This window comes from Triticum urartu, chromosome 2A (genome assembly GCF_056163025.1).
Source record: "Triticum urartu cultivar PI428250 chromosome 2A, HENAU_Tu73, whole genome shotgun sequence".
In the NCBI taxonomy this organism is placed as follows: Eukaryota; Viridiplantae; Streptophyta; class Magnoliopsida; order Poales; family Poaceae; genus Triticum; species Triticum urartu.
This window is the reverse complement of record NC_141874.1, coordinates 291750117-291894295: the sequence shown is the minus strand read 5'-3', so window position 1 is coordinate 291894295 and position 144179 is coordinate 291750117.

Sequence of the window (144179 nt, the reverse complement as noted above, 5' to 3'; positions counted from 1 at the left end):
GGGATGATCTGCTTTTTGGCTGGGAGCCGGTGGGCGATCTCTTTAGCCAGATACCCCGCTTCCCGTAGTTCCTTGATGTTTTTCTCTGTGACGAGGAAGCCGTCCACTTGCCCTACGCACCGGATCCGTACATGGCTCGATTACTTTCTGGGAACAGAGAGTATTGAAGCTTGGGCGTTGCAGCTTGAGGGTGGCTGGACTGAGGAAGGGGAAGGCATGGGGTAAAAGGGGGGGAATCTTATCTCCTAATAAAGGAAGTGAATATCATACGTCCCCCACAAGCCTTAAAGCTTGCCTATTTCCAAGGGGTCATGCGAAATGGCATGGTTGGGTTTCCCAAACCAGTATTGATGAGAATCCCGTAATTAGGGGGCACGATCTCTGCTGTGACAAGACGTGTCATCGGTGGTTGCATCTCGAAATGCAAAACAGTAGGCTGAAAAGCGGTTTGAAATAATAAAATGGCGAGATGTAACGTCTCACTAGTAAAATCTTCAGAAGACAAAACTTATCTGTATTCTGCCCTTGTGATTCAGAGGTATGACTGTTGTACAAAGCCAGATATAGTACTGACGATCAACTACTTGGAAATATTCGGAGGAGCAATCCGCCTTGCAATGTTGAAGACAAGTTGCACGCCGGACACATCGTCATTGAACACTGGTTCAGGGGCTACTGAGGGAGTCCAGGATAATGGGGTCCTCGGGCGTCTAGGCTATGTGATATGGGCCGGACTAATGGGTCATGGAGTACAAGACAGAAGAAATTCCACTGTGTCCGGATGGGACTCCCCTCGGCGTGGAAGGCAAGCTTAGGATGCGAATATGAAGATTCATTTCTCTGTAAACCGACTCTGTACAAACCCAAGGCCCCTCTGGTGTCTATATAAACTGGAGGATTTAGTCCGTAGAGGCAATGACGATTATAATCATATAGGCTAGACATCTAGGGTTTAGCCATCATGATCTCGTGGTAGATCAAATCTTGTAACCCCTATACTCATCAGAGTCAATCAAGCAGGTCGTAGGGTATTACCTCCATCAAGAGGGCCCAAACCTGGGTAAACATCATGTCCCATGTCTCTTGTTACCATCAATCCTTAGACTAACAGTTTGGGACCCCCTACCTAAGATCTGTCGGTGTCGACACCGACACCCATCTTGGTGGTTCCCCTACCTGCCGCCACCATGGCACGCGCCCTAGAGGAGGATGCAGGGGGCGAACACTGCCAAGGGCCACCGGGGCGGCTACTGAAGGGGCGACGCAGCCTCGTTCTCTTGAGGTGGCAGCTCCCGAGGCTCGGGTGTCGTGCCCTAAGGGGCGGCCGGAGAGCCGACACGATCCGCAGCTCCCGAGGCCGCCGCCTCCAAAGCTCGGACAAGCAGACGTGAGGTAAAGTCTGGAGAGTTGCCGCAGCTCGACGCTCCCGAGGTCGCCACCTCAGGATCCCCACTGAACGCCCCAGGCACTGATTGTCGCACCCGGGGCTTCGGCCAACTTCGCCTAAACTTCGAAGCACTCCGCAGTGGTGACGCCTACCGGCCGCTGAAGCAGAGGAAGTACATAGCTACGGACGAGTGAGTACCTTATATTCGCGATTTCTTGTTCGCTGCGTTCTTTACTAAAGACGGCTCTTCAGGGTCCCCTCGGCGTCAGCGGTGAGGCCTCCCGAGGTGCTGCCTTCACCAGTCCTTAGCTCGCTCTTGGTCTTGATCTCTTCATGTTCGGCCACCGCGCGAAGCATAGGGCCTGCCCAAGAGGCGTACGCGTCGACGGGGGGCCTCGACCGTGCTTTCCTGGCGTTTTTCCTTCGCGCTCTGGCCTGGGGTGCAGCAGGTGTGCCAATGGCTCCTCCATTGGTCATTGCTGGTGGCCGGGTGGGGACCCCAGTGTTGGCATCGTCTTCGGGTGGTGAGGCCGCACCACCTAGTACCTCCGCCAAAGCCCGCAAGGTGGCAGGGAAGGCACCGGCCTCATGCCCCCTGCCAGGGGCAGGCAGACCACCTCAAGCTTCCCCAACAACCCTTGGCACAGAGGATGGGCTTGGTCGTGCACTGGAGTTCATGCACGGGCGTGGCACCGTACACCACAAGCTCTTCCGGGAGGCAATGGGTGCACTGAGCTGTCTCGTAGAAGAGCTTGTCGAAGTAGATGCTCTCCTTGAGACAGAGGATCTTCGCCTGGCTGATGAGTGGCACCAGTTGAAGGTCGCCGTCAACCTTGGGCATCTTCAGCATGACCGCGACAAGGCAAAGGCCTCGGTGTCTCTTGCGATCTCACGCGAGGCCAACGGCCGGGCCTTGGAGGAGGCCAGGGAGGCCGACCATCATCGGGAAGCCGCCGAGGAGAGCGAACGGGAGCTCCAGGCCTTGAACGCTACCCTTGAGCAGTGGATCAAAGTGCGTAGGGCCGTCCTGACGTCAATGAGGGGAGCACCTTCAGAAGAGGAGGAGATCCTGAAGTGCGAGGAGGCACTGTTGCTGGAGGCCTTGGAGCGTAGCCTGGAGCTTGAGCGGCTAGAGGTGAGGGAGCGCCAGGTTCCCACGGCTGAGGATGCCGTCACCGCGCGGGAAGCCAAGGTGCAGGAGGAGGTCGACCGGATGGTTGCGAAGGTTCATGCGGATCTTGCCGATGAGTACCGCCTAAAGCTGGAGTTCCTGGAGGCCGAAGCTGAGGGCAGGACTGCTGCCCTCGGGACAAAGCTGAATGAGACGGAACAACGCGAGAAAGGCAGCCAAGGCAGCTGAGGCTTTGGCTCTGGCTGACTTGGCCTTGTCACGCGTCGACTTGCTCTCGCTCAAGCAGCAGATCGATGGCGCCGCGTCCCTCGCGAAGAAGAATGCGGACGAGGCATGTGGTCGGCAGACATTGAAGCGTCAACATGCTCCCATGCTTCAGGACCTCAGGGTAAGGGCCAACCGAGCCCTGAGTGCCATCTGTGAGGAGAGCGCCCCTCATCATCGAATGGAAGATTACGCCAGCCACCTTCGCCTCTTCACCGAGGTCGTGACACGCCTAGAGGACCAGGCTACAAGGGCCCGCAAGTTTGTCGAGGAGAGGAGTCAGGGCCTTCTTAGGCACGCATTCTCATGCGTCTTCAGCCATATTCAGAACCTCGAACCCCACTTTGATTTTGACGCTGCCATTGCCCCAGTGCCCGGGGCTATCCGGGACAACCTACCATACCAGGTGGATGATCATGTGGGTGCTCTGGTCAGAGAGTTCGCCCCCGAGGGCAACACGGCGGTGATCGTGGCGGATGAAGATGGCGTGGACAACGACGTCAGTGACAGCGCGAGTAGCGCAGATGAGAGTGACCAGGATGGCGCTGGGGATAGTATGTCCAGTTAGGCCTGCATTCCTTCGCTTCGCCTGCACGCAAAAGACTCGAACACGGCCCCGCAGGGCATGAGAGCATTTTGGAGGGGGAGCCTGTTATAATGTATAAATTATTGTTCTGTCTTTTTAAAGTTGGACTTGAAATGTGCTATCACGAGCTTGTGAGCCCCCTAGCAGGGTTGTCGCCAAGACTTATCTTGATCTTAGTAGGCCTTGAGCGGGTCCTGAGGTCGCAGACGCGCCTTCCTTTGGAGACGACCTCTCCAGGGCCCACGAGATTTTGACCTCCCCAGGGGCCTGCCGGCTCGCCCAAGAGAGCCTCGCGAGGAGCGAATGCCAGACTATGTCTGGGTATGCCTTTGGTGATCCTGCGGAGATTGCGTCCTTGGCCTGGGTGGCCTTGCCATCGGACGGGCCAACTTGAGCGTGCCTGGTGCGCCGTACCACACCCAGCCCCCGCTCACGAGGCGCTCGCAAGGGAGGGGGAAAGCGGGTGCGAACCCCTTAGAAAAGCAAGAAAACAGAAGGAAAGAAATTGGCACAAATCGAGAGAAAACTCCCCCTATTTTTTACAACACAAAGAGAACTTCGAATCTCAATCAAAAGGGCGACGAATGGGGTTACAAAGGAAGAGATAAAAGCGAATTGCCGCATCCGGCGCCTAGCTAGTCTTCTTATCTTCTCACCAGCTCAGAGCTAAGTGCTTTCACTGGATGTGAGCATAGTCATTGGGAGACAGTGTTGACGGCCAGCATGGAGCATGGTGCTTCCACTTGTACATGGGCGGGAGCCCCCGTGAGGCCCAAGGGTGGCACTCAGGAGACTCCGGGGCGTGTACAACCCCACGCATTATTACGTGACAGTGTCACAAGCGGATACCTTCATAGGCGCGAGCCTTGCTTGATATCGCCAGATGAGGGCCCTGCCCAACGCCGCCCCCGACCACCGTAGGGGCGGCAGAAACCAGGATGAGACCAAGGGGCAAGGAGGATGCTGGCGGCGCCCTCGGTGACCATGGGCCCTTTGTTGGGGAGGGAGGCTCACCGATGCCTTCCCCTACAGAGGACCTACCTCCACCTTGCTCCATGCGGCGCTGGAGAGGCCCTGGCTCCTGCCCCCCCCCCGGTAGTCCCCAGCGCGCCTCTTCTGCCGGGGGTGCAGCCACTACCCTGGGGTCTCTGGCCGCCGCTGCTGTGTGGTTCACCTGCAACCCATGGTTAGTGTAAGCATGCTCTTGAGATACTGGTTGTACCCATCGGTTGTTGTCGTGGAAGGGGTCAGCGAAGATTCCTGGCGCCTCGTGGAAGGCCTCAACCTCTTACGTCCCTTCTTCCCAACCTGGCTCGGGGAACGAGCCGAGGCCCTCCCCTGACTTGTACTCCAGGTCCATCATGCGGGGCATGAAGGCTTCCGGGGTTGTTGCGCCGGGGCCATCGCTTGGGTGCCCCGCGCCGCGGGCCACCTGGACCGGTGTATGGTCCTGAGGCCCATGGGGTGACACCCTGCCGCGACCTTGCAGGGGACCGCCAAAGCTTTCCTCACCTGGAGGCGGCGCAATTGTGGTAGGACGAGCGGCGCTACGGTGCCGTGGGCCGTGTTGACGCCATCGGGTCCCCAGGTGTTCCGGGGGCGCGTGCATGCCGGGATCCGACGCGCGCCCCTGCCACCACCTGCTGCACGGGCTGGGAGCAGAAGGGTGCCGCACCCATGCATGCGGCGTCAAGAAGCTTGGTGACCCTCTCTAGCAGGGCATCACGGCCGCCCTCCACCAACCTGCAGCGCACCAACTCTCGTGCCACAATGATTGCAGCTCGCATGTTTTCCTGCTCCCGGCTAGTATGTAGTGCCGCCGTCGTGGCGTAGCCCGAAGATCGCGCGGCGGCACGCGTGCGCCGTGGTGCGAGGGCGGACGGTGCTGTCCTGCACCGTCCGTGTCCGGCAGTGTTGGGCAGTGTGCGAGCCGCCTATAGCGCGGAGTGAAGGTCTTCCTGGACGGACGGCGTCCCCTGGACTGGCCAAGCAGCCTAGTGCTCAGCATGAGCCCTCAGATCTTCGGCCATCGGAGCTGCGGGGTGATGGCGGGCTGACTGGAAGGAGAGAAGGTCCGACGCACCCCCTACCTGGCACGCGAAATGTCAGATCCGGGGTTCCGCAGACCCTTGAGAGGTTCGAACACTGGGGTGCATGCGGAGAACTCGGCCTCACCAATCTTCCTGCTCAATGATTCCTAGGCCTAACTCGACGAACCCAAGGGACAAGAGACGCATCAGTTTATCCTGGTTCGGTCCACCTTGCGGTGTAATACCCTACTCCAGTGTTGTGGTGGATTGCCTCGAGGGGCTGAGGATGAACTAGTACAATGGTTGAACAACCTCTGGAGGTGAGGTGTTCTTCAACTCGGTGAGCTAGTGGGTGAGAGGATGATCTAAATGATCCCCCTTCTATGGTGGTGGCTAAGTCCTATTTATAACGGCCTTGGTCCTCTTCCCAAATGGAAGGGGGAAGGAATCCCACAACGACCAAATTTGAAGGGGGACAACTAGTACAAGTTATCTTGACAAAAGTAGTCTTCGCCTGCAAAAGCCTCTGGTGGTGACGCCAAGGTGGGCTCCGCGATGACCTCCATCCCGCTGTTGTGGCGGTCTTGGTCTTGTTGCACCGATATAGAAACCATTGCTTGATTTCTTGGGACTCTGCACCTGCGCTTGCCTCCTTGGCATGAAAGGGTAAACCAGTACAATACACCCACTGGCGCTCGCCTGGCCTTGGTCGTCATGCCTCACGTCATGTGAACCTCGTGAGGTGCACCTTGCCTTGATATTTTCTCTCCTAGCAAGCCAGCCTGGTGAGGCTGCCTCCTGGGGAGGCCTTGGTGTCGGCCGCATCGCGAGGCTTGGCCCCTCGCGAGGGTCTTGGGTTGTTGTTGCGGAAGCTGGGCCGTATTGGGCCATCGACGGAGCCACGTCGTGGGCCGCAGGCAGGCAAGTCTAGGTACACCGTTTCCCAGGACGCCGACATACTCCACCCTCACCGAGGAGAGGACGGTGTCAACCGCCGTCTTCCGCACATCGAAGCCACTGCCGCGTCCGCACTTCTGGCACTGCCACTGGTTCCCGGGGCGCTCGTCCGACAGTCCGTGCAAGCCAGGTGCCCTCCCTTGCACTGCACAAATCAATCGAACAACACATCAATCAAGAAACCCGCACCTTGCTCAATCAGCCGAACGGACGAGGTGTATTCGAACCTCATACACTAGAGGTTTCAAGGGGCGGAGGCACAAGGGGCAGTGAGCAAGGTGAGGTCCATCGTCGGGTCCTGTTCCGTCGGCATGATCTCGCCCTCCGTGTGCACAATTATCTCTCGATTTAGGACCGGGGCATTACAAAGCTTTACCATCACATATTCATACTACTTCAAGGTGCATTAAATCAATACATGCAAGTATCAAAAGGGAAGTCACGGCATGCATACATGCGTTGTAATTAATGCATCCATAAATGCAAATTATTGAAATATGTCGAGTGCACTGCTTTGATGTGTCGCGTCAACTCGTACAACAATGAGAAGTTCGATTACAACGCCCTCTCCCTCGCAGACTGCGCTCTGGTGCCTTAACTGCACCACCCTTTGGCTGTATGATAGGTGGGCCAGCCACCTGTTGGGCCCACCTGTCATACAACCAATGGCAGGAGGAGTAAGTCAATGAAGCTGCGTCCCTCCCTCGCCCATGAGCATGGTAGCTCACAGGACTAGGAGAAGCTTTCGCTACACGCTCTCCCTCCCGCACGCGGTGGGCATGCAGCAGTTCATTCGATGTTATCTGACCAGTAGCATACTGTAGTACTCCATGCAGTAGTACCATCATTGTTCGACTTCCCGAAGAGGCGAAGAGCCAAGTGCAGCTCGGACGCTCGTTTGGCAGTTTCATGTGTAGAGTAGTCTAGGATAGCATGTACCGTGCCTCTAAGCTGAAAATTGTTGGGGTTGGCTCCATGCTATGAGGCCATCTCGAAGCATTTTTTTGAATAAAATAAACTTCTGGCCCTACCTGTCATACTGGTGATTGTAGTTTGCATGCTCATCTGGTCAAGACAGGAATATATATTTTAATTTGTGGTGGGCTAAATGTTAGAGGTTGCAGCAAATATATTGTACACTACGGGGCCAGTGCTATGATGTGTTGCGTCAACTCGTACAATGAGGAGAAGCTTGATTTTACAACTACACGCCTTCTCCCTCGCCCACGTGGTGGACGGACATGCAGTAGTTGATTCAATACTGTAGAAGTAGTAACATCATTGTCTGTCTTCTCAAAGAGGCAAAGAGCCAAGCGCAACCCAAACGTGGCAGTTGTCAACGCTTGCATGGCAGTCATTCTGTAGGGGTGGGGCGTGGTGCGGATCGTTGGAGCACGCATATAGCCAGGCTCTTGCATGAGACAAAATTGCTATGTGAGCCCACTATTGTAGTACTTGCTAGTATAGCCCTATAAGCCGGAAAGGAGTATTTTCCTTTCTAGAGATTTCAACAAGTGACTACACCCTAAATGAGTACATATGGAGCAAAATGAGTGAATCTACAGCGTAAATAAATACGTAGGTCTCTCATTTTCCTCTCCGCCTTGGTCACGGTGCACAATATTGAGTATACTACTACTGACTAGTCTCTTTTTGACACGCGTTTACGTTGATACGGGTTGAATGCCAACGACGCTGAGGTTAGCGGTTCCAGAAATGTTGAATGGTAAATGATGCCTCCGCACTCAATTAGCATGCAGAGGTAGGAGTAATTGGAGAAGTAGAATGGAGCCAGCACGATGTGAATGCAACGCAGTATGGACTCTCATACAAAGGTGCCCCACCACTCCAATCCATCTAGTCCTAGTCTCTGCGCAACACTGACCACTCCAATCCAAGACCAAGACCAAGTGACCAGAAGCCACAAGCACCCATGGCGTCAATGGATGCATGCGGTAGTCGATTGTGCTAGGTCGTCCAAGAAGCCAACCTGTGGCCCCGCACCACAGAGCGTTTCTAGATGATGCTGGCAAGCCCCGGCAGCATAGCCCTCGTCGACACCGGTGTCACCTCTTGCATGTGCCAAATGATGGTCGACTCCATCCTCATGTTCACCACCGTCAAGAAGCGCGTGGACGACCTTGTCATATTGCTCCAACCCTCATCGACGCCTGCTCCTTGTTGCCTGCTACCCTCATCGGCCTCCAAGGTGATGAACTCTTTGAAGAACTAGTGGCCCTGCAGCTGCTGGAGGTCGTTACAAAGAATGTGCATCTCGAGGCCACGCTCGCTGCACAATGCCTCGCCATGCAAGAAACCATCGATCTGCACATCCATGTCTTCGAGGAAATCATCTACATAGGCCACTACAAGGCCAGCGAGGACAGAAAGACGGTGTCCTTCTTCCAGCGGCTGGAATCTTTGGACGCCATTGTTCAGAAGCACATCGACCTGGCCATGAAAGCCTCTGCTACTTAGCCGCCATTTGGTGGGTTGACGCCATGAGTCTAGGAGGTGGACATCATCGATGGATGCATCTTTCTTCTTGCCTCCCGCAACCAGCACTGCATCGCCTTGTGGCCTTAATGTTTTATTAGTGTATGGCATTTTTATTCCAGTCGTAAAATGACATGTGTGATCCCTTGCTCTTATTTGGCATTAATTATATGTAGTATCACTGTCTTCGACCTGGTGTACTACGTAGGTCCTGGTTATTAGTCCCTTTTGTAGTTTGTGCTAAATTTTGACCAAAGATTTAACTGACAAAATTTTAGTGCATGTCAACAAAAATTATATCATTTGATTTGTAGTTGAACATAGTTTTCAATGATATAATTTTGGTGACATGCATGAACCTTTTGTTAGTCAAATTTATGGTCAAAATTCGGCACAAATTACGATGGGGAGCAATAAACCAGGACGGAGGTAGACTTGTCCGTCAACATCGTGTTTTGTGTCTAATTTTGACCTTGGCGACCCAACCAACATGAAGGGAGTGCTGTATATATTGGTGTGACAACCAAACTTATAAAGTATATTCAAAACGGAGCGTTACAACAAGTCATGAGTTCAAAATGAGAAAGTGGGTACAACATGCCTGTGCTATTCGCGTCGCACCCCCACGCGGCCGCGGTGCACAATGTAGTAACTAATCTCTTCTTGACCCACATTTACATTGATACGTCTTGAATAACAAGGAGCGAGAGGGTAGAGGTTCCCGAGACATTGAATGGTCAATGACGCATCCTCAATTAGCATGAAGAGGGAATTAATTGTAGAAGAAGAATAGAGCCAGCACGATGTGAATGCAACAAAGTTTGGACTCTCATATAAAGGCGCCCCACCACTCCAATCCATCTACTCCTAGTTTCTACGCAACACTGCTCACTCCAATCCAAGACCAAGTGACCAGAAGCCACAAGCACCTATGGAGGCGATGGACGTGAGCGGCAGTTGGCTGTGCCAGATCATCCAAGACACTGACCAGCGGCCCCTCACCGCATAGTGTTTCCAGACGGTGCTGGCGACCACCGGCATCGTTGCCCTCGCTAACTCCGGCTTCGGCTCCCGCATGGACGACAAGATGGTCCACTCCATCCGCAAGTTCACCGCTGTCAAGAAGCGTGTGGACGACCTTGCCGTATTGCTCCAGCCCACACACCCAGGCTCCTCATTGCCTGCCACCCTCATCGGCCTCCATGGTGACAAACTCTTTCAAGCCCTGGTGGCCCTGCAAGTGCCGGAGGTCGTGACGAAGAATGTGCATCTCGAGGCCGCCTCGCCATGCAAGAAGCTGTCGACCTGCACATCCACTTCTATGAGGAAATCATATACATAGGCCACTACAAGGCCAGCGAGGACAGAAATACATTGGCCTTCTTCCAGCGGCTGAAATTTTTGGACGCCATTGTTCAGAAGCACGTCGACCTAGCCATCAAAGCCGCTGCTACTTAGCCGCCGTTCAGTGGGCCGATGCCCTAAGTTGAGTAGGTGGACATCGTCCATGGATGCATCTTTCTTCTTGCCTCCTGTAACTAGCACAACATCGCCTCGTGGTCTTAATGTTTTATTAGTAGTATATGGCATTTTTATTCCAGTCGTAACGTTTTCACTCTGAGGTGGGGCCGCAGTTGAGCAAACCGGCCATCGGCAAATCCCCACCTCGCCCACCGCACGTTGGCTGAGTTTAGAATTAGAAGAGAGAAACGAGGGAGAAGAGCTAGCTGTAGCACGGACGTTGTTGTCAGATGGGACTCATGTTGATAGAATAGGAGTACGGAGCACTCGTACCTCTTTTTTTGAGGGAAAAAGTAGTCGTAAATCTAGTACCAGTAGATGGGTGTGTGGGACCTATACATGTCATCACTTTAGGTCTCCTTTTGCCGACATGTGGGACATAGAGCATCTGGGTCGTAGTGCATGCACGACTCGGAGCATATGCCGGGGTACTTTACGTTTCAGACCTCACGAATTACATGCAAACCCCCGCAAAAGAATAAATAATTAAATAAATTACTACATCAAACCGGATTATTTTGGTAGAAACCGGAGCACGTTCGTTAAATTTTGGACATAACATGTTTATAAAAAATGACTGGACCTAAATCAGTCTAAGGGCCTCTTTGATTCGCAGGATACTGAAAACACGGGAATGGGATAAGTATGACGGCGATGAACCGAGACGTGGAGAACTCTAACTCGGTTTGAGGTTGGAGTTAGATTCTAATCCTGAACTAACCCTGAACTAACTCTAACCAAAGAGGTTTTTGGATGGCAGGGTTAGATTGACAATAAATGCTCTTTCTCAATCATTTGACTACTTTGGACCCTATTTCTTGCCAGATTTGGTGTGTCGGCTCTTGTGGGGGCTCCTCCCGCTCACAATTGACATAAATTAACCATCTTTACAAATCAAGCATGCAAAACATGATAAAAAAATTTTGTCCATACAAATGAGATATCCCACTTAAACATACAAGTCGTCAGTCAAGCTTCACAAAAAAATTACACTCCATGAAACAAATCATGATCTAAGTCATCACGGAAGTCATTCACGATAGGGAGGAAGCCGGAGCCCCTCACGCGCCCAGGGAGGAGCTCGTCATCATCGCTCTGGAGGAAGGCTCTCTAGAGACCAAACCCCGGGAACCCCCCGACGACGGCGCTTCTGAGTTGAGGTCAAGACCGGCATCGGTAGTAGGGCCGCTTGCCGACAACTGCGAACCGAATCTTTGGGCCTCTAGAAATAATGCAAGCCTGAACCTGAAATACATAGAAAGGTGAATAGAATTTTTGGGCCTCTAGAAATAATACAAGCCTTAACCTGAAATACCTAGAAAGGTGAACTGAATCTTTGGGCCTCTAGAAAGATTTATTACCTCTCAAGTAGTATCAAACAAATCCATGCATGCACCAGAAATCTATATCATGTTTAATCAGGATCTACTTTTCCAAATCAGAATTAGCGCTAGAGCGAGCAAGATTAATGATATGGTTGTGAGACAGAGAAGGAACGAACAAACTCATGACATGTCTCCAACGTATCTATAATTTTTTATTATTCAATGTTGTTGTATTATCATTCTTGGATATTTTCTAAACAATTTATAGTCATTTTATATCACTTTTGGTACTAACCTATTGACATAGTGCCAAGTGCCAGTTGCTGTTTTTTGCATGTTTTTTACATCTCAGGAAATCAATATCAAACGGAGTCCAAACACCGCAAAACTTTTTGTGGATTTTTATGGACCAGAAGACCACCAATGGGCCAGAGCAGCACCTGGGGGGTGCCCCGAGGGGGCACAACCCACCTGGGCGCACCTGGGGGCCCAGGTGTGCCCAGGTGGGTTGTGCCCACCTCGGTGACCTCCCGCACCCCCTCTTTACCCTATAAATTCACAAATATTCTAAACACCCTCGGGGTTAACCTAGAACAGAAGTTTCACCGCTGCAAGGCTCTGTAGCCACCGAAAACCAATGTAGACCCTTTTCGGCACCCTGCCCGAGGCGGGTATCATCTGTAGTGGCCATCTTCATCATCCCGGCGGCTAGCACAACGAGGAGGGAGTAGTCCACCCTCGGGGCATGAGGGTTTGTACAAGTAGCTATGTGTTTAATCTCTCTCTCTCTCTTTCTCTCTCTTTCGTGTTCTTGAGATTTCACGATCTTGATTTATCACGGGCTTTGTTAATATAGTTGGATCATATGTTGTTTTCCCCTCTCTATCTTGTGATGAATTAAGTTTTCCCTTTGAGATTTCATTTTATCGGATTGAATACTTTTATGGATTTGAGAGCACCTGATATATGTCTTGCAAATGAATACTCGTGGTGAAAATGGGGTATTATTTTGATTCACTTGATATATGTTTTCGCACTCAACTCGTGGATTCCCGAGGTGACATTGGGGTAATCTATGCATAGGGGTTGTTGCACATTCTTGTCTTTGTTTCTCTGGTTGAAATCTTGGGGCACTCTTTGAAGTTCTTTGTGTTGGATTGAGTATTATGAATCTTAAATTATTTGGTCTTATTGTAGTATGAACTCTTGGATAGATAGATCGGAAAGAATAGCTTCGAGGTGGTTTCGTACCCTACAACCGATTTCTTCTTATGTTCTCCGCTAGATAGGAACTTTGGAGTGATTCTTCATCGCACTTTGAGGGGTGGTTATATGATCCAATTATATTAGCACTCTTGAGAGATTGCACTAGCAAAAGTACTGACCCTAGGCCTCATTTTCAAGCATTGCAATACCGTTTTTGTGCCCATTTACTATTTGATACCTTGCTGTTTTTATTTATTCAGATTATAAAAATATATTTCTACCATCCATATTACGCTTGTATCACCATATCTTCGCCTAACTAGTGCACCTATACAAATTACCATTGTATTTGGTGTTTTCGGGACACAAGAGACTCTTTGTTATTTTGTTGCAGGGTTGCTTGAGAGAGACCATCTGCATCCTACACCTTGATACGTCTCCAACGTATCTATAATTATTGATTGCTCCATGCTATTATATATGCTGTTTTGGATGTTAATGGGCATATTTTTACACTTTTATATTATTTTTGGGACTAACCTATTAACCAGAGGCCCAGCCCAAATTGTTGTTTGTTTGCCTATTTCAGTGTTCGGTAGAAAAGGATTATCAAATAGAGTCCAAATGGAATGAAACCTTCGGGAGCGTTATTTTTGGAAAAAATGTGATCCAGGGGACTTGGAGTGGACATCAAGAAACAATCGAGGAGGCCACGAGGCAGGGGCGCGCGCCTACCCCCCTGGGCGCGCCCTCCACCTTCGTGGGCCCCTCGTTGCTCCACCGACCTACTTCTTCCTCCTATATATATCCATATACCAAGAAAACATCTAGGAGCACAACAAAACCCTATTTCCACCGCCGCAACGTTCTGTACCCAAGAGATCCCATCTTGGGGCCTTTTCCGGAGCTCCGCCGGAGGGGGCATTGATCACGGAGGGCCTCTACATCAACTCCATGGCCCATCCGATGATGTGTGAGTAATTTACCTCAGACCTTCGGGTCCATAGCTAGTAGCTAGATGGATTCTTCTCTCTCTTTGGATATCAATACAAAGTTCTCCTTGATTCTCTTGGAGATCTATTCGATATAATCTTCTTTTGCGGTGTGTTTGTCGAGATCCGATGAATTGTGGGTTTATGATAAAGTTTATCTATGAACAATATTTGAATCTTCTCTCAATTCTTTTATGTATGATTGGTTTAACGTTGCAAGTCTCTTCGAATTATCAGTTTGGTTTGGCCTACTAGATTGATCTTTCTTGCAATGGGAGAAGTGCTTAGCTTTTGGTTCAATCTTGCGGTGCTCGGTCCCAGTGTCAGAAAGGGAAACGACACGTATTGTATTGTTTCCATGGAGGATAAAAAGATGGGGTTTACATAATATTGCATGAGTTTATCCCTCTACATCATGTCATCTTGCTTAAAGCATTACTCTGTTCTTATGAACATAATACTCTAGATGCATGCTGGATAGCAGTTGATGTGTGTAGTAATAGTAGTAGATGCAGGAAGGAGTCGGTCTACTTGTCACGGACGTGATGCCTATATACATGATCATACTTGGATATTCTCATAATTATTCGTTTTTCTATCAATTGCTCGACAGTAATTTGTTCAGCCACCGTAATACTTATGCTATCTTGAGAGAAGCCACTAGTGAAACCTATGGCCCCCTGGTCTATTTTCCATCGTACAAGTTTCCAATATATTTTATTTTGCAATCTTTACTTTCATTCTCTATCATAAAAATACCAAAAATATTTATCTTATTATTATCATCTCTATCAGATCTCACTCTTGCAAGTGGCCGTGAAGGGATTGACAACCCCTTTATCGCATTGGTTGTGAGGTTCTTATTTGTTTGTGTAGGTACGAGGTGACTCGCGCGTGGTCCCCTACTGGATTGACACCTTGGTTCTCGAAAACTGAGGGAAATACTTACACTGCTTTACAGCATCACCCTTTCCTCTTCAAGGGAAAACCAACACAGTGCTCAAGAGGTAGCAAGAAGGATTTCTGGCGCCATTGCCGGGCAGATCTATGCCAATTCAAGACATACCAAGTACCCATCACAACTATTATCCTTTGCATTACATTATTTGCCATTTGCCTCTCGTTTTCCTGTCCCCCACTTCACCCTTGCCGTTTTATTCGCCCTCTTTTCCTTTCGCCCTCTTTTTCGCTTGCTTCGTCGTTATGGCTAGTCCTTTATCTACTCCTTTGTCTCCTGAGTTTGAGGTTCTTCACTTCAAACAAAGGCAAGGAGAAAACTTAAAAGATGCTTGGTTTACGATGATGGAATCTTATCGTAATTGACCCTAGAGGTGAATTTTAGAATTTTGATTCCTAATTTTTATGTTGGGCTAAATATGTCCCATAGACAATTCTTGGACTCCGTTGCCAAAGGAAATTTTATCAAAATAGATCCCAGTATTGCGCATGAAATTATAGAGGGAATAGTGGGAAAACTACCTCAACAAAAGGGGCCTCATCATACCCAGGAAGATACCCAAGTGTTTGAGAAAATTTGTGAAGTAATGAAAATATTACAAAAATCTCTTGAACCTCTTAATAGTGTTAGCGGGAATCTCCACCGCATGAATATGTCGATCACTGTTTGTAATAAGCGGTTGGACTCTTTAGATTTAAAAGTTTATGAATATGAAGGGAAACGTACGGAACCTCCCGGATTCAAACATGACTCCGCTAATTAAAACCAAAGATGGCAATACCTAGATCTACCTTCGCTTTTATGCCTAACTAGGGGCGTTAAACGATAGCGCTTGTTGGGAGGCAGCCCAATTTTATTTTTATTCCTTGATTTTTTCTACTGTTTAGTAATAAATAAACTATCTAGCCTATGTTTTGGTTGTTTTTTGTGTTTAATTAGTGTTTGTGCTAAGTAAAACCGTTGGGAAGACTTGGGGAAAGTCTTTTTGATCTTCTCTAAAAAAACAGAAACTTTAGCGCTCACGAGAATTACTGCCATTTTTATTGAGTGCTATTTAGTTATTTTGTTTGCAAATGATTAATAGATAAATTCCTCACATCCATCAATTTATTTTAGAATTTTTGGGGTTCCAGAAGTTTGTGTTAGTTACAGGTTACAACAGACTGTTCTGTTTTTGACAGATTCTATTTTTCGTGTGTTATTTGCTTATTTTGATGAATCTATGGCTAGTCATGGAGTTTATAAACCATAGAGAAGTTGGAATACAGTAGGTTTAACACCAATATAAATAAAGAATGAGTTCATTACAGTACCTTGAAGTGGTGTTTTGTTTTCTTTCGCTAACGGAGCTCATGAGACTTCCTGTTAAGTTTTGTGTTGTGAAGTTTTCAAGTTTTGGGTAAGGATTTGATGGATTATGGAACAAGGAGTGGCAAGAGCCTAAGCTTGGGGATGCCCAAGGCACCCCAAGGTAAATCCAATGACACCAAAAATCCTAAGCTTGGGGATGCCCCGGAAGGCATCCCTTCTTTTGTCTTCATTCATTGGTAACTTTACTTGGAGCTATATTTTTATTTGCCACATGATATGTGTTTTGCTTGGAGCATCTTGTATGATTTGAGTCTTTTCTTCTTAGTTTACCACAATCATCCTTGCTGTACACACCTTTTGGGAGAGACACACATGATTGGAATTTATTAGAATACTCTATGTGCTTCACTTATATCTTTTGAGCTATATAGTTTTTGCTCTAGTGCTTCACTTATATCTTTTAGAGCACGATGGTGGTTTCATTTTATAGAAATAATTAATCTCTCATGCTTCACTTATATTAATTTGAAAGTCCTTTAGAACAACATGGCAATTTGCTTTTAGGCATAATAAAAAAAACTTTCATATAAGCGCCTTGAATACTAAGAGAAGTTTGATACTTGACGATTGTTTTGAGATATGGAGATAGTGATATTAAAGTTGTGCTAGTTGAGTGGTTGTGAATTTGAGAAATACTTGTGTTGAAGTTTGCAAGTCCCGTAGCATGCACGTATGGTAAACGTTGTGTAAAAATTTTGAAACATGAGGTGTTATTTGATTGTCTTCCTTATGAGTGGCGGTCGAGGACGAGCGATGGTCTTTTCCTACCAATCTATCCCCCTAGGAGCGTGCGCATAATACTTGGTTTTTGATGACTTGTAGATTTTTGCAATAAGTATGTGAGTTCTTTATGACTAATGTTGAGTCCATGGATTATATGCACTCTCACCCTTCCATCATTGCTAGCCTCTTCGGTACCATGCATTGCCCTTTCTCACCTTGAGAGTTGGTGCAAACATCGCCGGTGCATCCAAACCCCGTGATATGATACACTCTATCACACATAAACCTCCTTATATCTTCCTCAAAATAGCCACCATACCTACCTATTATGGTATTTCCATAGCCATTCCGAGATATATTGCCATGCAACTTTCCACCGTACCGTTTATTATGACACGCATCATTATTGTCATATTGCCTTCCATGATCATGTAGTTGACATCGTATTTGTGGCAAAGCCACCGTTCATAATTCTTTCAAAAATGTCACTCATGAGTCATTGCACATCCCGGTACACCGCCAGAGGCATTCATATAGAGTCATATCTTGTTCTAGTATCGAGTTGTATTCATTGAGTTGTAAATAAATAGAAGTGTGATGATCATCATTAATAGAGCATTGTCCCATAAAAAAGAGAAAGGCCAAAAAAAAGAAGGCCCAAAAAAAGGGGCAATGCTACTATCCTTTTTTTACACACTTGTGCTTCAAAGTAGCACCATGATCTTTTTGATAGAGAGTCTCTTGTTTTGTCACTTTCATATACTACTAGGAAATTTTCATTATAGAACTTGGCTTGTATATTCCAACAATGGGCCTCCTCAAGTTCCCTAGGTCTTCGTGAGCAAGCAAGTTGGATGCACACCCACTTAGTTTATTTTGTTGAGATTTCATACATTTATAGCTCTAGTGCATCCGTTGCATGGCAATCCCTACTCCTTGCATTTACATCAATTGATGGGCATCTCCCTAGCCCATTGATTAGCCGCCTCGATGTGAGACTTTCTCCTTTTTTGTCTTCTCCACATAACCCCCTTCATTATATTCTATTCCACCCATAGTGCTATATCCATGGGTCACGCTCATGTATTGTGTGAAAGTTGAAAAAAGTTTGAGATTACAAAAGTATGAAACAATTGCTTGGCTTGTCATCGGGGTTGTGCATGATGAGAGCCTTCTTGTGTGACGAAAATGGAGCATGACCAAACTATAAGATTTTGTAGGGATGAACTTTCTTTGGCCATGTTATTTTGAGAAGACATGATTGCTTAGTTAGTATTCTTGAAGTATTATTATTTTTATGTCAATATTAAAAATTTATCTTGAATCTTTCGGATCTGAACATTCATGCACAATAAAGAAAATTACATTGAGAAATATGTTAGGAAGCATTCCACATCAAAAATTGTTTTTTTATCATTTACCTACTCGAGGACGAGCAGGAATTATGCTTGGGGATGCTTGATACGTTTGCAACGTATATATAATTTTTGATTGCTCCATGCTATTATATATACTGTTTTGGATTTTAATGGGCTTATTTTTACACTTTTATATTATTTTTGGGACTAACCTATTAACCGGAGGCCCAGCCCAAATTGCTGTTTTTTTTGCCTATTTCAGTGTTTCGTAGAAAAGGAATATCAAACGGAGTCCAAACGGAATGAAACCTTTGGGAGCGTTATTTTTGGAACAAACGTGATCCAAGGGACTTGGAGTGGACATCAAGAAACAATCGAGGAGGCCACGAGGCAGGGGGCGCGCCCTCCACCCTCGTGGGCCCCTCGTTGCTCACCCGACCTACTTCTTCCTCCTATATATATCCATATACCCCGAAAACAACCACGAGCACCACAAAACCCTATTCCAACCGCCGCAACCTTCTGTACCCAAGAGATCCCATCTTGCGGCCTTTTCCGGAGCTCCACCGGAGGGGGCATTTATCACGGAGGTCCTCTACATCAACTCCACGGCCCCTCGGATGATGTGTGAGTAGTTTACCTCAGACCTTCGGGTCCATAGCTAGTAGCTAGATGGCTTCTTCTCCCTCTTTGGATCTCAATACAAAGTTCTCCTTGATTCTGTTGGAGATCTATTTGATGTAATCTTCTTTTGTGGTGTGTTTGTCGAGATCCGATGAATTGTGGGTTTATGATTAAGTTTATGTATGAACAATATTTGAATCTTCTCTGAATTATTTTATGTATGATTGGTTTATCTTTGTAAGTCTCTTCGAATTATAAGTTTGGTTTGGCCTACTAGATTGATCTTTCTTGCAATGGGAGAAGTGCTTAGCTTTGGGTTCAATCTTGCGGTGCTCGATCCCAGTGACAGAAATGGAAATGACACGTATTGTATTGTTGCCATGGAGGACAAAAAGATGGGGTTTACATCATATTGCATGAGTTTATCCCTCTACATCATGTCATCTTGCTTAAAGCGTTACTCTGTTCTTATGAACTTAATACTCTAGATGCATGCTAGATAGCGGTCAATGTGTGTAGTAATAATAGTAGATGCAGGCAGGAGTCGGTCTACTTGTCACAGACATGATGCCTATATACATGATTATACCTAGATATTCTCATAATTATTCGCTTTTCTATCAATTGCTCGACAGTAATTTGTTCACCCACCATAATACTTATGCTATCTTGAGAGAAGCCACTAGTGAAACCTATGGCACCCGGGTCTATTTCCATCATACAAGTTTCCAATCTATTTAATTTTGCAATCTTTACTTTCAATCTATATCATAAAAATACCAAAAATATTTATCTAATTGTTATCATCTCTATCAGATCTCACTCTTGCAAGTGGCCGTGAAGGGATTGAAAACCCCTTTATCGCACTGGTTGCGAGGTTCTTATTTGTTTGTGTAGGTACGAGGTGACTCGCGTGTGGTCTCCTACTGGATTGATACCTTGGTTCTCAAAAACTGAGGGAAATACTTATGCTGCTTAAGGCATCACCCTTTCCTCTTCAAGGGAAAACCAAACCAGTGCTTAAGAGGTAACACACCTCCCATGGATTGATAAACCTTAGGTTATCCACTTGAGGAAAAAGTGCAACTGTCCTACAAAACTCTGCGCTTGGAGGCCCAACACGTGTCTACAAGAATAAACTTGCATAGTAGACATCAAGCTCTTTTCCGGCGCTGGTGCCAGGGAGGTGAGTGCATGAAGGTATATCTTTAGATCTTGCAATCAAATCTTTTAGTTTCTTGTTTCATCAATAGTTTGGTTTATAAAAGAAAACTACATAAAAATGGAATTGAAGTTGCATCTTATTATTGATCATCGTTATAATATCTTTCATGAAAATGATGATTCAGAAAATTGTGCTCAATTGATAGAAGAAGAAGTCACTATAATGTTTGGCAGAAAATATTTGAATGATGAGCATGATTGCAATGTTGTTAGTATGAATTCTTTGAATATCCATGATGCTAATGATATGCAAAGCTACAAGCTTGGGGATGCTATGTTTGATGAAAATGATATTTTTTGTCCCCCGAGTTTTGATGTGCAAATTTATTATGATGAAAGCATGCCTCCTATTTATGATGATTATATTGATGAAATTGGGTTTGTAAGAGTATCAACTTTAGGAAGTAATGATCCCACTATTTTGGAGGGTATTGAATCTTATTGTGATAATTATGAAAGTGGATTTGGAGAGGTCATGACTTTATTTAGTGATGAATCCACTATTTCGGAAGAGGTTCCAATTGATTATGAGAACTATGTTGCTATCTCTCAAACTTATGAATATGAGGGTGTTTCGTCAAACAGCTTTGTTCATAAGACCAAAAACTTTTGTGCTTATTTTTATGAGTATTATTCACCTCCTCCAAGGCTATTTGTTGGGGCCCCAAAGCCAATGTTCTCAGATTCCACACTTAGACTCATTGCTTCTAAGCCACCCCTGAAGATGTGGGTGGTTAAGAAAAATTTACTCTCTTTTGCAGGGAAAGGTCTCCAGCTGCAAATCAAAGACTTGTGATGCTTATGCTGGGGACCTAAAACATCTTGTGGGACGCAAGATAAAATGCCAGAATGGTCTTACTATGTATTTCATCCTAGGATTTCTTGATAAACATCCTATCTACCCTAACCAGCATCTGAACTTTGATAATATGCTTGTTCGTCAAATTTTTATGCTTCACATTTCCCTTGGTGAAGCCTATCCCCCAAACTGTACTGTAGGGTACGACACCAAAGGCTTCTGAGTGGATCATGGACATTGGATGCACTAACCACATGACTAGTGATCGAAGTCTTCTTATGGATTCAACCCTACGACCGTCTGAGAAAAGTCACATCACATTTCCTGACACTGGTAAAAGCAAGGTATTGGGTCTAGGTGGAGTTGCAATCTCAAAGGATCAGCGCATGGATAAGGTGATGCTTGTTGAATCCCTTGGTTTCAACTTAATGTCTGTCTCAATGCTTTGTGACCTAAACATGATTGTGATATTTGGAAAATATCATTGCCTTATGCTTATGGAATCTGACAAATCTCTAGTCTTCGAAGGATATCGAAAGGACGATCTGCATATGGTAGACTTCTCCGCAGGACCACAACTGGTCGTATGTCTTCTAGCAAAAGCTTCAGAGTGCTGGCTCTGGCATTGGAGGCTAGGGCATGTGAGTATGAGGAACTTTCACACTCTCGCGAAGAAGAATCATGTCATAGGCATCGAGGGCATCAAGTTCAACAAGGACCATCTGTACGGTGCCTGCGAAGCTGGAAAGATGACTCGGGCCAAACATCACCCGAAGACAATCATGACGACCACACGTCCCTTCGAGCTACTTCACATGGACTTATTCGGCCCTACTCACTACTCTACCCTCACTACCACTGCTAGCCTCTATGGCTTCGTCATTGTTGATGATTACTCAAGATATACATGGGTGAAGATAATTCTCTACAAAACTGAAGTGCAGGATGTCTTCAGACAATTCGCCAATCATGACATGACCAATTATGGCATAAAGATCAAGCACATCAGAAGTGACAATAGCACTGAATTCAAGAACACCGGCCTCAACACTTATCTTGATACATTGGGCATCACACATGAGTTCTCGGCTCCATACACACCCCAGCAGAATGGCATCATGGAGCACAAGAACAGAACCGTCATGGAGATGGCACGGATGATTCTCGATGAGTACAAGACTCCAAGGAAGTTCTGGCCTGAAGCTATTGATACTTCATGTCATGTCATCAATCCGTGTTTATCTTCACAAGTTCCTAAAGAACACATCATACGAGCTCCTGACTGGTAAGAAGCCAAACGTCAGCTATTTCAGAGTATTTGGTGCTGGGTGCTAGATCAAGGATCCACACCACACTTCAAAATTTGCACCGAAAGCACATAAAGGATTTATGCTTGGCTACGGAAAGGATTCGCACTCGTACAGAGTCTTCAACCTCTTTCACTACAAAGTGGTTGAAACTGTGTATGTGCGGTTCGATGAGACTAACGGCTCGCAAAGAGAGCACCTGCCAAATGTGCTAGATGAAGCTACACCAAGTGAATCTATCAAGCTTATGGGAACTGGAGAAATCATACCTTCAGAGGCACAGGCTGAAGAGGAAATCATCATCTCTACACCTAATCAGCCTGAAGACACTGCTCAGCCTGAAGCCAATGCTGAAGATGAAGACAATGATCAACAAGGGCAAAATCTTCGTCCAGTTCATGCTCATGTTGCAAATGAAGTACATATTGAGAAGATAATTGATAGCATCAATGCACCTGGTCCACTCACCCGTTTAAGAGCAACATAGCTAGCAAATTTTTGTGGACACTTTGCATTTGTGTCTATATCTGAACCCAAGAAAGTTGATGAAGCTTTCATGAAACCTGAATGGATTCAAGCTACACAAGAAGAGCTTCAACAGTTCGAGTTGAACAATGTGCGGGAGCTAGTAAAGCGTCCAAATCCTCGCAAGCACAACATTATCGGCACCAAATGGACCTATCGCAACAAACAAGATGAGCATGGTCAATTTGTCCGAAACAAGGCTTGACTCATTGCTCAAGGTTACACACAAGTTGAAGGGATTGAATTCGATGAAACATTTACTCGCGTGGCTAGGCTTGAAGCCATTCACATACTGCTAGCCCATGCCAACCACAACAACATTCTTCTATACCAAAGGGATGTAAAGAGTGCCTTTCTAAACGGCAAAATTTAAGAAGAAGTGCTTGTTGCACAACCACCTGGTTTTGAAGACCCAACACATCCTAACATGGTATACAAGCTCAACAAGGCACTATATGGCCTCAAACAAGAACCTTGAGCTTGGAATGACACACTCAAAGACTTCCTGAAGAGCAAAGGCTTCAAACCTGGTTCACTAGATCCCACTCTCTTCACGAAGACATATGATGGTGAACTATTTGTATGCCAAATCTATGTGAATGGCATTATCTTCAGTTGCACTGACAAGATATAAAGTGATGAGTTTGGGTATATGATGCAAGAGCAATATCAGATGTCCATGGTGGGTCAGATGAAATTATTCCTTGGTCTTCAAATCTGTCAGCAGATTAATGGCATCTTCATATCACAAGAAAAATACCTCAAAAATTGCCCGAAGAATTTTGGAATGCAAGACTGCAAAGGGTACACGACGCCAATGCCAACCAAAAGTCATCTGGGCCCCGACAACAATGGTAAAGAGTTCGACCAAAAGATATACCGCTCCATGATTGGTTCTTTACTCTACTTATGTGCATCTAGGCTAGATATAATGCTTAGCATTTGCATGTGTGCCCAATTCCAAGAGGCACCAAAGGAATCGCATCACTTAGCCGTGAAGCAAATTCTTTGCTATTTGGATTACACCCCAACACTAGGATTATGGTGTCGAAAGGGTTCAGAGTTTGATCTAGTTGGATTCTCAGGTGGTGATTATGCTAGTGATAAGGGTGATCGCAAGTCCACATCAACCACATGTCATTTTCTTGGACAATCTCTTGTCTATTGGTCTTCAAAGAAGCAGAACTGTGTATCACTTTCCACTACTGAATCCGAATACATTGCTGCTGGATCTTGCTGTGATCAGCTTCTATGGATGAAGCAAACTCTCAAGGACAATGGCATCCACCTGAAGCATGTGCCACTTTACTGCGATAATGAAAGCGCCATCAAGATTGCCAACAACCCAGTTCAGCACTTGAAGACAAAGCACATTCAGATTCATCATCACTTTCTCAGAGATCATGTCATGAAGGAAGATATTGATATCATTCACATCAACACTGAAGAGCAGTTGGCAGATATCTTCACAAACCCCTTCGATGAGAAAAGGTTTTGCAGGTTGTGGTGTGAGCTAAATATCTTAGAATCCTCAAATGTCCTGTGAAAGGATACACATCCTAATGCTTATGCATATTGATGACTTAGATGTGCAACACACAAAGTAACGTATATCTTCAACCAATGAAGACTTACCCTCTAAGTGTGAATACATTAACATGGAATTTGGCTTTAGAGCGCCACAATAATTGTGCCCCGTGTCTAGGTCTAATACTTCCTCTACAGTGGGTAACGACACCACCAAACTTTCTTGAAGATTTTCATCTGGCGTCATGATTGTTTTATCTTCGCATTTGGTTTGTCTTCAACATTGATTTTACTTCAAGGTGTATTCGCAGTGTTGAATTGGTCTTTTTATGATATATATATATATGTGTGTGTGTGTGTGTACATGTGTGTTCTGTGCTCTACAACATTCACTTATAGCTATGTCTTCACCTTTGCCACTTTTTGAACTAAGTGAATCTGATTAGACCCGAACCTCTTCTATGCTTCTTCCTCAAATTCTTTCTATCTAGTCATATGCATTCTGTTGAAACTCGTCGAATGTATTCACTCCATCCTTGTCAGCTGAAGATACAGAGACGCACATTTAAAACCGCTTGCAATGCTATATCTCTTTTGTCTGGATGCCGGAGAAGCCGAAACGACCACTCGACAAACCTGGCGTGCGTGGGAACATGGAACAACTTTCAATGAGTTGCATGCATGCCATGTGTCCATCAGATGTGAACCACCAGGGGCACCTGTGTAATTGTGTTGTGCCGCCCTCTACCTTATAAATCCCCATCCCATGTGGTCATTATCTCTTCTTCCACCTCGCCACCTCGCTCAAACCCTAGCGCCCCCGCTAGCTCGCGTCGACGCCGAAGACGATGTGCTTAGCTGTCGCGACCTCTCCGACGCCGTCCTCACGCAAGTCGCGGACCTCGTCTTCTCTGCCGTTGTTGTAGGTGTCTTCCGCCGCCGAGTTAGGGCACATGAGATTGGAAATGATCGGCCTCCCTTTCGCCTCGTCTAGCAGTTTGTTTGGGGTAAGTATATCTCACTTTTTACAGTCTTTTGATCTGTCAAATCCATCCACTTCAACCAAAAGTGGTATCTATACTTCCAAATCTAGATCTATCTCTTTCTTAATCTCATATCATGCAAAGTATATTCACTTATGCATCATAACTATTTAGATTCCTCACTTGTACTTATTCATGCATTCGTACAAATCTGGAACCAACTCTCTTCAAATAAGTGAATGTCTTCGCTATATGAGGTCAATGTCTTCAAACTGATTTATCTTCAAAATCTTTTGAGGATGCATATGACCTCTTCCCTTCCCTCACATCTCTAATGCTGTCATAGGTACATGTCCATGGGAGAATCCCTTGGTTCTTATATTCTGCATTCATTTGTAGAGTTCTTACAGCATTGCATTCACTCCCATGAAGCCAGTTCTTGTCTGACAAGTAGACGGAAGCCTTTCATTGTTTTGAAGCCTATCTGTATGAATATCATGTCCACTAAGAAATCTGCTAGGAAGGGTGGCAGACCGCGCCGTGGAAATACTGCTCTAGATATGCCTCTGGATCTGTATGAACTATACAAGACATATCCTCAGGAGAACTACAATTAGCGCAAGACCTAGATACAATGCCATCAAGATATTGGGTAGAATAGTGGTTCAAGTACAACTTTGTCACCGCTGAATATGCTGAGAAGAATGCCATCAAGTGCCCGTGGGGCGATATTCTTTACAACAATCTGCAACCCAAGTCGAAGCCTGAAGCTATTGCTCAAGGTTTCTATCCTTGCATGGTCAGAGGACCGCAACCTGAAAATGCTGACCCATCATCCTTGTTATGGTGTCGCGAAGACAATCTCTTCAGGCGCAACTACCAGTTTGCAAAGGAGTCAGCTACAAAGAACAGAAAGGAGCTTGGACTCAACTTCAACCCCGGTCCTTCTGCTCCAAGACAGGATGGCACTCGCGAAGCCAATCCCAATGTCATCGGCCCCTTCACTAGCTTCGATGGTCTCCTCTCCCACATTGCTGATCAGAGGGCCACGATGGATCAATCTACTAATGAAGCGGACTCTAAAGATGCGCCAGCACCACCGAAGCAGCAGAAGAAGAAGGCAAAAGCTTCGAAGCCCTCTGCTGCACCAACCGCTTCGAGTATGAAGCCATTGATGACCTCACCTACTAAACCCAGTGTGTAGTCTGATGACCTGTCTCGTATCTCCAAGAAGACAAAGAAGACCAAGAATCCCAAGAAGATTTATGGGCATGACTTGACTCCTGCTGCCATTTTGCACAACGAGGAAGACACCATTGATCTATGTAACGCCCTCGATGAGGCTATATCTCCCACGTGTCGAAGCACGACTTAGAGGCATAACCGCATTGAAATCAATGTAGCAAGTGAGGTAATCTTCACACAACCCATGTAATACATAAGGGAAAGAGATACATAGTTGGCTTACAAACGCCACTTCACACAATACATGAATAAAGCATTACATTCATCCAAATACACTCAAGGTCCGACTACGGAACCAAAATAAAAGAAAACTACCCCAATGCTACATAGATCCCCGATCGACCCCAACTGGGCTCCACTACTGATCAACTAGAATGAAACAACACAAAGGACAAGATCTTCATCAAGCTCCTCCTTGAGCTTGGTTGATTCACCTGCTCGGTAACATCGGCACCTGCAAACTGGATTTTGGAAGTATCTGTGAGTCACGGGGACTCAGCAATCTCACACCCTCGCGATCAAGACTATTTAAGCTTATAGAAAGGGTAAAAGTATGAGGTGGAGCTGCAGCAAGAGACTAGCATATATGGTGGCTAACATAAGCAAATGAGAGAGTGAAGAGATGGCAAAAGCACGGTCGAACAACTATGATCAAGAAGTGATCCTAGAACAACCTACGTCAAACATAACTCCAACACCGTGTTCACTTCCCGGACTCCGCCGAGAAGAAACCATCACGGTTACACACGCGGTTGCTGTATTTTAATTAAGATCAACTTCAGGTTTTCTACAACAGGACATTAACAAATTCCCATCTGCCCATAACTGTGGGAACGGCTTTCAAAAGTTCAAATCCCTGCAGGGGAGTCCCAACTTACCCCATCACAAGCTCTCACAGTCAACGAAGGATATTCCTTCTCCCAAGACAATCCGATCAGACTCGGCATCCCGGTTACAAGACATTCTCGACAATGGTAAAACAAGTCCAGCAAAGCCGCCCAAATGTGCCGACAAATCCCGATAGGAGCTGCACATATCTCGTTCTCAGGGCACACTCAGATGAGACTAGCTACGAGTAAAACCAACCATCAAGTTTCCTCGAGGTGGCCCCGCAGGCAGCTCAGTTCAGACCAACACTTAGAGAAGCACTGGCCCGGGCGGTTAAAATAAAGATGAGCCTCGAGTCCGCGAAACCCAAGGGAAAAGGCTCGGTGGCGAATGGTAAAACCAATGTAGGGCATTGCTGGAGGAGTTTTATTCAAGGCGAACTATCAAGGGGTTCCCATTATAACCCAACCGTGTAAGGAACGCAAAATCCGGGAACATAACACCGATATGACGGAAACTAGGGCGGCAAGAGTGGAAGAAAACACCAGGCATAAGGCCGAGCCTTCCTCCATTCACCAAGTATATAGATGCATTAATTAAATAAGAGATTTTGTGATATCCCAACAAAATATCCATGTTCCAACATGGAACAAACTCCAATCTTCACCTGCAACTAACAACGCTATAAGAGGGGCTAAGCAAAGCGGTAACATAGCCAAACAATGGTTTGCTAGGACAAGGTGGGTTAGGGGCTTGGCTTATCAATATGGGAGGCATGATAGAGCAAGTGGTAGGTATCACAACATAGGCATAGCAAAAGAGCGAGCATCTAGCAAGCAAAGATAGAAGTTATTTCGAGGGTATGGTCATCTTGCCTGAGATCCCGCAAGGAAGAAAAACGAGTCCATGAAGAAGACAAACGGACGTAGTCGAACGGATCCTCACAAACGTGACGTTATCGGAACCAACCCGAAGAAGAAACACCGGAAAGGAGCAAACAACATAGTAAACAACCATCACATAAACATGGCATGATGCACATACAAGTATGATGCATGTCCGGTTTAATGGGGCATGGCATGGCAAAATGCACAAACAATCCTACAAATTAAGCGGAGCTCAACATGCAACGGGTTGCATATTGAGGAAACACCACATTCAAGTTATTTAGTTCGATCTCGTTTAGGTACCCAACAATATTAAATGTTGTTAAACATGGCAAGAGGTGGAGCATAGAATAACTACTTAACTAGGCAAGTTTAAATGAGGCCGGAAACAACAAGAAACAAGTCCGGAAACTCCTCATGTGCATGTTTTAAGGTTTGTTACTGTTCTGCCCTAAAGCATGTTTTAGATTTGTTAAACATGCAAGATGATTCCACCATGTTAAACTAGGCATTTTTTCACCCCATTTACATATAAAGTTTGTTAGGTTTGGAGCTATGGTTATTTAGTTATGAATTAAAGCATTTTAACATGGCATAGGAGCAAAATAATGCAAACATCATTTAAACATTTCAAACATAGATGAAAGTTGGATATTATGAATCTAGACAAAATTCTAAACAAGTTTCATATATAAATCATTTTAAACCGATGCATGGTTATTAAGTTATTATATGCATGAAGTTTAGGGACCTTTCTCCAAAACGGCCGTCTCTGGAAAATTAGGGAAAACCTCCTAAACTAAAAAAAAACATAACGGGCCGAATCTGCAGGCTGCTGGGGCGCTCACCCAGGGCTGAGGCCCGGTTCGGTGGAGAGGGGGCCGGCATGGGACTGCTAGGCCTTGCGCGGCACAGGTGAGTGGCTGGGCCGGCTGGCCAGGCCGCGGCCCACGTGTCGGCGGTGCCTGTCGTCCTCCTCCTCCTCCTTGTTCCAGAGGGGATCGAGGGAAGGCAGGGGCGGCAAGCCTTCGAGCTCCATCGAAGCAAAGGGCGCGGCGGCAGTGACGAACGGGATCCCTCCAATCTGGTGGGGAGGAGGCCGGAGTGGTCGGATCCGGGGTCTGCGCATCCATCGATGGTCGACGGCGGCTACGGAAGCTTCCGGTGGCGGTGGTGGTCCCCTGAGGTCGAGGTCGCCGGTGGCGGCACACCGGTGGCCGGCAGAAGGAGGCGAAGTGCGAGGCGAAGCGGGGCTCTAGCGGGAGGAGGCAAACGAGCGGGCGAGCGAGTGCGCTCGAGCGCACGACGGCGGGGCGATTCAGTCCCGGGCGGCCCAGGGCAGACTCCAGATGGGTTCCGGCGGGCCCGCGCTCCTGGAGGCATGAGGGAGGGGCTGAGGCGACGCGTGGCAGCTTGCCACTGGTCCAGGGAGGCGCGCTGACGGTCTCAGGTGGCGGTGCGGCCATTGGAGGCTCGCCAAGTGGCAGGACGACGGTGGCTGGCGCAGGAAAATGAGGGGGAGGCTGTTGGTGGCACGGAATTTGAGGAGGGAGGTGGCAGGGAGGTAGGGGAAGGGTTAGGCTACCAAATTTGGAAGGGGTTGTCCATATATAGGCAGGGATGGCTAGGGTTTGGGTTTAGGGGGGGTAGGAGCGTTTCGGAGCCTCCGATCGTGATCTGACGGTCTGGAACGGAGGGGGGTTTAGGTGGGCTGTAGGTGGGTTGTGAAAAGAGGTTGGGCTGAGATGAGAGGAGAGGAGTGCAGCCCGGCAACTGTTTCCAGAGACCGAAAACGTCCGACTTGTGCCCGGCTATAATGCCGCTATAGTTTAACGGTTGGGCTATCAAACAGACTCCGAACGCGATGAAATTTGACAGGCGGTCTTCCTACACTAAAATAAGACCGCAAGCCAACTTTCAACCCATTCCGAGAACATCTTCGGTCCACTTATAAAATAATATTTCGGACGTGCCACGGGCGCGTGCAAGTGTGTCTGGGCTCAGAACGGACAACGGAGAGAACCGGAAGACCGGGACAGATGCAAGTTTTTGAAAACATGCAGATGCAATGCGGATGATGACATGGCAAGATGCAACACGCAAGCAAAAGACAAAGCAACAACAGCAAATAACAGGAAGACACTCCACCACAACGAGAGGATCTCGTCCTGAGATCTAGAATGGCACCGGAGGGAAAAAGGAAGAGAAAGAGAAGAGGTAAACTAAGTTGCTTCTTTGACCAACGAGTGAAACCAAGAACCTTGCAAAGGTTAAGCCATTTCGAGAAAAGAATACAATGAAGATGAACGAAGTTTAAAACAGTCCGTTAGAAAAGAGGAACAAGGAAGAACAACTTCGGGCAGCACTCCGATTGAAAAGAAAAAGGAGTTGAATAAGAACTTGACAAGATGAGAGTATGCTTGATGAAATCAACAACACACTGTCTTCGGAACTATTGAAAGAATGACACAAGGGGTAAGAAAGATTTCAAACATCACTCTGGTTGAGAAAGGAGGCAAATTTTGATAAGATGAGAGAGCTCGAAAGAAAACACGACACCCCAGTTGAATGGATAAGCAACGAAAAGAACATCATCTTCGCAAAACAAGAAGATTGATTGAAGAGAGCAACATCACCATGCCTCTGGAAGAAAGAATAGAAGATCGATCATTAGAATAAGAATGGAGAAGAAAATGCCAACTTCTGCCACAAATGTTCTTGGAAAGCACCCTTCCAAGAAGGTTAGAACGGAGTTGTTGGAAAACCAACAACGAAACGAATAAGTTTGGAGTGGGCTTATGGAAAACTTCTCAAAATTATGAGGTGAAATTCTGCCACTAACGGGACCAATAGGTTGGATTGATATCAACAAGGAGACAAGAAACTTATTTCACTGGGAGGATAAATAAAGACTTGGTCCTTTATAAGCACCATAATAACAACAATCCTTAGGGAAGGCTTTAGGTGAAACATGACACAAGATAACTCCAACGAAGAGGTTGATGGATTTAAAATACCTCATTCTTAACAGCATGCAAATCACGAAACATGAACTCACATTATCAGGAATGACATAACACCACCTCCAATGATACGGAAGAAAGAATTGCACTCCGGATTACAAGAAGAAGAATGCTTGAGCTCCTCTGAAAAGAATCTTGATGAACAGTCCGAGAAAGGATTAAGTACTTGATGAACCAACATGTAGAACATCCATGAAGAACTCCGGTAATAAAAGAATGATCAAATGAAATGGAGGATGTAAAGAATAAGGTTGAAGCCTTGCAATGATTAGATGTATCTCCGTGGAGTTATAATTACAAGAGCTTGGAACTCCTGGAAAAGAAAAGATAAAGCATGTCGAACCGAGAAAGTGATATGATGAACCTCCGGAATAAGGAATTGAATTCACTCGATGAAACAAGAATTAGAATTACATTATGCTTATCCTTCACCAATTTAGATTGATGACAAGCAACGGATTTGGCATACTACTTATTCTCGTAGAAAGGATTAAGATAGATATAGCATAACTTGAGAAAGTCTTCAACAAGTCACCGGTAGGATTGAGAAGAACGAATGAATATATACGATAACGAATGACGAGAACTCTTGCACGAACCACTGTTAGGATTGACAACGAATAAATAGATATGATAGCATGGAAGAAAAATCCTGAATAGCCACCGTAAGAATTGGAAATGAACGAAGTAAAGGGATGAATCACTGGTAATAATTAGAGAACGAGTGAGGATACTTGAGGGGATTTAGATACCACTAAAACGAAGAGATCACGAGCTAATTAGAGAATATTGAATGATGCACCGGTAAGATTTAGAGAATGATAGCTGAAGGCTGAGAATGAATAAGTCTTCTGAAATGATGGGCTCCGGAGGAAGGAAAATAGAAAACAACTCATGAAATGCTCCGGATAGATGAAAAGAAATATCTCACAATCGAAACAATTATGAGTGGATGGCAACAAGCTAGAACCGCGAATCTTCGAGAGAATGGACAAGATTGAAGAGAAACTCTTCTTCGGTCTACAAGTGTTGAGAATGACAAAGAGAAACACCACCATGAACAGTTGAGATACTCCGGGATGACGAATAGAAAGGTTGAACCAATGATGAAAAGAATGTGCAAGATCTTGGAGAAGGACATAAGACTGATGATAATTCATTGTTACGTCAAACTTTGAAAAGAATTTAGGATAGCTCTGGGAAAATAAGAAGAGTCAGGTAAGATCCTGGGAAAAGACCTGTGGGTTAGGGCCCACTCAAAAGATACAACGTTGAAATGATTTAAAAGAGAGATTGTGCCCGTTGAATTAAATGGCTTGGATAAGATAACCACCTCGAAAGAGCTTGAATGAATGCAGAGTGGAAACATGAATCTTCGAGATATCTTGAGCACTCCGGAACAATTAAATAGCAAGCGGGGAATGATTAAGAGGTGCACCGGCATAAGAAAAGCATTGGGCAAAATGAAAGGACTATGCTCAATACCAAGGCTTGAATTACATCCACCAGAGAAGAAAAGGAACAAAGACTGATGAACTTGAAACTCCGCTAGTATCTTCCAGATAATCACCGAATAAGAATATTGACGGAGAAAAATGGAGAGACTTCACATCAATAAGATGGATACTCGATTAAGAAATTCGAGTCCTTGAAGAAACAAGGGTGGGAGGGAGGGACAACAAAGACAACTTGGGTTGGATGAAACAAACAACATTGAGAAGACTTGAGTTGATCTTGTGGATGTTGAAAATGAACGGATCCGCTTGACGAGAGACACATCGATTGAAAAGGATTGACATGACAATCTCGATTATCATGAAGGATTGGTATTCACATTGGAACAAGAGAACACCGCTTAGGAAAGGTATGGAATCAACATTTGACTTCGAACCAACTCGAATACCACAACTCAAGACAAAACAAAGGATTGGCTTGCAGAATAAGCTGGAACAAACATATGATAGAGATTTCGTCCAAAGTTTTTGTGGCGGGGCCTACACGGGCTCGATCGTACAACACCATCATGTACAAGGCAGTGCACATGACATACGAAGCGTCCCCGAGTCAGCATAGCCAAGGACTCTTTAAGACACAACGAGACCACTATAAAACCAACCGTGGATAGGCGGACCACCAGACGTCGAACCCGAATATCATATCATACATCTGTCGGAAAGATATCCTAAGAGCTACTTGAATTCCCACCTATAAACTCCCAAAACTTTCCGGTTATGCAATCAGGTGTTGGGGATACAGGGGAAGCATAATATCTCACCCAAAACTAGCAAATCCTACATCCAGCTATATCCATCCTTCAACACATAACCAAGAAACCTTCGGAAATCATTTACCTCAACCTTCGAAAAGCATCTGTTATACGAGTTATGGCAATACTCCCGAACTCCCGCCCCAGTACTGGGTCGCGTCGAGGTTATCTCACCAACAACTGCGTAAAAGAGATTTTCGATGTCGGCTAACTCAAGTATTCCAGAACTGCAACAATAAAATTGTGACGACAACACCTTGGAGCTCAACTCCCTGGGACACTGCCACAACCCCTAAATGTCAGGAGGCACCAAAAACAATGTTCTCGTCACAAAACCATCGGAACGATTCCAAGATACCCGCGTGATCCTAAAAATAAATTTAGTGAAATTTGAGAAGAGAAGAGTCAAAACTCTACGTCAGGATACCTCACCAGAGCGACAAAGGGACTGAGGAGTAAAAATAAGTCCTACTCTCCGATATATATAATCCTAAATGACTCAAAACATTTTTCTAGACTCAACAACGCCAATGATTCGATCAAGCAGGGGGCTCCTATGTCGGGGAAGGCTCTGATTACCAACTTGTAACGCCCTCGATGCGGCTATATCTCCCACATGTCGAAGCATGACTTAGAGGCATAAACGCATTGAAAGCAATGTCGCAAGTGAGGTAATCTTCACACAACCCATGTAATACATAAGGGAAAGAGATACATAGTTGGCTTACAATCGCCACTTCACACAATACATGAATAAAGCATTACATTCATCCAAATACACTCAAGGTCCGACTACGGAACCAAAATAAAAGAAGACTACCCCAATGCTACACAGATCCCCGATCGACCCCAACTGGGCTCCACCAGTGATCAACTAGAACGAAACAACACAAAGGACAAGATCTTCATCGAGTTCTTCCTTGAGCTTGCTTGCGTCACCTGCTGGGTAACATCGGCACCTGCAATCTGGATTTTAGAAGTATCTGTGAGTCACGGGGACTCAGCAATCTCACTCCCTCGCGATCAAGACTATTTAAGCCTATAGGAAGGGTAAAAGTATGAGGTGGAGCTGCAGCAAGCGACTAGCATATATGGTGGCTAACATACACAAATGAGAGCGAGAAGAGAAGGCAAAAGCACGGTCGAACAACTATGATCAAGAAGTGATCCTAGAACAACCTACGTCAAACATAAATCCAACACCGTGTTCACTTCCCGGACTCCGCCGAGAAGAGACCATCACGGTTACACACGCGGTTGATGTATTTTAATTAAGATCAACTTCAGATTTTCTACAATAGGACATTAACAAATTCCCATCTGCCCATAACCGCGGGCACGGCTTTCGAAAGTTCAAATCCCTGTAGGGGAGTCCCAACTTACCCCATCACAAGCTCTCACGTGAACGAAGGTTATTCCTTCTCCCAAGACAATCAGATCAGACTCGGCATCACGGTTACAAGACATCCTCGACAATGGTAAAACAAGTCCAGCAAAGCCGCCCGAATGTGCCGACAAATCCCGATAGGAGCTGCACATATCTCGTTCTCAGGGCACACTTAGATGAGACTAGCTATGAGTAAAACCAACCCTCAAGTTTCACCGAGGTGGCCCTGCAGGTAGCTCAGTTCGGACCAACACATAGAGAAGCACTGGCCCAGGGGGTCAAAATAAAGATGACCCTTGAGTCCGTGAAACCCAAGGGAAAAGGCTCGGTGGCGAATGGTAAAACCAATGTTGGGCATTGCTGGAGGACTTTTATTCAAGGCGAACTGTCTAGGGGTTCCCATTATAACCCAACCATGTAAGGAACGCAAAATCCGGGAACATAACACCGATATGACGGAAAGTAGGGCGGCAAGAGTGGAACAAAACACCAGGCATAAGGCCAAGCCTTCCACCCTTCACCAAGTATATAGATGCATTAATTAAATAAGAGATTTTGTGATGTCCCAACAAAATATCCATGTTCCAACATGGAACAAACTCCAATCTTCACCTTCAACTAACAATGCTATAAGAGGGGCTGAGCAAAGCGGTAACATAGCCAAACAACGGTTTGCTAGGACAAGGTGGGTTAGGGGCTTGGGTTATCAATATGGGAGGCATGATAAAGCAAGAGGTAGGTATCACAGCATAGACATAGCAAAAGAGCGAGAATCTAGCAAACAAAGATAGAAGTGATTTCGAGGGTATGGTCATCTTGCCTGAGATCCCGCAAGGAAGAAGAACGAGTCCATGAAGAAGACAAACGGACATAGTCGAACGGATCCTCACGAACGCGACGTTATCGGAACCAACTCAAAGAAGCATGGCATGATGCACATCCAAGTATGATGCATGTCCGGTTTAATGAGGCATGGCATGGAAAAATGCACAAACAATCCTACAAAATAAGTGGAGATCAACATGCAACGGGTTGCATATTGATGTAACACCACATTCAAGTTATTTAGTTCGATCTCGTTTAGGTACCCAACAATATTAAATGTTGTTAAACATGGCAAGAGGTGGAGCATAGAAGAACTACTTAACTAGTCAACTTTAAATGAGGCCAGAAACAACAAGAAACAAGTCCGGAAACTCCTCATGTGCATGTTTTAAGGTTTGGTACTGTTCTTCCCTAAAGCATATTTTAGAATTTTTAAACATGCAAGATGATTCCACCTTGTTAAACTAGGCATTTTTCCACCCCATTTACATCTAAAGTTTGTTAGGTTTGGAGCTACAGTTATTTAGTTATGAATTAAAGCATTTTAACATGGCATAGGAGCAAAATAATACAAACATCATTTAGACATTTCAAACTTAGATGAAAGTTCAATATTATGCATCTAGACAAAATTCTAAACAAGTTTCATATATAAATCATTTTAAACCGATGCACGGTTATTAAGTTATTATATGCATGAAGTTTAGGGACCTTTCTACAAAACGGTCGTCTCTGGAAAATTAGGGCAAACCTCCTGATCTGAAAAAAACATAACGGGCCAAATCTACAGGCTGTTGGGGCGCTCACCCTGGGCTGAGGCCCGGTTCGGTGGAGAGGAGGCCGGCATGGGACTGCTGGGCCTTGCGCGACATAGGTGAGTGGCCGGGCCGGCTGGCCAGGCCGCGACCCACGTGTTGGTGGCGCCTGTCGTCCTCCTCCTCCTCGATCCAGAGGGGATCGAGGAAAGGCAAGGGCGGCATGCCTTCGAGCTCCGTCGAAGCAAAGGGCGCAGTGGCAGTGACGAACGGGATCCCTCGGATCTGGTGGGGAGGAGGCCGGAGTGGCCGGATCTGGTGTCTACGCATCCATCGATGGTCGACGGCGGCAGCGGAAGCTTCCGGTGGCGGCGGTGGTTCCCTGAGGTGGAGGTCGCCGGTGGCGGCACACCGGTGGCCGGCAGAAGGAGGCGAAGCGCGAGGCGAAGTGTGGCGCCCCCGATTCAATCGTACACTAATCATACACGCAGATGTGTACGATCAAGATCAGGGACTCACGGGAAGATATCACAACACAACTCTACAAATAAAATAAGTCATACAAGCATCATATTACAAGCCAGGGGCCTCAAGGGCTCGAATACAAGAGCTTGATCATAGACGAGTCAGCGGAAGCAACAATATCTGAGTACAGTCATAAGTTAAACAAGATTGCCTTAAGAACTGTTCCAATCACGCGTGTATTTTGGAACCGTTCCGATCGATTTGTGACGAGAACATTGTTCTTGGTGCCTCCTGTCATTTAGGGGTTGTGGCAGTGTCCCGGGGAGTTGAGCTCCGAGGTGTTGTCGTCATAATTTTATCGTTGCAGTTCTAGAATACCTGAGTTTAGTTTCGCCGACATCGAAAATCTCTTTTATGCAGTTGTTGGTGAGATAACCTTGACGCCACCTAGTACTGGGGCGGGAGTTCGGGAGTATTGCCATAAATTGTATAACGGATTCTTTTCGAAGGTTGAGGTAGACGATTTCCGAAGTTTTTCTCGGTTATGTGTTGAAGGATGGATACAGCTGGATATAGGATTTGCTAGATTTGGGTGAGATATTATGCTTCCCCTGTATCCCCAACACCTGATTGCATAACTGGAAAGGTTCGGGAGTTTATAAGTGGGAATTCAAGTAGCTCTTAGGATATCTTTCCGACAGATGTATGATATGAAATTGGGGTTTGACGTCTAGTGGTCCGCCTATTCAAGGTCGGTTTTACAGTGGTCTCGTTGTGTCCTAAAGAGTACTTGGCTATGCCGACTCGGGGACGCTTCGTAGGTCATGTGCACTGCCTTGTACATGATGGTGCTGTACGATCGAGCCCGTGTAGGCCCCACCACGAAAACTTCGGACGAAATCTCTATCATATGTTTGCTCTGGCTTATTCTAGAAGCCAATCCTTTGTTTTGTTTTGAGTTGTGGTATTCGAGTTGCTTCGATGTCAAGTGTTGATTCCATACCTTCCCCAAATGGTGTTCTCATACTCCGATGTGAATACCAATCCTTCTTGATCATCAAGATTGTTTTTGTCAATCCTTTTTAACCGGCGTGTTTCTCTTCAAGTGGATCCAATCTTGTCAACATTCACAAGATCAATTATCAGTTATTCTCAACGATGTTTGTTTCATCCGTCCCCAAGTTGCCTTTGTTTTCCCGCCCACCCACCCTTTTTCTTCAAGGACGCAGATGTCTTAATCAAGTATCCTTTTATTCCTGAGAAGTCTCTCCATTCTTTTCCGTCAATATTCTTACCCGGTGGTTCTCAAGAAGATGTTCTACTAGTTCGTCATTCTTCATTCTTTTCTTCTCCGGTGGAACCAATTAAAGCCTTGTTGACCATATCCTTTCCTCCTTTCAAATACCTTCTCATGCCGGTGCACCTCTTAATCATCTACTCCTCGCTATTCATTTGTTTCGGAGTGCTGAAGATATCTCAGAAGATTTGTGTTTTCACTCTGCTTTCATTCAAGATCTTTCGAGGATGTCACCTCATTCAAGCCATTTAATTCAACCGGCGAAATCTCTCTTTTTAATCATTCTAACGGTGTTTTCTCTTGAGTGGGCCCTAACCCAGAGGTTTTTTTCCCAGGATCTTACCTGACTCTTATTTTTTTCCCGAAGCTTCTCAAATTCTTTTCTAAAGTTTGACGTAAGAATGATTTTCATCAGTCAGATGTGTTTCTCCAAGATCTCTCAATTTTATTTTCATCTTTGGCTCAACCTCTCCTCTATTCTTCATTCCGGAGTGTCTAAATAATTCATGGTGGTGCTTCTCGTCGTCATTCTCGGATTTTGAAGACCGAAGAAGAGTTTCTCTTTAATCTTGCTCCATTCTCTTCAAGATTCATGATTCTAGCTTGTTGCCATCCTCTCGTAATTGTTTTGATTGTCGGAATTCTTTTCACCCATCTAGTGCAATTCAGGAGTCTTTTCAGGTTGATTATCCGGAGCCCATCATTTCAGAAGACTTGTTCATTCTCACTTTTTAGCTCTTGTTCCCCAAATCTCACCGGTGCATCATTCAATATTCTTTAATCAGCACGTAATCTATTTATTTCAGTTGTATCTAAATTCTCTCAAGTATCTTCGTTCATTTCATAAGTCTTCCCGGTGTTCCTTTATCTTTCCTTCGGTCATTTTAATTCTTACGGTGGTTCGTGCAAGAGTTCTCATCATTCGTTATCATATCAATTCATTCGCTATTCCATTCCTACCGGTGGTTCATTGAAGACGTTCTCAAGTTTTGATATATCTCTTTTAATCCTTTCTATGAGAATAAGTAGTATGCCAAATCCATTGATTGTCATCAATTTAATTGGTGAAGGATAAGCATAATGTAATTCTTATTCTTGTTTCATCCAAGTGATTAATTCCTTATTCCGGAGGTGCATCATATCACATTCTGGGTTCGAGATGCTTTATCTTTTCTTTTCCTGGAGTTCCTAGCTCTCGCAATTACATTATCACGGAGATCATCTAATCATTGCAAGGCTTCAACCTTACTCTTTTCATCTTTCTTTTCATTTGAACATTCTTTTGTTTACCGGAGTTCTTCATGAAGGTTCTACATGATGGTTCATCAAGGATTTATTCCCTTCTCGAAGCGTTCATCAAGATTCTTTTCTAAGGAGCTTAAGTTTATTCATCTTGCAATCAGGATTGCAATTCTTTCTACCATATTATTGGAGATGGTATTATGTCATTCTTGATAATTTGAGTCTTGTTTCATGTTTCACAAGTTATCGAGAATGGGGTATTTTAAATCCATCAACCTCTTCATTGGAGTTTATCTTGGGTTATATTTCACCTAAAGTTTTCCCTAAGGATTGTTGCTATTATGGTGCTTATAATTGACCCAAGTTCTTCTTCTATCCTTCCGGTGAAATAAGTTCTCATCTCCTTGTTGATATCAATCAAATCTTTTCCGTGGGTGGAAAGTTGTCACCTCATATTGTTGAGAGGCCTTCTATAAGCACATGTCAAGCTTATCCTTTTTCGTTGTTGTGTTTCCAACAACTTCGTTCGACCCTTCTCCTAAAGATGCCTTTTCAAACTCTTTTGTGGCAGAAGTTGGCATATTCTTCTCCATTCTTTTATTTCAATTATCTATCTTCTATTTCTTTCTCCCGGAGGCATTGTGTTGCTGCTCTCTTCAAACCTTCTTCTTGCTCTTGTCAAGATCATGTTCTTTTCGTGCTTATCCATTTAACCGGAGGTGTGCCTTTTGGCTCAAGTTCTCTTCGCCTTATCAAGCTTTGCATCTCTTTTCAACCGGAGTGCTTTCAACCTTGTTCTTCCTTGTTCCTCTTTCCTAACGGAGTGCTGTATACTTCGTTCATCTCTGTTGTATTCTTTCTCGATATGTCTTAACCTCTTCAAGTTTCGTGGTTTCACTCGTTTGTCAAAGAAGCAACTTAGTTTTTACCTCTTCTATTTCTCTTCCGTTGTCCCTCCGGTGCCATTCTAGATCTCGGGACGAGATCCTCTCGTAGTGGTGGAGTGTTGTAACGCCCCGAGACCGATGTGCCAGGTGTCCTCCAGTTATTCTCTGTTGTTGCCTTGTCATTTCTTGCGTGTCATGCATCTCATATCATGTCATCATGTGCATTTCATTTGCATACGTGTTCGTCTCATAGATCCGAGCATTTTCCCCGTTGTCCATTTTGCATTCCGGCGCTCCTATCTCCTCCGGTGGTCCTTTCTACCTTCTTTTCGTGTGTGGGGGTTAAACATTTTCGGATTGGACCGAGACTTGTCATGCGTCCTTGGTTTACTACCGGTAGACTGCCTATCATGTTTCGTACCATTTGGACTTTGTTTGATGCTCCAACGATTAACCGAGGGACCAAGAAGGCCTCGTGTGTGTTGCAGCCCAACACCCCTCCAATTTGGCCCAAAACCCACCAAAACCCTCTCCATCATCTAGAGCGTTCGATCACGATCGCGTGGCCGCAAACCGCACCTCATTTGGACTCTCCTAGCTCCTCCTATGCCTATAAATAGACCCCCCTCCGAAATTCCCGGATCTCCTCTACCCCCAAAACCCTAAAAATCGCCCCGCCGCCGCCGGACATGTCCGCTGCCTAACCGAACGCATCCCGCCGCTGTGCCCACGCCAATCGGCGCGCGACACGTGGCCTTCATCCCGCCGCCGCCGCTCCGGCCCGGGAGGCCCAGGTCAGGCCCCCGAGGCCCATCGCCACCCATCGCCGCCCGAGGCGTCCTCCCTGCCTGGCCGCCACATCGACGGCCCTCGCCTCCAACTCCGGCGGCCCGCGCCGCCCCGCGCCTTCACGGGTGACCACCGCACTCCTCGCCGGCCGGAGCCATACCGGTCGCCCCCTCTCGCCGCCCGCTGCCGCGTACCTTGCCGCCCTGCCGCGCCGCAGCCGGATCCGGACTCCGGCGACCCGACCTCCTCCCCGAGCTCTCCGGCGAGCCCTATCTCCGGCCACCGCGTGGAACTCCGGCGAACCTCCTTCTCCGGCCATCCTCGGCTTCCGTGCGCGCCAGATCTGGATCTGGTCAAACCCTAGGTTGACCCCGAGATATTTCTAAGTCATTTTTCTGCAGTATTTTATGCCATGTTCATCGCATCGTAACTCCGCATCCGTAGCTCCGTTTTGGTCGTGTATCATATCAAAATGTTCGACTCAGAGAGTACATCAGTTCATATCATTGCATCGTTTTCATTTGAGCTCATCTTGATGCCCGAATTGCTCTTGTAAGAGAGCTATTTGAGTTAATTGTCAGATTTGCTCCACCAAATAGCTATTTGTCATTTTTTGCCATGATTAATGTGTTCATGATATGCTCCTGAGCTCTACATGTGTTTTGTTTTATGCTTTTCCATCTTTACAGAGGTTATTACCATGTATTTTTGTGACATGTGTGGTGACTAGCACAAGCTTGCAAAGTAGTGCATTCGTTAATGCTGATTTCAGGGACTCAGAATTTCACCAAGTCCTTGATCTGTTTTTATCAATATGCCATATGTTCATGTTGTTTCCTAGTGATCCATGCCTCTTTTGAGGATGAAATTGTGGTGGTATATCCATCCATGTCCTTGTTTGCAATTATGGAGCATCCTAGCTTGAGTCAATCGAGCTCTACTTTTGCTATTTCGTAATTCCTGGCAGGTTGTCTACTTGTTAGCGATTTTGCCGAGGATGTTGTTGTTGATCCATGCAGGCTATGTTGTTGTTCTTGCCATGTCTAGCTTATATAATATGCATTCTTGATGGGTGTATTCTTAGATTGTCATGCATTTCTCTGTAATGAGTGCCTCGAGCTCGTAAACATTCCAACTCATTAACAGATTTGCATGCTCCAGTTTTTCTCTAAGTCTGTAACCTGTTTATGTTTTTGCCATGTTCACATGCTTGCAATTGTATTTTCTGATCCCTTTTGGCTCAAGGTCTCTAAGGGACTTTTGTTAAGTGCTTTGAGTAGCTTCATGTCATGCCTGCTTTGCCATGTTAAGTTCCTGTAGCATATAGTTTTCATGCTCCAAAGTGTGCTACCTGATCTGAAATTCCAGACTAGTTTGAACCTGTTTATCATTTGCACTTTTGCCATGCTTCTTTGAACCTGTTAATGGATGAATAGGGCGTAGCTCAGTGTTCATCTTATGTCAAGCATTATGATTGGATCCCTGCCATGTATTTTGTTGCCATTTTGAGTGCTGTAGCTTATTTATCTTCATGCATTTAGATGGCTACTTGCTGTTTATCGCAGACCGGTGCCATATTTGTTTTGCTTGCCATTTCCAAACCGTGCATCCGATTCCGGTCTTCTTTATATTGATTTCAACCGAAATCACCTCACCTTTCGAGTGGCACTCTTGGATTTCCATGTTGAGGCCAGGTTCAATCATTCCTTTCCAAATCATGCATATGCATCGCATTCCGCATCCCGCATATCATACCATGTTCATGTGTTGGTTGTTTACTATGTTGTGTGCTTCTTTGCGGTGTTTGCTTCTTCGGGTTGGTTCCGGTAACGTCGCATTTGTGAGGACCCGTTCGACTACGTCCGTTTGTCTCCTTCATGGACTCGTTCTTCTTCCTTGTGGGATTTCAGGCAAGATGATCATACCCTCAAAATCACTTCTATCTTTGCTTGCTAGATGCTTGCTCTTTTGCTATGCCTATGCTAGGATGACTACCACTTGCTTATCATGCCTCCCATATTGTTGAACCAAGCCTCTAACCCACCTTGTCCTAGCAAACCGTTGTTTGGCTATGTTACCGCTTTGCTCAGCCCCTCTTATAGCGTTGTTAGTTGCAGGTGAAGATTGAAGTTTGTTCCTTGTTGGAACATGGAGATGTTGTTCCTTGTTGGAACATGTTTACTTGTTGGGATATCACAATATCTCTTATTTAATTAATGCATCTATGTACTTGGTAAAGGGTGGAAGTCTCGGCTTTTTGCCTAGTGTTTTGTTCCACTCTTGCCGCCCTAGTTTCCGTCATATCGGTGTTGTAATGCCCAACACGGTGTTCCTTACGCGGTTGGGTAATAATGGGAACCCCTTGACAGCTCGCCCTGAATAAAACTCCTCCAGCAATGCCCAACATTGGTTTTACCATTCGCCACCTAGCCTCTTTTTCCCTTGGGTTCCGTGGACTCAAGGGTCATCTTATTAAACCCCCCCCCCCCGGGCCAGTGCTCCTCTTGAGTGTTGGTCCCCCTCGTCAGCCGCCGGTGGCCACCAGGGGCAACTCTGGGCTGGCCTACCGGAAGTTTAGACAATCTGAGTGTGCCCTGAGAACGAGATATGTGCAGCTCCTATCGGGATTTGTCGGCACATTCGGGCGGTGTTGGTGGATTTGTTTTACCTTGTCAAAGTTGTCTTGTAGATCCGGGATACCGAGTCTGATCGGAATGTCTCGGGAGAAGGTATATCCTTCATTGACCGTGAGAGCTTGTGATGGGCTAAGTTGGGACACCCCTGCAGGGATTTGAACTTTCGAAAGCCGTGCCCGCGGTTATGGGCAGATGGGAATTTGTCAATGTCCGGTTGTAGATAACCTGAACCTTAATTTAATTAAAATGCATCAACCGCGTGTGTTACCATGATGGTCTCTTTCCGGCGGAGTCCAGGAAGTGAACACGGTGTTGGAGTTATGCTTGACGTAGGTTGTTCTAGGATCACTTCTTGATCATAGTTTCTCGATCGTGCTTTGCCTTCTCTTCTCGCTCTCATTTGCGTATGTTAGCCACCATATATGCTAGTCGCTTGCTGCAGCTCCACTATTTTACCTTGCCTTTTCTATAAGCTTAAATAGTCTTGATCGCGAGGGTGCGAGATTGCTGAGTCCCCGTGGCTCACAGATACTTCCAAAACCAGTTTGCAGGTGACGATGTTACTGAGCAGGTGACGCAACCAAGCTCAAGGAGGAGCTCGATGAAGATCTTGTCCTTTGTGTTGTTCCGTTTCCAGTTGGTCAGTAGTGGAGCCCAGTCGGGACAATCGGGGATCTGTGTAGCTTTTGGGGTAGTTTTCTTTTATTTTGGCTCCGTAGCCGGGCCTTGATTGTATTTGGATGATGCAATGCTTTATTCATGTAATTGTGTGAAGTGGCGATTGTAAGCCAACTATGTATCTCTTTCCCTTATGTATTACATGGGTTGTGTGAAGATTACCTCACTTACGACATTGCTTTCAATGCGGTTATGCCTCTAAGTCGTGCTTCGACACGTGGGAGATATAGCCGCATCGAGGGCGTTACATGCACGTTGCGAACGCGGCCGGAAGTAGACCTAGCCTAGCAGGCGTTCCAGTCCAATCCGGCGCGCGCCGCTCAGTCGCTGATGTCACGAAGGCTTCGGGTGATACCACGACATCGAGTGCCCATAATTGTCCCCGGATAGATGGTTAGTGCGTATAGGCCAGTAGCCAGACTCAGATCAAATACCAAGATCTCGTTAAACGTGTTATCTTGAAATAACCGCGAACGCCGACCAGGGCCAGGCCCACCTCTCTCCTAGGTGGTCTCAACCTACCTTGTCGCTTCGCCACAAAGATCCACTCAGATGGCCGTCGGGACAAACGTCCTTTCGGACCCAATCCGTGAATCACTCGCGGATACTCCTACGAACCGACCCGTCTTTAGTCACCACAAGTATCATATATTACGTATAGGTATATACCCGTGATCAACTCCCGAGTGATCACCGCCCGATAGTATAGCATGGCAGACGGACAAGAATGTATGGCCATTGATGATAAACTAGCATCCTATACTAAGCATTAGGATTGCAGGTAAAGGTAACAACAGTAGTAGCAAGGACAGGCTATGCATCAGGATAGGATTAACGGAAAGCAGCAACATGCTACACTACTCTAATGCAGTATAGAGAGTAGAGTAGGCGATATCTGGTGATCAAGGGGGGGCTTGCCTGGTTGCTCTGGCAAGAGAGAGGGGTCGTCAACACCGTAGTCGTACTGGGTAGCAGTGGTGTCGGTCTCGGTGTCTAGCGAGAGAAGAGGGGGAAGAAACAACAAATATAATGCAAACAAACGCATGACGATGCATGACATGATAAAGCGTGATGCTAGGTGTGCCCTAACGCGGTACGAGGTGGTACCGGTGAAGGGGGAAAACATCCGGGAAAGTATTCCCGGTGTTTCGTGTTTTTGGACAGATAAACCGGAGGGGGAAAGTTGCGTGTTTGCTATGCTAGGGATGCGTGGCGGACGAACGGGCTGCGTATCCGGATTCGTCTCGTCGTTCTGAGCAACTTTCATGTTGAAAATATTTTAATCCGTATTACGGATTAGAAGATATGATTTTCTAAAGATTTTATTAATTTCTGGAATTTAATTAATTATTTAAATTAATTCGAAAATGGGTTAATGACATCAGCATGATGTCATGCTGACGTCAGCAGTCAACAGAGTTGACTGGTCAACCTGACCAGTGCGTCGCACTGGTCAGAGACACATGTTAATTATCCAAATTTTAATTAATCTAATCAGAATTAATTAGGGGTGGGCCCCACTCTCATTGATTGATTAATTAACTAACAGTTAATTAGGTTAATCTAATTATGGTTAATTAACTTAACTAATTCCTTAATTAATTAATTAATTAAATTAATATTATTTATTTTATTATTATTATTATTATATATATTTTTTCGGTCTGGGCGTGGGCCCATTCGTCATGCACAGGGGCTCTTAGCGGGCGCGCAGGCACTTGCGGGCGAATGGGCGCCGGGTGGGTGCCCGAAGGGGCGGACCCGGACGAGGAGGTCGCGAGCGGCAACGGCCGCCGAGCGACAGGAAGCTCCGGCGGACAACGACCGGGCGCAGCAAGGGGGTGGTCGGGCGCGACCGGGGCCGTGCGCGTGCACGCGAGAGCACGCGGTAGCGAAGTGGCTGAACGCGGCGATGAGGCGCGCACCAGCGAGGCTAGCCGGAGCAGGGTCGCAGTCGTTGGCGGCTGTCGAAGGAGAGGCACCGGCGGCAAGGCGCGACCGAAGCGATGCGGGGGTGTGGCGAGCGGAGCAAAGGAGGCTAAGTGGCGCAGCGGCCGCACGGGGCGAAGCAGGATGCAGCACGGCGCGGGCGCGACCGGGCGGAGCCACCATGACTGGGCGCGCGCGAGCGGCAGCAGTATTAGTAGCAGTGGCGGTGGCCCAACAGCAAGCAGCAGTGGCAGCTTCAGCAGCAGGGAAGGAGGTGCGCGCGGGCGCGCGGGCGGTGGGTGGGGTTCAGGCGGAGCACGCGGTGAGCGCGACAGGGGCGCGGAGCGTTGGAGGCTCGGGCACGGCTCTGCGTGAGCGAGCGCGCGTGGGTGCACGGGCGGCAGGAGGAGGAGCGGCATGGCAGGGGCGCGCGGTGCGTGGCACAGGGGTTCGAGCGCGCGAGGGGGAAGGGGGAGAGGATGGGGCCTCACCACGGGGTGCAGGGAACGGGGCAATGGGGCGCGGGGAGGGAGTCGGAGAAGACGGCGACGTGGAGGAGGCAGTCCGGCGAGGAGGTCCTAGGCGGAGGCGTTCCGGCCGACGGGATTCGGGGGTGACGGGGTCGGGCCTCTCCCCGATCCAGATCCAGTTTAGGGGGTGGGGGAGAGCGAGTGGGGAGTGGGCTAGATCACGGGGGGAGAGGGGGTTAGCTAGTGGGGTGGCTCGGTCCGATTGGGCCGGCCAGTTGGGCCGAGGTCCAGGTGGGCCAAGGGGTCCCGTGGGGGAGGGGGAGTCTTTTTCTCCTTTTTATTTTGTTTTATTTCTTTTGTATTTCCTTTCTTTCTTTTATTTCCTTTTCTGTTTTAATCCATTTTTAAAATTCTTAGGCACTTTATAACAATGTTTATTACAACATAATTACATATGCAATTTATGTCACTGCCGGAACATTTTTGATTTAACTTTTGAAAACTTTTATAATTTAACTTTATTTTAATTTTTGAATTTGACTCGGTTTTGGACTAACGGTAGATTATCAACAGTAACTGTGGTGACGTGGCATGATTAGCGTTGGATTACTGTAGCACGATTATCCGGGCGTTACACGAAGCGGGGCTCCAGCGGGAGGAGGCAAACGAGCGGGCAAGCGAGCGCGCTCGGGCGCATGGCGGCGGGGCGATTCGGGCCCGGGCAGCCCAGGGCGGACTCCAGATGGGTTCCGGCGGGCCTGCGCGCATGGAGGCGCGAAGGAGGGGCTGAGGCGACGCGTGGCGGCTTGCCACTTGTCCAGGGAGGCGTGCTGACGGTCTCAGGTGGTGGCGCGGCCATTGGAGGCTCGCCAAGTGGCGGGACGACTGTGGCTGGCGCCGGAAAACAAGGGGGAGGCGGTTGGTGGCACCAAATTTGAGGAGGGAGGCGGGAGGGAGGTAGGGGAAGGGCTAGGCTGCCAAATTTGGAAGGGGTTGTCCATATATAGGCAGGGATGGCTAGGGTTTGGGTTTAGGGGGGTTTTAGGAGCGTTTCGGAGCCTCCGATCGCGATCTGACAGTCCGAACGGAGGGGGGTTTAGGTGGGCTGCAGGTGGGTTGTGAAAAGAGGTTGGGCTGAGATGAGAGGAGAGGAGTGCAGCCCGGCAACTGTTTCCGGAGACGGAAAACGTCCGACGTGTGCTCGGCTATAATGCCGCTATAGTTTAACGGTTGGGCTATCAAATGGACTTCGAACGCGATGAAATTTGACAGGCGGTCTTCCTACACTAAAATAAGACCGCACGCCAACTTTTAACCCATTCCGAGAACATCGTCCGGCCAATTATAAAATAATATTTTGGACGTGCCACGGGCGCGTGCAAGTGTGTCTGGGCTCAGAATGGACAACGGAGAGAATCGGAAGACCGGGACAGATGTAAGTTTTTGAAAACATGCAGATGCAATGCGGATGATGACATGGCAGGATGCAACACGCAAGCAAAAGAAAAGGCAACAACATCGAATAACAGGAAGACACCTGGCACATCGGTCTCGGAGCATTACAATCTATCAAGTGATGACAATCTTGGTGATGAAGCACTAGAGATGTTGATCAAGAGCAAGCAAAAGGCGGAGATCTTCAATGATCTACCCCTCTTTGATGTTGATATATTGAACAACTTCATTGATGAATGGTTCGACGACCAGAGCATCAGTATTGATGACTAGCAGCTGCTAGTGGACATCAACGTCACTTTTCATGGAGCTATTGCAAATGAATTGGCCTTAGCTTAGAAAATCGTCAAACTCAAGAACAAGATTGATCATGAGAAGGCGCATTTCAAGAAGCACATGGCCAAGCTGAGTGTGGCTGATGTGCAAATGTTGAAGAAGATGTTGCATGATCTCAAGGCTGAATTCCACAAGAAGCGTGAAGAAGCCAAAGGCTCACGCGAGCACATGAAGTATTATGTGCAGAAATGTTTTCAAGCGCATAATGAAGCTAAGAAGCGAAAGGCTCTTGGGCGTCCTGGCATTGACCCCAGGATAGATGCCAAGCAAAAGAAGAAGTCTGCTGAAGCCCAACCTAAAGCTCAACGGCAGGATTGACCAAGCATTGTCTTCCCTGCCAGCATTACTGGCTCGAAGCTAAGTTCCCCTCAACAGCTTCAGAAATGAAGAAGACACGGCAAGCCAAGGCCGAAGACAGGAAGAGAAAGCTCAAGAACACCTCTGATGATGCTCCCTCCAAGAAGAGATTGAAGACAAAGGCTTCAAAGTCTTCGAAGAAAGAGCGTGCTGCTACCACATAGCCCCCCATAGTTGAAACTATCTCAGCCGCTCTCCCTACTTCAACCAACCAAGAGCATCGCCTTGTGATCCATGAGCCTACTTCCATAGAGGCTCATGCGAGTGAAGAAGTTCCAGCTGTTGACCCCACCATAGCTGAAGACATTGGTCATGAATACAATGTGTATGATGATGAAGTCCTTCCTCGGCTCGAGCCCCAGTCGGTATCATCGCCTGCTCCAACGAGCAGTGAACTTATCATCATTGTCGTCCATTGACGCCAATGGCTCTAGATGACTCATGGGCGGAGCACCAACAACAAGACACCCCAGTACAAGATGAGACACCTCATACTCCCCCTGCTCAAGTAACCTCTTTAGCACTTGATGATGAAGACTACATGGAACAGACCACCCCTTCTCCAAAGGCGTTGCCAGCGTTCCACAGGCTTCGCAAGGGCCTCAGGCCATAGGTCTCCATGTCGAGCATACCAGAAGAGGAAGCGCAACACACTAGCTTAGTAGCACGTCAAGTATTTCCTGAAGCCACTCCTTTTGCGACTACCTCTGAGTCTGAAGCCAACACTGCTGAAGACATTCCGACTGCATCAGCTGAAGAAGAAGAAAAAGGAGAAGAAAGTGAAGAAGAAAGGGAATTCACACCCCCAGCCAGTGATCCAGTCATTCCTGAAGGGAATGTGATCATGCCCGACCCTCCAGTCATCGAACCGATAGAGGTTGAAGACCCTGAGGCTGCCACCAACAATGCCACTAAAGCCAATGACTCTGTCATGGCTGAATATAATGTGGAGCCTGAAGCTAATGTGAATGTTCAAGCCACCGTGACGCCTCACATTTCTGATGGTGCCGTTCCTCCTCCAAGGCCACATACCATGGAACGTGCATTCAACCGTGAAGGTGAGCTTGTCACCGTCAGATGGCCTATTATGGTTCCACCCACTGCTTCCCGGGCCATAGTATGATTATTATGTGGAGCATAGGCCTCAAGTTCAGAAGCCAAAGCCACGTCTGCCAAGGCTTCCAAGTGTTGTCACCACTGAGGGCTCATTCAATGTGCTCAGCTTCAGAGAGCACAGTACGTTCTTTGACAGCACCAAGAACCGATACATGAAGCCCAAGATCTCCTCTGACAGATTTTGGAGCCATCAGCAGCGAAGCTATTACTCATGCATCCTGTACAACCAAGACCGGATCTTTCCACACAAGCGTCTAGATTGTGATGCTATGGCTGGGCAGCCATGTCTTGAAGAGGCTCTTGACTGCTTTAGGGATGTTGGTCTTATGCCCTTTGTGACTGACAAAGAACACTGGAATGAAGAGCTTCTACTGCAGTTCTATGCTACTCTCCATATTCTTGGCTACAACAGGGATCCGAAGACTTGGATCCTTAAGTGGATGACAGGTGATGTACATCATGAAACCAAAGCTCAAGACATCATCGAGCTTACTTCCCTACCCACTCCAGGTGAGTTATATGAACCTGGTTGTCAGCTTCATCGGAATGAGCTGTAGAGCATTTTTCAGAAGCCTGAGACCAATATGAGCCAAATGCTTAGCATGATGAAGCCATTGCCACAAGATGCTGAATACCCAAAGGAGTTCTTTGTCAAGGACCTAGAGTACTTGCCACGCACAGTGTATTATATTCTGATGCGTACTCTATGGCCCATCAAGGGACATTCATCTGAATCTAAACTTGAAGTCGCCATGAAGACTTCGGTATTCTATATCATCAATGGCATCAGGTTCAACACCCAGGATTTCTTCATCAGACAACTTGCTGCTTCTGGGATTGACCTGTTTGGCCTGAAGTTCTATGCACCAAGGGTGATTCACTTTATTAAGCTTCATTCCACCTTCGATATTCAGCATCTTGTGCGCAACCATATTGTTTAAACTATCAGCCCTCAGTGCACAACCATATTGTTTTTCTGCCTGAAGTTGATCTATCTATTGAATCCATCTACCCCGAGCCTACAAAGAAGCCAATCCACCTTCAGAATGTTGAATTTCAAAGCTTCTCACAACTAATCGAAGGAATTCTTGTGCCTAATGCTGCAACTCCTGCATACCTTCTGGCTGGCAACATGCGCTTTCCGCACCGAGCCAACACTGAAGACACTGCAAGCACAATTGCTCAAAGGCCTCAGAAGAGTCCTCGTGTACTTAATGACCGAGAACTTCTGGTGGCCTTGCATCAAAAGCAGGATAAGCATCATGACTGGATGAAGCATTAGATGCAGAGTCTCTTGGTGGATGTCAATTGCATTCGTAACTTGGCCACCAAGAAGACATTTGTTGCCCATGAAGCTTGTCGGCGGTCCTGGAATAGGCTCACACTGCTATGTTCTAAATATGATCTGCGTGCAGATGGCTTCACAAAGCACTTCAAGTTTGACTCCAGGCCTCCTCAACTGCAAGTTGGCGTCGTACTCCATCCATTGAAGATTCTAAGCATTCATCTTCGGCTGCAAGTATTGTTTCGAGAGTCGTCGATGAAGAAGACGATGACACTTCACCAATCGTGGCTGCACAACATCAAGATACTATGTCAAGCCCGTCTGCACCACCAAACTCCAACGACGACCCTGCTCCATCTTCTACTCCAGCTGGGAACGAGTAGAACCTCTATGTCTTCAAACCTTTTTGGTCATTAACAAAAGGGGGAGAAGCATATGAGGTTGATAGTCTTCAAGCGGGTCCATATGGGTGGTTGCATTATTTTGCTAAGTTCTAACAACTCTTGTTTTGAAACTATTTGGTTTTTGAGTTGTAACACTTAAACTTGATGGTCATCTACTACGTTTTGCTGCTACTTTGTGATGCGATGATAAATTCCGCATGAAGTCATTCTATAGACGCCCATTTTTCATTGTGCATGTCATTTTCTTCGTTACTCTTGTACATGCATGATGAATTGTCTTTGTAAGTTGAAGAGGATCTCCACAAAGTAAAACATGCCATGTGCATTTGCATTCAAAAGCAAACTACTTATATGCACCTCTTCAGGGGAGCATCTTTACAACTTATGAAGACAATGCCTTTATCCTTAACTCTCGTATACTTTTATCCCCATTAAAAACTTCAACCAGTTTGTCATCAATCAGAAAAATGGGGGAGATTGTAAGTGCATCTAGTGCCACCCCTAGTTGGTTTTGGAGTATTGACGACAAACTTTGTTGAGGGACTAATGCGTTTGTGAGAATTGCAGGATAACACATGTAGTAGTCCCTTATTGATTCAGTTTACCTACCAGAGATGACCCCTAAAAATGTGTGAAGACATTGAAGACAATGGTGGTCCGTGAAGATATTCACAGTGAAGATTATGACATGAGAAGCCATTGATGTGAAGACTATGGAGTGCGAAGACATAGTTGTTTCATAGTTTCCTTTTCTTCTTTATTGAGTCATAGGAACCACCGTACTGTTAAGTGGGGTCCAAGTGAACAAAGTCAGAGTGACTGAAGTGATGCTCAACCAAAATCCTATGTCTTTGAGCGAAGACACTGAGAGCAAATCTCAACCAGTGCTTGATGTGTGAGCTTTACTTGTAGCCCAAGTCAAGCTACCGCGTGTGCTTGAAATCCGACGGTTGGACACGTGTCGATTTCTTAGTGACAGAGGGTCATTTCAGGCATATCATGTCAGGTTGCCACCGGGCTATAAATAGCCCACCCCCTACACCATAAATTGGTGGCTGGTCAGAGTTAGTGCACACATTTTGTTGTTTGAGAGAAACTGACCTCCGAAGCATTTGAGAGAGAGATCCTTGCGAGGACGAAGCCCAAAACACCCTGAGCCAAAGTGTGTTCGGCATCACTGAAGTTTTTATATCCACGTGACCTGAAGACTTGTTACACTTGAGGATTGTGAATCCTCCAACCAGTTAGGCGTCGCGTTCTAAGCATCCAAGAGCCATTGTGGATTGCCAGTGAATGAAGTATGCAAAGGTTTGGAATTCTACCTTGAAGACTTACCAGAGTTATTGGGCGAGGACTGGGTGTCCTTAGCTCAAGGGGAATAAGGTGAAGACACGGTCTTCTGAGTTAAATCTCAGCCTCCCTAGCCAGATGTATAGTTTTCACAACAACTGGAACTGGTCTACAAAATCGTTGTCTTCACCAAGCAACTGGATCTATCCTTCGCTTCCTTTTACTTTACAGTTTCCCTTTGTGAAGTCATTGCCTACCTGTATGATCTGATTGACTCTGTAGGAGAGCCCTAGCGATGGAGGCGCTCCATGGGTTACGTTGCCCGTAGCAGGGGGTGGATGAGGTGGCGAGAGGGACAATGTAGGAGAGCCCCTAGCGGCGCTGACGAGTTCGACGATGCGGTCCAACCACTCTTCATAGAGGTCATCGATGGGGCGGTAGCGCAGGAGCTTGCGTGACATGAGCAGCGTAGCCTGTGCGTCCGCGGGCCCGCGACTAGCATGGGAAGACGAGCTGGCTGGAGTCAGTGATGGGGTGGCGGTGCATCCGTCCCTCTACACGGAGGGGTGCAGTGACGAAGTTTGCTGATCGTTCCTCGTCGGGCCGGTGGCGGCGTTGGCAGCGGGTGATGGAGAGCGACGGGGAGGCCCGCCGATGGGCGCCGTCTGGGCAACGCGAGGGTTGAGAGCGGCTCGGCGCTCAGCACGAGCCCGTCGAGCGTCAGCCATGGAAGCGGTGGAGCAGTAGTGTGTCAGTCGATGGAAAAGAAGTTTCAGCGCACCCCTACATGGCACGCCAAATGTCGGAATCAGGGCTCCGCAGACCCTTGAGAGTTCTGAACACTGGGGTGCGCACGAAGAACACTCTCTTCCTAGCTCGCTCTCTAACGATCCCACGACCTAGCTGGACGAACTCAACGAACGAGACATAGAGATTTATCCTGGTTCGGGCCACCTTGTGGTGTAATACCACTACAAAAAATACACTTCCGTGATGATATGTGTTTGTCACAGTAGGTCACGTTTTCTGTCATGCATGTACATCCCTAACAAATTTATGACAGAATCAAGAGAGTCATACATGTGCTGTCCTAGAAGTGTTCCACGACATTACAAAAATTATCATCGCAGAAGTGTCCACTTCCATGACGATAAATCGCGCGTCACAGAAGTGCTTTCGTCAAGGGTGACCGACATGTGGCATCCACCGTGATGGAACATTGTTAAGCTATTGGGTCCGGTTTTGGAACCGATAACCCGTTAACAGCCGTGACCAATGGGGATTTTCCACGTGTAAAATCATCATTGGCTGGAGGAAACACGTGTCGGCTCACCGTTGGGACAAATGTCATCCACTCATTTGACCAAAAGCGCTTATGATACGTCGACACGTGGCACGGCCCAACAGAGGCCCATTCCTATCAAAAGGCCGGCCCGTTTGACTTGGTAAAAAGGTGGCGGGCCGGCCCATGGCAAGCCTGTTAACGGCATGTTCGCATATAGCCCATTTACAGCCCGCTAACCCAGGGCCCGTTTACGGCCTATCCAAATTAGGCCCAGTAGCGTCATCTGGGCCGTCCAATATAATTCCAGCCCGTTTTAACTTCCGGCCCATGTATGGCACATGACGTCTTTCATCCCATATGAGGCCCTTAGTAACCCTCGGCCCATTAACGGCACGTGGTGAAACTGGCCCGTAATGAATAGTGTATCACTTTATACCCATTAACGGCCCATTATTCCGTTGGGCTATTTCCAGCCCATGTTATCTTTCGGCCTTCTCAGGGCCCATTTATTCTTGGGCTCATTTCCAGTATTCATTTACTTACGCCACGTTACTGTCAATTTCTGCTTGTGGGCCAAATTCAGCCCGTGGTTAAAGTCGGCCCGTTTGTCGCCCATTAATACGTTGGGCCGTTTTCATAGCTTCATCAAATATGGCCGATTAACGACGACCCGTTATGGTCAGCCCATGTACGGACGATTTCAACTCTAGCCCATTTATGACCATAATGTGGTCTGTTGTTGGCCCGTGTTTGGCCAACCGATCATACGGCCTGGAGAAGGCCCATTGATGATACGGCCCGTAGAAGGCCCATTGTGTCTACGGCCTGTATAAGGCCCATTATTTCTATGCCCCGTAGAAGGCCCATTGTTTCTACACCCCATAGGAGCCCCATGTTTACTACAGTAAATATGTAGCCCATGGTTATTGTGGCCTAGTTTTAGAAAATAGATTATTGCAGCCACTAGCAAGCCGCAGAAAAAGAACTGCATTGACTACAAGAAAAAAAAACAAGACAATAGGGAAATAAATTAGCAAGCAACTTACGCTAGGCTATCACGGCTATTACACATATTACATCCACTGGGCATCAAAGTTCGCCACCAATGCAAATATAGGGAACAAAGCAGCATATAAATGCCGCAGCAAAACAAGTCCAGAACTGAAACCACTTCACAAGAGCTCAAGAAACAATATCCTAGATACCCATAATTGTGGCAAGATGCTTAACAAGCTTATTAACTTTCTCTTGTTTGGTGCTTAAATCCTCCAGCACTTGCTGTTGCACCAGAAAGTATGCATCTGAATTCTGCAGGAACTTCCTCAGTCCTTCGGCTTCCTATCGCATAACATCTGATCGATGTATTTCAACTTAAGTTGAGACTCAAGAAGCCGAACTGATTCATGTAGCAAGTTCGAAGAGCTGCTGCCAACAGTAGTAGCCAGTAACTCGAACACTACATCAAGACAGGACTTTGGGGTGTCTTAGTGTCTTCAATATAGTTTTTATCAGCTTTCTTGGGGACCAACAGGGATGTCTCACTATCTTGAACCTTATCTGCATTACTTCCTTTACCATTGCATAACGGGGTACTCTTCTCCAATATTTTATCCGCGTTCTAAAAGAGAAACAAACAAACACATCACAGGTGTACAATGTAATATATGAAACTCATTTTGGTAAACCAGTTCAGTAGTAAGGTGGACATGATAACAGCATGAAACAAACATATATCTATGTAGTATGGTCACTGTACGGTATATCATTCTAGTTTATGTTGCCAAATCAAGATAGATATAGTTCGAATCATATATTTTTAAGACAAAGTAGCATAGACAGAATATAAGTGCGGGAAACTACACAGCAATAACAACACTTGTAATGTGCATGCCAGGAGAACATAACTGTTTATTCAATTGAAACTGAAATCAACATAGAACAAGTTACAACAGCAAACACGTTAAATAAACATGTTTAAAACATACCTGTTGTGCCATTGGAGTTTCAATTGCATCCTTCAAATTTGAAATTAGTTGGTATGAGTAAATACAGTGATGCAAGAGCAAAGTAGTATGAACCATAGCTACGGAATCTGACCTGAGAACAATTCTTCTGCTGCTTTAAGCGTTGACTTGGGGTTCAGAGTGGTAGTCCTCGTGCTTTGGGCACTGCAGTTGCCTTACTAACTGCTCATGTTTGGGTGCTCTGTGGTGGAGACGGTGTTGTGTCAACGGGAACTGGGTTACTATCTGTCGGGGTTGGGGTTAGAAGGGGTGTAGCTGGTTCTCTGTCCAACTGGGTAGGGGTACAATCTACGTGAGTCTGGGTTATGTGTGGTGGGGCTGATTCTTGGACAAGTACAACCGTGGTTCTATCTCCATCGACAGGTAGCACGATCTTTTCTGAAGGCCGTGTTTTTACTCCCACAGATACTGCCGTCACCCCCTCCAATTGAAATGGCTGATAAACAAGAAAAGAAATTCAATGTACAGACATTGTAAGATAGACAGGTGCAATGGATACTAGGGAAGAAAACAGGGCATGAAATAATTCACATTTATGTGGTCTAACCAAACAGAATAGCAGGACATAATTTCACATATATGATGGCTAATTAAACAGGATAGCATGACACAATTTCACATGTATGATGGCTAACTAAACATGATAGAATGACATACTTCAAAATATGATGACTATGTAAACAGGATGACATGATATAACTATACGATGTGTCTATTAAAGTGGTTGGCATGCCGTAAATCACAAACAAGCCGTCGATGGAAACATGATGGCATGATATAATTCACCGATAGAATGACATAATTCAAAATATGATGACTATGTAAACAGGATGAGATGATATAACTATATTATGTCTTTAGAAAATGGGTTGGCATGCCATAATTCAGATACATGCTGTCTATGTAAACATCATGACATGATATAATTCAAATATATGATTTATATACTAAGGAAGTGAGCAGAGGGCAATCACATATATGATGTGTATACTAAGGAGATGGCATTCAATATCGTGTATATGATGTAAAAACTAAGCATTGCAATACAACATATGCATGATATGAGTAATATAACGCTGCCAAGTTTGAGCATACACCTCACAGGGATAATAGGACTGGTCATCTGCCTCTGAATCCTCCTCTGATGAGCTATCTATAACTAGCAAGATATCTGCTTTAGCAGGTAGCATTGTTTGCTCTGAAGACCTTGTTTTCTCTCAAGATTTCTCCATCACCAATTCAAATGATATAATTCACAAGAAGAGCAGTTGAATATACAAACATTGTCGACAAAAGCAAGGAGAAATAAAAAAAGACTTCATGATATAATTCACATATATGACACTTGGCTAAACAGCATGGCATTGCATAATTCACATATATAATGCCTTGCAACAAGATAGCATTGCATAATTCACATATATACTGTCTTGCAACAAGATGGCATTGCATAATTCACATATATGGTAATTAGACACTAAACAGGTGGCATTCACACAAAGCATGTCTAAACTAAGCAAATGACATAGCAATGCAAGATACCATACGCACGATATGAGCAACATAACCTTGCCAAGTTAAAGCATGCACCTCGGGGGGGTCACTACAAAAAAAGACACATCTGTGACATTTTGGGCCGAACGAAATTTTTTGTCATACTTATGACACTTCTATGATGATAATTGTGACAAAACCCGGCATCATCATAGATGTGGTGGGGTCCTACTTCTATGACAAAAAATCATGACACAAAAATGGGCTTTTCGTCCTGGGCGGGCCGGAGACGTAGCTGCATGACATTCTTTGTGCCGTCCGTGACGGAAAAAACCGTGGTCGAAGAGAGGGCGAGGAAAATATCAGGGTGTTCCCGGTTACGATGGGTGGTCGGGGCCGAGCGATGCGCGTTTCTCTCGTACACGCACGTGTGTGGGTGTGAGGCATTCGGCTCTAACTGAACCCGGGAAAGGCGTTGGGCTCTAACTAAACCCGAGCGATTGCACTACAGGCTACGCGTTACTGAACCCGAGCGATTGATCGATGGCTGTTAACTAAACCCGATCGAGCTATTCCTTCCCTACTGCTACTAACTGAAGCCAATCGATGCTGCCTCTGGATGAACAGTGAGCGTTGTTGGGGGGGGGGGGTTTGCATGAACAGTTGTCGGTGGGGTGGATGAACAGGACCCCGTGTTGTTGCCTCTGGATGAATAGGACCCCGATCGATCGAGCCGGTTGGGGCTGGATGAACGGGACCCCGTGGAGGGCAGGATGAACAGGACCATCCAGTGGAGGGATGGATGAACAGTAGACGGTGGAGGGCTGGATGAACAGTAGCCCGTGGAGGGGTGGTTGAACATGAGCCCGTGGAGAGGGCTGGTTGAACAGTAGCCGGTGGAGTAGCGCGCGGTGGAGGCTGGATGAATAGGAGTCCGTGGATGAACAGTCACAGGTGCAGGCTGGAGGAGGTCGACGGTGGATGAATAGTAGCCCGTGGAGGCAGGAGGGGGTCAACGGTGGAGATGAACTGTATCCCGTGGAGTCCCGTTTTGTGGTACGCCACACCCCTCCCGACGAATAGGACCCCCATTTCGACCGTAGCGCTCCAATACAAGTCTGTTTCCTCCGTTTTGCGGTACACCCCACCCCTCCCGATCAACAGGACCCCCGTTTCGACCATAGGAGGTCCGTTTCCTTCGTTTTGCGGTACGCCAGACCCCTCCCGATGAACAGGATCCCGTTTTGACCATGGCCGGTCGAACACAAGGCCATTTCCTCCATTCTGCAGTATGCCAGGCCTCGTTTCCATCAGCTATTCCATCCAAGCCCTCCCGATGAACACAACGACGACGACAATGATGACGCAGTTTCTCCGTTCCGACCCAGCCATGTACACGAGCCCTGGCCGTACGTATGCACGAGTAGGCGTTTGAGACCCTGCCTGTATGTACGTACGTGGCTGTATTTTCTTTCTTGCACACTGGCTGCTGTACGTACGTGTACATGCTACGAGCGCACCTCTACTACGACACGTGCGCGCTCTACATCGACCAGTATGTATGTACACGTTCGTGACCAGAATGACAATGCTACCTATGCTTCGACCAGGTGGGTCCCGACTATCAGGCACTTCCTTGCGTGCGAAGATGTAGCTGGTGGGTCCCAGCAGTCAGGGGGCGAATCGTTTTGTTTTTTGCCCAGACGGACTTCCTTGCGTGCGAAGATGTAGCTGGTGGGTCCCAACAGTCAGGGGAAATGTTTTTTTCATGAAATACGGTGGCCCTCTGGTGGGTCCCCGCTGTCAGGTGGAGGAATAATTATTTTGCACGTAATAAGGAGGCACTTCCTTACTGTGGCCATGGACCCAGCTATCAGCCTCTCCACCTACAGTCCACGTCCAATAGAAGCCGTTCCTTGACCACGGTGACCACGCCGCGCCGAGATCACTAGGGTGGTGGACGACGGCGAGGCCTAGGAAGGGGACGACGCGAAGCCGGGGAAGACGCGGCAGTGGAAGCCCGCGCGGAGAGGAGTACGAGGGTTCACTAGTTCGGCTGCAGTGTGAGGCTGCCGTCGCCGCAGGGCCTGGCCAGCGATGGGAATAGTAGGGGGCGGTGAGGCCTCCGCAGCAGCACAACCGGCCACGGGAGGCAGGAGCATGCGGCACGACCGGCGCTGCTTTGGGCGGCTAGAGCAAGAAGACCAGAGATTGAAGAAGCACTACGGTCGTTGGATGGACATCGTACGGTCACTAGAGCTATAATCGTTCATATTGACTAAGTTGACAAAGCACTCCGTCCCCGTCAACTTAGTAGGCCCACGAGTCAGCCACCCACCAAGGTGGGTCCCAACTAGCAGTGGGAGTATTCATTTTTTTGTGCGTAATAAGGAGGCACTTCCGGTGGGTCTGAGTTGATAGCGAGGGGAACGTTTTTTTTCGAAATACGGTGGCCTGTCCGGTGGGTCCCAGCAGTCAGGGGGGAAACATTTTTTTGCCAAATATGGTGGCCCGTCCGGTGGGTCCCTGTTGTCAGGTGGAGGAATACATATTTTCCGCGTAATAAGGAGGCACTTCCTTGAGGCTGTCGTGGACCCAGGTGCCAGCCTCTCCACGTAAAGTACTCTTCCGATGGAAGTCGTTCCTTGACCACGTTGACTACGCCGCGCCAAGAGCAACAAGGCGGTGGATGATGGTGAGGCCTAGGAAGGGGACGACGCGGAGCCGGGGAAGATGCGGCAGTGGATGCCCACGCATAGAGGAGTATGAGGGTTCACTAGTTCGCTGCGGTGTGAGCCTGCCGTCGCCGCAGAATAATAGGGGGTGTGGGTGAGTAGAGGGATGGCCTGGCCAGCGGTGGGAGTAGTAGAGGCGGTGAGGCCACCGCCGCATCGCAGCCGGTCACGGGAGGCAGGACCACGAGGCACGACTAGCGCTGGTTTGGGCGGCTGGAGCAAGAAGACCAGAGGTTGAAGAAGCACTTCAGCCGTTGGATGGACCTCGTACCGTCACTGGAGCTAGAATCATGCATATTGACTAAGTTGACAAAGCCCTCCGTCCCCGTCAACTTAGTAGGCCCAGAAGTCAACCTGCCACTATACTGGGTCCCAGCTAGCAGGGGGAGTATTCATACTTTTGTGCGTAATAAGGAGGCACTTCCTTGCGTGCGAAGATATAGCTAGTGGGTCCAAGCTGTCAGAGGCGGTAATGTTTTCTTCGCGAAATACAGAGGCCCTTTCGGTGGGTCCCAGATGTCAGGTGGAGGAATCATTATTTTGGGCATAATAAGGAGGCATTTCCTTGCGTGCGGCCGTGGACCCAGCTGTCAGCCTCCACGTACAGTCCACTTCAGATGCATGTCGGTCGTTGACCAGGCCGCGCCGAGAGCACCAGGGCGGTGGACGACGGCGAGGCCTAGGAAGGGAACGACACAGAGGCGGGGAAGACTCGGCAGTTGTTTCCCATGCGGAGGGGAGTACGACTATATGAGGGTTTACTAGTTCGTCTGTCGTCGCTGGAGAATAACAGCAGGTGTGGGTGAGTAGAGGGATGGCTAGGCCAGCGACGGGAGTATGGTGGCGCGGTGAGGCCTGCGCGGCAACACAGCCGGCTACGGGAAGGAGAGAGCAGGCAGTCCCACCGGCGTTTGTTTGAGCAGCTGGAGCAGGAAGAGCAGAGATTGAAGAAGCACAACGGTCGTTGGATGGACATCCAACAGTCACTGCTTGTGCTTCAACCTTTTTCCTAGGAAAGCCTCAAATCTATGGAAAACATTCTACAACCCATCTGCCATTATTTCTAATAATTTACAGCCCATTTGCTAATTCTTAAGGTTTTTTTGAAGCCCATATTCTTTTTGTTAGCATTAGAGCCCATGTTGTGGCCACGGTTAAAAAATTATATGAAATTTTGCATATTTTGATGCGGTCCGAACTGTTTTTAATCCCAAAATTTTGAGTCACATTCAAACTGATTTTAAAAATAAATATATATCAATATAAAATCCACCAAATTGTCCACGCATAAAAATCAATGCAATTTAAAATCTCGAAATGAAAAAAAGAAATTTGAAACTAATTGCCAGTTTGATGTGTTTTAAAAATGTACATCCCATTTCTCATTACTGATAGGCCATTTTCTCAGCCAACTGAATGAAGCTCTCCTCGTCCTCAAAGATTTGCAGCCCAACTGTCCTGACAAAGCGACTTACTTTGCAAATCACAAAAAAACTGGGTTGTGGCCGTGGACCTAGTTGCGACCGTGGACCCAGCTGTCAGCCTCTCCATGTACAGTACTCTTCCAATGGAAGTCGGTCGTTGACCACATTGACCACGCCGTGCCTAGACCACCAAGGCGGTGGATGACGGCGAGGCCTATGAAGGGGACGACGCAGAGCCGAGGAAGACGCGACAGTGGATGCCCACGCGGAGAGGAGTACGAGGGTTCACTGGTTCGGCTACGGTGTGAGGCTGCCATCATCGCAGAATAACAGGGGGTGTGGGTGAGTAGAAGGATGCCCTGGCCAGCAGTGGGAGTAGTAGGGGGCGGTGAGGCCTCCGCGGCATCACAGCCGGCCACGGGAGGTAGTTGCACGCGGCACGACCGGCGCTGGTTTGGGCGGTTGGAGCAAGAAGACCAGAGGTTGTAGAAGCACTACTGCCGTTGGATGAACATCTTATGGTAACTGGAGCTCGAATCGTTCATATTGACTAAGTTGAAAAAGTCCTCCGTCCCCGTCAACTTGGTAGGCCCACAAGTCAGCCTCCCACGATGCTGGGTTCCAGCTGGCGGGGGGAGTATTCATAAATTTTTGTGCGTAATAAGGAGGCACTTCCTTGCGTGCGAAGATAGCTGGTGGGTCCGACCTGTCTGTGTGGGGCATGTTTTTTTTTGCGAAATATAGAGGCCCTTCCGGTGGGTCCCAGATGTCAGGTGGAGGAATCAAAGACTTGAGAAGGCATACATAACAAGCTAGTGTACCAGTAAAGAGATGTTGCTGAGTTTTAGAAAAAAGAGAGACGTGCTCCTGTAGCTGGTTCGAATCCAAACCTAGACTATGACTATATATGGTGCTATGCTACTCTGCAAGTAATGAAACTAACATATCCAATGTTCGCTTCTCCTCTTCTCTACCTACTCCGCCTAGCATCAGAAGCTCTGGCCGCAGCAACCTTGTCCGCTGGCTGCTCGTCCACCTACTCTTCAGCAGGCAACAACCAAATATGTGCCAAGTCGCCACCCGTACCATCGCATGTGGGTCTCATCACACCCCCACCGGCACGCGCACCCCAGCCGGTAGCTCATCGCATCCCGCTCCCATTGGTGTGGTGCCACTGCTGCAAATCATGCAGAGTCATCCGTCGCGTCTCAACCACAATCCTCAACCCTGGCCGAGTCTTCTACAAATGCCTGAATCATGGGGTAATAATATGTTTAAGTGTTGTTCTGCTGCTTTTAGTTGCTGATTTTTTAATAGTTTGGTTGATGATCTTCCAATTTGATTCGTGCGGAAAAGGGAAGATTCGTGTGGTTTGTATTTCTGGGAAGTTGCTGATGTGGGGGAGTGCAACTACACTGATTATTTGGTTAGCCGAGAAATCCCAATACCAGCATGTTGGGATGTTGGACAAGTAACTGAAGGAACGACAGAAGAGGAAGATGCAGAGCGGAAGGTTAAAGATGCAGTTCCTCTGATCATAGCCAGGCAACAGCTGCTAAACGGCCTTGGCAGCAATGAGGAGATGAAAGAGCTTGTGAAGATAATGGGCAAAATTGATGTGCTCTTTAGGATGATTGTCTCATTATTTGCAGTGTATGTAGCACTCGTGATGTATTCAGTGGCTTGCGCACTTTGCTGAAACTAGTAATGAATGAAACCTATGTAGCAGGCTGTGTGTAGTGTTGTGAACATCTAATGATTTCAATTAATGGAAATCAAGGGGTATCCCCTTTTGCTCATAAATAAATAAATAGCAGAGGCCCTTTTGGTAATAAATAAATAAGCAGAGGCCCTGTCGGGTCAGCTTTGTTCTCATTTGAAGACGTCGAGCAAATTGCAGTCCAACAGCAAACTATGTCATCAAATTCAAGTTTCACAGCCAAATATGAGTACAACTAAACAACAATGTCATCATGTTTTAGTCATCATCCAATCACCAAACACAAATTAGCATACATAACAAATGATGTTCTCACACGAAAATACTAAACAACATGTTCATCAGGTTTCAGTTGTCATAGCAAACACAATTTCACATAGTAGATAAAAAAACATCTTCTGACAGGCAAATACGACAAAAACAATGTAATCATCATCTGCAGCAGCGTCAACATCTTCGCCATGTGTATCAGTCTGAATCGTAATTCCCCATGGTGTCATCTTCTTCTTCATCCTCAACATCCTCGAACATTGGCTTCTTCTTGATCAACTATTGTATGTCCACAACATCACAGGCAATCTTTTCGCCGGCTTCATTTGATGTGATGGTTCTCAAAGATATTAGGAACATCTGTGTTATCTTGTACATCAGGAGCAGTGTAAGCATCTTCTTGTTGTGCAACTTCATTAAACGAATTCCTCTCCTCAAACCTTTGCAATACTCTCCAGTCATCACTACATGCAAATGTGTCTTCCAAGAAAAATATTTGTGTTGCTTGATTTGCCAAAATAAAAGGCTCGTTGGTCTGGTACGCCACCTTGACATTGATGGATTTGAAATAATCATCAGCTCTGGGTTTTGTGATCCTGGAAAACAGGTTATACCAACGATAGCACAACAGAACCACACACTAATGATCCTCGAAACTGGAGATATACTGCAACTGAACAATGTCTGTTATGTTAGCATACATTTCTGTTATCTCTTTGTCATACATATCCGTGCTCATGGTGCCAGTGTTTTGTGTCTTCCTGCCCTCATCTCGTGCAAGGGTGTTGTAGCGCACATCTCCAACAACGCAAGATTCATAATGTCTTACCCGAGTATCAGGACCCATTGCTAGTGAGTAAAGGGCATCATCAACTGCCTGCCCATCCTCCCACATCTTCTTAACCTATGGTTAGAAAATAGACAAGTTGATCATCTTATGTACTCAATATATTAAAAAAACTGATAGTGCAATTCAAAAGCTTACATGGCTCCTCAACCATTTCGCAAATCCTACATTAACTAGTTTGTCAACATTTCTTGGATTTTGCAGCAGTAACTCCTTTTTGTAGATGCTGCACAACATAGTGATCGCGTCAAACATCTAAATATATAAGAATGTTCTACAATTGAGTAGATTATGATGTATAAGTTGCAATACTTAGCACTTACTTGATATAAGGTAGTATCTCAGGACAGTTATTCAACACATACCCAACCATTTTGTCCAAATCTTTAGGTTTCTCCTCTTGTCGACTCTTCCCTGTAACTCGAATAGAATAATCGAAAATATTAAGCTCGGGATTGTCTTCATCCACCTCTTTGCTAAGCTGATCAGTTGTTTCAATGTATTTTGAGCAGAATGTCAATGCTTCTGTAGCAATGTAGGCCTCTGCAATGGAACCCTCGGGTCTAGCTCTGTTCCTAACATAGACCTTGAAAGTGCCTAGCCACCTTTCAATAGGGTACATCCAACCATACTATACTGGACCTCTAAGTAGTGCCTCATCAGGTAGATGAATAGCCAAATGCACCATCACATCAAAGAAGGCTGGAGGATATATCTTCTCAAGGTCGCATAGGATAGTTGGTATCTTGTCTCTAAGACGCTCCAAAGCATCTATCCTGATATTTCTACTGCAGAGTTCCCTGAAGAATTGTCCCAACTCTGTAACTGCTCTGTATAAGTCAGGGCGGCCCAATCCTCTAAGGATAACAGGTAAAACCCTTTGAAGTAGGACGTGGCAGTCATGAGTTTTCAACCCTTGTACCTTTTTTCCATCTGCACTCACTCTCGTTTCAGGGTTCGAAGCAAATCCATGTGGGAATCTCACACGTGACAGGACCTCACAGAATTCTTTTCTTTTTACCTTGTCCAAGACGTACACAGCTGGTGCCATATCCCGTGGTTTACCTTCATCTTGCACCTGCAAATCCTGTCTGATACCCACGTGTGTCAAATCAATCCTAGATTTTAAGGTATCTTTCGTCTTGCCTTCAATATTAAGAAGTGTGCCGATAATGTTGTCACATATATTTTTCTCGATGTGCATCACATCAAGATTATTCCGCAGATCCAAATCTTTCCAATACTCCAAGTCCCACAAAGTGGACCTGCGAGTAAACAATAATCTCTTTTCTGCCCTGCCATGCTTCCTTTTCCAGCTACCATTATCAGGATGGTTTCCTGGTGTAATATGCCTGACCTTCTCTAATTCCACTTGCAACTCATCGGCGGTGAGCCTCTTTGGCGCATCACGGTTTTCATGCTTTGCATTGAACAAATGTCTTCGGTATTTTCTAGGTTGCGAATTGTCCTTGGCAAGGAAACAGCAGTGTCCAATGTAACAGATCTTGCTAAGTATTGCGTATGACAGCGGATTCCTATCACAGCAAACACATGCATTGTGACCATGTGTCGTTCGCCCTGATATAGTGCCCAAATCTGGATAATCATGGATGCACCAAATTATAACAACACGCATAAAGAAATCAGTTGGTGGGCTGCTATATAGGTCTCGAGTGAGAACACCCCTCCATAGGTGTTGAAGTTCCTCCACAAGAGGCTCCATGAACAAATCAAAATCCTTTCCAGGACTTTTTGGACCTGGAATGAGCAAGGCCATCATGTAGTTTGATTCTTTGGTCCAGACATTGGGAGGCATGTTGTAAGGGATAACAAGCACTGGCCACATGCTATATGAGGTCCTCTGGTGGACAAATGGGTTAAATCCATCTGAAGCTAAGCCAAGTCTAATGTTTCTCGGGTCAGCAGCAAACTTTTCGTGCTTCTGATTGAAGCTTTTCCACTCACTACCATGTGATGGATGGCTCATTACATTCTGATATCTGTATTCCAGGTTCCTAGAATGCCACAGTACATCCTCTCTTGTTTCAGCATCATGAAACAACCTCTACAATCTTGGTGTAATTGGAAAATGTCTCAGAACATTATGAGGAATCCTCTTCACAGCATTGCCATCTTTCCATCTTGATGATTCGCATTTCGGGCATTCACTTAAGTTGGCATAATCCTTCCGGAACAGAACACAATTATTCTTACAAACATGGATCATATCATATCCAATTCCAACTGCATGAAGGAAATTCTTCATTTTACTATAGGTGTGTGGCAGCTCAGACACATCTGGGAAAGCTTTGCGGAAAGCAGCCAACATCACATCGAATGATTTGTTGGTCATCCGCTCAGATGTCTTCACCTGAAGAAAGGTGACCATAGCTGAGAATACTGACAGCTTATTTCCTGGGGTGACAGCCACGTTGCATTGTTCCAACATGTGGGCCCACCGTGTTTCTTCTGCAGGTGAAAGTTCAAGGAATGCACGAGCATTTCATAGCATTGTTTCAATGTTGGTCAAACTCACTGGCTCCGCCACCACCTCCTCCTCCTCCTCCTCTTCCACCAGAGCATCAGGCAGATCAAGATGGTGACCTGCTGCTTCCACGTAGTCAATAACATTGATGTTCACAGCTTCACCATGATGAACCCACCTACTATATGTGACCGACATCCCATACAAGTGTAGATGAGTTTGCATAGTTGACTGGGGTCTTGTAACTGAATTCATACAACAGCTATACAGGCAGAGCACATCTGATTTCGGACCACCGTACTCAGCTCTGATAAAGTTCATGAAGTTTTCAACCCCCTCGACATATGCAGCGGAGAATCTTCGTGCAGAAGTTATCCAAGTCCCGTCCATCTGTTAGACATACAAATTAGTTCTTCTAATAGATATTACAGGAAAAACATATATGTTTTTTTATGAAGTCCAGAAGAAAATACCTAGGTCGATGTCTAAAGCTATGGCAAGATATTTGGACGAGCAGATCTATGTAACGAAATATATGTAAAGCTAATTCAACAAACAGATTTGAGTCCTAAATTATGGTGGGCTGTTTCAGCAGTCAATGAGGCCGAGCACACAACCGTCGAACTATTGAAGGCCATCGCAGCAACAAAGATCGAGTATAAAACGGTGTAGAGTTATTTCACCTAACAGATTGGCTACTAGACCATGGCAATCTACGTCACAATAAATATATGGAAGGATATTTTAGCAACTAATTGGCCTTGGCATGCCATCTCAGCTAAGCAGATTGAGTGGAGAACAGGGCAAGGGAGCTTGTTAAGCAGATCATATTGACTGTAAACTACTCTGGCCAACGGTGAGATTAACACCGTCTATCAGCTAACATTCAGCGCTACACCGACATGCATGGGGCCTCAGTCTAGAATGCATGTACCATGGGAGAAGCTGGCCGCCGTGCGTCTCCACATGAACTTCGCCAGCGGTGGCGGTGCTGACCGTCATGCGCCACCACAAGAACGACGCCAGTGGTGGCGGCGCGGCTAGAGGACGACAGTCTACAAGAGCGTATTGTGGGAGTGAGAGGATCGCCGTGCGTCCCCTCGACGAAACACGGCGCCGACGTATCACCGTGGCGGGGAGGGTGGCTTCGGTGGAACAAATGGAGTGGAGGAGGACGGGGGAGAGGGGGTTTGGGGAATATTATTGGCATGTTGATCGGAGGGCGTTTGAATCTAGGATTTGGGGGGAATTTTGGGGTGGGGGAGGATTTTCGCGCGGTGGGCGGGGGGACTTTGGCGCATGGTCGGTTTCTCCAAGTGCAGTACCATGTGTCAGTCAAGAGGCAAGCCAAAGCGCATTCTGTTTGCGTGAGCCATGTGCAGGACCGAACGTGTGTGGGGTGCAATGCGACCGCGACAGGGGTGCTGTGGGTGTACCGCCTTTTGTCCTTTTAAACTAGGTGCTTCTCCCCCTCAAAAAAAAACTTGTTGCTTCACGTGATCCATCGATACTGGTACTAGTAATCCGGTAATCCTGACTAAAACGGCGTGGCCGGGTCTTTTCCTGCGTGATATGCTGGGAGCTTGGCTTAGTTGGGTTTTTAGGACGAGTAATGCTACACTTACATAGTCCCAGTTACATAATTAACATAATGTGAAACGTGTGAGCTATTGATTGTAGATTGGGGGGAGGGAGGGGCCCACCACCTTGAAAATCAGGGGAGGAGAGAGAGAGGCAATTTACGTTAACCCTTTCATACGTTCCCGTAGATGTAGAAAGATGTGAAATGCGTGAATGTGCATTTGCAGATAAGGCCTTCCCTCGTTCATCCTTTTCTCCCACAAGATTTTGATCTTTCGTGCAATGCACGGGCATCTTGCTAGTACTCCTACAATATACTATATTATTGTGAAAGTTCATATGCACCGGTCGAGATTAATTCAAATACGGCAGATTTTCATTACATTTCGAACTTTTATAGGATAGAAAAATAAAAGAAACCCGACCCTAAACCTATTTTGCAACAGCGACCGACGTCCTCCATCTGCGAACTCCATGTACAGGGGCGGGGTTCAAGACCTGTGAAGTCAAGGTGCGGTCTCCAGCGAGGAAAAGTAGAACACGGGAGACGGACCGGTTAGTTGGCACACCATGCCCTACCGCCTCCCATGCCCTACTCATCCTCGGAGGAGTCCTCGACCTCGGCGGTGTAGGACGTTGGACGGCGGCAAGTAGGACGCGTGGCTGACGGTGCTCTCGTCGTCAGCCGCCAGCGTGGCCACCGCTTGTGCGGCGACTTGAGCGAGGGCGGCGACCTCGAGCTCCATCCCCGAAGACAAGCTCTCACGCAGAGCGTTCGCGCTTGCGGTCATGGCGGATGTGGTGCCAGGTAGGAGGACGATGCGCTATGGTGTGGAGGTTAGCTAGGCGTTGCCGCTTTAGGTAGCGCATTCCGGTGAGGCCAAGCGTCCTGGTGCGTCATTAAGTCGCCGGAGTTGGTTCCTCAGGCACCGAGCCTCTTAACGACGGCATACAAACGGATGACGTGAATGTGGGCAGCTGGCGCCGACTGGGAACGCACGGCGTGATGGCGCGAGGGACGAGGGTTTTTGGTGTGCCAGGGTAGTCAGCTGCGGTCGTGGTAACATTGGAGATGCCCTTTGCTCACATGCGATCGACGCATGTCATCGAAAAAGCAAGACGACCCAGCATGGTCTCAGGTCCCGAGGATGCAGTTGGCCGCGCTACACCACTCCGCGGATGCGTCCCGGCGCCCTGTGCATACTCAACGAGACGGGTGTTGGGGTGTGTTTGGATTGTGGCCAAAGTGCACCTTACCAAAATTTTGGTCATGACCCAAAGATTGGTCTTTCTTTGGATGGTTGCCATTTTTTTGGCATGCCAATGAACTCTAGCCAACTCATTTTTCTTGCCGATGTCGGCAAAATCATGGGCAACCAAAACCTCAGCCAAAATTTTGGCTACCCAATGCTTTGATGGGGCAACCTTGGGCACAAACCAAACATACTGTTGGTCATGTCATAGCACTAACGCCACCCTCGGCACACTGAAACCGACCGTGTCTAGCGACGATGAGCGTGTTGCTCACCGCGGCCGCCGTGTCCAGAGGCGGTGCTGGAGCTGCGCCACGTTGTTGGCCCCCACGACCCATATGAACGGTTGCCGGTGGCGAGGAGGTCGCGGGCCAGCTCCTCCATTGGACTAGTTTGTGCTACGTCGTCCCGACAGGTGTGCCCCACATGTCGGTTTCCCTGTTTTCCCGGCCATATTCGAGTGTCAGTGCTCCGCGTTGCGCATTAGGCCTTTCACTATGTAGGCCAAGCAAGACAACTTATTGTTTATTTGAGCCGTTCAAGTATAATCATGTGGCGTTTGCTTATTTCTCATTCCTCTCGAACCCTCTTCTCCATCGATCGTGTCGCCCTCCGGTCGAGTCCATCCTCCCGCATGCCTCATTTGAACATTCCACCGAGTATCATTCGCATGTGTGCGTAGACCATGCTTGTATTTCCAATGTTTATTTTTAATTTGTCCGACATGCATACAAACAAACGGTTCATTTAAAGTTTCACTTTGCCTCCACTACGTGTCACTTTGCATCTTAGTTTTGACATCCCATTCGGTTCATGCCCCGACACATGTTGACGAGATCGATTGATGTACGTTCATAAGCGAAACGAACGTATTGTACCCACCCTAGTCCTCTTTCAATTTATCAAAGAACCCCGAGATGAAATCGAGAGAGAACGAGTGGGGGCATGTGTGATACCTAAGGCGGATTCAAAATTTTGAACTGGTGATCATAGAATCCTCAAATCATATATAAAGGGTATTCAATGTTCGTTTCGTTTTTGAACATACAATATACTCCCTCCTATCCTTTCTAGTTTACATATAAGTTTTATGTGTAGTCAAAGTATCTCTACTTTGATAAAAAAGTATCAACATTCAACAACGCCCAATCAATATTATTAGATTCGTACGTACTCCAAGATTTGTACTTGAGATGGTTTCCAATTTGTTTTCAACCACGTGAATGTGCTTGTTCTCGCGCATGCTCTTCCTACTAGGATTTCGCCGTGTATAGCCAGTCCAATAGTAACTTTTTTAAGCTCCCTGTCCAATAGTACTACTGGAGTACTGACAACATCCGTACTAGAGTATGTAGTGCTCATAGTTGTACTCCCTCCTTCCATTTATATAGGGCCTATGTGGAGGAGAGAGATGTGAAAAAGTAAGGGGAGTGAGCTCTCATGCAAGAGCCTAGCTATATACGCATTCCTAGTTAAATACGTACAATAAATATGAAGAAAGAGATGGAGAGGAGATGGAAAAAAGTACTAATACAATAGCCAACCTTATAATTTTTTTGCGGGAAATAGCCAACCTTATAGCCCACACTACTGTATGAGTGCATATAATAGATGATGGCTATAGATGACAAGGCAGTTCCTTATAGCCATCGACTGGCTATATTATTAACCATGCTCTAATGCATTTTTCAAAACCGCATTTGACTATTGACAAGATTAATAGTACATGAGATGTATAATGTGAAAATTATATCATTGGAAGCTCCTTTCACATACGTATCCCTGCCTTACCCTCCCTTTCGGTCACTTACTGGTGGACCCCATGCTTGCTAGGCCCCGCATGTCAGTTACTCAATGGGTTCTGCCACGTCAGGGGATCCTCATTCATAGTATACTCCCTCTATTTTTATTTACTCCACATAAAATGACGTGGGTGTGGGAGGGGGAGGGATGTCGGTTTTCTCTCAACTGCGGTCCCACAAGCGAGCAAAAATGCAAGACGAAGCGCGTTCCATTCGGTGAGTGACGTGGAGGGTCCATCATGCCCGGCTGCAACGCGAACGCGACAAGAGCGATGTACAGTAAAAACTGATTGACCGGTCGACACTGGAACCGCTATTCACACCAGAACCTTCGCTGCTCAGCCTACGCCAGCCACTGCCCTAAAACCACACCTAATCTCTAGCCCCTTCCCCCTACCTTTCGATCCCCTAGCCCGCATCAAGCTTCCCCTAGTTCAATGGAAATCCATGGTGCTCCGCAAGATCACGTACTACAAGATGCTGATTATGGAGCGCCGCGCAGAAATCACGGTGGCGGTCGGTGCCAGAGACCTCCATTCCCAAGCTCGCTTTGCGGCGGGCGATGTCTACTACACAACCTTCTTGTAGACGTTGTTGGGCCTCCAAGTGCAGAGGTTTGTAGGACAGTAGCAAATTTCCATCAAGTGGATGACCTAAGGTTTATCAATCTATAAGAGGCGTAGGGTGAAGATGGTCGCTCTCAAGCAACCTTGCAACTAAATAACAAAGAGTCTCTGTGTCCCCAACACACCCAATACAATGGTAAATTGTATAGGTGCACTAGTTCGGCGAAGAGATGGTGATACAAGTGGTATATGGATGGTAGATAAAGGTTTTTGTAATCTCAAAATATAAAAACAGCAAGGTAATGAATGATAAAAGTGAGCGTAAACGGTATTGCAATGCGTTGAAACAAGGCCTAGGGTTCATACTTTCGCTAGTGCGAGTTCCCTCAACAATAATAGCGTAATTGGATCACATAACTATCCCTCATCATGCAACAAAGAGTCAGTCCAAAGTCACTAATAGCGGAGAAAAAACGAAGAGATTATGGTAGGGTACGAAACCACCTCATAGTTATTCTTTCCAATCAATCCGTTGGGCAATTCCTATAAGTGTCACAAACAGCCCTAGAGTTCGTACTAGAATAACACCTTAAGACACAAATCAACCAAAACCCTAATGTCACCTAGATACTCCAATGTCACCTCAAGTATCCGTGGGCATGATTATACAATATGCATCACCCAATCTCAGATTCATCTATTCGACCAACACATAGGACCTCAAAGAGTGCCCCAAAGTTTCTACCGAAGAATCACGACGAAAACGTGTGCCAACCCCTATGCATAGGTTCATGGGCGGATCCCGCAAGTTGATCACCATAACATACATCAAGTGAATCACGTGGTATCCCATTGTCACCACAGATACGCACAGCAAGACATACATCAAGTGTTCTCAAATCTTTAAAGACTCAATCCGATAAGATAACTTCAAAGGGGAAACTCAATCCATTAAAAGAGAGTAGAGGGGGAGAAAACATCATAGGATCCAAATATAATAGCAAAGCTCGCGATACATCAAGATCGTATCACCTCAAGTACACGAGAGAGAGAGAGAGAGATCAAACACATAGCTACTGGTACATACCCTCAGCCCCGAGGGAGAACTACTACCTCCTCATCATGGAGAGCACCGGGATGATGAAGATGGCCACCGGAGAGGGATTTCCCCCTCCAGCAGGGTGCCATAACGGGTCTAGATTGGCTTTCGGTGGCTACGGAGGCTTCTGGCAGCGGAACTCCCGATCTATTGTGCTCCAGGATGTTTTTAGGGTATATGGAGATATATAGGCAGAAGAAGTACGTCAGGGGGCCCACGAGGGTGGAGGGCGCGCCCCCTACCTCGTGGCTCCCTCGTATCTTTCCTGGCGTGCACTCCAAGTCTATCAGGTTGCTTTCCTTCCAAAAATAAGTTCCGTGAAGTTTCAGGTCAATTGGACTCTGTTTGATTTTCCTTTTCTACGATACTCTAAAACAAGGTAAAAACAGAAACTGGCACCGAGCTCTGGGTTAATAGGTTAGTCCCAAAAATAATATAAGAGTGTATAATAAAGCCCATAAACATCCAAAACAGATAATATAATATCATGGAACAATCAAAAATTATAGATACGTTGGAGACGTATCAGCATCCCCAAGCTTAATTCTTGCTCGCCCTCGAGTAGGTAAATGATAAAAACAGAATTTTTGATGTGGAATGCTACTTGGCATAATTTCAATGCAATTCTTCTTAATTGTGGCATGAATATTCAGATCCAAAAGATTCAAGACAAAAGTTCATATTGACATAAAAATAATAATACTTTAAGCATACTAACTAAGCAATTATGTCTTCTCAAAATAACATGGCCAAAGAAAGTTCATCCCTACAAAATCATATAGTTTAGTCATGCTCCATTTTTGTCACACAAGAATGCTCTCATCATGCACAACCCCGATGACAAGCCAAGCAATTGTTTCATACTTTAGTAATCTCAAACCTATAAATTTTCACGCAATACATGAGCGTGAGCCATGTATATAGCACTATGGGTGGAATAGAATATGATGATGGGGGTTATGTGGAGAAGACAAAAAGGAGAATGGCTCACATCAACGAGGCTAATCAATGAGCTATGGAGATGCCCATCGATTAATGTTAATGCAAGGAGTAGGGATTTCCATGCAACGGATGCACTAGAGCTATAAATGTATGAAAGCTCAACAAAAGAAACTAAGTGGGTGTGCATCCAACTTGCTTGCTCACGAAGACCTAAGGCACTTGAGGAGGCCCATTGTTGGAATATACAAGCCAAGTTCTATAATGAAAAATTCCATCTAGTATATGAAAGTGACAAAACAAGAGACTCTCTATCATGAAGATTATGGTGCTATTTGTAGCACAAGTGTGGCAAAGGATAGTAGCATTGTCCCTTCTCTCTTTTTCTCTCATTTTTTCATTTTTTTTATTTGGGCCTTTCTCTCTTTTTTTGGGCCTTCTATTTTTTTATTTCCTTTCTCTTTTTTTCTTTTTTTATTCCTCACTTGGGACAATGCTCTAGAAAATGATGATCATCACACTTCTAATTATTTACAACTCAATGATTACAACTCGATACTAGAACAAAGGATGACTCTATATGAATGCCTCCGGCGGTGTACCGGGATATGCAATGAACCAAGAGTGACATGTATGAAAGAACTATGAACGGTGGCTTTGCCACAAATACTTTGTAAACTACATGATCATGCTAAACAATACGACAATGATGAATGTGTCATGATAAACGGAATGGTGGAAAGTTGCATGGCAATATATCTAGGAATGGCTATGGAAATGCCATAATAGGTAGGTATGGTGGCTGTTTTGAGGAAGATATAAGGAGGTTTATCTGTGAAAAAGCATATCATATCACGGGGTTTGGATGCACCGGCGAAGTTTGCACCAACTCTCAATGTGAGAAAGGGCAATGCACGGTACCGAAGAGGCTAGCAATGATGGAAGGGTGAGAGTGTGTATAATCCTTGGACTCAACATTGGTCATAAAGAACTCACATACTTATTGCAAAAATCTACAAGTCATCAAAAACCTCGGCATTACGCGCATGCTCCTAGGGGATAGATTGGTTGGAAAAGACCATCGCTCGTCCCCGACCGCCACTCATAAGGAGGACAATCAAATAACACCTCATGTTTCAAATTTGTTACATAACGTTTACCATACATGCATGCTACGGGACTTGCAAACTTCAACACAAGCATTTCTCAATTTCACAACTACTCAACTAGCATGACTTTGATATTATTACCTCCATATCTCAAAACAATCATCAAGCATCAAACTTCTCTTAGTATTCAAAACACTCATAAGAAATTTTTACTAATCTTGAATACCTAGCATATTAGGTTTTAAGAAAATTACCATGCTATTTAAGACTCTCAAAATAATCTAAGTGAAGCATGAGAGTTCATCTATTTCTTCAAAATAAAACTACCACCATGCTATAAAAGATATAAGTGAACCACTAGAGCAAATGGCAAACTACTCCGAAAGATATAAGTGAAGATCAATGAGAAGTCGAATAATTATGCAACTATGTGAAGACTCTCTAACATTTAATAATTTCATATCTTGGTATTTTATTCAAACAGCAAGAAAAACTAAATAAAATGACATCTAAGAATAGCAAACATCATGTGAAGAAGCAAAAACTTAGGATCAACCCATACTAACCGATAGTTGTTGAAGAAGAAAGGTGGGATGCCAACTGGGGCATCCCCAAGCTTAGACGCTTCAGACTTCTTGAAAATATTATCTTGGGGTGCCTTGGGAATCCCCAAGCTTAGACGCTTGAGAATTCTTGAAAATATTATCTTGGGGTGCCTTGGGCATCCCCAAGCTTGAGCTTTTGTGTCTCCTTAATTCCTCTCATACCACGGTCTCCCTAAATCTCAAAAGCTTCATCCACACAAAACTCAACAAGGACTCGTGAGATAAGTTAGTATAAACCATTGCAAAAACCTTATCATACTCTACTGTATAAAATCACTAAAATTATTATTCAACATTGCATACTAAATTCCTCTGCATATTTAATAGTCCTATCCTCAAATAGAATCATAAAAGCAAACATATGCAAACAATGCAAACATAACAGCAATCTGCCTAAACAGGACAGTCTCTAAAGAATGCAGCAACATCCATACTTCCCTAGCTCAAAAAATTATGAAATAAAATTCACACTGTAGTAAATTTATCAGAGCTTAATATGCAAAAGGTTTCAGCATTTTATCACATTCTGCCTTTTCTAGGGAATTATTGCAACAGCGGTAAACTTTCTGTTTTCAAACAGCAACATGTGGACTTCTAAAATAGGCATAGTAAAGGCTATCAATGCCACTTTTATTGAAATAAAAGATTCAAGAAATTTTTCTAAATAACAGAAAGCAAAACAAAATAAATTGACGCTCCAAGAAAAACACATATCATGTGGTGAATAAAAATATAGCTCCAAGTAAAGTTACCGATGAATCGAAGACGAAACAGGGGATGCCTTCCGGGGCATCCCCAAGCTTAGGCTCTTGGTTGTCCTTGAATATTACCTTGGGGTGCCTTGGGCATCCCCAAGCTTAGGCTCTTGCCACTCCTTATTCCAGAGTCCATCAAATCTTTACCCAAAACTTGAAAACTTCACAACACAAAACTTAACAGAAAACTCGTGAGCTCTGTTAGCGAAAGAAAACAAAACACCACTTCAAGGTACTGTAACGAACTCATTATTTATTTATATTGGTGTTAAACCTACTGTATTCCAACTTCTCTATGGTTTATAAACTATTTTACTAGCCATAGATTCATTAAAATAAGCAAACAACACATGAAAAACAGAATCTGTCAAAAAAAGAACAGTTTGTAGTAATCTGTAACTAACGCTAACTTCTTGAACCCATAAAATTCTCAAATAAATTGCTGGACCTGAGTAATTTATCTATTAATAATCTGCAAAAATAATTAACTAAAGTTTCTATTTTTTACAACATGATCAACAAGACTTTCCCCAAGTCTTCCCAAAGGTTCTACTTGGCACAAACACTAATTAAAAGCATAAAACCACATCTAAACAGAGGCAAGATGTGGTTTTATGCTTTTAATTAGTGTTTGTGCCAAGTAGTGGTAGTTAGCTTTAGTTTTATCACTAATTATTATGAGTGCCAAGTAGTGTGCTCATAATAGTGGGAGCAAACTCAACAAAATAACTATCATGTGATTGAAAATTAAGATCAAGATGACAAGTTTCATGGTTATCATTATTATTTAAAGAATACATGTCATCACAATGATCATCATAGATAGGAGGCATGCTTTCATCATAATAAATTTGCTCATCAAAACTTGGGGGACAAAAAATATCATCCTCATCAAACATAGCTTCCCCAAGCTTGTGGCTTTGCATATCATTAGCATCATGGATATTCAAGGAATTCATACTAACAACATTTCAATCATGCTCATCATTCAAATATTTAGTGCCAAACATTTTATAGATTTCTTCTTCTACAACTTGAGCACAATTATCCTTTCCATCATACTCACGAAAGATATTAAAAAGGTGAAGCGTATGAGACAAACTTAATTCCATTTTTTATAGTTTTCTTTTATAAACTAAACTAGTGATAAAACAAGAAACTAAAAGACTCGATTGCAAGATCTAAAGATATACCTTCAAGCACTCACCTCCCCGGCAATGGCGCCAGAAAAGAGCTTGATGTCTACTACACAGCCTTCTTCTTGTAGACGTTGTTGGGCCTCCAAGTGCAGAGGTTTGTAGGACAGTAGCAAATTTCCCTCAAGTGGATGACCTAAGGTTTATCAATCCGTAAGAGGCGTAGGATGAAGATGGTCTCTCTCAAGCAACCCTGCAACCAAATAACAAAGAGTCTCTTGTGTCCCCAACACACCCAATATAATGGTAAATTGTATATGTGCACTAGTTCAGCGAAGAGATGGTGATACATGTGGTATATGGATGGTAGACAAATGTTTTTGTAATCTTAAAATATAAAAACAGCAAGGTAACGAATGATAAAAGTGAGCATAGACTGTATTGCAATGCATTGAAACAAGGCCTAGGGTTCATACTTTCGCTAGTGCAAGTTCCCTCAACAATAATAGCATAATTGGATCACATAACTATCCCTCAACATGCTACAAAGAGTCACTCCAAAGTCACTAATAACGGAGAACAAACGAAGATATTATGGTAGGGTATGAAACCACCTCAAAGTCATTCTTTCCAATCAATCAGTTGGGCTATTCCTATAAGTGTCACAAACAGCCCTAGAGTTCGTACTAGAATAACAACTTAAGACACAAATCAACCAAAACCCTAATGTCACCTAGATACTCCAATGTCACCTCAGGTATCTATGGGCATGATTATACGATATGCATCACACAATCTCATATTCATCTATTCGACCAAAACATAGGACCTCAAAGAGTGCCCCAAAGTTTCTACTGCAGAATCACGACGAAAACGTGTGCCAACCCCTATGCATAGGTTCATGGGTGGAACCCGCAAGTTGATCACCAAAACATACATCAAGTGAATCACGTGGTATCCCATTGTCACCACAGATACGCACGCAAGACATACATCAAGTGTTCTCAAATCTTTAAAGACACAATCCGATAAGATAACTTCAAAGGGGAAACTAAATCCATTACAAGAGAGTAGAGGGGGGAGAAAACATCATAGGATCCAAATATAATAGCAAAGCTCACGATACATCAAGATCATATCACCTCAAGAACACGAGAGAGAGAGAGACAGAGAGAGAGAGAGAGATCAAACACATAGCTACTGGTACATACCCTCAGCCCCGAGGGAGAACTACTCCCTCCTCGTCATGGGGAGCACCGGGATGATGAAGATGGCCACCGGAGAGGGATTGACCCTCCGGCAAGGTGCTGGAATGGGTTAGATTGGCTTTCGATGGCTACGGAGGCTTCTGGCGGCGGAACTCCCGATCTATTGTGCTCCCGGATGTTTTTAGGGTATATGGAGATATATAGGTGGAAGAAGTACGTCAGGGGGGCCACGAAGGGCCCATAAGGGTGGAGGGCGCGCCCCCTACCTCGTGGCTCCCTCGTTTCTTTCCTGACATGCACTCGAAGTCTATTAGGTTGCTTTCCTTCCAAAAATAAGTTCCGTGAAGTTTCGGGTGAGTTGGACTCCGTTTGATTTTCCTTTTCTGCGATACTCTAAAACAAGGTAAAACAAGAAACTAGCACTGGGCTCTTGGTTAATAGGTTAGTCCCAAAAATAATATAAAAGTGTATAATAAAGCCCATAAACATCCAAAACAGATAATATAATAGCATGGAACAATCGAAAATTATAGATATGTTGGATAGTATCAGCGGGCCAATCCCCGAGTTCTCTGGAGCTAAGCTACGAGGAGGAGGAAGCCGATCCAATGTTCCTGGGGGAGGTAGCGGCGCAGAAGGCCCCTGATGGGTATGAGATGATGGACGTCGACTTCGTGCCGGCGTCCGAGTCCCCCATGGTGCAGGCAGACCAGCGGTTCAATCTGACGATACAAAAGGAGGACCGGGAGGCAGAGGCTCAACTCAACGCGGAGCGTGCGCATGCCGCTGCCATCGAGGCTCTCCTGCAGGCGGAACCAGATGTCGTGGATGTGAATCGGGCGGCGGAGGCTCAACTTAAGGCGGAGCGCACGGATGCCGCTGCCATCGAGGCCCTCCTGCATGCGAAACCGGACATCCTGGACTTGAACCAGGCGGCAGGGGCTCAGCTCGATGCGGAGCGCGCGGATGCCGCTCTCATCACGGCCCTCCTGCAGGCGGAACCGGACGTCTTGGACTTGAACCGGGTGGCGGAGGCTCGACTCGACGTGGAGCGCATGGATGCCGCTGCAATCGAGGCCCTCCTACAGGCAGAACCGGACGTCCTCGACTTGAACCAGGCGGTGCTCTCGTCCGTGTAGAGCGCCCGCACGCTCCGCGTGAACGAGTAGCTGGAGGTCGATGACAACCATGGTGTGGAGACACACGTCGGCAGCTACGGCTGGTTCGCATCGGCAGCCAATGACGACAAGGCCGTCTCGTTCTGCAAGCAGTGATAGTTTTCCTTTATGTTCTTGTTTTTATGGATATTTTGCTGTTTAAAAACATATATTGTTATGCAAGTCTCCTGACTTGGGTTAGTCTACCATTTCAGGCGGTTGGATGAATATCCTATGTCTCCTAACCCTTCTTCCTCACCTCTTCTTCTTCCCCAACAGACCACCGCATGGGTCGTACGGATACTCCCCAACATGCGGTTGGATAAACATACTCTATGAATGAAAATTATGTGTCAGCGGTAGGATGGCTGATTTTGGTTTGTTCACATGCGACAACACGTGTCAGTGAGAGTGCATTCCCTTGGTTGGGTTTGCAGCGTGCAGAAGCGACTGTGCATGTGAGGGTGCGGTGCGACCGCGGCATGAAGGAGCGAGCATGTGAGGGTGCGGTTCGACCGTGACAGCCATGCGCAAGCATACCTCCTTTTCATTTTGAAAACTTTAGGCAAGCTTGGCAAAAATGTGTGGCGAAGTATGGCAATGCAAGGCCTAGACCCAAACATGATAAGTACGTAGTACTACGTACTAGGAGTACTGGTGTTAAAAAAGAAAGGCGGGGTTTTCCTTCGCGGGATTAATCGATACAAATCCTCATTTCACGTGTCAATTAATACGTATTTTTTCTCCAAAGCCCAAAGAGCTAACCATCTCACTCCTCATCGCTTGATTAATGCAGCACCATGCAAACCAACCTTCTCTCTTCCGCATGCATGCAGGGGATATTCATGTCCTTGGTTGCTAGTACGAGGCAAACCCCATCAATTTTGCCTCGATTAGTGTTAGTGGCCTTTTGCAAATTGTAATATTTTGATATACTGGACTTATGTACAAAAAGATGGAGGTAGTAACTATATTTGACTTCCTTCCCCATTGCGGTGACCTTGACGATATATCGAACGTTATGGTTTGGCGAAGTGCGTTCGACGGAGAACACCATTAAGGGAGACCACGGTAAGTCATTCGCAAGTGCCGCCTGAAAGCCGAGACAACCTCCTTATTTGCATGCAAGAAGTCCGTTGAACCAAAGGACGTGTAAATGTACTAGTACTACTCGTACACAATAGCGCCGTTCGTCCAGCTTAGTGCGATGTGATGGTTTCTCGAAGAAGACGATGGAGAAGCGGAGTCAGCGAAGAGTGACATGATGGTTGATTTGTCCATGCTTTGTGATTTGACGCCTCACTGCTTTGTGATTTGTGATAGAAGGGACAGGGGAGTAGACTCGGTCCTCTATATTGTACATGCATCCAAGCATGGGAGAAAGAGGAGAGACGTTGCATTTTTCTATTCCTTCAATCAATCAACCAGGGAGCTTCGGTTCCATCCTTTTGGCTTTGGCAACACCGTCCACAATGGTTCCCACGATGCCAAAAGCTATTTTCACATTTGGCTACACATTGTGGATCCCCTTAACCGTACCACTTTGTTTTGCTCCTGTGTGCTATCTATACAAATCTCAATTATATTGATCTAAAAAATTATAGAATCAAGATTAGTAAAAAGGAGGTGATTTTGTTGCGCGGATGGCGTGGGAGGTTTCTTATTTTTAGAGGACATTGTCCTGGCGGTTTGCTAACATGCGGTCGCACATGTCAATGCTTTACCAAGACGATTTGCTTCCCACATGAGGCAGAACAACGGCAGAAGCAACACGTGGTTAACTTAAAGAAGATGAGGGAGAAGCGGATTCAGCAACGAGTGAAATGATGGTTGCTTCGTCCCTCCAACTTCTTTTTTTAGCATTACTACTTCGTCCCTCCAACTTAACTACGGGAAAGGTGCAGCTTTGTGATTTGACGCATTATTGCTCATTACTACGTCGGCGCCATGACTAGGTGCTTCACCTGGGCTGCTCTGCAATGTATTCCGGTATGGCACGTGGACCCGGTAGCTTGATGCCCCACATGTTGGCGAAAGGGACTAGAAGATTTATGAAAGCGAGCGCTCCACTCTTGCGATGGAGGAGTACATGACACGATGGCCCAGTGAACTATCACTTGTACTGTATATAGTACTATAGTTTTGTTGTTTCGCATGATCCATCGATACAAACCTAATTAAACGGGAAATGGCGGGATTTTTCCCGAGCGGTATATGATACTGGCCATACATTTCAAAGGCAATTTTAATGTATGCAAACTAAATAATTATGTAACAATATGATATCTAGTAAAACTAAAAGCACATATGATTTATTGTGTTAGAGTGTAGTAGTAGTGCTGTATTGCATAGTTGTTTGATGTAACATGCGAGAACGTGTAGAGATGTACTTTTGGAGGGCCTACAGAGAGAAAAACGTAATACGTTCACCGAACTTCAGAATAAGCTGATTACGGTCACTATATACGTTTTGTGGTGATTATACATTCACTTGCTCACGGTTCAGCATCGGATTGCACTCTGTTGACCGGCCAAATAGTCTGCGTGGCACCATGTTTACTAGTTAAATTGACCATGTTCCTTGTGGGTCCCACCTGTTATTTTGCTTAGGGAAAAGGTCAGATAAACACAAATTTACGCAGGCGTGACAAGACTCCACCCCGTGCGCGGGAATCACCTGGTTGTGGATGTGTCTGTCAGGGCCTGATGTGTGCGCATGCATGTGTAGGTTGAGCACTTGAGCATGAGAGTGTGTGTTGGTCGTGTGGTGTACTAGTGTGTGAATGCATGCGTGCGTGTGTGTGTGTGAGTATTGCGTGCGTGCATGGCTGCATGTGTATGTGTGAGTGTTGCGTGCGTGCGTGGGTGCATGTGTTCATGTGAGTGTTGCATGGATGCAGTTCGTGTGCATGTGTGCGTGTGTGTATAATCACCACACCAGCTCATGTGTGTTAAAATAGACGGCTCAGCATACCAATACAAGGCCACCTTGTCCACTGTGCCCGCGGTCATGACTTCAAACCACCGTCTAATATTTTTTTGTCGTTTGTTTTCATTCTTACTAGCAAGATGCCCGTGCATTGCATGTAACATCAAGATGCATTTGTATGACTAGTTTATCTTGTGAGAGAAAAGGATGAACGAGGGAAGGCCTTATTTGCAAATGTGGAGAGGTGTGTGGGTACCTTTTTGCAAAATTGTCATAGTTTCTTTCCTATCCGTCAGATATAAATCGGACGGCCTATATTGCAGGATGGCAGGCACACCATCATCACCAACTCTATTTTTTATAAGAGTGTATTTTATCCCTATACTTATAAAAAAACATAGTCGGTGATGATCGTGTGCTTGCCATCCTGCAATATAGGTCGTCCGATCTATATCTGACGGATAGGAAGGAAACTATGGCAATTTTGCAAAAAGATACCCACACCCCTCTCCACACTTGCAAATAAGGCCTTCCCTTGTTCGTCCTTTTCTCCGACAAGATAAACTACTCATACAAATGCATCTTGATGTTCCGTGCAACGCATGGGCATCTTGCTAGTATTTTATAAGAGTGTAGATGTAGAGTAGATACAAGCCGACAGGTGGGCCCGATGGTAGTGAGATAATGTGATGCAACACTAGAGGTGCCACGTGGAGCATTTAATTGGTCAACTAGTCGTGTCTTGAGCAAATACAGAGTTGTATGGTGAGCCTGTGACTGTATAATAACCACAAAACGTAAATGGTGACCGTAATGAGTGGATTCTGAAGTCCAATGTACATATCGTGCTTTTGCTTCAAATACAATGATCGTCACTGTATATATGGTGAGAGAAAGATGAAACATGCGTGAATATGCTGGGGGCTTACTTTTAGACGACCTGGAGATAGTTTGTGTGCGTACGTGAAAGGGGCGTAGAGGGGGGTATGCGATGGAGAGAGAGATGCTCTTTGTTTCTCCTCATTATGACTAACTTTATATATAGTATAAAAATATACAAATTCACTGTGCGGAATAAATATTGTTGTGGGCACCATGCAATGCAAGCGTTCATACTCCTACATATAACTTTGTAATGTTGTATATATGTAGAAATTCTAAAATATTTTTTGGCCACACTTTATTCAAAAGGAATGTTGTATGCGAAATAAACTTGAAGAGAGGGCTTTTTAGATCAATGGGGTACGTGATGTAACATGTGTGAATGTGTAGTTGATGCATTTGGCAGGGCATAGAGAGGTATGTGTGTGTATTACGTATTCGAGAGACGCATGGATAGAGGGGTCGACAGGGGAGGGGTGTGGGAGAGATAGCACGAGAAATGAGAGTGGTCTAGAGAGAAAGATTCGAATATGATGTCACGGCGAGAGATTCCCTTGAGTGTGTATTTGCGTGGGGGGAGTGGATAGAGGCACCAGGAGAATATATTTTTTGTGTGTGGTGTCTGTGTTGGTATGTGTGGGTGTGAGAAGATAACGAGACATGGGGGCAGAGGGTGTGTCACCGCGTGAGGTCCGATGGGTCAAGGTGAGGCCCTTCGTTCAGTTCCGTCCTGCACCACATTGGTCGGCCCATGACGCATTTAGGGAGACCCATGGATAACTAGTCGTACAAGACAAAGCTAGTATAATTGTGAAGGACTCTATGTCCACTGACAAAGCCGGCTAGGATTTGTAACCCTAGGTTCTCGGACTAAGGTAACCGCTTTATCTCTGATATTACTATTCATCCAACCTAACTTTAAGGGGCATCCTACAGAATGCTCTGCTAGAATCATACTCGTCGATTAGGAAGAGAGGTGTGAGACAATGCGTGAGAGACAGGCCTAAAGCTAATGTGCGTAAAAGAGACATGTAGGTAGGTCTATGTATATAGAAAGGGTCGATGGGGATTGTACATGTGTATGCTTGCGAGAGGAAGAGTGCTTGTGATAAAGGTTAGTGAAAATAGTCGTAAATGGTTACGAGAGGGAGGGAGGGTTATATCGAGAGAATGTGTGCAAGAAAGACACCTTGGGAGAGAGTGTGTGAGCATGTGTGAGATACCACCGATGGAGAGTGAAACTACACGCACAAGACTATTGTACACATTGATTAAAGATATAAATTGTATCCAAATATTAGGATGGGATCATGATATTTGCAATTCGCGTAAGGAAGGTCATTAATCCATCAGGCATCTAGATTCTATCGAATTTGAGCATGTCTATGTTATTATTTGACACAATCGATCCATATAGTTAGTATTTTGAACTCCATACAATGCATCGCTTTAGCAATCGAATATAAACATGAGTATAGTTCATGTGTGTGTGTAAAGCACATTATAAATACGAAAGTTACACAATGAACAGTATAAATAGCTACCTATGAACTAGCATACATTTGAATTCAACTTAAGGTGGTTTAAAAAATTGAATTCAACATGAAGTCCATTCAATTATTTGAATTTGATATCATGGCATTTGTAAATCATACCTAAATTATGGGGGCACCAATCTTTGCTCTGATTTTGTACATATTAGCATATGTAGTCATGTACAAAATAGATTCTAATTTAGCTCCTCCGTTCCAAAATAATCGTAGTTATAGGATTTTCAAGTGTCAAAATTTCAAGAAGAAGCAAATAATTTAATGAGGTTTTCAAACATACAAGGTCAAATTTAACATTGTCTATTTAGGTCAATCCTCAAAGTTCAGGAGTACTCTAAACGTGAATGCTTGTGTTTCAAAATTTCAAACAAAGCGCCAAAAGAGCCTCTACTAGCCCGAAACCGCGTGAGACCAATGTTTGGTAGTACAAGGAAATTACTTTTCTAATAACTCCGACCTGTGGAACCTACCGGCCCGACGTCCAAAGGTCTAAACCGGGGTAGGTTTGTAGCTTCATCTAGATGCCACACAACCGCCTCCGAAAAACATTCATACACAATGGCCTCCTAAGCACACATGCGCGTGGCCGAAATCGCTCCCGCCCATTATTTGGGACACCTGGGATTACCATCCTACCCCCGACCCGCAGTAGGTCTGAAATTTAAGAGGGGGGAAAAGTTTGTAGTTTCCCCAAATTTCAAACAAGCGCGTCCCATCTTCTGTTCAAAAAAGCCAAAAACAAGCGCGTCCCAGACCGAAACATAGTTCTCCCCCCTCCCCCCGCCCACCCATCCGATTCCCCATTCATACTCTGTGGGTGCAAAAACTACCTCTCCACCAGCGGCGAAACCCCGGCGTCCTCCGTCTGCCACCCCATTCCACCCATCAACCGCTGCCCTCCTCCATCATGTCGGAGCCGATACCCCAACGTCTCGTCCACCGCAACCTCAACTGCAACGCCCTCCACGGCTAGTAGTTCAAGCCGAGGCCGATCCGTCCGTACCCGAGCCAGTTCAACCACGTCCTCCTGCGCCTCACCGCTGCCGCTCCAACTTCGCCACCCTCCACCGCACCGGAGTGGATCCTGCTATGACGTCCTTCACCGCCTTGGATCGGCTTCCCCTCCGCTGACATACGGCCACGGCAACACTGTCAGCAATTTGGCCATGGGTTCGTCCAAGCCTGCACCCTCCTCCAGAACATCGGTTTCCCCGGCAAAAAGAAGAAGATCAGCGTGACATGTGGAGGCGACCACACGGGCAACCGAAAATGGTACTCCTCATCCCTTATTCATGCAAATCTTACGTGTCTGCTTGCACGGTATTCATCCCACAGAAGACACTAGTTCACAGCTTCTTCTTGATACTAGATGTTCCTAGTAACTCGCGATGCACAAGGTTTCTCCTCATATACTATTTCACCTTAGCTAGAGGTCCGTCACCCCCCTGAATTTCAATTCCTGATAAGTTGATTCCCAATTAACGGAAGCATTCCCCGGCGTAACAGGCGCTAGTACGCCTCTTACGCCGGGGAAGCAGCACCTCGGTGTTTATCTTAGGGGCATGTGGGGCCTAGAGCTGCTGGCGCCCGATCTGGAGGTCGGCCGGGATTAAAGGGATGGCCTGGGGGCGCTGCCAAGCACGGCGGTGGTGTGAGGTCGAGGGGAGGGCGGGGCGGCGGAGGCAGGGGTCTGGGCCGGTGGTCGCTGGCGGTTCGAGAAAGATCGTCAATAGTGACTGGCGGGAGGTAGATGAAGGCCATATGCCCGTTCCTTATAGATCGAACGGTTCATTAAAAAAATCGACTGACCTATTTATTTTCAACCAACTGTTATCTTGATATGACCACATGTGGTCGTGTGCTGGAGGAGTACCTGCATTTCCTGTGCTCATATATTACAAAATCATATGGAGTATAATCTAATTTTGTTTGCCATGCAATGTTGTAGAGCTATAATATGTCTCCGGTCATTTATTTTTCAGCCACCTTCTATCTGCTACTTTTACACTGCACTAGTTCTGCACACACTTCACCCATAGTCTCACTATTGTGTTTTGATGCAAGGGTATTTCAGACTCTGCTGCTTTGAGAGAAGCAAAAAAGAAAAGAGAGAAGTCTCTCCAGCATCGTACGTGGATAGGCCAGACACGTTTCAGCCTTATAATAGATGCAGTGTCAGCAGATGGAGACGGTAAACGTAGCTCTGGAGTTGATGACCTCTCTCGCAATGAACCACCATCCCAGGTGCTTGCTTTAACTTTGCGGTGTCATATGTTGTTGCATGTTCCATATGGTGTCTAGCTTGTATTCGAAAGGCTGAAGTCGGTCTTTATTAAGATAAGGAAATATATTTTTTACATGAACCACCATCCCGTGAGCACCAGAAGACAAATAGCTAGTCAGGGCACTGGCCGAGCCAGTGACATGCCCAGCAAAGAGAGGCATCACCTGGAAGCCAACTGAAAAGCCGCGATGATGGCGAAGCAGCCCGCCTCCCACCAGGCTCTCAGGTTCTAGATGATCATGCTCACCACTCCAGCCAGATGTTTAGCTTATATTGCTTCCAATTTGGTTAAATTGCATCTGCTTAGCATACACATTATACCTTTGAATATGACATGCCTTTCTATTTTTGGTACATACTAGTACATCTGTGTATTAACCATGTTCTTACATCAAACTAATGTTCTTGTGTATCCCTCATCAATCACTTATGATGAGGCAGTCAGGCAAGTGGATTACTCCTCATTTAAAGATTGCAGCGTCAGCCTCCCGACATGATTCTCAAGAAACAGCAAGGCTAGATGAAGATAGTGAATGTAGCTCTATAGTTGATTACCGCATTTCCCCTACACTAGCATCACATGTGCTTGCTCTAACTTGGCAGCGTGATATGTGGTTGCATGTTGCATATGGTGTCTAGATTGTAATTCTTCCAATCTGGTTAAACTGCATGTGCTATTCTGCTTAGCTTATACATTATACCTATTAATGTGACATGCCTTCTTGTATTTAGTACTAGTACATCTGTCTATTAAGCATGTCCTCACATAAAACTATTGTTTTTTTGTATCCCGCATAAATCAATATGACGAGACACCTTCAGTACATGCAACGTGATATTAGTTGCATCTTTGATATGATTTATAGCATGCGCTGCTTCTAATTTGTTGAAATGCCATTTATGATGGGACACTTTTAACTTGGCAGAGTCATATTGGTTGCATCTTTAACGCGGTGTCTAGCTTGTATTGCTTCTTATTTGGTGAAATGGTTTCTTCTTAGTTTACACAAACAGTTGTGAATATGCCATGCGGTCCTGTTTTTCGTATTATTCCATCTTGGAATCATGTGTTTGCCTTACATCAAAGTAGTGATTGTCAGTATCATGCACGAATGAGTTCTGAAGAGTGAATTTTATTGCTTTTTCTTGTCAGTTTTACTTGACAATTCAAAATCAATAAAGCAGAAGGAAGTTAGCAAGGCAGTGGATGAAGGTGCTTCTTCCAAATGGAGGGCCTATACAAATTCTACTCCTCCATCCCCCCAAGATGATTTCCAAGACAAAACATGCATAGACACTCAACGTAGCTGTGTTGGTGATGAGCACATCTCCCCTAGTGCACCATTATAGGTGCTCCCTCTAACTTGGCACTATTATATGTGGTTGCGTGTTATGTATGATGTCTAGATTGTATTGCTTCTAATTTTGTTGAATTTCATCTGCTTACTTTACACATTATACTTGTGACTAAGACACGTGTTCCTGTTTCTAGAACATACAATATTTGTCTATCACACCATGTTCTTACATCAAAGTACATTTGTTCTGAAGAACTAAATTGTTATTCGTTTTTCTTGTCGGCTTGACTTAACATGGCAAAGAGAAAGAGGAAGCAAGACAGAACGATAGGGAAAGGGAAGTGGAACGATCCTGCAGATTCTGCTGGTACTGATGGTGCAATAGAAGGTCAAAGTCCAGCGGAAAATTGTACCGACGGGGTATCCCATGCTACACGAGCTACAGAACAAGCCAAACAAGAACAAATAGCTGCCACCAAACAAGTAGAGACAACCCTAATTGTTGCAACACCTTACATAGTGCCACCAGCTGCACGATTTACTCGTTGGTCAACTCAGCTAGTAGCACGTTCCCAAGCTCCCTTGCCACCTGACACTACTTCCGATGCACTCTTGACACAAGATGAGTTGGCAAGATCAGATGAACTTTTTGAGCTTCAACAGCAAGAAGGTAGTTGCTGGAGTCAAGTTACAGTTGCATGCTTCTTTATTTGTAGTCTCACAGTTTGATGTACACTAACACTTCCTATGTTTGTTGTTGGACTAGCACCTAGGCACAAGAGGAAACAAACCTCGGGGATAATGCTCAATAGGTTAACTAAATGTAGAGGAGAAATAATGGAGATCCGTTTTGAGGCAGGTTTAAAAAGGCCACACGATGCTATAGAGCCAGCCAAGTTAGTATCACAGGCAGCGGTTGCTGTTAGGTGTCATGTACGTATCCTCCCAACATGGATTCAGTTTAGGAATGACAAAGATGAAACCCAGTTCAACACCTTCCTCGACCATTTATCTGCAATTATGATTATGTATGGAAGCTAGTAATATCGTCTTGCTCTATCCAATACTTTCTAGGTTGCTAATAATGAGACTCCCATATTTTCAACAGATGAGATTCAAGTTGGATAGCCAAGATGATGCAACCAGATAAGCTTGCACCCATGTTTTCAAGTCTGCTCTGTGACAGTATCAGTATAACTTGAGGAAAACTCACTTTGAAGGCAAGGCTAACAGTGAACTTGCTCAAACATCTCCAGTGGAAAATATATCTGATGAAGACTGGAGAGGCCTCGTTAAACACTGGTCCGATTCGAAGTATCAGGTACATTATATATATATATATATGATCAGATCACATGTTGAAGTCCTATTTACGCATGTGCCACACAAATCTATCTTCTTGTAGGTGAACTGTTCAAAGAACAAGGCCAACCATATGAAAGTGAAATTCCAACAGACGACGGGATCTCGTAGCTATATTGCACACTACGAGGCTCTTGTAATTAGTTGCTGTTTCACTCTTTTCGTTGTACCATATTATCAGATATATATTGACTTGTTCCAAATGCAGAGGAAATCCCACAAGAACCAAATGTTGTGGAAATCTTCAAGGACTGTCACACCAGCTAGAAGAAGGGCATGACTACACCAGTCAAAGCCGCTGTTGTAAGTCCTTAATCCTCATGCCTTTTAACTACTAGTTACTCTGACTTGTGCCTTGAACTGCTTGGTTTGCAGCCAATGTCTATTACTCTTTTCAATTTTACACACAATTGTCTTAGCGTATCATTGCACCTTACAAGGTTTAAAAGAGAGGAGTGATGTTCCTTTGATCTTAACCTGTAATCTAGTTCTGTGCTGGACTTGCCCACACAATGTTACAATTGACTGTTTGTCTGTTCTCAGTTGTTTTGTGATATGAATGATGTCATACTATGCTTACCGTATTATAAACTTCGTCTCTTTATCCTTCGCCCTCAATACAATGTGAAGAAATAGACAATACATTAGCGATGGTACATGGTCATATGTTTGGAACCTAGTTTTATTATGTACTTTGTAATAAAATACAACTATTATTTTACATGGGTTCACCAAAATAAGTTCTGTATATAGATCAAAGCTATTTTGTTTGGTTTTGCTACCTCCTTAATATATTCTATTCTGGTACTACTAATGTAAAACCACAACTTTTCAGCGAGCTATGGACAAAATGGTGGAACCGCCACCTTCTGAAGGTGGCGAGGCAACTATAACCGCAATGTTAGCTCTTGCTCAAGTGGGTTAGTACCAGTCCACTAACAGTGCCAAAAGCACGTTCCTGCATAATACTGGCTTGGTTGTTAAGGAAATCTCATCCAAACTGCCTCATGATCAAGATATGCATGCTCAAAACAATGTTGTATCTGCGCTCGAGACACAAGTCCATTCCCTAACAGAGACCCTTTGTGAAACAAGGAGAGACATTGTTAGATGTTGTCAAGATATGCATGGTTTTGAAACCAGACTATCAGACATTTGCTATGTTGTTCAGGAGCCTAGGAGAACTGAAGGCAAAGGTTATGGTGCTCCATCGGACAATACATCATGAAAATATAACAGTCAGGTCAAATGAACTGAGCTTCTGAACTTCTGGTGGTGCATTTATTTGCTAGACTGTAACTTTTATGGCAACCTTCCTTTTGTTTTATAGTTGTAATTTGTTCTGGTGTGATACAAAATTTGTTCTTAACGTGTAGCCACCGGCTGAAGAAAACAGCAAGCCATTTTTGTATAGTGTAGGGTGTTCCCTATATTTGCACTAGTGGCGAACTTTGATGCCCACCGGCTGTAGTTAACATGGGCCTCCTACGGGCCATAGAAACAATGGGCTTTCTAAGGTCCGTAGAAACAATGGGCCTTCTACGTGGCGTAGAAACAATGGGCCTTATAGTGGCCGTCGACACAATGGGCCTTCTATGGGCCGTGTCATCAATGGGCCTTCTACGGTCCGTATGATCGGTTGGCCAAACATGGGCCAATAACAGACCACATTATGGCTGTAAATGGGCTATAGTTGAAATCTTTCATGGGCCGGCCATAATGGGCCATCGTTAATCGTCTGTATTTTGATGACGCTATGAAAACGGCCCAACGTATTAACGGGCCACAAACGGGCCGACTATAACCACGGGCTGAATTTGGCCCACAAGCAGAAAATGACAGTAACGGGAAGTAAGTAAACAAATGTGGAAATGATCCCAAGAATAAATGGGCCCCAAGAAGGCTGAAAGATAACATGGGCTGGAAACGGCCCAACGGAATAATGGGCCGTTAATGGGCATAAACTGATACACTGTTCATTATGGTCCAGTTTCACCATGTGTCGTTAATGGGTATAAAGTGATACACTGTTCATTACGGGCCAGTTTTACCACGGGTCGTTAATGGGATGAGAGTAATAAGAGCCTCATATGGGCCGAAAGACGTCATGGGCCATACATGCGCCGGAAGTTAAAACGGGCTGGAATTATATTGGACGGCCAAGATGACGCTACTGGGCCTAATTCAGATAGGCCGTAAACGGGCCCTGGGTTAGCGGGTTGTGAATGGGCTATATGTGAACAGGCCGTTAACAGGCTTGCCGTGGGCCGGCCCACCACCTTTTGACCAAGTCAAACGTGTCGGCCTTTTCATAGGAATGGGCCTCTGTTGGGCTGTGCCATGTGTCGACGTATCATTGGCGCTTTGAGTCCAATGAGTGGATGACATCTGTCCCAACGGTGAGCCGACGCGTGTTTCCTCCAGCCAATGATGATTTTACACGTGGAAAATCCCCATTGGTCGGGGTTGTTAACGGGTTATCGGATCCAAAATTGGGCCCGATAGCTTTACGGCGTTCCGTTACGGTGGATGCCACGTGTCGGTCACCCTTGACGAAAGCACTTCTGTGATGTGCGATTTATCATCATGGAAGTGGACACTTCCGTGATGATAATTTTGGTAATGTCATGGAACACTTATACGACAGCATAGGTATGACTATCTCGATTCTATCATAAATTTGTCATGGATGTACATGCATGAAAGAACACATGACCCACTATGACAAACACGTATCATCACGGAAGTGTATTTTTTTGTAGTGAATAGGACTGGTCATCTGTCTCTGAATCCTCCTCCGAGGATCTATCTGTAACCAGCAAGACATGCGCTTCGTCAGATAGCATTGCCTGCTCTGAAGACCTTGTTTCCACTCCAGATTTTTCCATGACCATGCCGAATGGCTGATGCACAGGAAGAGTAATTGAATGTACTAAAATTGTTGACAAATTTAACATTTAATAAAAAAATGATGTCATGATATAATTCACAGATAAGATGACTAGCTAACGAGGGTGGCATTGCAAAATTCACATATATGATGCCTGGCTAAACAAGATGGCATCGCATGATTCACATATAAGATAAAGAAACTAGAGAGATGGCATTGACACAAAACATGTCTAAACTAAGCAAATCACATCTTTGATGTATACAGTAAGCAATGCAAGGCACCATGTGCATGATATTACCAACATCAGCATGCCAAGTTAGAGCGAAGACCTCATGGGGTAAATAGGAGTGGTCTTCTGCTTCTGAATCCCCCTCAAAACAGTTATCTTCCTCTTGATTACGATCCGAAATGGGTGGAGGGGGGCTGCCTTTGCGCCCACCATGGAGCGACTTCTTCATGAAATTTTATTGCCATGCAAGGCTCGTCTCTTTTGCTCTACATGTTCAGTTCCATTGTGTACAATAACTAACATGCATAGGAATAAAACATAGTGAGATTATGTAAGGAGTGCATGCACAAATCCAGAGTGATGGTAGCAAACTGTGGATAGACCCAAAACCAATGATGGCAGATAATAGCTTTTGTTAAAAATACAGATAATGGCTCCTTTAATGTTTGATTGCACCCAACATGAAACTCATAGTACACACCTGAGATTAACCAGATAGTAGACAGATAGTACTGATTGCCGCCCCAATATGTACCCCACAACCATTTAAAAACTCAAGTTTCAGCATAAGTTTGGACCTGACTCGGAGTCTAATAGGTGAACCCGACGATAAAGTAGCATGTCATCATATTAAGCGATGCATAACGTAAGCAGACACGGAAGAGTATGACCTCTCTTGCGGACCCGTGTAGTCCTCAAGGTCATCTGCTTAGTTGATGATGGTAATGTAGTTGTCGTGGCTGCCGGCGGCGGGGAAGAAGATCTGAAGCGGCAAAAGACAGTCTGGAGAGCGGATCAATGCTATGGTGAACCCTTCCGTTATTGGAGCAGCTGAGCTGGGGTGGAACACAGCAACGCAGGAGCAGGACAAACCACCCAAGGTTTTCTTTGACACATATCTGTAACAGAAGTAATTGTGTAAGGGCTTGTTTGAATTTGAGGATTCTAACAATGCAGGGATAGGAAATAGACAGGAATAAGATAGGAATGCATGTGCAAAACAGAGAATTTAAAAACACAGGATTTCTGCCAATCTGGGTGTTTGGTTCACAAGAATTGGAAGAACACATGATGCAAAGAAGCATGGTGAGATTAAGTCAAACCACAGGAAATTGTACGGTTATAATGCTATTATACTACTATCTCTTAGTCTTGTGCTTCATGAATAGGAATTTGAAAAGGAGGACAAGTGGAAATTAAAATTCCTACGTTTTTTCTTTCAAGGAGACACTAATGGAACAAATCCTACAGCTTTCCTTTGTTCCATTCCTTTGCACCAAATTCATGAAAAGTAGTACCATAGGAAACTTTCCAATTCATATGTTTTTCATTCACTTTTCCTTTCAAGCACTGGCGATTCTAGTAGGCGGGCTTGAGCAAGGAACAACCTACACTAAAAAAATGTTTTTATGCTACTTCTATTACTTTGGACCCAGGCCACTGCCCTAATAGCTCAGCTCCCAGGGCCATCGACAAATGCACAGCTCAAACGCGCAGAGATAAATAATGACAGCGTTCAAGAGAGTCCATCACGGATAGCTAAGTTGCCTGGTACCTCACTGCTTGTCATATAGTAGGCTAAAATAATCGTATTTCCCGTTACTCCGTGTGCTCTGTGGACAATATATATAACATCTAGAGTAAAAAAGAGATGCAACAAGTGTACAACCTCTTTGGCGAAGCCATGTCGATCTCAGCGTGATTGGGTTGGCCGGTAAGGATGCTCTGACAGACTTGGCTGTTAGAGGGGGGGAAGAAGATCTTAGGCGTCTGGAGATGGAGCCCGAGGTACTGCTCTGCTATGATGGAGGGTTTCGTCGTTGAAGCACCTCCAATGAGTTGTACGACGCCGAGGCTGAAGCAGGACAAAAGAGACAACGTTAACCTGAGTGCAATTCTAATAGCATCTCCAATAGATGACGTGAAATACATAACCACAAAGTGCTAGATGTAAAATACATCAACCGCTCATCTTCAAACTTAACTGTCGAAACTGAATTTTGCTGTCAAAACTGAATTTTGCTGTCGAAAATGAACGCACTAGAGGTGAGGCTACACGTCAGTCGACTGACTTTTTATCTCTGGTCAGTCGATTTTGCAGCCGTTGGATACGAAATTAAGGGCCTGCAGTTCATCTTCAACCTCCACCCTCCTGAGCCACCAGCTGCCGCCGGCCAGCCGCCCCCTGCCGCCCGTGGCCGGCGGTGCGCCGCCCCGCCCACCCCGAAAACACTCCCCACCGCCGGTCCGCTGCAGCCCCAGCCATCCCTCTAGGCCCCCCGTGCCGAGCTTTTTCTCCGGCGATCCCCATGCCACCGCCAGCGACCACATCCCCACCCTGAACCCTAAGGTAGATAGTGAGGGACCTCTCTGGCGAGCCACCCTCCTCGCTGCGGCTGGTTCTTCCTTAACTCCGGCGAGCCCCCCTTGAAAATCGACTGACCCAAAAGTCGACTCAGTCGACTGAAGTGTAGCTAAATCGGAGCAGCATCGCAAGCAAGAGCAAGAGCGAGCGCAGTAGCATCAGCAAGACAAGAGAAAGAGCAGACAAGGCAGGGGACCGAGAGCAATAGTAGAGCAGTAGCGAGAGCTAAAGCAGCGGCAGCTCCTACTGATGTGGACATCTCCGCCGAGGGAGCGACGTCGTGGAGGAAGTGGCCGACGACGCCGCCGTGCATGGAGCCGCGCCATGTCGGCTCGGGACCGAGCGCCAGCAGCACCGTGAGACCGAATCAAGAAGAAAATGCGGCGATTAGTGTACAACCTCTTTGGTGGCGCTGATTAGGCCGGTGCTTCATCCAAGGAAACGGTGATGATGATGCTCTTCTGGTGGTGCAGGTGAAGACGGCGGTGCGGGAATGGAGGTGGCACGAAAGATGAGGGGAACATCAGGGCATCTCCTTGGAGGTGGAGGACGGGGTGGCTGAACCGGCGGGACGACCAGATCGACGACGGATCCTCATTTGGTATGGTGGATGAGGGATGTCGAGGTGTTGTTGTGGACGACATCGTCGGGGAACAGGCTCTGGCTGGGTGGCGGATGGAGGAGGGTGTGGGGCTTTGCAGGTTTTCCCGGCGTCGGTGTACGAATGGGTGGATGGATGGGATGGGAGTGGGGAACCATGGCTTAGGGATGCGCTTGTCCGAAATGTGGGATAAGTTACGAAAGTACCCCCGCCGATTTGAGGCGGTTCTTTCGGTTCAGGGGTGTCACGGGCATTTCGCGTGTCAGGATTTCACAGGAGGCGGGTGTTTTTGCGCGTGTTGTAATTTTGGAATAGCAAGGCGCGGGTTGAGATGGAGGGTGTTGTCGGAGCACAACGAGACAAAGATATATCTTAAATATTTCGGGCTAACAAGGCACGGGTTGAAATTTCCGGACAAGCCTAACGTGTACTGTACCAAATCAATTCGCACCACAAATGTCATTCAAAACTTTGAATTCATGTTATGTTCAATTAAAATATTTCGCTACGTGTATAATGCATGCAACCTACTACTCAAATGAATGTTTTAGTGCATTCCAAACGTATATACTACCGCTTCAATATGAACTAAATTTGAATTCGTTTCTCTATTTGAATAAGATCTACAATAATGATTGTTGTGAAGTCAAAGCATTTGAATTCGTTTTTCTGTTTTAATAAGATCTACAATCATCATTATTGTCAAGTTAAATCATCGTTTGTGTATTATCTTCACAGCACACCACATGATTAGTCTCGAGTTACATATGAACTATGTGTACTATATGAACTCGTACTCAATTTTTTGAATCCACTTTATGTTGATTTCAAATCATAGTACATTTCAAGCTCTAGCTAGATCTTCATAATCTAAACCATGTCTCATATGTATAATGTGTTTATCACATTATGTATGGTGCCCGGCCCCATACGCCTACAAGTATTTAGATGTGAGTTGCAAACACCACACATTACCACAAATTCAAATAAAATGTGAGGATGTTCGATATATACTATTGTTTAGATTGTTCGATATTTAGTTGTAAGCTGCAAACGCCACACATTATCACAAATTCAAATAAAATGTGAGATTGTTCGATGTATAGAATGGTTTAGATTGTTCGACATTTAGCTGTGAGTTGCAAACGCCATGCATTATCACATTATGGTATAACATGTGCAAAACCACAACACGCGTATCACCGCTATATTCATGCATGCATATGTTTAAAACACTATGATCTCCTATTCAAATATATGAATCCACTTTCATATCAAATTATGATCTTTGTTAGTCTCTTACACCCACACAATCCTCTAACCTTTGTAGCTACCACTAACTTTCTCTCGTGCATGCACACGCCCTCCTCGCCCTCCCCCTCCCTCAGCATTCTATCCATCGCGCACATTCATTTTTTTATTTAGGTCGTTCTCCCATAGTCTCCACAACTCCTTTCCGACACACACTGATTGGTAAACCTATCCAGCGATGTCTGCCTACAACATACACACGCACCTTCAATATCCTCCTTTATGTGTCCTTGCCTCGTGTTTCTCATACGGTCCCACAAACGTGTAAACTCTCGCCCCTCTTTTCATCGATCTCACAGCCACACACTCCTCCCCTATCTAGCTAGTAGCTGGGCCACTTACACCACCTCATAGCTCCATTCTCTCTGTCTATCCGTCTCGCCGGGCCTTATTTGCCTCTAACAAATGGACGTACACCGACCGATCTCCTGCTATACATATAGCTAGCTAGGTCCTTATAACTCGTTATTCCCCACGCGTCAATCGATCTACCTCATTAGTTATGTCTCTCCCTTCCTCCGACAAACAACAATTGATCTACCGATCTAGTTAGGTTTGCTTACCAAACACATGGTTCCCCTTCATCATCCATGGATGCGTCCCGACAGATCTATCACGCACATGCACACACAGAAACACATCCCCACTCTTATTGATAATATTGCAGTTCCACTCTCAGTTTGTCTAGTAGGCCTCTCCCACCATCTTCGAGAAGCAACTCCATCACCCATCCAACACTCTACCCCTCTCCCTCCCTCTCCCTCTCCTCTCTCTTTTTGTCCCATCCTATTTCCCGTCCTTCAATTATGTATGGATGTCGACCGATCTCCCACAAGACATAGTTGGGTCTCTCCTTCTCAACACATACACTAGTCGTTCTACCTCTATAGTTAGGCCTCTGCCTACCGCTCCCCCCCCACACGCACCGATACATTGAGCGCTCTAGTCATGTCTCCCTGCCACACACAAACTTGACATGTGCCCTCTACCGTTCCGGTAGGTCAGTCGCCCTATATCTTTGACTTGCACACACACACAATTTCGATGGCTCTCTTCATCGATCTCGCACCCACCCACTTGATCCTCTTTTTGACTTTATCAATATCTATGACCCCTCCCTCTCTTCTCGTGGATCACCCGGTCCTCTATATATGATATGGATGGGCCTCCATTTCACACACATTGCATGCAAAATTTTGTTTGAGATGTCATCGACACATATTCCCACAAATACATTCACGAAATCAACCTCCCTCCCCCCAAAACAAAAAACACTCACGAACGCACAAGCCATTTGTCTAGGTTTGTATCTCTCACACACACCCACATAGGTGGGGGACGTGCACAAAGAGAAGAGGTGCACGCACGGCGCACGTACTCCCGTCTCTTTCCCAACCACACCCGCGCGGGTACTCGGTGGAGCTCATTTCTGTATGAAAAGGCAGCCCACGTGGTAATTTGATACACGTACTGGTTGTGCACTAGATGGAGGGAGGATCGTCTACCACGGGTGAACAAACAAATTGCGACTTGACGCGTTATGTTAATAAAGAGGCAAACTATGTGGGGCCTACCTTAGAGGCAAGGCTCCATACACACTGGAGTACTTTTGATGTGTCTCGTCAAATCGCAGAACGAGGAGAAGCTTTCATAGTACGCCATCTCCCCCGCCCACAGGCGTGGTGGCTCGCAAGATGAGGTGAAGCTTGCTTACTAGTAGTAGTGTTGTACGCCTTATGCCAGCTCCCTCGCCCACGCGTGTGGTGGCTCGTAGGACGAGGAGAAAATTTTACTACTCCCTCCGTTTACTCCTCGTCCCTACTACCTTGGTTAAAGAGATTATCATATTGTTTGGAATATATATGTCCTTTAGTAGATTTCAATATGAACTACTAGTACATACTCCAAACACTGATGTATATAGACATATTTTAGAGTGTAGATTCACTCATTTTGCTCCATATGTAGTCCATATTAAGGCCCTGTTTGTTTCATAAGTACTAGGGCTTTTTCTAGTCCCGACTAAAAAGTCCCTACTCCTTAAAAAGTCCCTCCCTATTTGTTTTCAGTGACTAAAAAGTCCCTAGTCCCTCCCTAGAGGTTATTGAATGACCATGTTACCCCAGTATACATAAAAATAACAACCAAACAGCACCATGGGGCGGCGGGGCAATGGGTGCAGGGAGGGCATTGTTGGAAAAGTCCCAAAAAAGGCTCTCTTTGAGAGTCTTCTTCATTAAGTCCTAAAAAGCAAGTTTTATTCCCTAGTAGTCCCTCCTGTTTGGTTAAAAAGTCCCTAAGAGGGACTTTTTTCTAGTCCATGCACTAAAAAACCCCTGGAAACAAACATCCCCTGCATAAAGTTGAGACACTTATTTTGGAATGGAGGGAGTACATATTTGCTATGATCTATCAATCATTGAGATGCAATAGCATGGATGTTAGTCTCCTTGGTATTTGATGAAATGTTGCAACGGGCAACCTTGGACGCAGGATACATGTAACAGAAGCTGGAAGCTTCATAGCATTGTACTATCTCTCTGATAAATTACAGTACGTACTATACTAGTACTTCCTCCGTTCCTAAATATAAGTCTTTGTAGAGATTTCACCATGAACCACATACGGATGTATATAGATGCATTTTAAGTGTAGATTCATTCATTTTGTTCCGTATGTAGTCCACCTATTAGAATCTCTACAAAGACATATATATTTAGGAACGAAGGGAGTACTATGTAAAGAGTTAGGTGTCGCACGGTGTCCAGAAAATATGGTGATAGTGTGAGGTGGCCCATGTAATCACTAAGCCTGCGTGTTTTCACTGCTCTTGCACTCCTCTGCCATAAGAATGGAGAAAATTGTACTCTAGTAGTACCTCCTTTCGCCGAAAGCATGGGACATCCAGCAGTCCTACCACCTCAGTAATAATGACCAATGAGCCGTCAAATCGCATAGACCCAGCAGTAAGTTGGACGGACGAAGCAACCATCACTCTTGAATCCGCTTCTCCCTTCAACGCAGGCGCCAGTGAGAGCTCGCGCCCGTTCTTCCCAGGCATGAATGCGGCAACAATTATGTGGAGCGGTGCTGACCATTTCAGGTAGGAAGCGCGTGCGGGGGATGGAGGGGCTTTGGGTGGGCTAGGCTGGTCAGGAGCGGGCGTGGCAGCCGTCCGCCTGTCCCTCAACCGGACGCCCGGAAACGAGAGGATGCACCGACTCACGCGGCTAAAATCGTACACTACACACCATCTCTCTGTAGGAGTAGGTCAATTTGTCGCTCTCTCCAACACACACATGTTGTTAAACACACACGCACGCACACACACACACACACACAGGTTCATAGAATAGGAAAATCGTGCGAGTGCGAAGCGACATGATGTGAGATACAAATGGAGTATGTACAAGAAGCAAAGAGGTGATGAATATTCCATCAAACCTGGACTGAGGAGTAGTACTCCCTCTGTCTAGGTGTTAAGTCATATTACGGAAATCAGATATTCCCAAAATGTTTAGGCATTGTTGAGGGAGTCCTGGACTAAGGGGTCCTCGGACGTCCGGCCTGTTATCTATGGGCCAGACTGATGGGCTGTGAAGATCGAAGACCATACTCGTGTCCGGATTGGACTCTGCTTGGCGTGGAAGGCAGGCTTGGCGACCGAAGATCCCTTTTTATTTAACCGACTCCATGTAAACCCTAGATCCCCTTGGTGTCTATATAAACCGAAGGGGATAGTCCAGAAAGGACAACACATATACTCATTACCATATTCTTAGGCTAGACTTCTAGGGTTTAGTCATTACGATCTCGTGGTAGATCAACTCTTGTAACACTCATATTCATCAAGATTAATCAAGCAGGAAGAAGGGTATTACCTCCATAGAGAGGGCCCGAACCTGGGTAAACATTGTGTCCCCTGTCTCCTGTTACCATCGATCCTAGACGCCAGTTCGGGACCCCCTACCCAAGATCCGCCGGTTTTGACACCGACATTGGTGCTTTCATTGAGAGTTCCACTGTGTCGTCGGCAGAAGGCTTGATGGCCCCTTCGATTGTCAATAATGACGTTGTCCAAGGAGGAACCTTCCTCCCCGGACAGATCTTCGTATTCGGCGGCTTCGTACCGCGGGCCAATTCGCTTGGCCATCTGGAGCAGATCGATAGCTACGCCCCTGGCCATCAGGTCAGATATGGAAGCCTGAATTATGTTGCAGACGTTCGTGGAGATTTGATATCCAACGGATACGATATCGTGGCAACCGCTTCCCATCGCCTCGATGAACATGGCCTAAACCTGTCATCAGGCCGCATTCAGGAGATAGCTCCTGTAATAGCTCTGGCCTTAAATCCGGAGCAGATCAAGTCACCCGAAGACGGGAAGCTCAACCCCGTCACAAGGGCTACTGATTTCGCGGCGCTGGAGCCGCACGCAGATTCCACTACATACGGTGTCTGCATCAACGGAACGTCAGACTCGCCTCCGATGTCGAACTTCGAACCCTGCGAGCCTGCGTATACCGACCTCGATCGGTTATCAATCCTCAAGTTCAGCGCCGCAGATGTCTTCCAACACTCACCCATGGGTGACATGCTAAACTCACTAAAAACCTATCACTAGCAAGCCACCCATCGCCGAACTATGTTCGGTTCGAACTCTCTACGGACAATGGAGAATTTTGTTTCCCACCCGCCGCCCACTTCGTAGACACTGTTGAAGACCTAACCAACACGCCCGACCCCTGCCCCGAAGACATCGACGGTTTGGACGACGATGAGGGGCAAGGCCAGAGCTCATTACTTGTTCGACACAGGAAGACCACTTCCTGGTATGACATGTGTATGAAAGACACACCTCAGGCTCTCTCGAGGATGAGAAGAAGGATCCGGTCGAGAACAAGCCGCCTGGCACACCGCCCGGAAACCGGCACCCTAGGCCACATCGCCCAAGAGAAAACACTGCCAACACCAGAGAAGAGGACACCCCGGACAACAAAGACCCTGCTAAGGTAGAATCCAAGAAGGATGAACAGGAAGGCGGGCAGGACAACTCTGATGAGCAGACCACATATGGGGACTCAGAGGACAGGAATTATCTCCCACCCTCCGAGGAAGAGGAGATCCTCGGCGATGAAGACTTTATCATACCCAAGGAACCTCTCGAGAAGGAGTGCTTTAAACACCAGCTTATAGCCACTACAAGGAGCCTACGAAAGAAGCAGCTACAGCTTCAAGCAAGCCAAGATTTGCTCAATGATAGATCAACCGAGGTCTTGGTCGCCGAAGAACACGGCCTTAGCAGCCCAGTCAAAAGCATGATGTGATGTCGTAAACAATTATCAACAAGTTGAGCTCGTGGGATATTATAATCTCTACACACAGGTCCAGATATACTTACTTCGCTCGAAGACTGTTTTGGAGTTCGGAAGGAGGGAACCCGCCTTGCAATGCCGAAGACAAATCTGCGCGCCGGACTCCTCGTCATTGAAGCCAGGTTCAGGGGCTACTGAGGGAGTCCTGGACTAAGAGGTCCTCGAACGTCAGGCCTATTATCTATGGGCTGGACTGATGGGCTGTGAAGATCGAAGACCATACTCGTGTCCGGATTGGACTCTGCTTGGCGTGGAAGGCAAGCTTGGCGACCGAAGATTCCTTTTTATGTAACCGACTCCATGTAAACCCTAGATCCCCTCGATGTCTATATAAACCGAAGGGGATAGTCCGGAAAGGACAACACATATACTCATTACCATATTCCTAGGCTAGAATTCTAGGGTTTAGTCATTACGATCTCGTGGTAGATCAACTCTTGTAACACTCATATTCATCAAGATCAATCAAGCAGGAAGTAGGGTATTACTGTAACGCCCCGAGACCGATGTGCCAGGTGTCTTCCTATTATTCGCTGTTGTTGCCATGTCTTTTGCTTGCGTGTCATGCATGTCATATCATGTCATCATGTGCATTGCATCATCATGTTTTAAAACTTGCATTCGTCCGGGTTCTCTGAGTTCTCTCCGTTGTCCGTTCCGAGCCCAGACACACTTGCACGCGCCCGCGACATGTCCGAAATAGTGTTTTTTTAAGTGGCTGGAAAATGTTCTCGGAATGGGTTGAAAGTTGGTGTGCGGTCTTATTATAGTGTAGATAGACCGCCTGTTAAGTTTCATCGTATTCGGAGTTCGTTTGATAGCCCAACTATTAAACTATAGCGGCATTATAGCTGGTCAAATGTCGGACATTTTCGGCCTCCGGAAACGGTTGTCGGGTTGCACTTCTCTTCTCTTCTCTCAGCCCGTGGTCTTCTGCACAGTCCACTACCTACCGCTAGGTCTAACCTAACCCCTCTCGTCAGCCTGCGGCCCTCCTCGCGCGCACGTCCAAAAAGCTGTCCCGGACCCGACCCGGACAGTTGCCACCGTTGTGTCCGGATCATCCCCAAACATCTACAAAACATCTCTGTTTTGTTAATTGGACTCCCTAGCTATTTATTCGCGATCATTCGATTTCGATCGGAGGGACGAGGTAGCCCCTAACCTAATCTGTGATGTATATATACTCCACTCCTAGCCTATTTTGGACAAACCCTAAATTCTAGGTTGTTTGTCCCTCGCGCCGCCGCCAGCAGCACCGCCCTCGGGATCCCACCCGAACCAACCCATGCGCAGCCAGCCATCTTCCCAGATCCTCATCGTTTTCCCCGTCCACCCAATCCACCCAGCCTCTGATCCATCCGTCTGTGACCGCCGGATGGAGATCCAACGGCCACCAAAGCGCCCGAGCCTCCCACAGCGCTCGATTCAGATTGGATCGAGGCCTCCACGACCGCAGCCCCTCGAGCGAGAGGGGCTTCACCTGCCCGGAGCCCCCGGAAGCCACTGCTCCGCCCCGCTGTCTTCGTCGTTGGCCCTCGCAGCGACGCCCCGATCCAGGCCAGTGTCTGGCTTCCCTCTCCTTCCTTCTCCCCATTTTGTTTCTCCCCCTCCCCTCATGGCTCTCTCTCCCGTGGATTACAGGATCCTGTCGCCGCGCTGCCGTTTCCGGCCTCCGGCCGCTCAAGACCCGCCTTGTCGTACCTCTGCTTCGTGCGGGATGAGACGAGACGACCGCTGCCGTACGCGGCTCGTTGCGCGTTGACCCTCTCCTGGTCGAGCTGGGCTGCCAGATCCATCGGCCCAGCACCCCCACTTGCCTTTTCCAGGCCCAATGTGAGGAAGCCCATATTCCAGTTGCCCCTGCGCATAGCTGGCCTAGTTAGATTCAGCCCATAGTATTTTTTTCCTGGCTGCGATTTTGTCCAATTATCTACTGCAAAACAATTTTACAGAAAAGCCCTTGTGGATCATGCATTTAATAATTCCACAAACCGTGCGTCGGATTAAAACAAACTTAATATGGAAGTTGCTTAGAATTTTGTCTAGTTTCATAATATGTCATTTTCATCCATGTTTAAAATGCTTAAAATTATGTTTGCTTGAATTTGCCCAAATGCCATGCTAAAATGCTTTAATTCAGAACTAAATAACCTTAGCTCCATTTTAAATAAACTTTATATGTAAATGGGGTAGAAAATTGCCTAGTTTAACATGGTGTACTCACTTTGCATGTTTAATAACCCTAAAAATTGTGTTTAGGGCAGAACAGTACCAAACCTAAAATATGCACATGAGGAGTTTCCGGACTTTTTGTTTTGTTGTTCTGGCCTCATTTAAACTTGACTAGATAGGTAGTTTTGCTTTGCTTCACCCTCTTGCCATGTTTAACAACATTTAATATTGTTGTGTACATAAATGAGATAGAACTAAATAACTTGCACATGGTGTTTCGTCAATATGCAACTCGTTGCATATTGAGCTCCATTTAATTTGTAGGATTGTTTGTGCATTTTGCCATGCCATGCCTCATTAAATCGGACATGCATCATACTTGGTTGCGCATCATGCCATGTCTATGTGGTGGTTGTTTACTATGTTGTTTGCTTCTTTCCGGTGTTGCTTCTTCGGGTTGGTTCCGATAACGTCGCGTTTGTGAGGACCCGTTCGTCTACGTCTGTTTGTCTTCTTCATGGACTCATTCTTCTTCCTTGCGGGATTTCAGGCAAGATGACCATACCCTCGAAATCACTTCTATCTTTGCTTGCTGGTTGCTCGCTCTTTTGCTATGCCTATGTTGCGATACCTACCGCTTGCTTATCATGCCTCCCATATAGTTAAGCCAAACCTCTAACCCACCATGTCCTAGAAAACCGTTGTTTGGCTATGTTACCGCTTTGCTCAGCCCCTCTTATAGCGTTGTTAGTTGCAGGTGAAGATTGGAGCTTGTTCCATGTTTGGAACATGGATATTTTGTTGGGATATCACAATATCTCTTATTTAATTAATGCATCTATATACTTGGTAAAGGGTGGAAGGCTCGGCCTTATGCCTGGTGTTTTGTTCCACTCTTGCCGCCCTAGTTTCCGTCATATCGGTGTTATGTTCCCGGATTTTGCGTTCCTTACGCGGTTGGGTTATAATGGGAACCCCTTGACAGTTCGCCTTGAATAAAACTCCTCCAGCAAGGCCCAACATTGGTTTTACCATTTGCCACCTAGCCTTTTCTTTCCCTTGAGTCGGCCGGCTCAAGGGTCATCTTTATTTAACCCCCTGGGCCAGTGCTCCTCCGAGTGTTGGTCCAACCTGTCAGCTGCCGGTGGCCACCAGGGGCAACTCTGGGCTGGCCTACCGGAACCTTGGACAATCCGGTGTGCCCTGAGAAAGAGATATGTGCAGCTCCTATCGGGATTTGTCGGCACATTCGGGTGGCTTTGCTGGTCTTGTTTTACCATTGTCGAAATGTCTTGTAACCGGGATTCCGAGTCTGATCAGGTCTTCCCGCTAGAAGGAATATCCTTCGTTGACCGTGAGAGCTTGTGATGGGCTAAGTTGGGACACCCCTGCAGGGATTTGAACTTCCGAAAGCCGTGCTCGCGGTTATGGGCAGATGGGAATTTGTTAATGTCCGGTTGTAGAAAACCTGAAGTTGATCTTAATTAAAATGCATCAACCGCGTGTGTAACCGTCATGGTCTCTTTCCGGCGGAGTCCGGGAAGTGAACACGGTGTTGGAGTTATGCTTGACGTAGGTTGTTCTAGGATCACTTCTTGATCATAGTTGTTCGACCGTGCTTTTTCCTTCTCTTCTCGCTCTCATTTGCGTATGTTAGCCACCATATATGCTAGTCGCTTGCTGCAGCTCCACCTCATACCTTTTACCTTACCTATAAGCTTAAATAGTCTTGATCGCGAGGGTGTGAGATTGCTGAGTCCCTGTGACTCACAGATACTTCCAAAACCAGTTTGCAGGTGCCTATATTACCGAGCAGGTGACGCAACCAAGCTCAGGGAGGAGCTCGATGAAGATCTTGTCCTTTGTGTTGTTTCGTTCTAGTTGATCAGTAGTGGAGCCCAGTTGGGGACGATCAGGGATCTGTGTAGCATTTGGGCTAGTCTTCTTCTTTTTTGGTTCCGTAGTCGGACCTTGAGTGTATTTGGTTAATGTAATGTTTTATTCATGTAATTGTGTGAAGTGGCGATTGTAAGCCAACTATGTATCTTTTTCCCTTTATGTATTACATGGGTTGTGTGAAGATTACCTCACTTGCGATATTACTTCCAATGCGGTTATGCCTCTAAGTGATGCTTCGACACGTCAGAGATATAGCCGCATCGAGGGTGTTACAATTACCTCCATAGAGAGGGCCCGAACATATGTAAACATCGTGTCCCCCGTCTCCTGTTACCATCCATCCTAGACGCAAAGTTCGGGACCCCCTACCCGAGATCCGCTGGTTTTGGCACCAACAGTCGTCCATTAACTTCGCATCTCGATCCCCTCCGGGCCTCGTTGCTAGCAAGCGTTGTTACTTATGGAGCGTTTGGATCCTTAGCAAGAACAGGTTGTAGCATAGTCGGGCTAGGTTAGGCGTTTGGAACTATTAAAAAATGTTAGGTTTTGTGGGCCAGCTACCTTGGGTGGGCTAGAAAAACCTTGCTAGCTTAGGAGAGCCAGATCGGCTCGCTTCCGACGGCAAACTTCGCGTAGTAGTAACATAGACTAGTAACATATGCATGTTACTAGTCCAAGTTACTCACCACTATGACCAGCCTAAGCAATGTAACCAAACGCTCCTTACTTTGCCTTGTTATCTCCCCCGGAAACCCAACGTATGGAGCGCAACTAGGCGCTGATCAGTCAAGAAATCAAAGACGGCTTGCATGCGAGTTAATACGTGGCCCTGCATGGTAGCTAAAACAACATCTCTTAGTTGTTTGGATTAATTGTTGTGTTTAGAAACATAAATCAGGGCTTTGATTGGAGGAATGACCGGTCAAGTTTCTCCTTCTCCTCCAATCTGCTTGCACCTTGGTCCCGCTGCACCTTCTAACGTGACTTATTACACCTAGACGGAGCGAGTCGTATGAGATACGGTGGCACACTGACTTAGGTCGAATACAAGTGCCCAAAATTGTGTGCATGTTATAATAAGGATTCACTTAAAATAGTACGTGAGCAAACAGAGGGATCAATTGGATAGTGTTCCCGAGCAGTAGCGAGATGTGTGATGTAAGATACACTGCTGGCGCTTTTAATTTTTCTTATTAATTTGTTTGTTTCACCCTCAGACTAGTGGGACCCAATGTAATACATGGAGATAGGTAAGGTGACTAAGGCTTTATTATTTCTGCACCACTATGGATAGTCTTACCACCAAAGCCACATGACACGATTATGATTTAAATCCCAATGACTCCCACACAAAAAAAACACGGCATGCTTGTAACACCCACGATGCGGCTATATCTCCCACGTGTCGGGGAATGACTTAGAGGCATAGCCGCATGGTAGGTTTGTCGCAAGAGGGGTAATCTTCACACAATCCCATGTACTGAATAAGAAAGGGATAAAGAGTTGGCTTACAATCGCCACTTCACACAAATACAAGTTAAACATACATCATCCAGAATACAAACAAGGTCTGACTACGGAACCAAAATAAAAGAAGACAACCCCAATTGCTAGATAGATCCCAGATCGCCCCAATTGGGCTCCACTACTGCTCAACAGGAAGACGAAACAAAACAATGGACACGATCTTCATCGAGCTCTGACTTGAGCTCGGTTGCGTCACCTGCACTGGCATCATCGGCACCTGCATCTGTTTGGAAGTATCTCTGAGCCACGAGGACTCAGCAATCTCACACCCGCGAGATCAAGACTATTTAAGCTTATGGGTAGGAAAGGGTAGTGAGGTGGAGCTGCAGCAAGCATCAGCATATATGGTGGCTAACATACGCAAATAAGAGCGAGAAGAGAAGCAATGCATGGTCGTGAACTAGAAGTGATCCTGAAACTACTTATGTTCAAACATAACACAAGACCCGTGTTCACTTCCCGGACTCCACCGAGAAGAGACCATCATGGCTACACACACGGTTGATTCATTTTAATTAAGTTAAGTGTCAAGTTCTCTACAACTGGATATTAACAAATTCCCATCTGCCACATAACCGTGGGCACAGCTTTCGAAAGTTCAAACCCTGCAGGGGTGTCTCAACTTAGCCCATGAGAAGCTCTCACGGTCAACGAAGGATATTCCTTCTCCCAGGAATACCCGATCAGTCTTGGAATCCCGGTTACAAGACATTTAGACAATGGTAAAACAAGACCAGCAAAGCCGCCCGATGTGCCGACAATCCCAATAGGAGCTGTACATATCTCGTTCTTAGGGAAACACCGGATAGGTCAAGCTACGAGTAAAACTAGCCCTCAAGTTGCCCCGAGGTGGCCCCACAGGTTGCCCGGTTAGGACCAACACTTAGAGAAGCACTGGCCCCGGGGGGGTTAAAATAAAGATGACCCTCGGGAGTGCGACTCCCAAGGGAAAAGTAGGTGGCGGTGAGGCAAATGGTAAAACCAAGGTTGGGCCTTGCTGGAGCAGTTTTATTCAAAGCGAACTGTCAAGGGGTTCCCATAACACCCAACCGCGTAATGGACGCAAAATCAAGGAACATAACACTGGTATGACAGAAACTAGGGCGGCAAGAGTGGAACAAAACACTAGGCATAAGGTCGAGCCTTCCACCCTTTACCAAATATATAGATGCATTAATTAAATAAGAGATAATAATGATATCCCAACAATAACCATGTTCCAACATGGAACAAACTTCATCTTCACCTGCAACTAGCAATGCTATAAGAGGGGCTGAGCAAAAGTGGTAACATAGCCAAACAAAGGTTTGCTAGGAAAGGTGGGCTAGAGGCTTGATATGGCAATATGGGAGGCATGATACAGCAAGTGGTAGGTTGCGTGTAACACCCCGGATGTAACTTACCCAATTTGTACTCCAACTCTTGCCGATTCCGGCTTTAAGTTATTTTATTTTCTCGGGTTCGGGTTTTCACCTCCGTGTGTTGTTGTCGTTGTCATGCATCTCATTTCATTTCATCATGTGCATTGCTTTTGCATACGTGTTCATCTCATGCATTCGAGCATTTTCCCCGTTGTCTGTTTTGCATTCCGGCGCTTCATTCTCCTCCGGTGGTCATTTCTAGCTTTCTTTTGTGTGTGGGGTTTAAACATTTCCGGATTGGACCGAGACTTGCCAAGCGGCCTTGGTTTACTACCGGTAGACGGCCTGTCAAGTTTCGTACCATTTGGACTTCGTTTGATACTCCAACGGTTAACCGAGGGACCGAGAAGGCCTCGTGTGTATTTCAGCCCAACACCCCTCCAATTTGGCCCAAAACCCATCAAAACCCTCTCCATCTTCTAGAGCGTTCGATCACGATTGCGTGGCCGAAAACCGCACCTCATTTGGACTCTCCTAGCTCCCTCTATGCCTATTTAAAGACACCCCAAAAATCTCCTTCTCCTTCCTCCCGAAAACCCTAGATCCATCGTCCCCGCTGCCGGCCGCCCACCGGACTTCCTCCGCCGCCCGTCGCCCTCACTGGCGCGCGCCGCCCCGGCTGCCGGTGCCCGCCTCCTCGCCGCGCCGGTGCTGGCCACCACCGCCGAGCTCTGGCCGCCCTCCGCCCTGGCTTCCTCTCCGTCTCCGGCGGCCAACTCCATTTCCGGCGAACCTCGTAAAGCGTGCCGATCTGGATCTGGATCTGAGATTGCCTCGGGTTGACTTTTTGCCCGAAACCCTAGTTCATATGCTCCTGTTCATCGCATCGTAACTTTGCATCCGTAGCTCCGTTTTGGGCGTATAGCATATCAAAATGTTCTTCTCAGAGAGCACATCATTTCATTCCATTGCATCATTTTCATTTGAGTTCATCTTGATGCCCGAAATGCTGTTAGAAGAGGGCTACTTGAGATAATTGTCAGATCTGCTACTCCATTTAGATATTCGTCATTTTTACCATGATTATTGTGTGCATGATATGACCTGGAGCTCTACATATGTTTTGTTAAGGGTTTTGCCATCTTTCCAGAGGTGGAACCCATGTATTTTTGTGATGTGTGTGGTGACTAGCACAAGCTTGCAAAGTGAGACACTTGGTAAAGTTGATTTCAGGGACTTAGCATTTCCACTAAGTCCTTGAGCTGTTTATCTCATATGGCCATATGTTCATGTTGTTTCCTATTGATCCGTGCATCTTTTGAGGATGTTCAGTAAGGATATTTTTTTAATCTTGTAGTGCTCTATCCATCCATGTCTTTTTTTGCAATTATGGAGCACCCTAGCTTGATTCAATCGAGCTCTACTTTTGCTACTTCGTGAATCTGGGCAGTTTGTCTACTTGTTAGCGATTTTGCCGAGGATGTTGTAGTTGATCCGTGCATGCTATTTTATTGTTCTTGTCATGTCTAGCTTGCATTTTGTGTATTCTTGATGGGTGTATGCTTAGCTTGTCATGACTTGCTTTGTAGTGAGTGCATCGAGCTCGTTAACATGCCTACCTGATATCTGTTTTCAGCATGCTCCAGTTTTCACTAAGTCTGAGAACTGATTATGTTTTTGCCATGTTCACATGCCTGCAATTGTATTTTTCTGATCCCTTTTGACTCAAGGTCACTAAGGGACTTTTGTTAAGTTCTTTGAGTAGCTCCATGCCATGCTTTACTTTGCCATGTTCAGGTTCTTTAGCATATAGTTTTGTTGCTTCAAAGAGTGCTATCTGATCTGAAATTCCAGACAAGTGTTAATTTCACTAAGTCTGAGATCTGTTTGCCATATGCATTTTTGCCATGCTTGTTTGAACCTGTTAATTGATGATTTAGCCGTAGCTCAGTGCTAGACTTTTGTTAAGCATCTTGAATGTATCTCTACCATGTATTTTGTTTTCATGTTTGGCTGCTGTAGCATATTCATCTCATTGCATTTAGATGACTACTTGCTGTAAATCGCAGAACGTGGTCATATTTGAATTGCTTGCCATTTCCTAACCGTAACTCCGATTCCAGCGTTCTTTATATCGTTTTCAAGCAATTTCATCTCATCTTTCCAGTGGCACACTTGGATTTCCTGAGTTGAGGCCAGGTTCATGCATCCCTTGTCAAATCTTGCATATGCATCCCGCATCGCATCCCGCATAGCATACCATCCTTGCATCATATTGTTTGATCCTTGCACGTGGTTGATTGTGTCCTTGTTGCTTGTTTGTCTTGTTTGGGTAGAGCCGGGAGACGAGGTCGCTAATGAGGAGCCCGTTGAGTTTGCTTTCGAGGATCTAGTCAACTCTGACCACTTTGCAGGCAAGATGATCATACCCTCGAAATCACTACTATCTTTGCTATGCTAGATTGCTCGCTCTTTTGCTATGCCAATGCTACGATGCCTACCACTTTCTTTCAAGCCTCCCAAATCGCCATGTCAAACCTCTAACCCACCATGTCCTAGCAAACCGCTGATTGGCTATGTTATCGCTTTGCTCAGCCCCTCTTATAGCATTGTTAGTTGCAGGTGAAGATTGGAGGCCGTTCCTTGTTGGAACATTATTTACTTGTTGGGATATCTTTATATTATCTTGTTATCTTAATGCATCTATATACTTGGTAAAGGGTGGAAGGCTCAGCCTCTCGCCTAGTGTTTTGTTCCACTCTTGCCGCCCTAGTTTCCGTTATATCGGTGTTATGTTCCCGGATTTTGCGTTCCTTACGCAGTTGGGTTATAATGGGAACCCCTTGATAGTTCGCCTTGATTAAAGCTTTTCCAGCAATGCCCAACCTTGGTTTTAGCATTTTCCACCTAGCCTTTTTTCCCTTGGGTTTCCGGAGCCTGAGGGTCATCTTATTTTAAACCCCCCCCCCGGGCCAGTGCTCCTCTAAGTGTTGGTCCAACAGAGCGATGTCTGGGGCTACCAGGGGCAACTCTGGGCTGGCCTACCCGACGTCCGGCTCATCTAAGTGTGCCCTGAGAACGAGATATGTGCAGCTCCTATCGGGATTTGTCGGCACATTCGGGCGGTGTTGCTGGTCTTGTTTTAACCTGTCGAAGTGTCTTGAAGAACCGAGATACCGAGTCTGATCGGAACGTCTCGGGAGGAGGTCTATTCCTTTGTTGACCGTGAGAGCTTGTCATGGGCTAAGTTGGGACTCCCTGCAGGGATTTGAACTTTCGAAAGCCGTGCCCGCGGTTATGGGCAGATGGGAATTTGTTAATGTCCGGTTGTAGATAACTTGAACCTTAACTTAATTAAAATGAATCAACCGTGTGAGTTACCATGATGGCGTCTTCTCGGCGGAGTCCGGGAAGTGGACACGGTGTTGGAGTAATGTTTGTGCAGGTTGTCCTCTAGTTTCTCGCTCGCGCTTTGCCTTCTCTTCTCGCTCTCTTTTGCGAACAGGATAGCCACCATATATGCTAGTCGCTTGCTGCAGCTCCACATATTTACCTTGCCATACCTATTAAGCTTAAATAGTCTTGATCGCGAGGGTGCGAGATTGCTGAGTCCCTGTGGCTCACATATTACTATTAAACCAGATGCAGGGCCTGATGATTCCGCTCCAGGTGACGTGCTTGAGCTCAAGTGGGAGTTCGACGAGGACTATCAACGATACTATGTTTCCTTTCCTGATGATCAGTAGTGGTGCCCAGTTGGGGGTGATCGGGACCGTGTTGCATGTTGGGTTATCTTTTATTTTGGCGCCGTAGTCAGGCCATGAGTGTTTGAATGATGTATTGTTATTTATGTACTTGGTTGATGTGGCGAGTGTAAGCCAACTATGTATCTCCCCTTTATTTATCTATATTACATGGGATGTTGTGAAGATTGCCTAACTTGCGACATATGCCTTCAATGTGATTATGTCTCTAAGTCGTGCCTCGACACGTGGGAGATATAGTCACATCGAGGGTGTTACATTGCGTGACATAGCAATAGAGCGATGAACTAGCATGCAAATATAGAAGTGATTCAGAGGGTATGGTCATCTTGCCTGAGATCCCGCGAGGAAGAAGAACGAGTCCATGAAGAAGACAAACAGACGTAGTCGAACGAAACCTCACAACTCTGGAACGAAACCGAAGCTAAAGAGAGAAGCAACCCGGAAAGAAGCAAGCAACATAGTAAACAACCACCACATAAACGATGCATGTCCGGTTTAATGATTCATGGCATGGCATGGCAAAGTGCACAAACAAAACTACAAATTAAGTGGAGCTCAATATGCAACGAGTTGCATATTGACGAAACACCACATTCAAGTTATTTAGTTCGATCTCGTTTATGTAACCAACAATATTAAATGTTCATTAACATGGCAAGAGGTGAAGCATAATTAAACTAACTATCTAGTCAAGTTTAAATGAGGCCAGAAATAACAAACAACAATTCTGGAAAATCCTCATGTGCATATTTTAGATTTGGTACTGTTCTACCCTAAACCATATTTTTAATTTGTTAATCATGCAAAGTAAAGTCACCATGTTAAACTAGGCATTTTTCTAACCAATTTACATATAAAGTTTATTAAATTTGGAGCTATGGTTATTAAGTTATGAATTAAAGCATTTTAACATGGCATTGGAGCAAATTTAAACAAACAACATCTTAAACATTTTAAACATGTTGAAAATGACATATTATGAAACTAGAAGAAAAACTAAGCATTTACATATATAAATCATTTCAATCCGATGCATCATTTGGGAGTTATTAAATGCATGATCTAGGGGGACTTTTCTGTAAAACTGCAAAACACTGGATAATTAACAAATTCGTTCGTCAGGAAAAAAACAGGACACGGGCCAAAACTAAAACTGGAGGAGGCCCAACAGAAGGAAAAAAGGGGCGCCGGGGGGAGTGGCTCACGTTGGGCTCTAGGAAGCTGGGCCTTGGAGATCTCGGATGGGCCTTGAGCGCTGGATGGCTTGCGGGCGATGCGGCAGCCCACGCGGGAGGGCGATGCTTCAATGTGACGCCCCGAGACCGATGCGCCAGGTGTCTTCCAGTTATTCGATGTTGTTGTCGTATCTTTCGCTTGCATGTTGCATCTTGCCATGTCATCATCCGCATTGCATCTGCATGTTTTCAAAACTTGCATTCCTCCGGGTCTCCCCGTTCTCTCCGTTGGCCGTTCTGAGCCTAGACACACGCGCCCGCGGTACGTCCGAAATATTATTTTATAAGTGGCTGAAAATTGTTCTCGGAATGGGTTGAAAGTTGGCGTGCAGTGTTTTTATGTTGTTAGTAGGTCGCCTGCCAAGTTTCATCGCATTCGGAGTCCGTTTGACGCCCCAACGGTTAACTATAGCGGCATTATAGCCGGTCAAACGTCGGACGTTTTCGGCCTCCGAAAACGGTTGCCGAGCTTTCCCTCTCTTTCCTACCTAGACCATCTACACGGTCCACTACCAACTGCCAGGTCCAATCTAACCTCTCTCGTCAGCCCACGGCCCTCCTCACGAGTGCGTTCGAAAGCTGTCCCGGACCTGACCCGGACAGTCGTCACCCTTCGATTCAGATCATCACCAAACATCTACAAAACATCTCCGTTTTTCTTTTTGGTCTCCCTAGCCTATTTATCTCGAGCGTCCGATCTAAATCGGAGGGACCGAATTAGCCCCTAACCTTAACCACTCACTATATAAATCTGAGCAAACCCTAAAAATTAGGACCCTTGTCCCATCCCACCGCCGCCAGCATCTCCCACCCCGGGATCCTTCCATTCCTCCACCCACCAACCAGCCTCCGATTTCCTCGATCCACCCATCCAGCCTCGTCTCGCCTCCCGTGCCTGCCCGCATCGAACTAGAGGAGCCCAAGCAATCCCGCAGGCACCGCCTCCTACCCGAGCGTTTTCCTCCTCCCTGCCTCGCTCGAACCCAAAGGAGAGGAGCTCCTCGAGCCCCCTCAACTTCAGCACCCGGCCTCGGCTGCAGCCGCCCCTGCCGGCGACTAGCACCACCGTGGTCACCCCTCTCCTTCCTCCCATTCTTCTTCTCTCTACTTTAATCTCCCTCTCTTCCCCGTGTTCCCTTGCAGGAGCACCAGACCATGACCACCGTCTCGTGTCGTCGGACCTCGATGAGAACCTCGCCCGCACCTCCTCTGCCCCGCGCCACGGACCAGCTTCCAATCTTCGTTCCCACGTCGTTCCTCATGCACCGAACCTCCCAGCTTCCGGTCCTCTTCCACAGCACGCGGGCACCACCACTCCTCGTTTTGACCCGGTTCGGCTAAGATCGACCCCGCGGCCTCGGATCCCGGCGACACCAGTTCGTCGTTGCCGTGCTAAGTCCCGCTGCCGCCCCGCTGTTGACCTTCAACGCCGTCGACCTGCCCCTGTCGAGCAGAGAATGAACGAGCAGCGCTGCTCGCGCTTGATCCACTGGCACGCGTTGACCGCAACTCGCGCCTGGGCCGTGTCTCGCGCGAGGCCCAGCAACCGCTTCCAGCAGGCCTACCTCCTACTTCACCGCCTTGGGCCGAAGACCATGGGTGAGGCCACACCCCAGCGCCCCTCCTCTTTTTTTTCTCCTGTTGGGACAACTTGTTTTAGCCCGTCATGTGTTTTTTCCTGTCCAGTGATTTTAGCATTTATCCTGAGATAACAGTTTTGCACGATAACCCCTAAACTTCATGCATATAATAACTCATTAACCGAGCATCGTATTAAAATGTTTTATATATGAAAAATGCTTAGAATCTTCTCTAGTTTTATAATATCATACTTTCATCTATGTTTAAAATGTTTAAACTTCTATTTTTATTAATTTTCTTAACTGCCATGCTAAAATGTTTTCTTTCATAACTTAATAATCGTAGCTCCAAACTTAATAAACTTTATATGTAAATGGGGTAGAAAAATGCCTAGTTTAACATGGTGCACTCATCTAGCATGTTTAATAACTCTAAAATATGGTTTAGGGAAGAACAGTACCAAACCTAAAATATGCACATGAGGAGTCTCCGGACTTGTTGTTTGTTGTTCCGGCCTCATTTAAACTTGCCTAGATAGGTAGTTTTTTTTATGCTTCACCCCTTTCCATGTTAACCAACATTTAATATTGTGGGGTACATAAACGAGAGTGAACTAAATAAGTCATGTGGTGTTTCGTCAATATGCAACTCGTTGCATATTGAGCTCCACTTAACTTGTAGTTTTGCTTATGCACTTTGCCGTGCCATGCCTCATTAAACCGGACATGTATCATACTTGGTTGTGCATCATTCCATGATTATGTGATGGTTGTTGACTATGTTGTTTGCTTCTTTCCGGGTTGCTTCTCTCGTTAGCTTCGGTTTCGTTCCGGACTTCTGAGGATTCGTTTGACTACGTCCGTTTGTCTTCTTCATGAACTCGTTCTTCTTCCTTGCGGGATCTCAGGAAAGATGAACATACCCTCGAAATCACTTATATCTTTGCTTGCTAGTTGCTCGCTCTTTTGCTATGCCGCGATACCTACCACTTGCTATATCATGCCTCCCATATGGCCATGTCAAGCCTCTAACCCACCTTTTCCTAGCAAATCGTTGTTTGGCTATGTTACTGCTTTGCTCAGCCCCTCTTATAGCGTTGTTAGTTGCAGGTGAAGATGAAGTTTGTTCCATGTTGGGACACAGATATGTTGGGATATCACAATAGCTCTTATTTAATTAATGCATCTATATACTTGGTAAAGGGTGGAAGGCTCGGCCTTATGCCTGGTGTTTTGTTCCACTCTTTCCGCCCTAGTTTCTGTCATACCGGTGTTATGTTCCCTGATTTTGCGTTCCTTATGCGGTTGGGGGAATGGGACCCCCTTGACAGTTCTCTTTGAATAAAACTCCTCCAGCAAGGCCCAACCTTGGTTTTACCATTTGCCACCTAAGCCTTTTTCCCTTGGGTTTCCGGAGCCCGAGGGTCATCTTTATTTTAACCCCCCCCCCCGGGCCAGTGCTCCTCTGAGTGTTGGTCCTTACTAGAGCCCTTTGTAGTGTCACCTCGGGGAAACTTGAGGGTTGGTTTTAGTTGTACGGACTGCTCATCCGGTGTGCCTTGAGAACGAGATATGTGCAGCTCCTATCCGGATTTGGAAGCACATTTGGGTGGCTTTGCTGGTCTTGTTTTACCATTGTCGAAATGTCTTGTAACCGGGACTCTGAGTCTGATCGGGTCTTCCTGGGAGAAGGAATATCCTTCGTTGACCGTGAGAGCTTGTGATGGGCTAAGTTGGGACACCCCTGCAGGGTTTTGAACTTTTGAAAGCCATGCCCACGGTTATGGGCAGATGGGAATTTGTTAATATCCGGTTGTAGAAAATTTGACACTTAACTTAATTAAAATGCATCAACCACGTGTGTAGCCGTGATGGTCTCTTTCCGGTGGAGTCCAAGAGGTGAACGCGGTTCTTGTGTTATGCTTGAACGTAAGTAGCTTTCAGGATCACTTCTTGATCACTTTTAGTTCATGACCGAGCTTTGCTTCTCTTCTCGCTCTCGTTTGCGTAAGTTAGTCACCATTTATGCTAGTGCTTGCTACAGCTCCACCTCACTACCTTTTCCTACCCATAAGCTTAAATAGTCTTGATCTCGTCGGTGTGAGATTGCTGAGTCTTCATGGCTCACAAATACTTGCAAAACAGTTGCAAGTGCCGATGATACCAGTATTGGTGACGCAACCCAGCTCAAGTGGGAGCCCAATGAAGATCTTGATCGTTGTTTTGTTTCGTTTCCTTTTGATCAGTAGTGGAGCCCAGTTGGGGCGATCGGGGATCTTTGCATTAGGGGTTGTCTTTCTTTATTTGGTTTCGTAGTCGGGCCATGATTGTACCTGGATGATGTAATGCTATATTTATGTATTGTGTGAAGTGGCGATTGTAAGCCATCCCTTTATCCCTTTCTTATTCAGTACATGGGATGTGTAAAGATTACCCCTCTTGCGACATGCCTACTATGCAGTTATGCCTCTAAGTCGTGCTCCGACACGTGGGAGATATAGCCGCATCGTGGGTGTTACAAGTTGGTATCAGAGCCGACCCTCGCGGTTACACGGATGTTTGCGGACAGGTGCGCGGTCATGTTGTTCATGACGTTTGTGACCCGCCGTGGCACACGGCATGGTACATGTACCGGACTGGATGCACAGACGTATGTGCCAAGAGGGAACGTTCATGTGGCCCGAAGAGGACGTCGGTTCCTCTGAGTGGGGGTGTATGTGATGGCCTGGTTTATTAGGGATGATAGACTACTCATATCAATAAGGAATTCTTTCTTTTCCGGGAGCCCATTCGGACAGAACTCCAAAGTTAAGCGCGCTCGGCTTGGAGTAGTGTCTGGATGGGTGACCGACCGGGAATTTGCTCCCGGGTGTGCACGAGTGAGGACAAAGTGCACAGAAAAGACTAGTATTGATCTGTGGGGCCAGTCTAGATCCCGCCAGGACTAACGACCACCGGCGGGTGTGTACGGGGCGTTACAAGTTGGTAATCAGAGCCTTCCCCGACTTAGGAGCCCCCTGCTTGATCGAATCGCTGGCGTTGTTGTGTCTAGAAAAATGTTTTGAGTCTTATAGGATTATATATATCGGAGAGTAGGATTCTTTTTACTCCTCTGTCCCTTCGTTGGTCTGGTGAGGCCTCCTGACGTAGAGTTTTGACCCTTCTCTTCTCAAATTTTATGAATTTTTTTAGGATCACGAGGGTATCTTGGAATTGTTCCAATGGTTTTGTGACGAGAACATTGTTCTTGGTGCCTCCTGACATTTAGGGGTTGTGGCAGTGTCCCGGGGAGTTGAGCTCCGAGGTGTTGTCATCACAATTGTATCGTTGCAGTTCTGGAATACCTGAGTTTCGCCGACATCGAAAATCTCTTTTATGCAGTTGTTGGTGATATAACCTCGACGCCACCCAGTACTGGGGTGGGAGTTCGGGAGTATTGCCATAACTCGTATAACGGATGCTTTTTGAAGGTTGAGGTACATGATTTCCGAAGTTTTCTTGGTTATGTGTTGAAGGATGGATACAGCTGGATGTAGGAATTGTTAGTTTGGGTGAGATATTATGCTTCCCCTGTATCCCCAACACCTGATTGCATGACCAGAAAGTTTTGGGAGTTTATAAGTGGGAATTCAAGTATATCATAGGATATCTTTCCAACAAACACATGATATGATATGGGATCTATCATATGTTTGTTTCCGGCTTATTCTGCAAGCCAATCCTTTGTTTTGTTTTGGGGTTGTGGTATTCGAGTTGCTTCAATGTCAAGTGTTGATTCCATAACTTTCCTAAGAGATGCTCTCTTATTTCTATGGGAGTATTAATCCTTCTTGATCATCAAGGTTGTCATCTCAATTCTATTTTCCAACCGGTGTGCTTCTCTTCAAGTGGTTTCGATCATTTTAACATCCGCAAGATCCAATCTCAGTTTTCTCAACGGTGTTCATTTCATCCATCCCAAGTTGTCTTTGTTTTCCCACCCTCCCACCCTTGTTTCTTCAAGGACTCAGATTTCTTAATCAAGTATCCTTTTATGGATGTGAAGTCTCCCCATTCTTTTCCGTCAATGTTCTTACCCGGTGGTTCTCGTGAAGATGGTCTACAAGTTCAACATTCTTCATTCTCTTTCTTCTCCGGTGGAACCAATTCAATCTTTGTTGATCATATCCTTTTCCTCGTTTCAAATGCTTTCTCATGCCGGTGCACCTCTTAATCATCCACTCCTCGCTATTCATTTGTCTGGAGTGCTGAAGAGATCTCAGAAGGCTTGTCTTTTCAATCAAGATCAGTTCAACCTATTTCGAGGTTGTTATCTCATTCAAGCCATTTAACTCAACTGGTGCAATCTCTCTTTTCAAGTAATCGTTCAACGGTGTTTCTTTTGAGTAGGCCCTAACCCACAGGTCTTTTCCCAGGATCTTACCTGACTCTTCTAATTTTCCCAGAGTTTTTCTCAAATTCATTTCAAACTTTGACGTAAGAATGATTTGTCATCAGTCAAATGTCTTTCTCCAAGATCTTTCAAATTCTTTTAATCGTTGGTTCAACCTTTCTAATTTTCATTCTGGAGTTCCTCAAAAATTCATGGTGGTGTTTCTCTTCATCATTTTCAACACTTGAAGACCGAAGAAGTGTTTCCTCTAAATCTTGCTCCATTCTCTTCAAGATTCTTGGTGCTAGCTTTATGCCATCCTCACAATTATTTTTGATTGTGAGATATTCTTTTCACCCATCCGGAGCAATTCAGGATTCTTTTCAGTTTGATTCTCCGGAGCCCATCATCTCAGAATTATTCTTTCCATCTTTCAGCTCTCGTTCTCCAAATCTTACCGATGCATCATTCAAATATCCTCTAATCAGTTCATGATCTCTTCATTCTCATGTATATAAATCCTAGCAAGCATCTTCCTTCATTTTCTAATTCTTCCCGGTATTTCTTTATCTTTTCTTCGTTCATTTTCAATTCTATGGTGGTTTGTTCAAGATTTCTCTTCCTTTGTGTTCATATCAATTTATTCGTTGTTTCAATCCTACCGGTGGTTCGTTGAAGACCTTCCCAAGTTTATGCTATATCGCTCTTAATCCTTTCTACGAGAATAAGTAGGATGTCAACTCTGTTGCTTCTCATCAATCTAAATTGGTGAAGGATACGCATAACGTAATTCTTATTATTGTTTCATCAAAATTCTTGATTTCAGTTGTTCATCTTTCTTTCCGGAGTGCCAAGTTTTTCTCCGTAATGTCATTGCAAAGCTCCATCTAATCATTGCAAGGCTTCACCTTGTCTTTTCAACTTCTCTTTCCTTCCGTTATCCTTTTTTATTACCGGAGTTCTTCAAGGAGGCTCTACATGTCGGCTCATCAAGGATTTAATTCCTTCTCGAAGTGTTCATCGAGATTCTTTTCAAAGGAGATCAAGTATTCTTCATCTTGCATTCCGAAGTGCAATTCTTTCTATCTTATCTTTTCAAGTGGTGTTATGTCTTTCTTGACAATTTTCCTTCGTGTTTCATGAGTCACAAGTTGTCCGGAATGACATATTTTAAACCCATCATTTTCAATTCATTCATGGGATCCTCTGCTATCCATCAATCTCTTCATTGGAGTTATCTTGGGTTATATTTCACCTAAAGCTTTCCCGAAGGATTGTTGCTATTGTGGTGCTTGTAAATGATCCAAGTTCTTCATTTATCCTTCCGGTGAGATAAGTTTCTCGTCTCCTTGTTTATATCAATCCAAAACTATTTTTTTCGTTAGTGGCAGAATTTCACCTCAAGATTTCGACGTGTTTTCCATAAGCCCATTTCAAGCTTATTCTTTTCGTTGTTGATTCTTCCAACAACTCTGTTCAATCCATCTTTGTAAGGATGCTCTTTGTAATTCAATTATGGGAGAAGTTGTCATTTTTCTTCTCTGTTCTTTTTCTTTCCAACCATCTAGTTTCCCATTCATTTGTTCCGGAGGCATTGTGATGTTGCTCTCTTTGACCCATCACCTTGTTTTGTCAAGATCATGTTCTTTCCTTTTTCTTGCTTAAACATTTAACCGGAGTGTTGTGCCCTCTTTTCAAGTTCTTCCCATTTTATCAAGTTTTTGTCTCCCTTCTCAACCAGAGTGCTGTCTGAAATCTTTATTACCTCTTGTGCCATTCTTTCAATAGTTCCAGAGGCAGTGTGTTCCTGATTTCTTCAAGTATCCTCTCAGCTTGTCAAGGTCATGTTCAATTCCTTCCATTTACAGTCGGAGTGCTATCCAAATTATATCATTCTTATTCCTTCTCTATCTTGTTTTAACCGGAGTGTTGTGTCTATCATTCCTCTTATAACCGGAGTCTCATCCCAATGCTTTCTTTTTGGCCAAGTTTATATTCTTTACCTTCCTTTTCCAACCGGAGTGTTGTCGTAATTGATCCTTATCGTTCCTTGTACTTCTCGTTTCTACCGGAGTGTTTTCAACTTTGTTCATCTTCGCCGTATTCTTTCTTTCAGTTTGTTCAACCTCTCAAGGTTCTTTGGTTTCACTCATTTTTCAAAGAAGCAACTTAGTTTTACCTCTTTCCCTTCCTCTTCTGTTTTCTCCGGTGCCATCCTAGATCTCGGGATGAGATCTTCTTGTAGTGGTGGAGTGTTCTGACCACCCGAGACCGATGCGCCAGGTGTCTTCCAGTTATTCACTGTTGTTGTCGTGTCTTTCGCTTGTGTGTTGCATCTTGCCATGTCATCATCCGCATTGCATCTGCATGTTTTCAAAACATGCATTCGTCCGGGTCTCCCCGTTCTCTCCGTTGGCCATTCTGAGCCCAGACACACGCGCTCGCGGCACGTCCGGAATATTATTTTATAAGTAGCCGAAAACTGTTCTCGGAATGGGTTGAAAGTTGGCGTGGAGTGTTGTTATGTTGTTACTAGGTCGCCTGCCAAGTTCCATCGCATTCGGAGTCCATTTGACGCCCCAACGTTAACTATAGCGGCATTATAGCCGGTCAAACGTCAGACATTTTCGGCCACCGAAAACGGTTGCCTGGCTTTCCCTATCTTTCCTACCTAGACCATCTACACAGTCCACTACCAACCGCCAGGTCCAATCTAACCTCTCTCGTCAGCCCGCGGCCCTCCTCGCGCGCGCGTTTGAAAGCTGTCCCGGACCCGACCCGGACAGTCGTCACCGTTGGATTCAGATCATCCCCAAACATGTACAAAACATATCCGTTTTTCTTTTTGGTCTCCCTAGCCTATTTATCTTGAGCGTCCGATCTAAATCGGAGGGACCGGATTAGCCCCTAACCTAAACCACTCACTATATAAATCTGAGCAAACCCTAAAAATTGGGACCCTTGTCCCATCACGCCGCCGCCAGCATCTCCCACCTCGGGATCCTTCCATTCTCGACTGAGCTTTGCTTCTCTTCTCGCTCTCGTTTGCGTAAGTTAGTCACCATTTATGCTAGTGCTTGCTGCAGCTCCACCTCACTACCTTTTCTTACCCATAAACTTAAATAGTCTTGATCTCGTGGGTGTGAGATTGCTGAATCCTCGTGGCTCACAGATACTTCCAAAACAGTTGCAGGTGCCGATGCTACTAGTGCAGGTGACGCAACCTAGCTCAAGTGGGAGCTCGATGAAGATCTTGATCGTTGTTTTGTTTCCTTTCCTTTTGATCGGTAGTGGAGCCCAGTTGGGGCGATCGGGGATCTATGCATTATGGCTTGTCTTTCTTTATTTGGTTCCGTAGTCGGACCTTCATTGTATCTGGATGATGTAATGCTATATTTATGTATTGTGTGAAGTGGAGATTGTAAGCCAACTCTTTATCCCTTTCTTATTCTGTACATGGGATGTGTAAAGATTAGCCCTCTTGCGACATGCGTACTATGTGGTTATGCCTCTAAGTCGTGCTCCGACATGTGGGAGATATAGCCGCATCGTGGGTGTTACATTCAACGGCCTGTGCGAGCACTCTGCTCAACTAAAACGAAGCAGACAGCAGCGCAGGCACGAGGTTCAGAGCGGCAGCAGCGGCGGAGACGAGCAGGTCCAGGTGCGGGACGTCGTTCTCCGGCGAGGTACTTGGCAGCGGTGCTACGAGCCACCGGATCCGGTGGGGTTCAAGTAGGCAGGGGAGGCAGCGTCTCTTGACGCTTGACCTGGAGCAGGGAAGCAGAGTGATTTGGCGTTGGGTCAATGCACGCGCAGAGGACGAGCCAGGGAGGTCGACGCGGTCCTGAGCATCGCGGTCAACGGGAGCGCGCAATAAGCGGGCGCCTCATCCCCTGCTCGTCAGGGATCAGAGCAGCGGTGGCAAACTTGCAGCGGATCCGTCAGGTGGACTTGGTGCGACGATGGCGAGGAAACAGCGGCGCGGCAGGGGCACGGCGGGAATGGAGGCAGTGACGGGGATTTCCGGTGGCGGAGCTCGACGCGGAGACCGGTAGTGGCTTCCATGGCGCCGGTGTGCTCCTGTGAAGAGAGCAAAGAGAGAGACGAGGTGAGGGAAGAACCAGAGAGGGAAAAAGGGACGCAGGGAGACAGAGAACCAGGCGGCGAGGGCTCACCTGCTGGTGCTGCTCATCGGTGGAGGGAGCTCTGGTGGTGGTGCGGCTTGCCGCGCGCGAAGGACGGGCGAGGACGGAGGGGAACGAGGCAGGAACTAGATCGAGGAGAATGAGCACTGGAACATGGGGCTCTCTATTGATGCGGTAGGTGGGAGGATGAACTGGGAGGCTACGGACTGTTCGATCCGGATCTGACGGTCCAGAACGACGGTGGGATGGATGGATGTGGTTGGGTGGATCTGGAAAATGAGGTAGGCAGGCTGGTTCGGTGCTGGATCCGAGGATGGTGGCTGCGCAGTAGGGGCTAGGAGCTAGGCTAAGGTTTGGTTTAGAAAGATTTGGTTAGGGGGTGGTCTAACATATAGAAAGTGGATGAAAGGAGATGGATTTGGATCATCGGATCGTAATCCGAAGGACGAGAATAAAAATGCTAAGGAGTCCAATAAATAAAACAATGATATTTTGGGGATGTTTGGGGATGATCCGGATCCAACCGTGATGACTGTCCAGGTCGGGTTCGGGTAAATTTCGGACGCACACACGAGGGGGTTCGATGAACTGTGCAAAGGGGGTTAGACGAACGAGGTCAAGTGTGTGGATGGACTGAGAAGAGTGAGGAGGAATGCAACCCGGCAACCGTTTCCGGAGACCAAAAATGTCCGACATTTAGACCGACTATAATGAAGCTATAGTTATCCGTTGGGGCATCAAACGGACTCCAAATGCGATAAAACATGACTGGCGGTCTATCTAAACTATAATAAGACTGCACGCCAAATTTCATCCCATTCCAAGAACATTTTCCGGCCACCTATAATATAATATTTTGGACGTGCCGCGGGTGCGTGGAAGTGTGTCTGGGCTCAGAATGGATAATAGAGAGAACGAGGAGACTGGGACGGATGCGAGTTTTGAAAACATGATGATGCAATGCACACGATGACATGGAAAGATGCGACACGCAAGCAAATGAAAAGGCAACAACAACGAATAACTGAAAGACACCTGGCACGTCGGTCTCGGCGCGTTACAACACTCCACCACTACAAGAGGATGTCATCCTGAGATCTAGGATGGCACCAGAGAGAAACGGAAGAGGAAGAGAAGAGGTAAAACTAATTGCTTCTTTGACAAATGAGTGAAACCAAAGAACCTTGAGAGGTTGAAAACTTGAAAGAAAGAATACAATGGAGATGAACGAAGTTGAAAAGACTCAGTTAGAAAAGAGGAACAAGGAACATTACTAGAACCTTGTAGGTTGAAAGACATAAGAAAAGTGTTACAATGTACAAGAAGTACATGCAAGCACTCTGGTAGCAACGAAATGAACAAGGAACGATAAAGATCAAATATGACAACACCCCGCTTGGAAATGGAAGGCATAAATATGAACTTGGAAAAATGAAAGCACTTGGATGAGACTCCGGTTAGAAGAGGAATGATATCCACAACACTCCAGTTGAAACAAGATAGAGAAGGAATAAGAATGATATAATTTGGAGAGCACTCCGACTGAATGGAAAAAATTCAACATGAACTTGAAAAGATGAGAGGATACTTGATGTGATCAACAACACACTGCCACCAGAACTATTGAAAGAATGGCACAAGGGGTAAAAAAGATTTCAAATAGCACTCCGATTGAGAAGGGAGGCAAAACTTGACAAAATGCGAAGAACTTGAAAAGAGGGCATGACACTCCGGTTGAATGGATAAGCGAAAGTAAAGAACATGATCTTTGACAAAAAAATGGGATGATGGTTGAAGAAAGCAAACCACAATGCCTCCGGAACGAAAGAATAGAAGTTGGATCGTTGGAAAGGATAGAATTGAGAAGAAAATGACAACTTCTGCCACAAATGATCTTGGAAAACACCCTTCCAAGAAGGTTATAACGGAGTTCTTGGAAACCAACAATGAACGAATCAGCTTGTAGTGGGCTTATGGAAAACTTCTCAAAATTATGAGGTGAAATTCTGCCACTAACGGAAACAATAGATTGGATTGATATCAACAAGGAGATGAGAAACTTATTCCACCGGGAGGATAAATGAAGAACCTGGGTCATTTATGAGCACCATAAATAGCAAAATCCTTAGGGAAAGCTTTAGGTGAAATATAACCCAATATAACTCCAACAAAGAGATTGATGGATTGAGAAGAGCTCATGCTCGAAGAAATTGATGTGTTTAACTTTCCCATTCCTTACAACTTTTGAATCATGAATAATGAAGGAAATTGTCAAATATGACATAACACCATCTCAAAAGATAAGTAGAACGAATTGCACTTTGGAATGCAAAAAGAAGAATACTTGAGTTCCTCCAAGCAAAACCTTGAAGAACACTTCGAGAATGAATTAAATCTTTGAAGAACCACCATGTTTAGCCTTCGTGAAGAACTCCGGTAATAAAAGAATGAGCAGGAGGAAGTGAAGGATGAAAGAATAAGATTGAGGCCTTGCAATGATTGGATGAAGCTTTCCGACGAGATAATAAGGAAAACTTGGAACTCCGGAAAAGAAAAGATGAACAACTAGAAACCGAGAATAGATATCATGAACGAACTCCAAAAAAGAAAAGATGAAGCATCACGAACCGAGAATGTGATATGAAGGACAACTCCAGAGAGGAAGATGAATCACCTGATTGAACCAAGAATAATAATTATGTTATGCGTATCCTTCACCAATTTAGATTGATGACAAGCAACAGATTTGGCATACTACTTATTCTCATAAAAAGGATTAAGACAGATATAGCGCAAACTTGGGAATGTCTTGAATGAACCACCGGTATGATTGGAAAGAACGAATGAATTGATAAATAACCAAGGAAGAGAACTCTTAAACGAACCACCGTAAGAATTGAAAATGAACGAAGAGAAGATAAGGAAAACACTGGGAAGAATTATAAAAAGAACGAAGGTACTTGAGGGAATTCAGATACAAGTGGACGAAGAAGGTTGCGAGCTGTTTAGAGAATACTTGAATGATGCACCGGTAAGATTTGGAGAACGAGAGTTGAAAGCTTGAATGAATAATTCTAAGATGATGGGCTACGGAGAATCAATGTGAGAAGACTCTTGAATTGCTCCGGATGGGTGAAAAGAATTCTCACAAGCGAATACAATTATGAGAGGATGGCATAAGGCTAGAACCATGAATCTTTGGAAGAACGGGTAAGGATTTAAGAGAAACTCTTCTTCAGTCTTCAAAATCCGAGAATGACGACGAGAAATAGAAAGGTTGAACCAACAATGAAAAGAATTTGAAAGGTCTTAGAGAAAGCATTTGACTGATGAATATTTCATTCTGATGTCAAACTTGGAATGAGATTTAGAATAGCTCCGGGAAAATTAGAAGAGTCGGGTAAGATCCTGGGAAAAGACCTGTGGGTTAGGGCCCACTCAAAAGAAACACCGTTGAACAATTACTTGAAAGGGATATTGCGCTGGTTGAATTAAATGGCTTGAATGAGATAACATCCTCAAAAGAACTTGTAACACCCACGATGCGGCTATATCTCCCATGTGTCGGGGCACGACTTAGAGGCATAGCCGCATGGTAGGTTTGTCGCAAGAGTGGTAATCTTCACACAATCCCATGTACTGAATAATAAAGGGATAAAGAGTTGGCTTACAATCGCCACTTCACACAAATACAAGTTAAACATACATCATCCAGAATACAAACAAGGTCCGACTACGGAACCAAAATAAAGGAAGACAACCCCAATTGCTAGATCCCCGATCGCCCCAACTGGGCTCCACTACTGATCAACAGGAAAATGAAACAAAACAACGAACACGATCTTCATCGAGCTCCCACTTGAGCTCGGTTGTGTCACCTGCACTGGCATCATAGGCACCTGCATCTGTTTGGAAGTATCTGTGAGCCACGAGGACTCAGCAATCTCACACCCGCGAGATCAAGACTATTTAAGCTTATGGGTAGGAAAGGGTAGTGAGGTGGAGCTGCAGCAAGCACTAGAATATATGGTGGCTAACATACGCAAATAAGAGCGAGAAGAGAAGCAATGCACGGTCGTGAACTAGAAGTGATGAAGAAGTGATCCTGAAACTACTTACGTTCAAACATAACACAAGACCCGTGTTCACTTCCCGGACTCCGCTGAGAAGAGACCATCATGGGTACACACACGGTTGATTCATTTTAATTAAGTTAAGTGTCAAATTGTATACAATCAGATATTAACAAATTCCCATCTGCCACATAACCACGGGCACGACTTTCGAAAGTTCAAACCCTGGAGGGGTGTCCCAACTTAGCCCATCACAAGCACTCATGGTCAATGAAGGATATTCCTTCTCCCGGGAAGACCCGAGCAGTCTTGGAGTCCCGGTTACAAGACATTTCAACAATGGTAAAACAAGACCAGCAAAGCCGCCCGATGTGCCGACAATCCTGATAGGAGCTACACATATCTCGTTCTCATGGCAACACCGGATAGGTCAAGCTACGAGTAAAACCAGCCCTCAAGTTGCACCGAGCTGGCCCCACAGGTTGCCCGGTTCGGACCAACACTTAGAGAAGCACTGGCCCGGGGGGGTTAAAATAAAGATGACCCTCGGGAGTGCGACTCCCAAGGGAAAAGTAGGTGGCGGTGAGGCAAATGGTAAAACCAAGGTTGGGCCTTGCTGGAGCAGTTTTATTCAAAGCGAACTGTCAAGGGGTTCCCATAACACCCAACCGCCTAAGGGACGCTAAATCAAGGAACATAACACCTGTATGACGGAAACTAGGGCGGCAAGAGTGAAACAAAACACCAGGCATAAGGCCGAGCCTTCCACCCTTTACCAAGTATATAGATGCATTAATTAAATAAGAGATAATAATGATATCCCAACAATAACCATGTTCCAACATGGAACAAACTTCATCTTCACCTGCAACTAGCAACGCTATAGGAGGGGCCGATCAAAAGCGATAACATAGCCAAACAACGGTTTGCTAGGAAAGGTGGGATAGAGTCTTGACATGGCAACATGGGACGCATGATATAGCAAGTGGTAGGTAGCACGACATAGCAATAGAGCGATCAACTGGCAAGCAAAGATAGAAGTGATTTCGAGGATGTGGTCATCTTGCCTGAGATCCCGCAAGGAAGAAGAACGAGTCCATGAAGAAGACAAACAGATGTAGTCGAATGAAACCTCACAACTCCGGAACAAAACTGAAGCTAATGAGAGAAGCAACCTGGAAAGAAGCAAGCAACATAGTAAACAACCAGCACATAAACATGGCATGATGCACAACCAAGTATGATGCATGTCCGGTTTAATGATTCATGGCATGGCATGTAAAATTGCACAAACAAAACTACAAATTAAGTGGAGCACAATATGCAACGAGTTGCATATTGACAGAACACCACATTCAAGTTATTTAGTTCGATCTCGTTTATGTACCCAACAATATTAAATGTTCATTAACATGGCAACAGGTGAAGCATAATTAAACTAACTATCTAGTCAAGTTTAAATGAGGCTGGAAATAACAAACAACAATTCCGGAAAATCCTCATGTGCATATTCTAGATTTGGTATTGTTCTTCCCTAAACCATATTTTAAAGTTGTTAACATGCAAAGTAAAGCCACCATGTTAAACTAGGTATTTTTCTACCCCATTTACATATAAAGTTTATTAAATTTCGAGCTACGGTTATTAAGTTATGAATTAAAGCATTTTAACGTGGCATTGGAGCAAATTTAAACAAACAACATTTTAAACATGGTTGAAAATGACATATTATGAAACTAGAAGAAAAACTAAGCATTTTACCTATATAAATATTTCAATCCGATGCATCATTTGTGAGTTATTAAATGCATGATCTAGGGGGACTTTTTTGTAAAACTGCAAAACACTGGATAATTAACAAATTCTCTCGTCAGGAAAAAAACAGGACACATGCCGAACCTAAAACTGGAGGAGGCCCAACAGAAGGAAAAAAGGAGCGCCCGGGGGAGCTGCTCACATTGGGCTCTAGGGAGCTTGGCCTTGGAAATCACGGATGGGCCTTGAGCGCTGGATGGCTTGCGGGAGGTGCGGCAGACCACGCGGGATGGCGATGCTTCAACGGCCTGGGCAAGCGCTCTGCTCACCTAAAATGAAGCAGAGAGCAGTGCGGGCACGAGGTTCAGAGCGGCAGCGGCGGCGGAGACGAGCGGGTCCAGGTATGGGACGTCGTTCTCCGGCGAGGTACTTGGCGGTGGCGGCGGTGCTACGAGCCACCGGATCCGGCAGGGTTCAAGTCGGCAGCGGAGGCACAGGTGCTTGACGCTTGACCTGGAGCAGGGAAGTACAGGGACTTGACGCGGGGTCAACGCACGCGCAAAGGATGAGCCGGGCAGGTCGACGCAGTCCTGAGCATCATGGTCAATGGGAGCGGGCGCCTCGTCCCCTGCTCGTCAGGGAGCAGAGCAATGGTGGCGAACTTGCGGCGGATCCGTCAGGTGGACTTGGTGCGACGGCGGCTAGGAAACGACGGTGGAACAGGGGCACGGCGGGAACGGCGCGGGAATGGAGGCAGCGACGGGGATCTCCGGTGGCGGAGCTCGACGCGGAGGCCGGCGGTGGCTTCCATGGCGCCGGTGTGCTCCTGTGAAGAGAGCAAAGAGAGAGACGAGGTGAGGGAGAACCAGAGAGGGGGAAAAAGGGACACAGGGAGACAGAGAACCAGGCGGCGAGGGCTCATCTGCCGGTGGTGTTCGTCGGCGGAGGGAGCTCCGGTGGTGCTGCGGCTTGCCGCGCGTGAAGGATGGGTGAGGACGGAAGGAAACGAGGCAGGAACTAGCTCGAGGAGAACAAGTGCTGGAACGTGGGGCTCTCTGTTGATGCGGTAGGAGGGAGGATGAATTGGGAGGCTACGGACTGTTCGATCCGGATCTGACGGTCCAGGGCGACGGTGGGATGGATGGATGTGGTTGGGTGGATCTGGAAAACAAGGTAGGCAAGCTGGTACGGTGCTGGATCCGAGGATGGTGGCGGCGCAATAGGGGCTAGGAGCTAGGCTAGGGTTTGGTTTAGGCAGATTTTGTTAGGGGGTGGTCTAACATATAGCAAATGGATGAAAGCAGAGGGATTTGGATCATCGGATCGAAATCCGAAGGACGAGAGTAAATATGCTAAGGAGTCCAATAAATAAAACGATCATATTTTGGGGATGTTTGGGGATGATCCGGATCCAACAGTGACGACTGCCCGGGTCGGGTTCGGGTAAATTTCGGACGCACACAAGAGGGGGTTCGGTGCATTGTGCAAAAGGTGTTAGACGAACGAGGTCAAGTGTGTGGTTGGACTGAGAAGAGAGAGGAGGAATGCAACTCGTCAACCGTTTCTGGAGACCGAAAATGTCTGACATTTAGAACGACTATAATGCCGCTATAGTTATCCGTTGGGGCATCAAACAAAGTCCGAATGCGATAGAACTTGGCAGGCGGTCTATCTACACTATAATAAGACCACACACCAACTTTCATCCCATTCGATAACATTTTCCGGCCACCTATAATATAATATTTCGGATGTGCCACAGGCGCATGGAAGTGTGTCTGGGCTCAGAACGGACAACAGAGAGAATGAGGAGACCGGGACGGATGCAAGTTTTGAAAACATGATGATGCAATGCACATGATGACATGGCAAGATGCGACACGCAAGCAACTGACAAGGCAACAACAACAAATAACTGAAAGACACCTTGCGCGTCGGTCTCGTGGCGTTACAACACTCCACCACTACAAGAGGATGTCGTCCCGAGATCTAGGATGGCACCGGAGAGAAACGGAAGAGGAAGAGAAGAGGTAAAACTAATTGCTTCTTTGACAAATGAGTGAAACCAAAGAACCTTGAGAGGTTGAAATCTTGAAAGAAAGAATACAACGGAGATGAATGAAGTTGAAAACACTCCGTTAGAAAAGAGGAACAAGGAACATTACTAGAACCTTGTAGGTTGAAAGACATAAGAAAAGTGTTACAATGTACAAGAAGTACATGAAAGCACTCCGGTAGCAACGAAATGAACAAGGAACGATAAATAAAAAATACGACAACACTCCGCTTGGAAATGGAAGGCATAAATATGAACTTGGCAAAATGAAAGCACTTGGATGAGACTCCGGTTAGAAGAGGAATGATAGCCACAACACTCCAGTTGAAACAAGAACTTCAACATGAACTCCGACTGAATGGAAGAAATTCAACATGAACTTGAAAAGATGAGAGGATACTTGATGTGATCAACAATACACTGCCTCCAGAACTATTGAAAGAATGGCACAAGGGGTAAGAAAGATTTCAGACAGCACTCCGGTTGAGAAGGGAAGCAAAACTTGACAAAATGCGAAGAACTTGAAAAGAGGGCATGACACTCCGGTTGAATGGATAAGCGAAAGTAAAGAACATGATCTTTGACAAAAAAATGGGATGATGGTTGAAGAAAGCAAACCACAATGCCTCCGGAACGAAAGAATAGAAGTTGGATCGTTGGAAAGGATAGAATTGAGAAGAAAATGACAACTTCTGCCACAAATGAGCTTGGAAAACACCCTTCCAAGAAGGTTATAACGGAGTTGTTGGAAACCAAGAAAGAACAAATCAACTTGTAGTGGGCTTATGGAAAACTTCTCAAAATTATGAGGTGAAATTCTGCCACTAACGGAAACAATAGATTGGATTGATATCAACAAGGAGACGAGAAACTTATTCCACCGGGAGGATAAATGAAGAACCTGGGTCATTTATGAGCACCATAAATAGCAAAATCCTTAGGGAAAGCTTTAGGTGAAATATAACCCAAAATAACTCGAACAAAGAGATTGATGGATTGAGAAGAGCTCATGCTCGAAGAAATTGATGTGTTTAACTAACCCATTCCTGACAACTTTTGAATCATGCAACATGAAGGAAATTGTCAAATATGACATAACACCATCTCAAAAGATAAGTAGAAGGAATTGCACTTTGGAATGCTAGAAGAAGAATACTTGAGCTCCTCCAAGGAAAATCTTGAAGAACACTTCGAGAATGAATTAAATCTTTGAAGAACCACCATGTTTAGCCTTCATGGAGAACTCCAGTAATAAAAGAATGAGCAGAAGGAAGTGAAGGATGAAAGAATAAGATTGAGGCCTTGCAATGATTGGATGAAGCTTTGCGACGAGACAATGCAGAAAACTTGGAACTCCGGAAAAGAAAAGATGAACAACTAGAAACCGAGAATTGATATCATGAACGAACTCCAAAAAAGATAAGATGAAGCATCTCGAACCGAGAATGTGATATGAAGGAAAACTCCGGAGAGAAAGATGAATCACCTGGATGAACCAAGAATAAGAATTATGTTATGCGTATCCTTCACCAATTTAGTTTGATGACAAGCAACAGATTTGGCATACTACTTATTCTCGTAAAAAGGATTAAGACAGATATAGCGCAAACTTGGGAATGTTTTGAACGAACCACCGGTAGTATTGGAAAGAACAAATGAATTGATAAATAACCAAGGAAGAGAACACTTGAATGAACCACCGTAAGAATTGAAAATGAACGAAGAGAAGATAAGGAAAACACTGGGAAGAATTATAAAAAGAACGAAGATACTTGAGGGAATTCAGATACAAGTGGACGAAGAAGGTCACGAGCTGATTAGAGAATACTTGAATGATGCACCGGTAAGATTTGGAGAACGAGAGTTGAAAGCTTGAATGAATAATTCTAAGGTGATGGGCTACGGAGAATCAATCTGAGAAGACTCTAGAATTGCTCCGGATGGGTGAAAAGAATTCTCACAATCGAAAACAATTATGAGAGGATGGCATAAGGCTAGAAACATGAATCTTTGGAAGCACGGGTAAGGATTTAAGAGAAACTCTTCTTCGGTCTTCAAATCCGAGAATGACGACGAGAAATAGAAAGGTTGAACCAACGTTGAAAAGAATTTGAAAGGTCTTAGAGAAAGCATTGGACTGATGAATATTTCATTCTTACGTAAAACTTGGAATGAAATTTAGAATAGCTCTGAGAAAATGAGAAGAGTCGGGTAAGATCCTGGGAAAAGACCTGTGGGTTAGGGCCCACTAAAAAGAAACACCGTTGAACAAATACTTGAAAGGGAGATTGCGCTGGTTGAATTAAATGGCTTGAATGAGATAACATCCTCAAAAGAACTTGAGCGAATTGATGATGGAAACTTGAATCTTCTGAGATATCTTCAGCACTTCGGATGTGAATAGAGAGAGGTGAGCGATTAAGAGGTGCACCGGCATGGGAAAACATTTAAAACGAGGAAAAGAATATGATCAACAAAGCTTGAATTGAATCCACCGGAGAGGAAATGAAGAATTATAGACTCGAAGCTTCCTTAGTATCTTCATGAGAATCATCGGATAAGAACATTGACGGAAAAGAATGGAGAGACTTCCCATCAATAAAAGGATACTTGAATTAGAAATCAGAGTCCTTGAAGGAAAAGGGTGGGAGGGTGGGAAAACAAAGGCAACTTGGGCATATGGAATGGATACCATCTAGAAAACTTAGAGTTGATCTTGCGGATGTTGAAATGATCGGATCCACTTGAAGAGAAACACGCCGGTTGAAAAGGATTGACAAGACAATATTGATTATCATGAGGGATTAGTATTTACATAGAAGTATGAGAACACCGCTTAGGAAAGGTATGGAATCAACACTTGACATTGAAGCAACTCGAATACCACAACTCAAAAACAAAACAAAGATTGGCTTGCAGAATAAGCCGGAACAAATATATGCTAGACCCCATATCGTATCATGTGTCTGTTGGAAAGATATCCTATGTGATACTAGAATTCCCACTTATAAACTCCCGAAACTTTTTGGTTATGCAATCAGGTGTTGGGGATACAGGGGAAGCATAATATCTCACCCAAACTAGCAATTCCTACATCCAGCTGTATCCATCCTTCAACACATAACCAAGAAACCTTCAGAAATCATTTACCTCAACCTTCAAAAAGCATCCGTTATACGAGTTATGGCAATACTCCCGAACTCCCGCCCGGTACTAGGTGGCGTCAAGGTTATCTCACCAACAATTTCATAAAAGAGATTTTTTATGTCGGCGAACTCAGGTATTCCATAACTGCAACGATAAAATTGTGACGACAACACCTCGGAGCTCTATTCCCTAGGACACTGCCACAACCCCTAAATGTCAGGAGGCACCAAGAACAATGTTCTCATCACAAAACCATCGGAACAATTCCAAGATACCCGCGTGATCCTAATTTTTTTGTGAAATTTGAGGAGAGAAGAGTCAAAACTCTACGCCAGGATGTCTCACCAGAGCGACGAAGGGACTGAGGAGTAAAAAGAATCCTACTCTCCAATCTAAATAATCCTAAGACGCAAAACATTTTGTTCTAGACTCAACAACGTTAGCGATTCGATCAAGTAGGGGGCTCCTAAGTCGGGGATGGCTCTGATTACCAGCTTGTAACACCCATGATGCAGCTATATCTCCCACGTGTCGGGGCACGACTTAGAGGCATAGCCGCATGGTAGGTTAGTCGCAAGAGGGGTAATCTTCACACAATCCCATGTACTGAATAAGAAAGGGATAAAGAGTTGGCTTACAATCGCCACTTCACTACAAGTTAAACATACATCATCCAGAATACAAACAAGGTCCGACTACGGAACCAAAATAAAAGAAGACAACCCCAATTGCTAGAATCCCGATCGCCCCAACTGGGCTCCACTACTGATCAACAGGAAAACGAAACAAAACAAAGAGCATGATCTTCATCGAGCTCCCACTTGAGCGGCAGCAGCGGCGGAGACGAGCGGGTCCAAGTGCGGGACGTCGTTCTGCGGCGAGGTACTTGGCGGCGGCGGCGGCGGTGCTACGAGCCACTGGATCCGGCGGGGTTCAAGTTGGCAAGGGAGGCACTGATGCTTGACGCGTGACCTGGAGCAGGGAAGTAGAGGGACTTGGCACGGGGTCAACGCACGCGCAAAGGACGAGCCGGGGAGGTCGACGCGGTCCTGAGCGTCACGGTCAACGGGAGCGGGCGCCTCGTCTCCTGCTCGTTAGGGATCAGAGCAACAGTGGTGAACTTGCAGCGGATCCGTCAGGTGGACTTGGTGCGACGACGGCGATGAAACGGCGGTGCAGCAGGGGCACGGCGGGAACGGCACGGGAATGGAGGCAGCGACGGGGATCTCCGGTGGCGGAGCTCGATGCATAGGCCGGCGATGGCTTCCAGGGCGCCGGTGTGCTCCTGTGAAGAGAGCAAAGAGAGAGACGGGGTGAGGGGAGAACCAGAGAGGGAAAAAAGGGACACAGGGAGACAGAGAACCAGGTGGCGAGGGCTCATCTGCTGGTGGTGCTCGTCGGCGGAGGGAGCTCCGGTGGTGCTGCAGCTTGCCGCGCGCGAAGGACGGGCGAGGACGGAGGGGAACGACGCAGGAACTAGCTCGAGGAGAATGAGTGCTGGAACGTGGGGCTCTCTGTTGATGCGGTAGGTGGGAGGATGAACTGGGAGGCTATGGACTGTTCGATTCGGATCTATCGGTCCAGAGCGACGGTGGGATGGATGGACGTGGTTGGGTGGATCTGGAAAACATTGTAGGCAGGCTGGTTCGGTGCTGGATCCGAGGATGGTGGCGGCGCAATAGGGTCTAGGAGTTAGGCTAGGGTTTGGTTTAGATAGATTTGGTTAGGGGGTGGTCTAACATATAGCAAGTGGATGAAAGGAGAGGGATTTGGATCATCGGATGAAAATCCGAAGGACGAGAATAAATATGCTAAGGAGTCCAATAAATAAAACGATGATATTTCGGGGATGTTTGGGGATGATCCGGATCCAACGGTGACGACTTCTCGAGTCGGGTGCGGGTAAATTTTGGACGCACACACGAGGGGGTTCGATGCATTGTGCAAAGGGTGTTAGACGAACGAGGTCAAGTGTGTGGTTGGACTGAGAAGAGAGAGGAGGAATGCAACCCGACAACCGTTTCCGGAGACCAAAAACGTCCAACGTTTAGACCGACTATAATGCTGCTATAGTTATCCGTCGGGGCATTGAGGAAGAACCCGCCTTGCAATGTCGTAAGAGAATCTGTGCGTCGGACTCATCGTCATTGAAGCCTAGTTCGAGGGCTACTAAGGGAGTCCTGGTTTAGGGGGTCTCCGGACAGACGGACTATATCCTTTGGCCGGACTGTTGGACTATGAAGATACAAGATTGAAGACTTCGTCGCGTGTCCACATGGGACTCTCCTTGGCCTGGAAGGCAAGCTTGGCAATACGGATATGTAGATCTCCTCCCTTATAACCGACTCTGTGTAACCCTAGCCCCCTCCATTGTCTATATAAACTGAAGGGTTTAGTCTGTAGGATAACATACAATCATACCATAGGCTAGCTTCTAGGGTTTAGCCTCTACGATCTCGTGGTAGATCAACTCTTGTAATACTCATATCATCAAGAACAATCAAGCAGGACGTAGGGTATTACCTCCATCAAGAGGGCCTGAACCTGGGTAAACATCATGTCCCCTGCCTCCTGTTACCATCTAGCTAAGACGCATAGTTCGGGAACCCCTACCCGAGATCCGCCGGTTTTGACACCGACATTGGTGCTTTCATTGAGATCGTCGGTAACGGTGCGGTCCAGGGTGAGGTTTTCCTCCCCGGAAAGATGTTTGTATTCGGCGGCTTCACACTGCGGGCCAATTCGCTTGTCCATCTGGAGCAGATTGAGAGCTACGCCTTGGGCCATCATGTCAGGTTTGAAAACTTAAACTACACTTCCGACAGCCGCAGAGACTTGATCTTCGACGGATTCGAGCCCATGTCAGGTGTGCCACACAATCACGACGAGCATGACGTAACTCTGCCATCGATAGTGTTGGGAGATCGCATCTGCAACTACTCTGGCCTTCAATACGGAGCAAATTGCACCATCCAAATACGGAGGGATAGACCACGCCATGGAAGCCACACTCTCAGTTGTGATGGAGCCGGATACCGACTTCACCCGTTACGAGAGTCGTGTCGCCGAACCACTGGATTCGGCTCCAGCCACGGACTCCGAGCCGCCTGCATCCATGCTTATTGAATCTGACTGGGCGCCGATCATGGAGTTCACCTCCACGGATATCTTTCGGCACTCGCCTTTCGGCGATGTGCTAAATTCATTAAGGTCTCTCTCCTTGTCAGGAGAACCTTGGCCGAACTATGTCCGGCTAGAATGGGATGCGGACGACGAAGAAATTCGCTGCCCACCCACCACCCATTTAGTAGCCAGTGTCGACGATTTAACCGACATGCTTGACTTCGACTCCGAAGACATCGACGGTATGGACGACGATGCAGGAGACGAATAGGAACCACCGCCCACAGGGCGTTGGACCGCCACCTCATCATATGATATATACATGGTGGACACCCCAAAAGAAGGCAATGGCGACGAGATAGCGGAGGATTACCACTCCAAGAAGCAACCCAAGTGCCGATGTCAGCGGCGCCACTCAAAGTCCCGCCACAGCAAAACTAGTGATACTGGCACAAGAGAAAATAACACTCCGGATAGTGCCGAAGACAACCACAATCACCTCCAGCACGATGTAGAGCCGGAGGATGAACAAGCTAGCCCTCCAGAGCAGGCAGCAGATGGAGAACCGGAGGAGGACAATTACATGCCTCTCTCCGACAACGAGGTGAGCCTCGGCGACGAAGAATTTATCAAATAGCCTGAAGAAAAAACAACAACAGCTTCAAGCTGATCAAGACTTGCTAGCAGACAGATGGACCGAAGTCCTTGCGGCCAAGGAATTCGAACTCGAGCGCCCCTCCAAGAGTTACCCAAAACGCAGGTTGCTACCTCACCTCGAGGAGGAGGCATTGAAACCTCCATCACCAGTGCACGATGCGGCTGACCGGCCACCGCGTAGCCGAGCCAGAGAGGCGTTTCAGCCCGAAGTTTAGCCTGCACCCCGCCGCCACTCAATCAAAAATACCAAGGCCCGGGGCAACACACAGGACTTGCGAGACGTATTGGCAGCAGGGCAAAACATGCAAGGTCAATATACGGGTCACAGGGGCACGCGCCAACGCGGGACGATGACCGTCGCGCCGGATACACTAAAGGTAAATCTTGTCGGGCCGAATACAGTAGACAAGACTCATATGAACTGCGTCGTGATATAGCCTGGCACAGAGGCGCCGCACAACCCCTATGCTTCACTGATGAAGTTATGGATCACAAATACCCGGAGGGTTTTAAACCCGTAAATATCGAATCGTATGATGGTACAATAGATCCTGCTGGATGGATTGAGGATTTCCTCCTTCACATCCACATGGCTCGCGGTGATGATTTACATACCATCAAGTACCTCCCACTCAAACTCAAAGGACCAGCTCGGCATTGGCTGAATAGCTTGGCAACAGACTCTGTCGGCAGTTGGGAGGATTCGGAAGACACATTTCTTGACAACTTCCAGGGCACTTATGTGCGACCACCAGATGCTGACAACTTGAGCCATATAACTCAGCAGCCAGGGGAATCGGCCAGGCAATTCCGGACATGGTTCCTAACTAAGAAAAATCAAATTGCCGACTGTCCGGATGCAGAGGCCTTAGCGGCATTTAAGCATAACATCCGTGACGAGTGGCTTGCCCGGCACCTCGGGCAGGAGAAACCGAAGTCTATGGCAGCCCTCACGACACTCATAACCCGCTTTTGCGCGGGCGATGATAGCTGGCTGGCTCATAGCAACAACACATCACGGAATCCGGACACTTCAGATACCAAAGATGCCACCGGCAGATCACGTCGTAACAGACCAAAGCGCCACAACAACGGCGATAACACTGATGATACAGATGTCAATGCCGGATTCAGAGGCTCTAGAACCGGTCAGCGGAAAAAGCCATTAAAAAGAAGTACTCCGGCTCCGTCCAGTTTGGATCGCATACTGGATCGCTCGTGTCAAATCCACGGCACCCCGACAAGCCAGCCAATCACACCAACAGAGAATGCTGGGTGTTCAAATAGGCCAATAAGTTAAATGTCTAAAACAAGGACAAGGGGCTGCATAGTGATGACGAGGAAGAGCCTTGGCCGCCGAACACGGGAGGACAGAAGGGGTTCCCCCCACAAGTGAAGACGGTGAACATGATATACGCAACCCACATTCCCAAGAGGGAGCGGAAGCGTGCACTAAGGGACGTCTATGCGATGGAGCCCATCGCCCCAAAGTTCAACCCATGGTCCTCTTGCCCGATCACCTTTGATCGCAGGGACCACCCCACTAGTATCCGTCATGGCAGATCCGCCACACTGGTCCTAGACCCCATCATCGACGGATTTCACCTCACTCGAGTCCTTATGGACGACGGCAGCAGCCTGAACCTGCTCTATCAGGATACAACGAAAAATGGGTATAGATCCCTCGAGGATCAAACTCACCAAAACCACCTTTAAGGGTGTCATCCCAGGTGTAGAGGCCCGCTGCACGGGCTCAATCACACTGGAAGTGGTCTTTGGATCACCGGACAACTTCCGAAGTGAGGAGTTAATCTTCGATATCGTCCTGTTTCGCAGTGGCTATCACACACTGCTCGGGCGAACCGCATTTCCAAAATTCAATGTGGTACCGCATTACGCATACCTCAAGCTCAAGATGCCAGGACCTAGGGGGGTCATAATAGTGAATGGAAACACAGAACTCTCGCTCCACACGAAAGAGCACACTGCGGCCCTCGTAGCAGAAGCACAAAGCATCCTTTTAAGGCAAACCACTAATTCGGTGATACAGCCCCCGGACACTTCAAGCGAGTCTGGAGTAAACTGCAACAGGATCGCCTGGCACGTTCAGAGCTCGCCTAGCAATTCGGCCCACGTCCCAGTCCCATTCAAGCGACTAAATCCGTACCGCGCGTACATAATTACGCACTAAAAATACCATGGAGGTTGGTGGGGGCACGATCAAGCACTACAAAAAAATACACTTCCGTGATGATACGTGTTTGTCACAGTAGGTCGCATTTTCTGTCATGCATGTACATCCATGACGATTTTATGACAGAATCAAGATAGTCATACATGTGCTGTCGTAGAAGTGTTCCATGACATTACCAAAATTATCATCATGGAAGTGTCCACTTCCATGACGATAAATCGCGCGTCACAGAAGTGCTTTCGTCAAGGGTGACCGACGCGTGGCATCCACCGTAACGGAACGCCTTTAAGCTATCGGGTCAGGTTTTGGATCCGATAACCCGTTAACAGCCCCGACCAATGGGGATTTTCCACGTGTAAAATCATCATTGGCTAGAGGAAACATGTGTCGGCTCATCGCTGGGACAGATGTCATCCACTCATTGGACGGAAGGCACCTATGATATGTCGACACGTGGCACGGCCCAACAGAGGCCCATTCCTGTTAAAAGGTTGGCCTGTTTGACTTGGTCAAAAGGTGGCGGGCCGGCCCATGGAAAGCCTGTTAACGGCTTGTTCGCATATAGCCCATTTACAGCCTGCTAACCCAAGGGCCGTTACGCCCTATTCGAATTAGCCCCAGTAGCGTCATCTGGGCCATCCAATATGATTCCAACCCATTTTCACTTCTGGCCCATGTATGGCCCATGACGTCTTTTGGCCCATATTAGGCCCTATGTAACTCTTGGCCTATTAACGGCCCGTGGTGAAACTGGCCCGTAATGAACAGTATATCACTTTACACCCATTAACGGCCCGTGGTGAAACTGGCCCGTAAAGAATAGTGTATCACTTTATACCCATTAACGGCCCATTATTCCGTCGGGCTGTTTTGTAACACCCCGGATGTAATTTACCTTATCTATATCCCAACTCTTGACGTTTCCGGCACTAAGTTATTTTATTTCATCGTTGTCGGGTTTTTGTCTCTGTGTGTTGTTGTCTTTGTCATGCATCTCATATCATTTCATCATGTTCATTGCATTTGCATACGTGTTCGTCTCATGCATCCGAGCTTTTTCCCCGTTGTCCGTTTTGCATTCCAGCGCTCCTATGTCCTCCGGTGGTCCTTTCTACCTCTTTTCGTGTGCGGGTGTTAAACATTTCCGGATTGAACCGAGTCTTGTCATGTGGCCTTGGTTTACTACCGGTAGACCGCCTGTCAAGTTTCGTGCCATTTGGACTTCGTTTGATACTCCAACGGTTAACGAGGGACCGAAAAGGCCTCGTGTCATGGAATTGTCGCTTTAGCGCAATGGATATTATTTTATCAAATGATATGATTTATTCTACAATGAAAGGAATAGTCCCCAGTCGCTGCAGGCTTACTACCTGGCACTTGGGGGCTACAT